The sequence below is a fragment of the Lacerta agilis genome, chromosome 11 (assembly GCF_009819535.1).
Source record: "Lacerta agilis isolate rLacAgi1 chromosome 11, rLacAgi1.pri, whole genome shotgun sequence".
In the NCBI taxonomy this organism is placed as follows: domain Eukaryota; kingdom Metazoa; phylum Chordata; class Lepidosauria; order Squamata; family Lacertidae; genus Lacerta; species Lacerta agilis.
Window position 1 is genome coordinate 30,762,632 of NC_046322.1, and position 121,896 is coordinate 30,884,527.

Below are 121,896 nucleotides of genomic sequence, written 5' to 3' on the forward strand. Positions count from 1 at the left end.
GATTGGGGGGGGGGAGTTATGGATCTGATCAGGAAAAACTCATTGTCATTGGCTGACTTAATCTTTTTATTATATGTAGTTTGGCTGACTTCATCTCTTTATTATATGTAGTTTGAAGTCTAGCTAAGCAAATTGTGTGAATTTAAAAACAAATAGATGCATTGTTCTGTTCTCTAGTTTTAAGCAGTGCTTTTTTCTGGGGAGACGCAGGGGAACACCCCCCCCCTAAACATTTTGTGAATCTTTGTACTTTTGTCCATTTACTGTATTCATTTCCCCCGATTTGAACTATAAAATGGTGATTTTCTTGAGTCAAAATGAGAGTACCCGTAAACATTTTTAAAGAAAAAAAGCACTGGTTTTAAGTGTGATTAAGTTCATGAAGTATTACTGGGTAAGTTTCATTTTAATAATGACTGGTTTGTGGCAATCTTATTTTCTTGTCCATCCTCTAAAACAACATATAATAAAGTGATGAAACAAAAATAAAAACATAAATGCTTCCAGTAGCACCTTAAAGACCAACTAAATTTGTTCTTGGTATGCGCTTTCGTGTGCATGCACACTTCTTCAGATACACTGAAACAGAAGTCACCAGACCCTTTTATATAGTGAGAGGGTGGGGAGGGGTATTACTCAGAAGGGTGGTGGGAAGGTTTTTTTTAATTTTTAATTTTGTTTCGACTATGGCAGACCAACACGGCTACCTACTTGTAAAGTGATGAAGTCAGCCAATGACAATGAGATTTTCTTGATTAGATCTGTAACTCCCCCCCCCCATTGGTGATAGAAATTAATGATGATGAACAGCGCAGATTGCAGATTGGGTGATCTGCTATCAGAAGTCTAGAAATAAAGATTAGGAATGACCTGTTCCTGAGAGCCCATTGTTTGGTGGCAATTCAAATCAGATGGAAAACAGTGGTTTTTCTAGACTGGCTTGCCCTAGATGACAGTATAGTAGTATAGGAAGCACAAACAATCTCTTTGTTGGTAGCAGAAGCAAGTCCAGTTGATACCAGTTGGATTCATTTTCAAGTTATTGTCTGGGATCACAGCTTTTTCCTATAACTCTGCATCTAGTAACACATTCATTTATCCCACTGCCTTTAATAGATCAAAACATTGGTAACTATGTTAAAAATAGCATTGAGAGGAAGAGTGTTGTAATTTAATTTTGGGATTCGTTGTGTAATTTGCGTTCTTGAAAATCAATCAATAAATGCATGGCGTGTAGGGGTGGGACTGCAATCCAATTTGTCTTTCATCATGAGGGTGGTCAGATTACCCCACTCCAAGATCTTCCTGATTTCATCTGCACACAAACCATGCACGCAAGATGTTAAAACTACCTACTATATGTTCTGACATTCAACATCCGAAGCAGCTGTTAGCTTTGGCAATTAGAGGAAATTATTGTCCAACCTTTTATTTTGGTTACCAACTACGTAATGGAAACAACTGTCTGCATCTTACAGTTACAAAAAACAAACAAACCCCAAATTTTAATACAGTAGCAATGAAGCAGAATTCTAGCTGCTTAATTTTTGATCTACAAAAGGTTTTTAACAATGCTATTCTCTGCATGGAGGAAGTTCCATTGAGAAGTGGGTCTCTACTCCCAGGTAAGTGGGTATAGGGTTGCCATAACAGTTTAAAACAGTTGCCATAACAGTTTAAAAGCCATGACTTGCAAGAGGATTTCATCCTTCTCACCAGTCTCAGCTAATTGATAACAAGACTTTGGTTGAAAGTTTGCCACTGACGTCAGAAGTCAAAGAGTTTCACGTTTTACAGTTAATGCTTATTCCAGTAAAACGGAGAGCTACCACCTGGCAGTACATTGACTGCCTTCATTAATTAAGAGGGGATGGGGTGGGCAGAAACATGTGGTCAGCATAGATGGCAGGGAAATCAGAAATCCTAGTGAACTTGGCTGGTGAACGCAATAAAGCTAGCTGCATTCTTTCATTCCTGTGGTACATATTTAAAGGTGGTAGTGGAAGTATATGTTGAGAAGCATAGCTTGCCAATGGCTTAGAATTATTATTTCTTTGTGGTTCCTCTGGGTGTGTATAAACACATCCATTATTTTGCTGGACTTTCCCTTACTCACAAAACTCAGGTGTTATTTAGGTTTTCTGGATTATGAAAAGAGGCAGCTGTCCACGTTCTAAAATATGGATATTTATTCATTCGAGGGTAGAATTCAACATCATGCTATGCTGAATGTTACATCTGAGCAAGCGTAGCAGCTTGCCAGACAGAAAGATTTCCCCTCCCTCCATGTGCTGTTCTGGGGGTTCCCCCTAACCTCCCTGGGGCAATTTTGGAGGGCACAGGCAGCACATGAGGTAGGAGAGGGGAAGCCCTTTTGTGCCTAATACAGGGCTTCCCCTGGTGGGGTTCATTAAATGAATCCCACCCCAAGGTATTTATTATTTACATGTAAAATATGGAGGGGGGAAGTCCTCTAAAACAGTGAGGGAGAAGACAGAATGAACTAGAGAAAAATGAACCAATCACAAGCTGCTACTGAACCAAAAGGGTTGTGCCCCCCCATTGCAAAACACTCAGCTGAAATCTAATAAAAGCTTCTTTGGGGACCACTAAGTTTTACTCAAAGGAGACCCACTGAAATTAATGGATTTGAGTTTGCCATGTCCATTAATTTCAACGGGTCTAGTCTGCAAATAACTTGCACTGGATTGTTTTCCCTTGCTTTTGTTTGTTTAAAGCAACTCTCTCAAAATTAGCACTTTTACTGACAAGTTCCTAAAGAGCTGTCGGCACCAAGATATTATTGGCGGGGAGTGGGGTGTTGAGGGGAAAAGAATAAAGCTTTTCATTTAGTATCAGCTTGAGGCTTAGCACTCTCTCTCTTTCTCTCTCTCTATGTAGCAGTGATTTACAATACTGTAGGGGCGGAAAACCAACTAACCAAAACCAACAAAACAAACCACGTCAAATTGTCCACACTCCAGTATACATTTCTCTAAAATCCAACAAACTGAAGAGGCCATTGCACTAGGTCACACGACCATCCTAGGCTTAAAGCTCATTTAAAGCATTTGGCTCCCCCCCCGCAAAGAGTCCTGGGAAATGTAGTTTGTTAAGGATGCTGGGAATTGTAGCTCTGAGGGATAAATTTCAGTTCCCAGGGTTCTTTGTGGGAAGCTATGTGCTTTAAATGTACCATGTGGATGTGACACTATGTGATTCCAAGGTTAATCAGAATAAAACTCTCTTTCCAGTATGGCACTCACAGTTTTAAACCCACAATCATAAACAGGCACTCAAAAGAAGCAGAACCTACCCTTTCCTCATTATCTGTAAATGTGACCAGGGAAGAAGTAAGTTCTTAAAGGATGAGAAAACCAGTTGGTGAACATGGTCATGTGTTCAGAGGATGCTCTAAGTCCGTTATCTGGATATAAAGAGGAGACGAGTCAAGAGCTCCTGAAGAGCCAGAAGCATTTTTTGTCCCATTTTCAACATCTTGAGCCTCTACGTCAAACCTAGGATTATGCAAAACATTAGTGCCCTTGAGGTGAAATTGGACGTACATCAAGAGTACGTGAGGCCATTTTTCCTCACGACTCTCTTCCAAAGAACTTCCTTCCCTGAGGACCTCTCTCTCCTGCCAAGTATTCACACAACTGCACACTCGCTATCTGACTGCACATTTGCCACACTACAGAGGTTCAGTTGGAGTCTGTACTCTTTAACCAGGCATGTCGTTCCTAAGTGCTATAGTCATTCATGTTAACTGCTAGAATTGGAAAGTTCAAGATTGCCAGGAAGACCTCATCTTACTGGAGTATTTAAAGCTGCAGGATTCTTTACAATGAAGAAATACAAAATCCCCCCCCCCCCAATACCATCACTGTTTTCTCCATATTTAAGGAATATGCTGTTCACCCAGATATGGCTTGAGGCTTTTAGGTCTCTTCCAAATTCATTCTCATATAAGGCAATGCACCCTTGGGCTGAAAAAGAACGTGTTAATGCAAACAAATTATTTTCGGACTAGTTTGCGCTAGGCATATGTGTTAAAGCTCGTTATTAAAAGATCACAATATGATTAAACGAACTAAAAAACACAACGTAGGCACCAACTCTTAGGGGCCAACCCCATTTTTCTTTGAAGGGGTCAGAGGCCCCTATTGTTCAAAGGGCAGGAGGGTGAATGCGGAGCTGGGTGTGGTGCTTTGGTGGCCACTGGCCAGGAGCGGTTCTTCCATCTTTCCCTTGGGTGGCAGGGTGGTGGGGGCCTCCATCCACTAGGGTGATGTTGCCATGTTCTGCTCCACCCTTGGTTCCTTGTAATAATATGCATCACTCTGCACTTGTTTATCTGTTACATCTGCCATTTTACCACCCATTCATTCAGTTTGGAGAGGTCATTTCAGAACTCTTTGCATTTTTAATGACCATGAACAGTACTATCTTTCTAGAAAAAGAGGTGCAGTAACTCACCTTGAACGCCTCTCTTGATCTCTTATAATGCCAATGGTGCCCACCTAAGAGGTGCCGGAACTGAGTTTTGGCTGGAAAAAAGCCCTGACCCTGAACAATTTAGTATCATCAGCAAACTTGGCTACCCTACTGTTGTTGTTGTTCAGTCGTGTCCGACTCTTCGTGACCCCATGGACCAGAGCACGCCAGGCACGCCTATCCTTCACTGCCTCTCGCAGTTTGGCCAAACTCATGCCAGTCGCTTCGAGAACACTGTCCAACCATCTCATCCTCTGTCGTCCCCTTCTCCTTGTGCCCTCCATCTTTCCTAACATCAGGGTCTTTTCTAGGGAGTCTTCTCTTCTCATGAGGTGGCCAAAGTACTGGAGCCTCAACTTCAGGATCTGTCCTTCTAGTGAGCACTCAGGGCTGATTTCTTTGAGAATGGATAGGTTTGATCTTCTTGCAGTCCATGGGACTCTCAAGAGTCTCCTCCAGCACCATAATTCAAAAGCATCAATTCTTCGGTGATCAGCCTTCTTGATGGTCCAGCTCTCACTTCCATACATTACTACTGGGAAAACCATAGCTTTAACTATACGGACCTTTGTCGGCAAGGTGATGTCTTTGCTTTTTAAGATGCTGTCTAGGTTTGTCATTGCTACCCTACTGCTAACCCCTAATTTTAGATTGTTTATGAAGAAGTTAAAAATCACAGGTCCTAATACCAATCCTTGGAGAACACCACTTTCTACTTTTCTCCATGCAGATTACTGTCTATTTTTTCCTACTCTCTGCTTCCTGCTGCTTCAGGGATTGTGGAAAACTGAAACTTTTCATAAACATTGTAAACACATTCTGCTTTGAGCTACTTAATTTTTTTTAATCCCCAATTGTAGCTGTGTTTTAATTCTGGGAACAAACATTTATAAACAATGGATATTATAAACTGAATACAGTAGTTCAATACAGGATGCAATGTAATATATATTGTATTTCCTGATCACATTTGGAAACATTTGAACAGCCATGAACTTTCTGAAATAAATTTCTACATCTCTTAACATTACTGCTAGGAACAGCTTTTCAGAATTTTGTATCAATGCGCATGATGCATTTTCTCAAGGATAACAAATTTTATTTCTTTTCTCAGGTTTGTATTCAGAAGCTTGATTATAGTTATGGAACTGCCATTGTTAAAAACATGGTCAGAAAACAGGTTTTTAAAAACTCTGGAGAGGTGTATGAACAGATCAGGAAAGCATACATTTTGACCACTCATACAAAGGAAACAATGCATACACACAGCGTTCTGAAGTAGCCATGGTTGGCACCTTCTGGTCAGGTCTTCAGAAACTTCACACACAACAAATTGTGATGTGCATATTGGGAGTTCTATGCATTCTTGTTCTGCAAACGCTCCATGCAGGATTATGCCATGCCACACTGCTTTCAAAGAATATGAATCCACTGGCTGCTGACATCGCCTCTCAGTTTCATGAATAAATTTACATCTTAATTGTGTGAAAAATACTGCCTGCTAAAAATCCTCCAAAATACACACCATTTTCCACACAAGAGTTTAGCAACAACTGCTCAACAATGACCTTTCTTTAATTTTGCGCTTGTTCATTCTGTTATTTATACAATTAATTTTGAAAAATATAACATAACGTAATGTTAAAGAGAATTGTCAGGTTGTAAGAAACTGAACACATCACTGAGTACAAAAATACACTTGAAGGTCCAAGGATATTAGCATCACTTGTTAAATAAGCACAAGATCCAGAGGATTTTTGGTTGTTGTTGTTTACAGCAGCCCTAATATAAAGATAGCTAACCAGAAATAGGATGTCCACATTAGAAAATTAATCTCAGATACAATAGACCAATATTATCAATTGTTCCTTTCTGAATTTTTGTATGAGCTGTAGTGAATATTCCAGCAGATACAACTACTGAATGAATATAAAAGCCAGGTTTCAGGAAAAGTTCTGGATTTCATAATAGCAGAAACAAATATATTTCTCATACATTCAATGCAAGTTCCAGAATTTAACAGCCTGCAGAGATCATAAGCACACAGCATGTTATTATATAAATGTTTATTTTAAAAAAAATCAGAATAAACCAAAAATATTTGATTGTTAAATGTTGACTTTAATACAGAGCAGCGTTTGCCTGAAGTAAATGCGAACAGGATTCATTTTTTGTAAAATGTATTTCTTTAATTTTACAGGTATTTTAACAAGTAATTTTAAAATATTTTCAACCTGTAGTTATATGTGTGCCTGTGTGTATGTGTATAAAACAATTAATCAGAAATTTCATGTGCTTCCAATTTGAAACATTGTTTTGAACTTTTGCATATATCCCTCCTTTACCTCAATCTCTACTGCTTATTACACCACCACTCTTATTGATAATGTCTGTTTTTACTTTGTCTCTGCCTATGCCTTTAAGATTTTATTGTTTCAAAGCGATTTCTAATTTTGGCGTCCTGCTTGCACAAAGGGCAGTTGCTCATGCAAACAGCACTTCTCCTTCGTCTCCTTCCTGCTGCATCTTCCTGTTGCGGGAATCCTCCAGAAAAGACTGGAGAAGGCACAGGGGCTGTTGGGGAAGGAGAAGGAGAAGCCCAATCATGTTTGCTAATGTGACACTGGAATTCTATCTCTGGGATTTTGTATTTTTAAAATGAAAAGTTGTTGCAAAAAATATAAACTTTTTAAAAGGATTTGTATTTCAATATCAAATCAGTTCTCAAAGAGAGGTTTCTTTGTCCATCTTAAAATGTCTCATCTGAAATACAGAATACAGTTCACATAAAAGAGTTCGGCAGAAGTATGACAGTATTAATTAATAACTGCATTTTTATAATTTAATACACCACTGCTCCCCTAACTGAAATATGGAAACAAATTGTCAAAGGTGTGTCTTGTCCAGCATTAACAAAGAAAGTGAAGTGTAGAACATATTTTTCATCTCTTCTGTTTTTCCCATGTCTTTTATTCCATATGCGCTTGACAAATATATTCCTGACATTTCCCCATTTTTACTGTATAAATAGAATACTGAAGGCCATCGCAATACAGCACACAGCTACATAAGGGCTCTTCCGCTCGCCTGGAAAAAGAAACAAAATTGAATTACTGGCTAGTTCACATCACACAAGCGAGTATGACTGCTTGATAGAAATGCAGTAATGTGAAACAGAGAGATCTGCAAGGGAAAAGACACTGAAAATGAGAATTCCAAGCACATTTTTGGGATGTACAGGAAGGTGCAAAGGGATGGAGATAAAGGAGACATGCTATTTGTATGAGAGACAGTCTATTGTGCAAGCAGGACACAACAACTGGATAGGATAGACAGAGCATAGACAGAGAGAAGGTATGGTCACCCCTGCCCCAATGCAATATCTACAAATATGCAAAATGTGTCAATATCAACCTAATTTTCTGCCCAGACAACTTCCAGTGAAGGCTAAGGTAAATCTGCAGCATTACAGGGGTAAAGTGCATCAAGGGCACCAGTGAAACACAAAATACAGCCTCTCTTTTACAATGATAAGTTTGTAATCCCCCTCCTTGTAACCGCTCAGCCCTCCCCCAAATCTTCTTAACATGCTTCCCCTTGCCCAAGAGTTTGAAACTCCTAATATGTACTACCAGCCTTAAACAGATGCGGGCAGCCTCCAGCCTATAAGTTAGTCTTGTATCATTAGGGGGTACAATTTAGCCCACAAGGTCATAGTTGCTAAACCATGCCATTTGTTGACATCACTGGTGATGCCCCTGGGTTTAATGCTGCATTGGCTCTGTTTCCTGTTGATGAGCACAGATTGAAGCCCTTTGCAAAAGTGCTTTGTGAAGCAGCTGTGTGCTTTTCCTTTAATTGAGCGGGTGGATAGTGAAGGTTGATGGGGGAGGGGAGAAGGAGCCTCCTCTCCCCTATCTCCCACCAGCTTAAATGGGCTACTTCAAAAACCACTTTGGCAAAGGGCATTATGACAGCTCCCATACTTCCTTTCAGTCTCTGTGGGTTGCTGGGTGCTTGGAAACCCTGCACAATGGATTTTAGGAGGTGGGTGGGCCCTGCTTGTCAATCGCTCAATGTCATTAATGATGTCATGTGGTTTGACAGGTGGGCAGCCCCACCCACCTGTCAAATTTGGCCTGCAAGGATGATCCTAATAATGATCTGGTCCATGGACCCAAAAGAAATTCCCCACCCTTGCCCTAAAGCAGAAACATGTCAAAAATGTTTCTCTTGTAGGGAACAATTGTTGCCATATATCTATGGTGGGTAACATTTAGAAAAACACCATAACATTTAACTGAATAAATGCTGTAATACCCAGAGTATGTTAAGCATGAAATATAATTCTTCTTCTTTTGCGATAGCTCGTAGCCGAGTAAAATTGTCTTCTATGAACATGGTCTTAGCAGTGAGTCCGTAAGTGACTGTGGAGGTCAATTCTGCGTCCACATGTCCTTCCACAGTGGGGACATAGGTTTCTGGGTGGGAGCTGATCACGGTGAGGGTTTGCCAAACGTGCCTTCCTCTTAGCTAGTTTCTCCTTTTCACCCTGAATTCATGCTTCTTCAAAGTCCATGACACCTTTGGTAAAGGCTGTTCTCCAATTGTTTCCCAGTTATTAATGTTTATGTTACAGTACCTTTTATTAGATTTGTTGTGCATCGGTATTTCACTTTCCATTCTTGAGTTGGGAATAGAGTAATTGCTTTGGAAGACGATAATCAGGCATCCAAACATGACCAGTCCAACGAAGTTGATGTTGAAGAATCATTGCTTCGAAACTGGTGATCTTTGCTTCTTCCAGTACACTGACATTAGTTTGCCTGTCTTCCCAAGAAATATGTAATTTTTTCCAGAGACACTGTTGATGGAATCTTTCGAGGAGTTGGAAGATGGCATTGCTAATGCTTCTGTATTGGTGGTGTGCTCAAAGGAAAATGCATACAAGTATCCACTCACACAAGCTGGCTGCTTAGTGAGAAATCTTTCCACAGCAAGAAACAGTTCACTGAGTCTTTGCACAAGTGAGGGCCACTACAATTACATTACATGTCATCATATGGCACACATTTAATTAAACTGCAAATAGCTGTGCAAATTAACGTCTGCAATTTCACATCTGCTTAGAATTAATGTTGAGGAAGTCCACCTCCTACAGTTTTCTTACATGTCGTACTTTTCTGTTCTTAATTTTCTTGAGAGAGGCATCCATCATCAATTAGGATTCAACGCCTGTTAGCACTGCTTTACAAATAGGCAACAGCTTGTCTGCTTAAAGGTGCAGACATTTAAAAGGCTGTTTAAACACAAGGGACAGAATTGCTTTCTACACTGATGCAGCTTTGTGCTTATCCTTTTACAGAAAGAGAACAAGTGCTAAAATGGTCAGGAGGCAGGAGGCAGGAGGGGGAGAATCACATAATGTCTGCTAGAATTTTTTGCTCCCCAGACAAGAAATTATGATTATAATAAGGTCATGCCAAACCTGCCACATCTTTTGTGTCAAAACTAGGCACAACAGGTTTTTTTAATAAGTGATTAATTTTTGTTTTGAGAACTATTAGCCTCATGTGCTGCTCTGAAGATTCGGAAAGTGGCATTCTAGAGTGCTTAACCCTTTCCTCATGTGCCCCTTTCTAAATCACAGCTTCTCTTGTTTTGCATTTATGTAATGAGGACAGAACAAAATCTATGGGCCCTTCGAGTTGTAGTGGTGTGGCAGGGTAGCGAGGATGGGAGAAATATCAGGGTGGCAGTGGTAGCAGGTGTAGGTTGACACACTTGTGTTTGCCGCCACAACTAACCCAGTGCTCCCCTCCTCCATCCTAGCAAGCAGCAGTGCCACTCTAGCTGGGACAGCAGTGCCTTACGTCATACACCATGACTATTCTTGAATCTCTCACATTTGTCTGTCATATAGCCTTCCCACAGGCAGCTCAAAGTAGCATACATGCAGTCCTTACAGACTGGTCCCACAACAATCCCATGAGAGAGGCGGAGAATCGAGAGCAATTTAGTGCTTGAACTTTTGCTAGGAATAATTCAGTATACAGAACATTTTGGCTCTTAAGTCTACACATTTTGATTCCTAATACTAGTAACCCTTACATTAAGCAGTCTGTTTCTCAAAGTTAAAATTGCAGAAAAGTACATGCTGTGTATTTGAAAATAATAACACTAAGATTTTTTAAGGCAAATAAAGGCATGCTTAGATGACACATTAACATCCACTAATACAGTATATTTTTGGGAAACAGGACATGCACACTTACCAATCCTGGCACACTTCCAGAATATGCCCAATAATCTGAAAATATATTTTGAGAAATTAGAAAAATGCAGCATTTCATATATTAAGCTTATAATTGGATGCATTTTTAATAGAGATAGAGTAGTTATGGCTAGAATTCAAAGACTGTTTTGTTTTTAAAACCATGCTTAATGGCTCAGGCATGCCCAGTAGGATTTTCAGCTGTTTTTGTTGAAAAGGGAACTCACACTGCTATGTCACTAACTAGTTTTGATGTGCCCACAGATACTTAAGTGGTTTGCTGTGCAAAGTACTTAGGAGTAGCATCCTTATGCAAGACTTTCACTGCTGCTAATCCCATTCCAGGTACCTCAACAACTGCCTTGTCTCATATGAACCTGCTTGAGTTCTTGTTCTAGCTTCTGGGGTCTTTCTTTTGTCCCTCCCCCCTTTCATCTTAGCCTTTTCAGTTATGGAATGACTGGCTTCCCTGTTCTGAAAGTAGGTTTGGCTCTTTCATTGCCTGCTTTCAATTTGCACTTAAGATAGTTTTGTTTCAGATGGCTTTTCTTTTTTGAAGTTAAGGCTTTTAAGGATATGTTGCTTTTATGATTTAACTGTTCATTCGTTAATTTTAATTGATTGACACTGGGTTTTAAAAAATCTTAAACCACGCCGTGTGTGCATCAATAAGAAAGGTATCATATAACACTGAAAAAGAAATCAACCTCCAATTTTCTTCCCCTAATGTCCCAAGACACAAAGACTCATTAAGATTTGTTGTAATAAATTAGTTTAGCTAGGCTTTCAAAGGTTAAAATGCTTATGACACAGATCTCACTCCAATGATTACAGCTGAGAAGAAAATCCATGAATGGTGATATCTAGTGAAATCAATGGGCAAGTAACTTGTCCATTAATTTCAGTTGGTCTGCTCTATTACTTTTGTCAGATATCATGCTGAGATTATAAACAAGCAATTTATATTTCCCCTCCCCCAAAATTTCTAGAGTTACATACCCAGTTTGATTATTATCCAGTAACCTGGGAGCCATTGACCTTATGTATGCACAGGTACATATAAGCAGAAGGATTACCGTCAGTAGGCTCTGAAAATTGAAGATTGCAGACTAAAAGAAAAAAGTAAAACAGAAGAGGAGTTAAGGTTCACTTTTAAAAATCTTTTTCCTGCCCCATTTCTTCCTGCATCCCTCCCTGCCAGTGAGTTGAAAAAAGTGAGTTTTGGGGGGCCATTAAGTTACTTCTTTACATTGTGAACAATTCCAGTACACGCACACACCCTAAATCGCCTAGCAAAGAAGTGGGTACAAGAATATGATTTCTTTTCAATACATAATCTCCTGGAACTCTGTATTTATAAGCACTATACAGACCACAAACTAAACAGGCATTTCAACTCACAAAACAAAAACAACTGATGTAAAAGTTATCTGCAGCTCTGGAGTTCCTGCTTGTACCAAACAACCACCAAAATGCTCATAATTATGGAAGACGGGGTGTGTGCAAATGGAAGAATTGTCCATTTCAAGGACATACTGAGGACACAGCAAGTCTCACGGACACATTATTCTCCTTTAGGGGATACCCTGTCAATGAGGATCAGGCCACACAGTGTTAGGAGACAAGGTCACTTTTTACCCTCAAAAAAATGCTATCACAAGTCCAGCATTTTACTCTTCCCCATAGGTGTTAACTGCAGCCATTCCTTTTTAAGGTATAAATTAAAGGAGTAAGCTTGGGAACACTATTGATGTGTGGGGGTCAAGCCTTTTCCTGCTGATCCAAGCCATTGATAATTAAGTCTTCTCCTATCTCTGAGGATGGGCTGCAGCTCAGCTGTTTGTTTGTTTGCATTTAAAAACAATTTAATATTTTTTAAATCCTTGAGTAGCAAGTTGTAGAGCCCAGCCCATACTTGGCATACATATGATCCTGGGTTGAATCACTGATCTCCAAAAGGAGGGTGGGAAAGACTTCTGCCTGAAAGCATGGAGAGCCATTGCCCATCCATGTAGACCAGGGGTCTGCAACCTTTAAGACCAAAAGAGCCACATGGACCCGTTTCCGAAGGGGGAAAAAAACCTGGGAGCCGCAAAACCATTGCGACATTTAAAACAAATATAACACTGCATTTTATTTTTTAAAATCCGATTTAAATTAAAAAAAAATCTGATTTAAATAAAAAAAATCCGATTTAAATAAAAAAATCTGATTTAAATTTAAAAAATCCATTTTTTTTAAAATCATTCATTTTTATCCACCCTGGGGACCACTACCAGGTCACAGCCTGATCCAAGGTGGGTTGCAACAGCATACAAATATTTGATTTGTGTTTTTTTTAAAATGAGTCCTCAACTGCACACTTGTGTTAAATGTTTGTCCCATGTCTAATTGAAGACTGCTGGCTTTTACAATAATCTTAGTGTCTTTTACTCTTAATATTTCAGACCAGAGGCTATGTTCACCTCTTCCAACCTCCTCTCTTGCTAAATAAAGCACAGAATTGCACCAGAGAAGCCTGTGATGTTTGTGCTGACTTGCATACAGGTGGCTGTAGTAGTTCGTAGTGTTCAAACCTTTTTAGGGGAGTTCCCTGCCCCCTTAATGACAATGGCGATAGATTTTGCACATGAACACAGATCCAAGTTAGGACTCCTCTCTTCCACGCTAACAGGTGCTTTGTCAAGGCTCCCCTAACACACACTCAGGACAGAGGAAAAACTGCAAAACGTCCCGGCCTTGCTCCGGGGCGGAGAGAGACGCGCGCCCGCGAGAGCACGGTCTGATGCTGCGAGCGGAACCAGGAGCGAAGGAGGCAGCGGCAGGGAAACAGGCGCCGCTTCCTCGACCATTTTTAAAAAGAGGGCTTCCCCCCTCGCCTGCCACCCGCCGCCCCTGGCCCAGCCCACAGCTGCCTACCTCGTCGTCGCCTCAACGCAGCAGCCAGCAGCCTTCCGAGAGGAACCGCGGCCAGCCCGCCCCTGCGGTCCCACGACCCAGCCGAGGAGTCCTGGCCTCCAGTGCCCGTGCGGGCACGCGTCTGAAGGCCCCCTTCCTGCCCCCATCCTGTCCCGCCTCCCAGGTGCCTCTGGATGCCGCGGGGTCCCACATAGCTGCCGACCCCGGAGCTCCCCTGTCCGCCCCAAGGCCGCCTCCCACGCTAGGAAGACTCCCGGAGCTGGGCAGGGTTGGTCCCGCCAGGCAGGCTTGGGGGGGCGGCCTCTCCCATGGACGCCTGCTTGGGAGGCGGAGGCGGGGTCTTCAAAGTTCCCCCTCCCGCTCGCCCAGCTCCATCTCTTCCCGAAGGAGCGCGCGCGCCTCAGGCACGCTCCCCGCCAGAGCCCTCAGCTGAGCTGCGCCACCTCTACTGCGTCCCCACCACCTCCGAGCCCCGCTGCCCCGCTGTTCAAGGCCAGGTGATCCTGGGTACGCCCCTGAGCAGCGCCCTCAGCCTCCGGAGGGCGGGCCGCCAACCAGCTGGAGGGCGGTCGCTTCCGCTGGCCAGCTAGAGAAGTGGGCGGGCGTATCTGCCCCGGAGCCCCAGAGCCGCGGCAGCCATGTAAAAGAGCCGCATGCGGCTCCGGAGCCGCAGGTTGCTGACCCCCGATGTAGACAATGCTGAGTTGGATAGATCAGTGGCCTGATTCATATAAGGCAGTTTCCTATGTTCTTATCTGCATCTCATTTATCCTATCTAATCATAGATTCTATTTCTTGGCAATGTTCAAGTATGATGGACTGATGATGAGATGCAGATACTGTAGAGAGGGAGCTGAATTAAGGCATACCATATGTTAAACTCATAAACCCAGACAGCTATAGTTGATGTAAAAAGACAAGAGAGTGATGTGTGTAGTGTAAAGTGAAAATGCAGAGAAACAGTAGAGTTTATACCAGAACATCTATGGTCTCATTCTTTGAAAGAACTATGGGCAAGACCCAGAATCATATACAATACCAAGGACTGTGCATCAAATGGAAACTTTGGGCTAGTTCTTCCTCAAACAATAGCCACTCGTATCACACAACTAACATCTTTTGAAACCAAGCGAAGTTTCAAAAGCAACTAGAGATATAGGGTGATGTTTCACTATTCATCCCAACAAAATATCAAAAGCTGTTTGGCGCTTGGTCCATATATGCACCTTCATACTAAATAAAACCCCATTAGTGAAATCCTATGTAATCCTATGTAAACAGCATAGCTTTTAAGGTAAAGGTAAACCTGACCGTTAGGTCCAGTTGCGAACGACTCTGGAGTTGTGGTGCTCATCTTGCTCTATAGGCCGAGGGAGCCGGTGTTTGTCTGCAGACACCTTCCGGGTCATGTGGCCAGCATGACTAAACCGCTTCTGGAGAAACAGAGCAGCACACGGACACGCCGTGTATCTTCCCACTGGAGTGGTACCTATTTATCTACTTGCAGTTTGATGTGCTTTTGAACTGCTAGGTGGGCAGGAGCTGGGACTGAACAACGGAAGCTCACCCCGTCACGGGGATTTGAACCACCGACCTTCTGATCGGCAAGCCCTAGGCCCAGTGGCTTAGACCACAGTGCCACCTGCGTATTTTACATGTGCCTTTATTTATACTGTAGTTGCATTTAAATAATGTTAAACACTGCAGTCCTATGCATTAAATAATGTGAAACACACTGCAGTTCTATGCACATCTAGCTGAGAGCAAGCTCCGTTGTATACAACAAAACTTACTTCCAAGTAAACTTGGGATAAGATTGTGCTGCTACACACATGCAAGGAGGCACTAATTTCAATTGTTCAGCCACATTTCAATGGGTGCCATCTAGTGCTTTTTACGTAGAAACCTATGGCATCTTGATGCGAGAACAGTTTAAAATCACACAAAGGCCTCTGCAATTTAATGCAAATTATTAATTATTAACCAGTCATTATTAGCACAAAAAAACTCCTAAAGAATCTTAGTGCTGCTCTGGGGGAAGTAAAATGAAGACATGAGACCTTGAGTATAGTATTTAGAATAGCAGGTGAGAAGGCAGAATTTTAAGTATAACCAGAAGAACCACTTGTAAGTTAAAAAGAGGGAAGCAGGTTTCCCAAACGATAATTTCACCACATTCTGGGGAAGGGAAGATGTTGCAACGACAACAACGTTTTTTCCCCTAAAGAACAGGGCACTATTGTAGTGAGAAAAAGAGAGAGACTGAGCGGGGGAGGAGCGGAAACGGGCAGAGACCACCCCCGGTGCCCATCTCTGAGCTCAACGGCCCCACTCACTAACACAGGCGGAGTACCGGAGTCAAAGGCGACCTAAGCGAAGCACCCCCCCCCCTTCATCCAAATAAACCCCCGACCGTCGCGCTTACCATGGTTACGCAGCGCCGCGAGCCACATCACACATCCGGTAGCCAAGGGGCGGGGCACGGAAGAAGAGGCCCCCTTAGACGCCCCACTGATTGGTTCGGGGGAGGCAGAGGCTCCGGATAGGCGCAGGCGAAGACGGGACCGGCGTTCCCATTGGAGGACGTGAGTGGGACGGGCAGCGCTCGAGGGCGGTGGAGGGGCCGAAACGGGGAAAGGCGATGGCTTCCCGTTGGCTAAAGGGAAAGAAGGGGGCGGGGCACTTTCAACCGACACACACACACAAAAGGGAGGGGGGAGGTATTATTTGTTATAGAAGCCGGAAGTGGCAGTTTTCAATGCAGTGTGAGGTAGGAAAAGTGACGGGCAACGAGCAGAGCCGGGTTGGGGGCGAATGTGTGGGGTTGGAGGCGGTGGACTGGCAAGCGAGGAAGTTCCTTCCAAGGGGCGCCTTGAAGGAGCGGTCGGGAATTGCCAGTAGTGCAATTCTGTGCCCGCTTACACAAGAGTAAATCCCACTCTCCCTATAGGACTCACTTTTGGGGCGGCATGGTGGTCAGGAGGACTGAACCGTAAAGAGTCCTATCCGCCCCGCGCCTCTTCATTCTGGGCACCTATACTGTATTTCCTATACGAGAATTAGGCTTTTTGTTTTGGGTGCGCTTCACACGTTGCTTGCAGGGGCTGATGGGAGTTGTAGTCCAAAAGCATCTGGAGGGTGCCCAAGGCTGAGCTAGATAGTCTTGAACTGACAAGCCACACTCCGCTTCGATGATCTTGTGAAAAGTAGAAAATTCTTTCCAGTAGCACTTTAGAGACCAACTGAGTTTGTTCTTGGTATGAGCTTTCGTGTGCATGCACACTGATTCAGATCTTCAGTAGTTCGTCGGAATCGGAAATAAGTCATCCTATGTCGCATATGGTGTTTTTTTTTATTGACGAGAAGCCCCCAGACCTACCAGGTGGTGCAAAGTTGATCCGAACACAGTTTGAGTGTTAAAAATTGGCGTTGGGTACTAGGAATGAAGTGGGTTCACGGGCCTTTCACGCAAAAAAAGGTCTGCTGTTTGCTTATTTTCTTCATTTCAGCAGCCTAACATTACAATGTTGTTTTTGCAATTGGGAACCAGAAAGTCACCCAATGACCTAGCAGTACATCCTGACTTGACTTTTGCCTGCCCCACTGTAGTTCAAGACAACTTAGTAGTTTCATGGTCTAAATGATAATAAAAAGCTGAAAACTATTTATTTAAAAAGAAGATGGTTTTAAAAAAAATTGCCTGTACTAAATCCAGACACTTGCATAGATCTGTGCTATCTGATGCTTCTGAGCTGCTGTATTTGTATACAAAATAAAATTAGACCAAATGGTAAAGAAGCGATTTCAAGCACTTTGGTCCAGGACACTTTTAGTTTATGCAAATAATAATAATGATCATGATCATGATAATAAAAATAATAAATCTCAAGAAGGGCAATTTACCAAGCCTTGGAATACCAAAACCCCAGATTATTGAGAGCAAAGGTCTTTCAGAGTTTAGCAATTGCAGCATAGGCCACTGTCAAAAGATGCAAAATCAGTTCCTTTTTATTCAGATTGAAATTAGCTTGTAGATTCAGATCAAAGAGCCAGATAAGGGAAGGGGTGAATTGTTTGTCCATTTATAAATAAGATATCAGATATACAAAACTTTTACCTTGAGGAAGTCCCACTACATATGCTGATAGGTGTTAAGCACCAACCATGTACTATAGGCAACTCCCCTTGTATGCAGGCGTTCTATCTGAGGTACCACATGTGCCAGCAGGACACACAGAAGTCTGCCAAGCCCCCTTCCGCCCCAACACCCCTGCAGTGCTGAAAATGGGGTGTGTGTTATCACACGTTACTTTAACGCTTGCAAATGGGAAGTTGCCTGTATTTTCAGGGAGAGTTCCCTAGTTTGAGCCAAAAGAGATCTTTATGGAACCTTGGACTAGAGCTTTTTCCAATCATCTTTCTGAACACCCCTGTTTTGTTCCTACTAGGACCTAGGATTTTGACCTGAAGTAAAAATTATGTTTATTTTTTTTTAATACCACAGTGAAGCTAACCATTTAATGGAACCCAAGGAATCCATAATAATTTGTTCAGGTTTCAGAAAAAAAGAAAAATCACTTCCCTGGCTTTTAAGTTGCCAATTGCATTCGTTGCTTCTCTGCCCAGCTATGAAAAAAAGAGAAACTATTAAATAACTATTTTCAGGGAGAGTGCCCTAGTATGACTTCTACTTTTGTTAAGGGTGCTGGTAATTTTAACGCTGTGAAGGGGCTCTCCTAACACCTATTGGCAACCTTAACAAGCTACATATCCCAGGATCCTTTGTGGACTGTGGTGACTGTTAAAGTGGTATAAGAGTACTTTAATTGTATGGTGTGGATGTGACCATTGTTGGACTTCAACTCCTATCTGACCATTCGCCATGTTGACAGGGGCTGATAGCAGTAGTAACCCAGCAGCAACTAGAGTGCACCATGTTGGCTATTCTGACTTGGTCTAGAATAGCTTATCACCCAGGAATGCCTGGAGTTGATCAAACACAATGTGCTTAACTATCTTTCAAAAAAATGTATTTTGAGGGGTTCCAGGTAGTAGTTCCCCAAATCTACTGGCTTGGGGGATGCCATTTTCAGCAAGGAGGGCTTGCCATAACACTTTTTGTATCACTCTTGCTCAAGGTATTATTAGCATTATTGAAAGATGGGATAAAATGTTAAAATGTTTTAATAAATACTATTAATTAACTACCTTGTTCACAATAGGGGCCTGTGTTTTCTAGCCAGCTTTAATAAGCCATAAAAAGCAAGGATCAATTGTGGTTGAATGGACTTTTCCAAGCACCCTGTCAACATCCTCAGTTAATTATAACTGGAACTGATCCAAGCAATTGAGATAAGTGGGTGACACGAACATCTCAGACATAACTCTTGACCCAACAATAACAAGTTTGAATGGATGTGAGCAATTTTATCTGCAAACATACAACAATTATGTTACAGCAGGCTGTCAGGTTTGAGGAGAAATGACTGTGATAGCCATTTCCAGACTGAACAATAGCTCTACTGCACAACATTCCATAGTTGCATTGATGGCAGAGAAGGAGGATCTCTTTATCATTGCAACACAGCATTTCAAATAAACTCTATTATGTTTGTCCAGAGTTCTGCTGTCAGAGATGGGTTGTGGGCTCAAGAGAGTCAGGACCTGGGAACTGAGAACTAGGATCTAAAGACAACAAGGAGGCAGCAAAAGATAACTAGCTAGGAGCATAGAGTGACTAATCTGGATCAGAGGACAAACCAGAGAGTAGGAATTGGGACCATGGAGGGAGCCCAGAAATGTAAGAGACACTGGAGCTTATGTAGACTTCATCACTTAACCAAGGATTAGCTAGAAAATTCCTTATATAACACCTTTCAACCTAAAATCCAATGGCAAATCTGAGTGGGTGGAACCATGCAAGTTTGGAAGCGTCTTCCCTGAGAGGTTGCAGTTGTGTAGCTCACCACATGGGACATGGGTCAGCAATTTCGGACACGTCCAGACTTTTATGTACTGATTTGTTCCTGCAACTTGATTAACCTTAATTCCTCAGAGTAATTGTGTCAGTAGCCTATGTCAGTTCCTTATTCTGAGCGTAAACAAGGCCAGAGCTAGAAGACTTGGTAGAACTGGTTGAAAATATAGAGTTCAGCAGTCTGGCAGCAGATTGTCCTACTATATCTACCAACTCTGCAAATGAATTCATGACAAGAGCTGCAAGCCAGCTCCATGCTCCTCTGGCAACACATAGTTCACCCAAATCTGGGCCAGACCAGAACACAAGTTCTTGTGTGACTAGCTGTGTGCAATCATAGTCTTATGATTGTCATGGCTGTCCAGACTCCTAGCCAGACTCCTAGTCAGGTTTGGTAAGGTGTTCTCAGTATGGAAGTTGTTTGCAACAATTCTATCTGTGTGATGACAACATGGGCGTAGCCAGGATTTTTGTTGGGGGAGGGCAAGACTTTTGTTAGGGGTGCAGAACTGATGTGATTGATCCATTAGTCAAGTATTTCTATATTGTATTACTTGATCGGGTTGGGGGAAGCTGCCCCCCTTGCCCCTCCCCTCTTGGCTTAACTCATGAATGACATTGGTACCTTAAACAGTTTCTGTCATCTCAGCCGTTTTCCTTTATGGATACATTTAAAAAACGGAATTATGTAAATCGAAAATTTGATATGTACTTGCAGCGATCCAGGTTGGTTACATGAAGCAAGGGATTGGATCGCCCAGTTCCCTAAACTTCCCCTCTCCCTGCTGTACACTTTGATTTAGTTCAGATAGTCCTTTGTTATGAGATATAATTGATTTTGGACCTTCAGGAACAGTGTTTATATATTAAGTTGATAGTGGTCATGTTCCCTGGTGAGAGGAATACGTGAACATCCAAAATAGTAGGGTAATCTTGACTATTTGAAATGTTTTTATTCCTCTCCTGGCACCAGCAGACAGCACTATGCCCCTGACGTGACGGAGAGCAGAGGCACACTGGCAGGTCCTGCCCCCTAACTTGCTCTCACTAAATTATTTATTCCCCTTTTTGGTAACATTAATGTGCAAGGTATGTAGTGATTTAGACTATACTTGAAATTTGTTCATTACATTTTGTTTTTAATGTTAATTATGCTTCCTTTATATGGCAAGAGTAGAAATCAAGTTGAGTTGTCAGTAGAAGCTCCATGTTGAGTGTTTAGCTGAATATTACTTGAAATGATCCAGAAGCCTCATGTGGTTATGAGGACGAAAGCCAAATTCAGTCCCATCCACAGATGGCAGGAAACTGATTATGCCTGCATTTAAGTCTTCAATAATGTTGGCTTTGGTTGCTGTCAGTAGATCCAAAATGAAATGCACTGGAGGACTGACGTTTACTGTGTCCATGTTTGGGGAAAATGATATACAATAATGTTTACAAAAAATATTACTTTAGGTCCACCATCCACTCTCAGAAATGAAGAATGTGTTTCCTTTATTGGAGAATAAAATAAATGACCTGAGAATGTGAAATGTAGACTTCCTCTGAGACATTTTGGCAAAAGAAAGCAGAAAACATAGGAAATACATCACTACATAGAGTTGTCTATGTTTCTTTACTGTTTTGTTGTAATATAGAGGCTTAGTTAATATGTTCCCATTGAAACCAATGGGGGAAATTAGTCCCGTTTTCGGTGGTAGGCTATCTAAATGCAGCTAACTTAATCAGTCCATTGTGTGCAAACTTCAGTAAAATATCTAAATGTTGTAATACCATTTTGATAACTGTACTACTGATGTTGAGTTGAGTAATATTCTAATGGGCTCATTGCACCCCTCCCAAAAGTTAATTTCATCTGTTTGCTTTGTGGATCAAGCTGTGTGTCTGATGCAGCTCACATTAGAATATGGTTGTAAAAACTATGGCACGATCCAGCCAGAGTTAGTGAAATTCCAGTTCCATTGATTTCAGCTTGAAATATGTAAACATTTTATGAAAACTTCTTTTGAAGTCAGCAGATAAAGTGCTTATGGTTGAAACAAAACACAGTAGCAACCCATAATAGGTTATTTGTAAGTAAGGTTTGCTCAGAGTTAGTTGTGCCTATTAATTGTGCCTAAGTTAGTCATGCCTATTAATTTCAATAGGGTTACTCTAAGTAGAACACGCTGGATACAATCCAATGTTATTGTTCTAACAAGAAGAAATCATAGCTGAGTAGTTATGCGATATAACAAGTTGCTGCTTAATTATATATTTTCTGAGTTTTTAGCGGGATGGGAGGAACATAGTAATGGCTATTCTTCCATAAAGTCAAGAATACTGTGACTTGTTCTGGTTTACATTAGCTAAGATCCAGAAAGCTAGCTTAAGCATTGCTTTGTTTTGTTGCAGCCATCAGTGACCGTTTTTGTTCATATAAATTTAACCTGTAAATGCAATTTAAAACTTTAGAGACTTGACTTGCAAGTTTGAGATGCTCATGTTTCTTTGCCACCTAGGACATACACAAATCTTCTGACTGGCTTCTTTTCTACTGAACATGTTTAGTTCTGGCCTGTAACTCAGCAACAGCATGTCGTTCAGCAGAATCTCCTTGCCTTCTAGAAAGGAGACACAGTCAGCATTGGGATCAATTAACTAATGGTTCCCTAGGTTTGCTAGTACTTCCTCCAGTCCCAGCTAGCATTAGTCCCAGTGGGACATTGCTTTCCTTGCTCTTCATTGCTGAGTGGAGGTAGGACTGTGAACATCCTATTGGGTAGAGTTCTGCACTTCTAAGATGAAAGGAGGCACACTGTTTGACTGATAGTGGTCAGGGAGTACCTGTAGAGAATAGTTTTGGGGGTAGATGGAGTGTGTTTGTGTGTGTGTGAGAGAGAGAGTGCACGCGCACCACAATAGCAACTGTAACAGAGATTCTTGCTATGAATTCCCTCAGGAGTGATGGGGAAAACAGTCTTTTTTTCAAACATCCTGACTGCAGGAATGAGTGGATGGTTGTGGGGCACCTGTGTGATAGAAGGTTTGCAAGAATTTTGCCTGCTGCTTCAGAAATAATTACAATGGTACCTCGGGTTACAAACACCTCGGGTTACAGACACTTCAGGTTACAGACTCTGCTAACCCGGAAGTAGTACCTCGGGTGAAGAACTTTACCTCCGTATGAGAACAGAAATCGTGTGGCGGCAGCAGGAGGCCCCATTAGCTAAAGTGGTACCTCAGGTTAATAACTGTTTCAGGTTAAGAACGGACCTCCGTAACGAATTAAGTTCTTAACCAGAGGCACCATGCAGAATAATGATGATACAGCACATTTTGGCATGGAAACACTCTGCTGTCACACAGAATAGACCAGAAAAGTTGGCGGATTTTTTAAATTTTTTTTTTGCATTGGGTTGAAATACTGGTTTACAAGGAGGGACCGAACTGCAGAGGGGAGTCAAGATGTGTTTCTTTGCCCTGATCCTCATTAGAGGTCCCAGCAAGGCCCAAGTCCTAAGGTTAGCAGAAGGAAGGTTGGTTTGATAAGCTAATGAGACGGGACACTGCTGTGCTCCTTTTCCTCCCAGGGCAAAATGAGCTGTGGAGAAAGCTAGTTAGAAGTGCACTGTGCATTGGTTGCAAGTAAGGGGACAGGCAGATGGGGGTTGGTTGAGGCAGACTGGGACTAATGGGCAGCCCTTATGGACAAGCCTCCACCACTGCTCATATGTTTCTTGGGACATGGCAAGATCAGCTACAGTCTATGTGCCATGTGGACAGGATCAAGCTGTAAATGTAATTGTTCAAGAGTTGTAACATTTTTTCCTTTAGATCTGCATGTTCCCAAAGTATAATAGCGGAGGTTTGAGACACCTGCTGCTGCAACCTTTCTCCCTCAATCACTCTCTCAAAAGACAGTTCTACAAGCCAGAAAGGAAAAGCTGGAGTCGAAGTATAAATGACACTCTGTGGAGCAGTGAAGGAAACCTAAAAATTGGCTTCTGTATTGTGCCTGAGTGCTGTCCAAAGCAGTGTACAAAATCATTTGTCTACTAATTTTTTAAAAAGTGTCTTGTTTATTCATCAGGAATGTGGACTGTCATTGTTCGTTGAGTAGACTCCAACTAATTACATGCCAGCCAACAGCTGATTCTTACCCAGAAGGAAGCATTGCCTAATAAAGATCGTAGATGCCAACACTAAAAGACACAAAGTACTAAAGATGAGCAGCTCAATCGTCAACTGTCTGATGCTTTCAATACAGCTAGTGATGTACAAATTGGGGTGGAACTCTGTGCTTCCCACCTGCAAGCCAATCTTTCTTCCTTAGCAGTTATATAGTCAGGTGTTGATATGTAATATGATTCTTCAAACCCTTAGGGAAAAAATGCTGGCTTTCCTGTTGCTATAATCAATCAGTTTCCCTAAAGTGTTTCTTTGTATTAATGAAGGGACATAGAGACTGAGTGCTTTAATTTTCCAGAGATGGCAAGAATCTTCAGACTACAGAAGCAGCTTTATTGAATCTTTAAAGGCATTCCAGGATACTCCTCCCCATCTGGCTATTACTGGCTGAGAGATGCTTATCATAGGATTAAAAATGGGTCTTATTTACAATAGCATCTAAATGAGGTAGTGCTAGACAATATTCGGATTTTAGCAGTCTGCTTTAATTAAACAGTGATATTGTTGTAAAAGTAAAATCCCAACAGTCATTATTCAACTGGCTGTCATATCAAAAATTTGCAAAAGCTGCTTTTAAGAACTTGGGAAGTTTTTAATGTGTGTTTTTTCTTTCAGTAACAAATAGAAGCAAACTCTTTTTAATTGTTTATTTAAACATTTTCAGAAGAACTCACAAGCATTACAATAGGCTACTGGGTGTTTTAGGAACAAATGCTGAAATATGGATGTAATGTGAATGATTATGTGTTGAGGTCTAGTATTAAGCTTTTTCAGTGTAATTTCCCCACAATATCTGTGAAGGAAATGTGACTTGGAAGTGACTTTATTTCCATGGGATTCTGTAAATAACCCAAGCATGTGCTTCCATTGTGTCATGCATTAGTCCTGGTGAGAAAAAAGCACCTTTCCAAAAAGCCCACCTATACGTTAATCAGTAATCATTGCCATTAATAGCACCTAGAATCCCTGCATTCAGATAAGTGCTGCTACTTGGATGCTTCATCATGCATTTAACTTTGCAAAGCAGAAAGCTCCCTATTCAGTTTTGCACATAGTGGCTATGCACCACTTTTTCACCTTGTACCAATGGCCGAGAGGTGTGTGCCTTGCTTTTATGTAACTCATCCCCTTAGGAAACAGAATTCTGAATAGTTCTTCCCCAAGATACAACTTTCTCAGATTCCTTGAGAGGATAGACAAATCGGTCACTTTCAGTTTCTCTCAGTTTCTCATTTTTCTAAATTTAAATTGAGTTCTTCACATTTCTGCAGCAATTGTCCTTAAAAAAATCTTCATGAAAATTCATCAGCTTCAATCACTTTATTTCAGCTTTAAGCTCATATAAAACAATACTAAAACAAATACACACATTACATTTAAAAATTAATGACAACAAAAGCCTTAATAAGGATACAAAATTAAATATGGGAATTATAAAGAAATTTCGAATTCATCAGCATTTGTTATGCATTTAAAACTGGTATGCACACTTCTGCAAATATATATATATATATATATATATATATATATATATATATATATATATATATATATATATATATATTTAAATAGAATGCAGTTTTGTATGTGGCTTTCAGCATTACATGCATCTGTATGCATACTTCCTCCAATACATGTATTTTTATACCCACTGGTTGGTTGGAAAACTGTATTGCAAAATTGGGAGCAGTGTGAATTTTGAACAATAGCTGTGTTTTGGTTTGCATATTGGTAAATGTTCATTAAAATGCAAACCCTACCTGCCAGGTCATTGTGAGAACTCATCAAGATTGTTCCACCCTTAGCTGGTGAGCCTTCCTTGTACCCTTGTCTCCTTGTTTGTTATTTTCTTTAGATTGAAGAACCCAAAGGGGGAAGACAGCCTAATGTTCAACCTTGAAGCAATTAATCAATTTAATTGATTAGGAGAATTTAATTGAAAGGAGAACCCAGTTTGCTTGTTTGGAGTATGTGCACTGAAGGGGACCTGTGTTATAAGTTTGTATTCTCCCTCCATCCTGCCCCCATACTGTCTGGGCCCTGCAGGCTCTGAGGCCATCTGCATCATCGGAAACCCAGTGCAAACTGTGACTTCCACAGTGAATCAGATCCTTGATGTCTCTGTGGAATGAGAGAGAGGACCTACCTGATCTACAGATGCCTCTAGGTTTGGCATGCACTGCAAGATGATATCATTGCATTCTGTAGCCTAGATTAGTTTCTGACAGGCCTGAAATGAGCTGGTGTGGTGAATTCTTACAGGGTGGGTTGTGTCAAATTATCTTGGGTGTTTCTTTGCTTAACCATAATCTTCTATCAAAAGCTCCCCCCCCCCCATTTGACCCTTTATCTACACTGCTTCTTTAGTTGATAAAAAACTTTTAAATAAATGAAATAAACAAGGAACTTATGTGTAATTACTAGAAGCCTTTTAAGCTTTGCATTCGTTACTCTGGGTATTCATGCTCAATCAAGAGTAGAAGACTGATTTTTCACTTAGAATTCAAACATGTTTTTCCAATTGATGAGTTCCAGTTGTGATCTTTGTTATGGTTATAGTCTTTAGGCCCCTCAGCATTATTTTAAGTGAATTGCTCCTCACTTTTTTCTTTTTCCTTTTTATTACAATGCAGCTGTTTTATAAGTTAACATTTGGAGCTGAACTTCTCCATTGCCCAAGAGCAGAAGGCTTTGTTGACTTAGATCCAGGGATGCATGTGAGCAGCAGTGGCCACTGCCTATGGGTTTGCGCACATGTTTATAGTTGTGCTTAGCTTTGGGAGAGGTAAGAATCCTGACACAAAGGTCCCTCTTTCCCTACTTGTTGGCTCAAGTGAACTATATTTAGTACTCCCACCCCACTTGAATATTTATTCTAAAGTATAGTACAATCTCTTTCAGGTTATGGAGGCCATGCAGGTTTTGTGTATTAGATTTTAAATTCCTACAGGACAAATAAAGGAAGCTTAAATTATTTGGTCCCATAGAGAAATCGATACATTATCTGTATTAATTCACAGAACTATGGTTAGCATAGCTTGCCAATTTCATATTTTGTTCCTCTTCATTGAACTGGGAATAGATTTAAGTTATGTATTGTTTCTCCTCGCCCCCCCCCCATCCTCCATCTCTCAATTTTCCTAAACAGCCTTTTGGAGAACAATGGAGAAGAAAGTTGTTCGCATCTGCCCTGTTTCTGATCCAGGCACAACTTATTTTCTTCAGATAGCGTGGGAAAAAGATTTGGGCGCCGGTTTTGATGTAGTACTCAGTGATGGCCGATCAGCTTGGACTGGGAAAGGTGATGTATGATCAGATGCTATTTATTTATTTATTTATGTAATTATTTATTTCAAGGATTTCTGTCTCACTTTTCTGCAACAAGTGCACAGAATGGTATATGTGAAATGAGACTTCCCCCAGATTCTTCATTGTCAGGCCTCAAATGCATAAGCAAAAGTTCAAAACTTATAGTGTTGAACTGTAAGGCTAAGCCACAAACAGTGACTTTCCTGAAAACCTCAGCAGCCAGCCAGGGATATAAGGCATCAAGTGGGCCTTAAGGTATCTTGAACCAAAGTTGTTAAGGGCCTTGTAAATTAATACCAGAATCTTGAACTTGGCCTGGTGCCATATAGATGGTCAGTGCAAGAGTTTAAGTACTGGAGTTTTGTGCCGATGGTAGTCTGACTACAGTGCTGATGGTGCAGCCTGGTCACAGCATATTGCATCAGGAGGAGCTGTTGAGACAAGTTTAAGGGTACCCCTACATAGAGTGCCTTGCTTGCCAATCCATGATACTCTACAGTCATGCTATCCATGTGTACCAGCAGTAGGTGTCATGAACTGGTGAGGTGACAGGCAGGAGGAAGAGGATCCCAGTGAGGGGTGTAGCTAAGACTGGGACACACCGGGGCAAGCAAGGAATAGGGAAGGAAATACTCACAGGATGGCAGAGGATGCCAAGGGGTTGGGGGTCAGTGCACTGGAACCAGAGCAGCAGGACCCATCACCAGAAGCAGAGGAGCCCGTGTCTCCATTAACTTGGCAGGCTCTGAGGCATAGGGAGCAGTGGAAGTGTCGCTCTAGGAGGCTGAGTCAGGCAAACGCCCATGCCCCATCTTCCTAGCTCGCTAGGTGAGGCTCACTAGTTCTGGGAGGAGGTGTGTGATTTCCCAGCTGGAAGAGGCTTGGAACAGGTGAGGGTCACATGCCTCATCAAGTCCATATGCTGCAATCAACATGCAAAGTACAAAAGAGAAGCAGAGCTGAGGGGCAGCGTATATTCAGCTGCCCATGTTGGTAGACCTTGACTTGGATGCTCTTGGACTGCACTTTGGGTTTGATTCTGGACTGTATCCTGACTGTTGGACTTCAGATTTGGCTACTTGGATAGACCCTGAACTGCATTTCTGGACCTTGGAACTTGCTTGTGTGGCTGAACCCTGGTCTTTGAGCTTTGGACTTGACATACTGACTTGCTGCCAGGTAGGCCAGGGGATCAGGACAGTAGGTGGTTGGAGGCATATCTAGCCACTGCAGCTACCCGAGCCTCCAACAACACAGATGGATCCATGAGCAGCCACATACTGCAAACCTTTGCTTTCAGAAAGCATGCAACCCTGTCCAGAACAGGCAACCAACCAATTTCCTGGACATGGGAACCACCTACCCGCAGTGCCTGCATTTGCCAAGGATTCAAACGTAGTTTATTGACCCTCATTTAGTCTACTGTTATATCCAGGAAGTGGACTAGATATTGCATAGCCTTTCCTGATGATCACTTCTGCCATTGTTCCATTTATTCAGGTTGCAGTCCAATGGAACTAGTGTGTGTAGGGAAACTGAGGAAGAGCCATGGTGTTCTTTTTAGGTTTTCATCACTGTATAACCCAGAGTTGACAGGGCAAGCTCCTTTTAAAACTGAGCAGTGGCTTGACTCATGGGGTGACACAGAAGAGAAATGTGTTATTGGTTCATGCCTGGATATAAATGACTGTTCTGCATATATAGCTTTAGAGGTTAAGTGGTTTACGAAACGTCGAGTATTTGAAGTGACCTTGTAGAGCTTGTTGGCAGGAAGAGTATTACACATATGTGTATGTAAAGTAAGTCTGTTTGCGGGTCCTTTCTTTATGCCTGTTTTGTGTTGCCAAGTGTGGGAAGCAATTGTTCTGGTGATCATCATACTTGGGTGGGTGGAAGTTGCTAAATCCTAAAGCTTGTCACCCTCCCAATGACTAATGGACATCAATAATCTACACATTATCTGATTTTCATTGTGAGCCATTTTCCCATGGTTCCTTTTCATGCTGTACTCTATAGTATTACCCTGCAAAACTGTTGTGGGAATTATAGATGCCATTGACAATTTCCATAACAACTATGGATACTTATAAAAACAGAAATTTTTACCAGGTGTCAAATGGCCCTGGACAAACAGTGTTCAAAACTCCCATTGTTCTAGGCACATTTTGCGACTGGGAATTTCATTAGCATGAACAGTTTTTGAGCTCCGGACGCAGTACTGCGCCTAAGATTTCAGATTAAAACTACAGAGTGGAAGGAAAGTAAGACCTTTTTCTGCCTCCCCACTTCCAGTTACTCCCAGAAGACTGGAGAAGAGACCCTCTTAAGAATATTAGGGGGTGGGCATGGAAAGAAGTAGACCAGGGGTCCCCAAACTTACCTAGCCTTGGGCTGGTTCCACCGGCGCCGATCGCGTGGCGGGCCGGAGGGCAGGGGAGCGCACGCCCATATGTGCGCACACTCGCTTTTTCCAGCATGGCGCAGCACCAGAAATAGCTTGTGCGCATGTGCAAGCGTCATTTCTGGCGCACTTCTGGTGCTGCATTGGAAATAGCTATTTCTGGTGCTGCGCCAACCCGGAGATGGGCAGTCGTGCCACGTTGGTAAGAGCGGGCGGTGGGGGTCATCGGGGGGGCGGGTAATTGGCCCGCGGACCTTAGTTTAGGGACCCCTGAACTAGACCATATGAAAAATGAACATAATATTTTAGCTGAAGTTCGTTCATTTTCAGTTTTGTATTCTTATTATTTAAAAGCGCTCCTAGACATTCTGTTGCTGTACCCATAGCCTAGGTTTAAGGTGCCATTTAGCTCCTAGCTTTCATATCTCAGTTTCTAACATTGTGGACAAAACATCCTTTGAGGAGCCTCCTCATTTGTCAATTGGCTCTGTTGGGTTTACCTGCTGTTGTATTACAAACAGCACTTGGCAGCTCAGTCTAACCACCATTACAATTTCTCACAATGCCCCAGAGTGATGCTATATATCAGGGATGCCCCAACAGGTTGATCGCGATCTACTGGTAGATCCCCGGGAGGTTTTGGTAGATCGTGGTCGATCGCTGGGTCCCTAACCTTAGCATTGGTAAAGCCCCACCCTCCACTGTTGCACGATCTGCTGAATGGAATACAGAGTTTAGTAAGTGAGGCTGTTTGTTTCCCCAGCGATCTGTTGGTGAGTGGCTGTTCCCCTTTCTCCCTAAAAATGGCCAACAGCTAAGCCTTGAACTCCCCCAGAACAGGGCTATCCTCGTCCATTAAAATAGCTCAACAACTTTTACCTACCCCCCCCCATGGGATTTCCTCCTCCCTAAAAAAACCAGGAGTAGATCACTGCCAGTTTTTAATTCTGTGAGTAGATTGCAGTCTCTTGGGAGTTGTCCACCCCTGCTATATAGGACCATTGGTATGAGATGAATTTGACAGCTAGATGTCTGAGCTGGGGAATTAATATGGCTGTTGTTCTGAGTGTCAGGTCAGATGTTTTAAAGGGGAGCTTGGACCAAATACTGGCGCTCGACTCTGCTTTGGGGCTGAGGCCTCAGCAGCTGCCCAAGGGTGTCAGGTGCTGATACTGGCCCTGACTCCTAGTCATTAAGAAGAGGGGTGATGCATATTAATGGAATGTGCAGGGTGTCACCATGGAGAAATGGCTCACCACAAGGATCGGCAAATGTGTAGGATGGCTCTTAAATGGATCAGTGTTGAAATTTGGGTGGCGGTACATGCTGGTTTTGGAAGACCTGTTGAACTAAACCTAACTTTATTTGTGAATTGGGTTGAGTGTAAGAGTTAAGAAAGAAAAGGAGCACAAAAAATAATTGAATAATAACATTAAAATACATTGCAGTGCAATATAAAAGGGAGATATCAAATTATCTGATCCCAGGCATATGTTTACTAAGCCCATAATGTTTACTTCTAGGTAGAAATGTTGAGCTTACACTATCAAGACCAGTGCCAAAGTGCGTACTTGTTTACTCTTCAAATCATCCACATGTTTTGGTTTGATGCTTTCCTTAACATAGGATTGTGAAATGGGCTTTGAAATCATAGCGTAACTTCAGATGGGGTAAGCAAAAACTAAATTGAGTTGTAAAGGTTAAAAAAAATAAGATAAGGAGCATTAAAGAAGAGAGCTGATTCAAATACTACTGAGCTCTCTAGAAAGGTCCTCTAATCCTGTGAGGTTTGGTTCGAATCCTGGATTTCAGGCTATAATCCTTGCAGAGTTATGTGCACCTAAACCATTTTATTTTAATGGGTTTATGTGTGCCTCACCTAGATATAATCAGGCAGTTCATATTTCTTTAGCTTTAGAAACTTTTGAATCATAGTGGTGATTCTTAATCACTTGCTTCAGCGGTCAGCAGCAATAAATTGACCTATAAAGTGTTTGGTAAATTACAGAATGTGATAAGGGATGGAATATAAAACAACCATGTCTTGCCTTATTCCATACTTTGAAGAAATCTTGTAAGAAACTGCATTGTGACAAAAATGTGTGTGGAATCTTCCAACAGTGCCTGAAGAAGATATTTCCAAGGAAGCTGCTGACATGGAAATGGAGCGAGAGAAATACATTGGAGAGCTTAAAAAAGTGTTGTTATTTGAAGGAGGACTGGCAGACAAATACAATTTTGATATTTCTAAAGGAGGAGTGGATGGAGAGTGCCTCAATTTTTCTTATGAAAAGAATCTGAAAGATGTTTCTGTAAGTATTGCTTTATTAAGAATTGTTACATTATGGTTTTCCCAAGAGAGTTTCAGTATAGCAGACTATTAATCTTCAGTAATACTGTATAGTGGACACTGCACAGCAATTCCTTAAACTTTATTTTTCAATAATTCTGTAATGGGCAAGATCTGTGAGGTTGTTTTTAATCGGTACAAGGATTTCTTTGACTTTTTGAGTCAAAAATTTAAGTAAAGCAAGAAATCATTTTGTTAAACATACATTAAGTTTGAGTTATTGTCTGAATCCTAAGGAGTAAAAGGCTATATAGTTACTCTGATGAAGGCAACAACAATGAAAGCTACGGAAACGGCTTAAATTATAATGTAGCTTTGTATTTACCCTCCTCTTGGGAACATAATCTGAATGAATTTAATTTAATTTATTACCACTTTAGACTATCTGGCGTGATTTGAAAAATGACAGAAGTTTCTTGTAAGTTACCGTACTAGCATTGATAAATAAAAATATTTATCACATGAGGTAAACAGAGGCTTGCCAGATCTCTAATTTTTTTCAGACCTGGTGGTAAACCTTTTATATGGATTTTAGTCACTAACATTTCTTCACTAACTCACACTCAAAGCTACACATGATGTTAATGTTATGTAGTTTTGTCCCTTAATGCTTCATCTATTTATTTTACTTTAAAACAACTGCTCAGGCCATAGACACCAATGTGATATCTGTGGATACGTATGAGAGAGAGAAAGATTAGAATTTTTTTCTTTGACATTTTACCATCTTCTAATTGTCCTTCCCAACAGTCCACCACCTCTCATGGGAGTCTGTTCCACTGTTAAACAGCTCTTACTGTCAGAAAGTTCTTTCTGATGTTTAGTCATAATTTCCTTTCTTTTAACTTGAGGTCCTACCCTCTGGAGCAGGAGAAAACAAGCTTGCTCCATCCTTCATGTAACAGCCCTTTAGATATTTGAAGATAGCTATCCTTTCTCCACTGTCTCCTTTTTACCAGGATAAACTTATCAAATTCCCTTCACCGTTCCTCATAAAGCTTGGTTTCCAGACCTATGATCATCTTGGTCGCCCTCTTCTGCACACATTCCAGTTTGTCCATATCCTTCCTAAAGTGTGGTGCCCAGAACTGGACATAGTACTCCAGGTGTGGTCTGACCAAGGAAGAATAAAGTATACTGTCCCCTTAATCAGGACAATTTACTTCTGTTGATGCAGCCTAGAATAACATTAGCTTTTTTCTGCTGCATCAGGCTCTGGACTCATGTTAAGCTTGGGGTCTTCTAAGACCCCCTAGATCCTTTCCACATGTACTACTGGCAATCCAGGTGTCTCCCATCTTATATTTGTGCAGCTGGTTCTTCCAGCCTAAATGTAGAACCTGATACAGTATTTGTCCCTACTGAGATTCCTTTCTGTAGTTCTGTTCCCATAGTTCTAGTCTCACTGAACCATGAAGGTTCCAAAAGGTGGCTTACCAGGCAAGCAGACCAGACCTGGGAAGCTGTGCTCATCAAGGCTGTTGCATGAAAACTGCACTAAGATCAGACTGCACTCTTTAGTGTACATCTTTGGAAATAAGTCCTGTTGCCTTTATTTATTTATTTGTGTGTGTGTGTGTGTGTGTGTGTGTTATCTTCATGGCAACCCAGTGGCTTGCCCAAGGCCACCCAGTCAGCTTCATGGCTCGATGGGGATTTAGATAAGGAAATCTTGGTATGATTGAGACGGACAGTCTTATATAGTGGTGATGACATTAACCAGTGGCATTATCTGTGCTTTTGAAGTGTTAACATTTTTCATAACAGGATGGATAATAGTGATGGGTTGTTAAAAGTTAACTTGCTAAGCATGTGGATAATTTGCATAACTATACTAATCAGGAAGGAGGTCTGGGGAGCATAACATAGTAGGCTATGGGCCTCCTTTAGTTGAAAATCTCAAGGTAACCCAGTTAATTTTATCTACTATATTAGATGTAATAAGTTAAAATGAAGGAAAGGAAAATAAGGGCTGTTGACTGGGGAACATGTACAGTTGGCAAAATCTGTATGTCTTTGGAAATACTTGCTGGAGGAAATAGTGGTAGTTTAGTTTGAGTCATTCTGCAATAAACTAGACAAAGCATTGGAAAATCTGCGCCTTGAAGCAGTCTTGCATTGGCATTGAAATGCATTTCATGACCTAATTAGGTGTTTTGCATCCTAGAAATTTATAATTCTGTGACAGCTAGCCCACACATGGCGCAGACATGAAAAGTCTTCCAGGCAACGATGTTGTAGTGAAGTACAATTCATTCAAGTCAATTCAAAATTCAAGCTAGTCCTCCTAAAATTTGATCTTCAATGCCCTGTGAGTGTTGATTTCAACACTGGGCCCACTGAGATGTAGATTTGAATGTGACTCCAATTGCACATCTCCAAGAGCTGCACCAATATAACTTGTTTCTCTTTTGGCAGTTTAATTTTTTGCATTATGAGACTCAAATAGATTAGGAATCGGGGGTTCCTGTTTTGTGGTTTTATATTTTGGTGTTTTTTTGTGAACCACCCTGAGACTTCCAGTTAAATTCAATAAATAATAATAATAATAATTTGACTTTAATGAAAAGAGCAAAAGAAAACTTCCTTTGCCTTTCTGATTATGATATCCCAGATATATGTGTTATGCTGTGAAATTGTATTTGATGTATGCCAGAAGATGATATTAATGTGCAATGTAGGGAACTAATAAAGAAAGCTTGCAGTTGCTACCAATAATTATTCTTCCTATGGAAGAAAAGGATTTACTATACTGTAGACAGAATGTTACAACTTCATAATAGTTTGATAGCCAGAAGTAATGTTCAAAACAATTATTGTGTTGTTTAAACTATGTTATGAAGAAACAGAACAAGTATATAACACTGCCTCTGTTTCTGTGAAATGTTTTGTTCTAAGTCCACTGAACTTTCAGTCAAAGGACACGAGGCTTTCATATACCAGAAAATACTAGAGATCTGTATTAGTTGCATCTGAAGCTACTAAATTATATAATACCATTTATTAATGACTTTGTCTCTTAAGACAGCTGTCTTTTGTTTTAAGAGTTTTTAACATGCTGCTGTTTGGAAACCTTAGACTGGTAAGGGCAAACTAGACTGTTGAGAATTGCATTAAAATAACAATAGACTTGGTACACAGTAGGGCTTGTGTGTCAAAGCAGCTGCAGAGCAAAATGGGCCACACACACTGAGAACTCAGTAAGGGGCCATTGAGGCTCGGCCAGCTAAACTGCTGCCACCTAAACAAACACCATAACAAGAGTCAGTGATTTACTGTTTGATCTAAGTAGGTGACCACTTGGAAGTAAATCTTTCCAAGTACTTCAGCTAGGAACTCTCTGCATATAACAAATAAATGGGACTCCTGCAAGACTTTCTCATTGGAGGTGGCAATTAAATTGATTAAAGACCTCTTGATAAGCAGCATTTGAGGGCTAGCAAACCTTTCTGTATAATAAGGTGGCAAGTATTGTATTTTCTTTCTGCCTTCATCTCCGCTTAAGAACATTGCTAAAATTTTAGTCAATGAAGTTCTGTCAGCATGCGGAAAACGACATGATTTACTAGGCTGAAGAAAGAAACCCACATAATTTGTTTCAGCTTGTCCATCTTTTTTGTAGTGTGTTCTTAAAATACAGGTCACAGGACAGAATTTTCAAATGGATTAAAGCATCACCAAATATGCATGCGTATATTTTCACATATCCCTCTGTACCACCACCAACTAGAATTTGTGTGCATTTCAGAGTTTCCCATATGGTAATGTCAAGGACCCAAAGGCTCTGAGTTGTGCTTTCCTGTTTTGGGATACATGCTGGGCATTATAGCTCTTGATATTTCAAGTCAGTGTTTACATTTTCTTGTTCAGCTGAGTTAAAATAACTTCTTGTCATGAGGAAAATCTTTAAATCATGGGCTAGTGACAAGACTTGGTTTCCACAGAGGGAGGAAGAGAGAAAGAGAAGAAAGAGATGATTATGGATCATCAAGTGCATCATGACTGCTCTGCCACATCATTCATATTGTTAATTTTTTTTAAAAAAAATATAAACCTACAGGACGTAAAATTTTTGCCTACAATTTGCCTTTGCCAGTGTTCTGCATCTTCAGAGAAGGAACTCATGCCCTATTAGATACTATGGAAACAGCTTCAGGCTCAAACTGTGAATTTCTAGCATTTCACATTCATGAAGGCAAATGTTTAAATTTATTGGTTGCACAAAAAATTAAATCCTCATTACTTCTATTTCTGATAGTCAGGCTTGAGTGCCAATGCATATGTAACAAAAATGGTACCACCCATGTGCAAGCTCTGGGGAACCCAGCATGTTTGGGGGAGCCCAGATGTGCAAGTGTATGGGGAAGAGGAAGTGAATCTCTAAAGTGAATTCCCCCAAACAGCCCATTGTGCAGTGAGCATGCTCAGTAGCCACCAAATACTGACTGTGGGGTCTAGAGGATCAGAAATCAGGTAGAAAGACGACTGGAATGGAGTACGCTTGGCAAGGGCATGGCTGGGTGACTGGAACAGTTAACAGAAGCAGGGAAACTAGAACAGTTAACAGGACATTTTGTCATATGATATTTATGGCTGGATTCAAAAAGAATTTAATTTTTTTGCTTACAAACATGGGAGTCTAGGGAAGACCTGTGAGGACAGAGAATGATAAAAGGGTGGGGGGCAGTTTTGAATCAGTGCCATGCTTGTTTATTTGCTTGCTTGCTTGCTGCTGCTGTTTAAGAAGGCACCTACTAAAGAGAGAATAGTATACAGGGTCTTTTGTATCATAAAAGTCATTCCAGGACTATTTGGATTCTGGCCACCCTATAGATGGTTTTGCTCTTTGCCCCTCTGCCAGATCACTGATTTAAATTCACCACAGTTCTGGTTAGCAATGTCAGTTCCTGAACCTTAGCGTTTTTGTCTCTGCAGCTAACAGCAGCTTCTAAGGTGGAGGAGCAGGGTAAAATTCTCCTCACCATGTTGTAGTCAAATCCCTTCTCCAGTGGATGCTTCTTGAAATATGCTGCAAGCTTCACATCCAAAAATTATGGCCGTATATTTACAGGCATTGATGGACCCATCCTTTGTAAATTTGTACAGTTACCTGTATTAGCTAGTACTGTATTGCAAAAATATCTAAACTGGTGGCCATCATAATATTTCGTAGTGAGATTTCGTAAATGAAATATCTGTCATGTGAAGAAGTAAATTAACATTGTGGTTCATCTTGTTTACCTACCTAAATTATTAAAAACTTTTCAAAAGCAGTTACTATATTTCTAATCTAAGAAAACTGTTTTACACCAGTGATGTTTCGTTTCGTAGCCATTTTTTCCATTCCCAGAGAAGCTATACCTTGTGCGTAAGAAGACTCAGAGGAATCTCCTGGTAGCTGGAACTCTGACTCCCATTACTAGAATGAGATTTAAATTAAACAAATGGCCCTGATTCTATGTACATTGGCCATGGCCCAGCATATAATGTCCTGGGAGTATTGTCAAATATCAACAACCTCTACATCTGGCAAATGACAATTCCATTCATGGGCACAGTTATATAATGAATGTTAGGGAGCGGGTGGCGCTGTGGTCTAAACCACTGAGCCTCTTGGGATTGCCTATTGGAAGGCCGGCAATTTGAATCCATGTGACGGGGTGACCAGCTTCTGCCAACCTAGCAGTTTAAAAGCATACTAGTGCGAGTAGAAAAATAGGTACTGCTGCAGCGGGAAGGTAAATGGCGTTTCCATGCACTCTGGTTTCCGTCACTGTGTTCCGTTGTGCCAGAAGCAGTTTAGTCATGCTGGCCACGTGACCCGGAAAGCTGTCTGAGACAAACGGCAGCTCCCTCGGCCTGAAGCGAGATGAGTGCCGCACCCCATAGTCGCCTTTGACTGGACTTAACTGTCCAGGGGTCTTTTACCTTTACCTTTACCTTTACTTATATAATGAATAGTGGTATGTCAACTACAGGCTTCTTTGGATGAAGCTAATTATTGGATAGGGCTAATTATCAGATCTCATTTCACTATGACTTTTTATCTGTTTCGGGGGCAGAAACTGATCTGGTTGAACTGGGTGACAACCTTTGCAATTGTGTCCCTGCCCATCCCCTGCAGCATCCCAGTAAGCATCATTGACACTGCTGTGGGAAGGTTGTGGACCACAGACTTTTCTGGATCACCTGACAAGGTTGGGAGCACTGTTTTGTAATGTTTCCACTTATCTGTTGAGCAAGTTCCAAACTTAATACAAAGAGACAGGGATTCTACTGGACAGGGATTTGGAATTCAGTGTCAGAATTATGTGGCTCTTAGTGAGATGGTGGTTCAGTGAATCTGGTATCTGGCGTCAGTAATGGGTTAGATGAACACCTGTGGACGAGCTCACTCTAGATATGACTGAGATGTTAGTGATTTGTGGCCAGTTGAACTTCTGGTTGTGGTTATTATTTATTGAAGGATCAGGTTTATAGCTTGGAAAATTTTGGTGTTTGGTGTTTCTGGACCTGGCTTTTATGTTTAGGTGGCATATGTGACCAAGAGTATTTTTTCAATCCAGCTTCCCCAGTCTGCTAGCTCTAATCTCTTAGCTATGGTGTTTGGTCCACTTGTTGCAGGTTTTGTCGAAAGGGTTGAAGTTCATTCCTTTTCAACAAAAATCTTTTATGTTAAGTTTGCAACTCTTCTTTGCATCTGGCCTTCTGACTTATCTGACAGATGGGAAAAAGCACTCCTAGCCAGATAATTTCCTAAAGATTTAACAGCTGTTGATATGAAACTTAAACTAGCAAACATTATTCATACTCCTCATAAAAAAACATTTTTGTATGATGATACAAAAATAATGAATATTTAGAACTTGGAGCATAAAATTTATATGGAGAGAGAGAGAGAAATACAGTTTTGAGGAGTATGTAAGCAATTAGCTAAGTTCTTGAGAAATCGCTTGCTAGGAGCCCTCCAATATGGAGGGGAAAGCAAACTTCATGCTATTCCGTTGGTGCTTGTTGAGTGCTGTAGCTACACCAGCACATGGCAGCAGGGAATGTTCATTGGCTCTTTATGTGAAGCAGATGGTGCAAGAGAATTATGTGGTGTTCATGTAAATGTGGGTATCAGAGGGGTAAGTCCATATCAAAACTTGTCAGCTTTTTCTCATGGTTGGCAGATAGCGTGGCATTGTCATTTGTGTGTGTCTGCCTGCTCTCTGTGGTATCTCTTTGGGCTACCCTTTCTTGGCATCTGGTGATAATATGTTTTCCTTTAGTATTATGCTTTGGGATTTTATTTTTGCACTGCTACAACATGGCTTCCCTCTGTGTCTGCTCCCACTTTACCCAGATCTGGCACAGTTGCAATGCCCTGCGTTGCTTTGCTGGTGGAACTTAAAGGTGTGCTTGCGGTCACAATCCCAGTTACCGTACATGGTTGTGGTGTTCACTTTCTGTGCTTAAGAACTAAAAACTAAACCAAAGGGAAACATCCAAGGTGGAGATCTTTCTATTTGTTAAGTAATCTTTTTTAAATGCTTGATCATAACCAGGCAAGGAAATTCATAGTCATCTGTGACCAGAAGAAGACCTTTAGGGCTAATGCTGCCTTTAGAGTAGTGATGATAGCCATGACGGGTTAAACCCAGGGATATTGAAAGCTTGTGGATTTTAATTGCCATGTAATTTAAATCAGACGTGCCAGACAGTATTTGTATAACATTTTAAGCACAAAGGTTTGTGCCTGGCATGCTTCCAATGCTGCATGTGTTCCTCAAATGTTGTTTAGTCATTGCAGTATATTTATGCTATCTAGAAACACATGTATTTAGTTTCCTGAACAATGAGCTTTAATCAAGGCCACCTCCTAGAGATAGACAACAAGGACAACAAGTATGTAGCAAGTACATTGCCAGGATAGAAATTAAGTGTACATTTGCTTGAATCTCCTCTAATTCTCCCCCTCCCCCCTGCACAATAGTTTTCTAAGTTGGCGAGGGGTGGGGTAGAGTGGGGGGTGGGATGCTAAAGAAGTTTTGGGCAGAGGATTTACTCATATCGGATTTTATAGTTTGGACAGTGGCCAAAACATTAAAGCACTTAAGGAAAAATAAAACGGAAGTAATTGTCATCCGTGAATGCTTGTATCGGCTTATTGCTGGTCCTTGTTGTTCAGCTCTGCATTTCTCACAACCTGCTGGTATAAAATTTCATTGTAGTTTTCCAGTGCTAATGGCTGTGATCCAGAAAAATGCCTGGCTAGAGTCTCCCCCACCCTGCAAAGGGAACCTCCCACGTCGAAAACTACTTTAAAATAAAGCGGAGTTTTGAAACCAATTCATAATAGTGGGGGTGAGGAAAGTCTGGTCATGCATGATGTCCGCAAGCCCTTGATTGCCAAAGGTCCTTTCTGCATGATACTCACTTTTTACAAAATAGGTTGATAGTTGTATTATTGTTCTGGTATTACTTAGAAGCATACACTTACGGGATAGTCCTCTGTGCAAATAATGTCATATGGACTCCACCTTTTAGGAACAGTAGCTTGGTTTGTATTGATAGAGTTTGACCAGAAATTGTGGTTTGTTTGTTTTTTTTAAAAAAATATGACCCTCCCCACCCTTACACAAGAATACTTTGACCCAAAAATTGCTCATAGATCTAAAGTGTTGGGCCCAGCCATGCAGATAATTTTTTTCTTGCATTTTTTTCAGGGTCCCAGCCATCAGTAGTGTAAGAAACAGGGAAGTTCTGTCCTTTGGTTCAGTCCTGACTTTTCTGACCATAGGCAAGTTCCTAATGTACACCACACAATAGCACTCTCTCTTGTAAGGTGAAACAAACTGTCATCCAACTGGTTGTGTGCCAAAAGCAGAGAGTGAGGGCAAACTGGATGACTCACATAATTATTGCCTGTGTGAGTTTGGAGCCAGTGGCCACACCTCAGGCACGGCTTTGACTGGCCTCCTAAACCAGGGGTAGCTGATGGATCTCAAACATTCAGTGAGTTAGGGACTTCCCCTGCATGTGAAGACAGGCTCAAGTGGATTGAGTGGACAAGACCAAAAGTGGGTCCAACGGTCAAGAAGGCAGTTTCTGCATGAGCTGTAGAAGGAAGTGAGGGGCAACCTGGGATGGTAGCTCATCTAGGAAAAGGAAAACTGCTCCAAAACCTCCGCTGCCTTGCAGTATATCTTAGTGAGGGGGAGAAAGGCAAAGGTGTAAACCCTACACAAATCCGGAGCACAGTCCCTAAGGTGGTTGGATGGCACATTATATGCTTCCTTCTGGTAACTCCTGCAGCCCAAGCTGGTGCCAAATGTATTGCTTTCCTTTCCTTTGAACCACATCAGCAAGGCTGGCGGGGGGGGGGGGGGAGTCTTGTTGCCTGGGCAGTCTAAGGACTTCCATATACGCTGCTCAGGCTTGAACCCTGGAGAGGTCACTTTGGTTCTGCTACTGCAGCAAAAACAACATGAGAGGCAGCAGTCATCAGTTACTGGTCTGTGCAGCCACAGCAGGCCCTGTGATTCTCCAGTGGTTTGACTTCACCTTCAGAGGTGCACTCCATTGTCTCTTGAGACAGACAAATGCCAACAGTGTTTCAAGGTTTGAAGTGGTTACGTGAAGAGGTCCATGTGTATTAAAACTACATATTATAAGGGAGTGCAAAAGGAAACTCAGTACTGTTCATTCATTCCCCATGTGGTAAAACATGTTTTGGTAAAAGTATTAATTTTAGTGGAAAGGAGGGATGGAAATAATCTTAATAAATAATGAAGACCACTTATAGTAGCCTTTGTCAACCTCACACTTTCCAGCTGCTTTGGACTAGAACTCTCATCAGCTCCAGCTTGCACTGGCTGGGGCTGACGGGGCTCCTTCTGACTGTGCATCATTGTCCCACCACCAGTATCCTGACTCTGAGCCTTCTTCCCCTGAGCATTCCCTTGGGGGGTTCCCCATCTGCTGCCTCCTACCACTTCTCTGCAGCCAGCCAGTCCACGACAGCATGCAAAATCATAATTCAGGAGTTCCTTGTCTCTCAAGGAGCAGGGAACAAAAGCATATTTCAGGTTCATTATTGAATGTTGCATCTCCCTATCTGGAAGGGGGGAATGGGCATCCTTGAGAAAATGGAACTGAAACCTGCCTGGAAGCAATAGCTCTGTGTGTAATTGGCCCAGTTTGCTCATCACTTTAAACCATTGTTTAAACTATGGCTTCATGTGACGTGTGAACCAGGGCATTATCACTAGCCATTTACATGTTAGTTGAAAAAATGTGATTGCATTAAAGGTTATTGTGGGTGTGATACTGAATATGCTACTTGGAAGTGCAGAGAGCAGAAATCTGTTCTTGTTATAACAGCATCCTATAAAGCAATATATTGTGTGCCAAATAATTTATATACCAAATAGTCATGTTTTCTTTCAGTTCTTACTGCGTTGTGAACTCCGTGACTTTTTCATTTCTGGAAACTTGTTTTAGGCACCTATGACCAGAGAGCAAGATTATGCTTTCATGAGCCCAGTGGAAGCGTTTGGCACAGTAAAAACTCCATGCTCAAGTATCATGAGAGCAGTCATAGTTACACAGAACTTCTTGCAGTTTATCAGAACTTTTATTACTTTCTCTGCTTGAGAATATTACAGACTGTGGATCAAAGTCTAAGGATAGCAGTGGGGATCTTTCCAAAGGTTTCTAATCTCTCATTATGCCTTCTTACGAACCTTGGCACTTTGGAAGAGGAACTTGAGTCTGATTTGGATGATGAAACAAAAAAGTTTATTCATATATGTTGACTTTAGGATTTCACAATGTTATGGCCTTGATAACAAGATGTCCTGTCCTTGAATGTCCTATGAGGGCAAGCTGATAAAGCATGACTAATTCATTGAAATGGAAGTGAAGGGGAAGAAACAGAGCCTCAGATTTGTGCTTGAAAAATAGCAATTTGTTCTTATTTGAAGATTTCTGTCGAAACATTTGTAAATTACATTCAGGATACAATCGTGGTATATATACATTTTGTAAATAAAGAGATAAATAAGAGTGCTGAGACTGTGAACAAGGTTAAATATACTAAAACAAGTTTTTTCTTCAGTTCAGGAGTAGGAAACCTGTGGCTCTTCTAATGTTGTTTGACTCCTAATGGACTAATGTTCAGGAATGATGGAGCATGTAAGCCCAGCAACATCCAGAGGGAAACAGGTTATTCACCTCTGCTTTGGTTAACATATGCATGCATTAATAGGCAAAACTGAAATCGGCTTATTTTCTTTTTTCTGAGGGTTACATCTGAATAAATATACAGGCAACTTGCATTGCACACATTTAACTTGCATGATTTCAGCTTTATGTGCCTGGCAGCCGTCCAGCTGAAATTGCACAAATTAAATGCACACAAGGTGGAGAGCTTAAAAGCTCTTCCCACACTGGGTTTTCCTAGTGCACCAGCTTCAGAAAGGTAGAGGTATTGATGTGGAAGCAATTCCAGGTTGTTTTAATTGCAGGGATTGTTCATAAATCTGAAATCACATACAATGTAACCTCATGTATGTTGCAAGGTGACGGGGGCGGGACACAGATTCAAATGCATGTTGATGTTTGGTGTTCTAATACCTTGCAATGCTTTTTACCATGGAAAGTCATCTTGGGCCGATCTCGGCATAGGGGGGCGCCGCCAAATGTCACCCCCCTCTTCAGGCTGAAGGGAGGTGACATTCAGTACCCACCCAACTCCCAAGCCTACATCGAGCTGGGGGAAGGGGGAGAGCTGCAGCAGCTGCTTCACCGCTTTCCGTTTTGCTGCTCGCTGGGCTTGGGGGAGTCATGGGCGGGGGGCCCCGCGCCGAATGTCACCCCCCTTCAGGATGACACCCGGGGCGGCCCGCACCCCCCCTTCCTACACCCTTGGCCGCAGCTGACCAAGGCAGCTAGTGTTTGTGATATTCCTGAACGAAAACGGAAGGATGTGTGGGCCTTGCCATAGGAAGGAGCCAGGGCTATAGTCTTGTCTCCTGCTCCAGGGCTAACTCGGCTGCTGTCTGAGAAGGGTAGAGGCAAGCAAGTGAGCAATAAATAAAAGCCTGCCAATGCAAAGAGAAACTACACATGTAATATAGTGTACCTTAACATTGCATTGTCTAAAAGTTTGAAATTGATTTGTGGCCTGACTACCCCAGCTTTTCCCCCCAAAGTCTTTGCTTCTATTTCCTGCTCCTTGAACCAGATTTTCTCTTTTCTCCCCCCACTCCCATACTTTGCCAACAACCCTTTACAAATTAACTGAAAGAAATAGCTGTTGATTCTGCCTTGGGTATACATTTTTTTTAATGTTTCTGACGTTCCTCACCATTTACTGTTTTACAGCCTGCATCCTGCATATTGCTACTCTTTTTCTTTTCTTTTCTTTTTAAGTTGGGAAAATGATATCGGAAACATGTTGGTCAATATATCCCTGCATTAAGCTAGAACAGCTGCAGTTCAGCTTTTTCGTCCTGAAAGCTTGTGGGATTGGCTGAAGTTCATTTTGGATCTCACTAATTCTTCACGCATTTAGCCTTTTGTGTTCCCTTTGGCTCAATTGTGCAGGGGGGAAAACTCTTTCTAAAAATGTTCTTAAGCTGCAATATTTAAAGTAAACAGACTGCATTGCTGTGGTAACGAGACAGCACCCATGAATTGTATCGGCTTCGTAAACTGAAAAAAATATTTAAGTCGTTCATCTTGGACGGTAATCTCCACCCAGGTTTGTATTTGTCAAAATACAGTTTTCCCCTTCATTACTTGTTGACTCAGTGTGTGATCTTGTGATGTCACCTGCTACTTCCTTGTTGCAAAAACCTTGGAGGTGATGGGCAATGGTGCAAATACCCTAATGGATAAATATTTGTATTGGAGTTGAGTCCAAAGTTTCTGTAGCCAGTCAGCATTGTCATGACGTTGTCAGAGAGAGTGCTTGATTGAAAGGGCAAGAGAAGAGTGGAGAATGGGCTACCCAATTTAAAGCTGAACGCTGCATTTCTGTTGTGTTCAAGGTGTGAATCAAGCCTTCCTGTCTCACAGAGCCTGTCTCACAAGCCTTCCTGTCTCACAAGGAGGCATTCCTTTATGGATATCTTGTGTCACTTGACATGGTGAAGCATTGCATTAGATCAGGGGTTGTCAACCTGGTCCCTGCCGTTTCAGGATTCTATGTGGGCGATAGGGGGTTCTACGGCACAAGCTGAATCCTCCTTCCATCGGGTACTGGTGAGTGGTAAGGAAATTTTTCCTTCAAGAAAGATGCATTAGTGGGCGGTAGGTATAAAAAGGTTGACTACCCCTGCATTAGATGGAGCATTATTTTAATTTCTTGCCCAGTGTTGCTGCAGAAGGGGCAAAAAGAATGAAAACAATAAATAATTACCAATAAATCACCACCACTACCCAATACAAAAATCAATTATTAAAAGAATCAAAGAAATTAAAACATGCAATCATTTAAGAACTTACATAGTAATTATTACCAATGTTTCTGTCCATTCTATGGGGTCAGATTTAGAAAAAGCAAGGTATGGATATCGCCTTACCTTAGAAAGAGAGTTGAATATTGCTACTGAAGAGAGGCCAGTAGCAGTGCTGGAGTATGGATTGTTTTAGTCCATCATTTAGCGACCTATCCAGGTTAGTCACAGATTGGAGAGGAGCAGTGGAAAAGCTTGCATCATTGACCTACTCATTTCACATCACTTTTTACTTTTTCACTAGTGCTGATTAGACTTTGGCTTTTATAAAGCAAGAAAACAATATTGCAAAGCTCTTTCAAACTTAAATTGGCCCAATAAAATTCACTTTAATGACGTGCATTCTGGTGCTTGGTGAAGCTCATATACCTGAATGAATATTCCCCAAGGAATTCTACCATTTTCAATTTAAATGCCTGTTGCTATAATTAGGTAAATTAAAATATCGACTGACCTAGGTCACAAAATTATACCCACTTACCTGGGAGTAAGCCCCATTGAAATCACAGGGGTTTACTTCTGAATAATATAGCGCTTCAAATGCTTCCCCCCCCCCGACATGAGGGAAAGCAGTGGAAAATAATTTTGTAACAGTGCAAGGCACAGATGTACAGTGGTACCCCGCAAGACGAAATTAATTCGTTCCGCAAGACTTTTCGTCTTGCGGAAATTTCGTCTTGCGAGGCACCGTTTCCCATAGGAACGCATTAAAATTTAATTAATGCGTTCCTATGGGGAAAAAAGTCCGGGGGCCCCTTCCGACCGTCACCGGAGCCTCGCCGCGCCGTGTTTTAAAGCTACAGGGAGCGAACAGCAGCACTGCTGTTCGCTCCTTGCAGCTTTAAAACGTGGCGCGATGAGGCTCCGGTGGGGAGAGGCGGCGTCGGATCGCGCACGGCCATCCAAAATGGCGGCGCGATCCCACTCCGCCCCCCCGCGCACCGGAGCCTCGCCGCGCCGTGTTTTAAAGCTAGAGGGAGCGAACAGAAGCATTGCTGTTCGCTCCCTGCAGCTTTAAAACGCGGCGCGATGAGGCTCCGGTGCGCGGGGGGCGGCGTCGGATCGCGCACGGCCATCCAAAATGGCAGCGCGATCCCACTCTGCCCCCCCGCGCACCGGAGCCTCGTCGCGCCGTGTTTTAAAGCTGCAGGGAGCCAACAGCAGCACTCCTGTTCGCTCCCTGCAGCTTTAAAACGCGGTGCCGCGCCATTACAGGGAGCTGTAAAGGCTTACCTTTTTCTCCGGTCGGGAGGGGTGTTGTGCATCGCATCCATCTTGGATCGACTGTGCATGTCTGGAGATCGCAGACATGCACAGTTGATCCAAGATGGACGCGATGCACAACACCCCTCCCGACCGGAGAAAAAGGTAAGCCTTTACAGCTCCCTGTAATGGCGCGTCACCGCGTTTTAAAGCTGCAGGGAGCGAACAGGAGTGCTGCTGTTGGCTCCCTGCAGCTTTAAAACACGGCGCGACGAGGCTCCGGTGCGCGGGGGGGCGGAGTGGGATCGCGCCGCCATTTTGGATGGCCGTGCGCGATCCGACGCCGCCCCCCCGCGCACCGGATCCGCGCCGCGCCGCGTTTTAAAGCTGCAAGGAGCGAACAGCAGCACTCCCTGCAGCTTTAAAACACGGCGGGGCAAGGCTCCGGGGGGCGGGGGGGGATCGCGCCGCCATTTTGGATGGCCGTGCGCGATCCGACGCCACCCCCCGCGCACCGGATCCGCGCCGCGCCGCGTTTTAAAGCTGCAAGGAGCGAACAGCAGCACTCCCTGCAGCTTTAAAACACGGCGGGGCAAGGCTCCGGGGGGCGGGGGGGATCGCGCCGCCATTTTGGATGGCCGTGCGCGATCCGACGCCGCCCCCCGCGCACCGGATCCGCGTCGTGCAGCGTTTTAAAGCTGCAAGGAGCGAACAGCAGCACTCCCTGCAGCTTTAAAACACGGCGGGGCGAGGATCCGGTGCTTACAGTGGTACCTCGCCAGACGAATTCGTCTTGCGAAAAAGAGCCATAGACGAATTCGTCTCGCGAGTCAACTAAAAACTCGCAAAACCCTTTCGTTTTGCGAGTTTTTCGTTGTGCGAGGCATTCGTCTTGCGGGGTACCACTGTACTGCCAATGCTGTAATGCTGTGATTGTGGATGTGGTTGTGAATGCATGTCTTCCAGACACTGCAATAATCACAGTTGCTGCCACTTGGATTTATGATGATCGGGTTTCCTCACGTTCCATTTGTTTAAAGGAATACCCAGGAATGGTTTGGGACGTGTTTGCATGTGAAAAAATGTTTTGCTCTTCCCTAATACCATACACACTTATCAGCTTTCTGAGATGGAAGCAATTTAAGTTTCCTTCATTCATTTGTCCTGTTGGGAAGACCATGTTTCACGTGTGTCTTAAAACACATTTCAGCATGCCAGATGTTACATTATCTGCGAGTAGCTGCTGAAAACATGAAGGAAGATGTGGAAGAATTTAATTGGATTAAGACAGCAGACTCCTTGATACCAAGGACTTTGATATGCAGAGCAGCTGCATAGCTTTCAATTTGTTTAAGCCTTAATGAACTTTGGTTCTTTTGTTTTTGTGCCTTGCAAGCAGCCAGGTCCAAGTTGATTTAACAGTACAAATATTTGACAGTTCAAATATTTCAGGATTTTAAATTTATTTTAATGGCCATCATTGTAGTACATCTAAGACAGGGGCGGGGAACCCAAGGCCCAAATGCAGCCCTCCAGTCCTTTGTGTTTGGCCCTCGGGACTATCTCCAGGCCATACCATCTCCCAGAGGCCACTCTCTTGAGTACTTTTGATTGGCTGGAATGTGTTGTATAACTGATAATGCCTCTTGCCTGCCTGAAAGGAAGATGGAGGGAGGTGTATGTATTTGGGCATGTGGAAACCTCTGCTTTTTGTATGGCTGGAATGTAAGCTGTCACACAAAGGTAGGAGTCACAACCTTTGCCCTGCCCAATTTTGTGATTGGCCCCACCCACCACTGGCTCCCAGGAGGTAGCTCACAATTTAAGATTTCTTTCCCCATATAAGTACCTTGTGTGGATTGTAAAATCGGGAGCTGCTTGTTGCTCCCTAGGCTATATATAAATAATACAAATCTGCCTGACATTTTAAATTCATTATTAAATATCAACCATTTAAACACATCTAAATCAATGTTGTTATCAGGTTTTTTTAAAAAAAATATAATAAATCAGAGTCAGATATGATAAAACTTTCCAGTGCAGTCATGTACAGTATTAATAAATAATATTAACTAGCAGCTAGTTCCGAAAAAGAGCCAAGCAGGAAATAGCAAACAGATTTCGGCGGATGCTCTCTCCTGCTCCTCCACTCTCTCATATTCTGGCGCAGTTCTTAAAGGCTCCAACAGCAACAGAGACAAGGGGAAATTGGTGTTCAGTCTTCAACCTTGTGCTTTGGATGTTCCTGATTTTTCATGACCATTGTTTACACTAAAAGCATTTTTAGAAAGGGAGCGTTTACATGAGGTGTTTGTTCAAACAAATGGGTGTTTGTTCAATAGTAAATGCCTCTGAGTTCAGTGGAGCTCCTTGCAAATAACCGTGCAACAGGATTTCCGCGGCCTCATTTCAGAAAAGGCATATTTCCCAAACAGATATTCCATTTGCTAAAGAAGCATAGAAAACTTTGCCACAGTAGAGGAAATGTGAACCCCACTGCACAGTGGATGCGTTCTTGATTCTATCAAGCTGTTTGTAACTCAGAGTGCAGCTGCAGAAATGAGCATTCAGTCTTCTTGTGCTATGTATATAGTAACCAGGGTACGCCACTCCAAAATACGGCTTGAGTTAAGTAACTTAAAATGATTATTTTCTAAACGTTTGCTGTATGCAGCTGAAAGAAAAAGTAATGTTTCCTGTAAAAAAATAGATGTGAGTAAAACACTAAAAGTTTGGAAATAGTTTTTCTCAAATGTGTACTTTGTATACAACATACATTTTAGGTTAAGCCCCCAATAAATAAATCAATGAAATGACTCTCCCACGGGTACCACCTTTGTTAACCTTGGCACAGCTGTTGTAATTCAACTTGCACACACAAATATAATGAAGTCCTTGACATCGCAGATTTTCTGTAACTGCTGCTTAATGGCCAGGCATTGTAAACATATATACCCCCTCTGAAATCATACTGATTCAAAATGCTTTTAAACTTTTTTCAGCTGAAGTTCATACTTCTTGTCTGTGTGGTGGCTGATATTGTAATAAGGTTGAATTAGATATTTGTTTTTAATGACCATTAATGGCTAGGTGCTGGGCAGCAGGCTCATTATTTACATAGTTACCACAAAATACCACCGTGTACTTCACTGAAATTGAACAGCAACGTCTCTGGAAACAGTGATAACGCTGGCTTACTAGCACATTATATCCTGCCAGACTCTGACTGCATATTCTGATCTTGAAAGCTAAATGGGATCAGAGTCTTGGAGGCGAGACATCCAACGGAACTCCTTTTTTACTGCATGAACTGCTGTTGATCATTCCGCATGACACTCTTTGTTCAAACCCTGTGTTTCAGGAAAGGGAAATACGTGATGCCATTCATGGACTTGTCACTGAAAACAGCATCGTGTACCATGATACTCCCTGTAACTTTTAGTGAGAGAAACGTGACATGGCATTTTGCATTTCCCCACTCCTGCTCTACAGTGCAGTGATGGCACATCAGTCAGGTATAAGGAACCTGCGACCATCCAGATGTGAAGTTTATATGTGATATTAGCACAGCCTTCCTCAACCTGTTGTTTTGGACTTTAGCTTCCTTCATTCCTGACCATTGGCCATGCTGGTTGGGACTGATTAGACAATGTCTAGAGGGCTAAAAGCTATCTGAACCAACAGAGCCAGCAGAGCAGGTTCTGCTGCTGCAGGTTGCCTGGGCCACTCATTCACTTCCTCTTATTTCACTGTAGTTTGCAGCGCCACCCATCTGTGGCCAAGCAAACTGTTGCATGATGACACCTGTACATTTTCTTTATAGAGTTAGAAATGCTTACATGTTAATTTGCTAATTTATCACCCTTCTAATTTTTATTTAAGTATCTAAATTTGTTTTTTCCAATCAGGTTAGACTGCAATCCTTTTATACTGGACATGCTACTCTTATCCATAAGACAGTCTTCTCCAAGTTGGCATCCTTCAGACCTTTTGGTCTAAAATTCCCATTAGCACCGGTAGCTAGCACAGTTGTGCTGTATAGAGGCTGATGAGCAAATAGAGCGAGGTTGAGTGAAGTGGAATGGAAGATACAACTGGTGCATTAAGAAAACCTAAGAATTGGCTATTATATTAAGCACTAGTGGTTTAAGCCCGTTAAAAAAACGGGCGCTAGAATATATGTGGAGGGGGCTGGCGCCCCACCCCCACCCCCCTGCCAAAGCCTGCTTTAGCGGGTGGTGGGGGGGTGGAGGAGAGGCAAGCAGGGCTTCTCCGCTTTAACGGAGAAGCCCTGCTTGCCCCCCCACCCCCCACCCCCCTGCCAAAGCCTGCTTTAGCGGGTGGGGGGGTGGAGGAGGGGCAAGCAGGGCTTCTCCGCTTTAACGGAGAAGCCCTGCTTGCCCCCCCGCCCCCACCCCCCTGCCAAAGCCTGCTTTAGCGGGTGGTCGGGGGGTGGAGGAGAGGCAAGCAGGGCTTCTCCGCTTTAACGGAGAAGCCCTGCTTGCCCCCCCGCCCCCCACCCCCTGCCAAAGCCTGCTTTAGCGGGTGGTGGGGGGGTGGAGGAGAGGCAAGCAGGGCTTCTCCGCTTTAACGGAGAAGCCCTGCTTGCCCCCCCCGCCCGCCTGCCAAAGCCTGCTTTAGCGGGTGGTCGGGGGTGGAGGAGGGGCAAGCAGGGCTTCTCCGCTTTAACGGAGAAGCCCTGCTTGCCCCCCCCCGCCCCCACCCCCCTGCCAAAGCCTGCTTTAGCGGGTGGTCGGGGGTGGAGGAGAGGCAAGCAGGGCTTCTCCGCTTTAACGGAGAAGCCCTGCTTGCCCCCCCGCCCCCGCCCCCCTGCCAAAGCCTGCTTTAGCGGGTGGTTGGGGGGTGGAGGAGAGGCAAGCAGGGCTTCTCCGCTTTAACGGAGAAGCCCTGCTTGCCCCCCCGCCCCCCGCCCGCCCGCCTGCCTGCCAAAGCCTGCTTTAGCGGGTGGTCGGGGGGTGGAGGAGGGGCAAGCAGGGCTTCTCTGCTTTAACGGAGAAGCCCTGCTTGCCCCCCCACCCCCACCCCCCTGCCAAAGCGTGCTTTAGCGGGTGGGGGGCGGGGTGGAGGAGAGGCAGCAGCGCCATGCAGGCCAACGGGGCAGGAGGGGGTCAGCAGCAACCGGCTCTCCTTGTAGCGGCGGGAGCAGCAGCGTGACCTCCCTCTTCGGCTTCCCCTCGTCCTCTGCAGCGCCGGCATTCCATTTAAACCGCCCCGCTTGAACTGCCGACGCTGCTCGTGTCTCTCTGCTCCGATCCCTGTGTCCCTGGGGCACATGCTCAGTTGCGCAAACCCAGAGACACACGGACTGGACGCAGAGACACTTGCATTTTATATATATAGATGTATGTTACATGTGGGTTCAGGGACTGTTTCTCCCCTTCAAAACAAAGAATCAGGAAACTTGTGTTTTACAGTGGCAAAGTGGACTTGTAATCGACTATAGAGAAGGGTACACAATCTTCTTGCATTAAAGTTTATCTTTAGTTGAGGATATCTGTTTCAGTAAGGAAAACTGTTGCTGACCTCTTGCACAGCTAGCACTATCCAATTGTTTTTGATAGAAATGTTGTTTTCATAGTTGCCAGAATTTCCTCTTGTTTCACTGTGAAGTATCTCCCAGTTTTCCTCAAGAGAATTTTATGACACAATCCTAATATTGTGTATTGAATTAGTTTAGCTTTGTAGGCTAGAAGAAAATATTGTATGTTAACCAATCTTTGGCAATGTTATCCATATGTATTCCAAAAACTGGCTTCCAATTTCCTATGTTCTTTCATTTTCCTCCTTCTCCTATGAAATAGCCTTCTCACACAAAACTGACCAATAGAAAATATTTGCCTTTAGATTTGATGACAGGCTATAGAAACTGTAAAACTATAACAGTAGACACTTCCTCTCACTGTCCACTCACCGTGTTATTTCCTACCAGTCTGAGGGCAATGTCCATCTGCAATCCTTGGTGCCAGCTAGCTTTTGGGGTTGCAGAAATATTTTTCTGCAAGGATAAGGAGTCTCTATCAATAAAGCAAAATCTCTCCTAATCTTCCCACCATATAGATTATTGAAATGTTTACACATGAACTTCTCAATATATTAATATAGAAAGTGATGATTCAAAAGCCTTAAAATAATACTGAATGTGCCATTAAGGTAAGACAGGGAATATGCAGGAGAAATGATTCTGAGGAGATATGGAGGGCGTTTGTAGAATTTGTGCTGTTAAAATAGACAGGGGTCAAACCATCGCAAGAGATGTTGAAATTTTGGGAGGTTGGATAGTTACAATGGAATGGTCTCGGTGGTGGGGTGCACATTTTTATTCTTATTTATTTATTATTATTACTTGTCAAAATATTTTTTACAAATTAAAAAATGTATAAAAATAAGATAAATAATAATGAGTTATTAATAATACTAATAATACTGAAGGCCCAATACTCTAAGACTAAAGTCTTTAGAGAGGTTTGTACTTACTAATAGGTGATTTATACATAATTTACTAGACAATTCTAGCTGGATGCAGTTCAGTAGGATTTTGTAAAACTCTTCAGTAGGATTTTGTAAAATATTATTAGTATTATTACCATTAACAATGTAATTTACCGGTATATCCTGCCTTTCTTCCTGGAGGAGCCCAGTAAAAAGCACCAAGAAAACAGGCTACAGTTATTTGAAATGAACATAATGTTATTACTCACACTGGAAAATTGTTTGTAGTACTCAATTTAGAAACATGTATATTTTGCCTCAGTCTAGGCATTATCTCATGCTTATTCATATCCACGGGGGTATACATTGACTTTCCACGCTAGGAACCAAAACACAAAAATGTAAAAGCCTCCACAATGGTTGAGATTTTCACTTTCTGATTACTGTATATTCAAAAGGAGTTGGGTTTAAATTACTGCACACCACTGCCGTATTAATTTCAGTGGTATGTTTAAGAGGTACTTTATATAGTTTCCATTACTTCTCATATGAAAAGGTCAACACCTGAAAGGGAAGTAGTTCCCAAGACATGTTCTCTGCATACCTGACATTTATTATGCTAGACGTTTCAGTTGTGTTTTATTAAGGCTTTAAAAAAAATCAGTCTGGCTTTGCCTTTTTATAAATATGGCCAATTGAGATGTAGTTTTAACATGCTCCTATTTATGTAGCTGCTACTACATCATATGTTGGTGTGCTGTTGCTTTTCTTAAAAGTGCTGGAAGTCTTAATTATTACTTTTGCCAACGTTGTGTGCTTTGACAGCATATTGCAAGCATGATAGCAAGCACAAATCTATATTTATATAACTCTGCAGCTCACATTCTGTTTGTCACCGTTGATGGTCTGATGTTGTTAATTGACTGCTTATTATTTGGCAACCTTGAGAGGCCTGTGTGAAAACGGTTTGTTTACACCTGTTGTAAGGCTGGGGTTGACTGCCTGAGGCTGCCTTAGGCAAAAGATAAAATGGTGTGTTTCCATTCTGATATATGGAAGCTAGCTGGTCTGGCAGTCTATTCTTTCTTCAACACAAGAGTCTTCCACTTCACCTAAGGGGCTAATTTAGGGGTGTGAGATAGGCTTGCACACACACCCATGCGAATATAATAAACATTAACAGCTTGCCTCTTGTGTCTTGCTGTGGCAATTTGCAGCAAACCAAAGTCACCATTTCTGGGCATGTGGTGAGGTGTGTTGGAGAGGGTTTCCCTTGCCCTCCCAGGGCTGGTAACTCACCAGCTTGCCTTGCCTTTGCCTGTCTGCTTACTTCCTACTTAAATCTGGACCCATCTTTGTGTCTCTTCATACAAGCCGGATGCTTCTTTTGAAATTCTACTTGGGTATTCTTCAATTCAGGGGCTTAGCTAGCTGCTCTGGCACCCAGAGCAGTGGGGGTGGAGTGATCCATGCAAGGGGGTGCCGCGGTGATCCGTGATCCACCCAGGGGGGCGCCATGACGATCTGCCCGGGGGGGCATCGCGGCAAGCTGCCCACGGAGTCTGCCTGGCGGACGCAAGCCCCATGTTGCTGTTTTGGGCAGCGCAGGGCCCCGAGCCACTGCGTCACTCCACGGTATGCCCCCCGCGGTATGCCATTTTGTCACCCCTCTCAGGGATGACACCTGGGGCGGACTGCACCCCCGCACCCCCTTCCTACGCCCCTGCTTCAATTCTGTTCATGGGTTGTGCGTGCCAGCCAGCCAGTCCTGCTCCTTCCATTGCTGACCTTCCTGCTAACTGAAGGAGAATTATAAGGGCATTTGACTGAATACAGTTACAGTGCACCTTGCAAACAGGAACCTAGATAACACATCTCTCTCTCTCTCTCTCTCTCTCTCTCACACACACACACACACACACACACACACCCCACTACAGACCTTCCTGCCCAATAAGGAAAGGTCAGGGGTAGAGGAGGAGATGTCACATACAGATGCCCCTATATGCTCACACAGTACTCACGCTTGGGGCCCCTGCACCCTTTGCTAAATATCACCCAGCCATTAACCTTCTAAGCAACTTATGTAGTCTGAGCCTCTTGTTTGCTATAGTAGTAGTAGTAGTAGTAGTAATTATACCCTGCCCATCTGCCTGGGTTTCCCCAGCCATTCTGGGTGGCTCCCAACAGAGTATTAAAAACACGATAAAACATCAAACATTAAAAAGTTTCCTAAACACAGCTGCCTTCAGATGTCTTCTAAAAGTCAGATAGTTGTTTATTTCCTTGACATCTTATGGGAGGGTGTTCCACAGGGCGGGCGCCGCCACCAAGAAGGCCCTCTGCTAATATTGGGAATGTTGTGTGCACTGTTTCTGTTGTACCTGTTTGGTTTTTATTTTATGCTTTATTATATATTTACACTGCTTTCATTGTAAGCGGCCTAGAGAACTTTGTGTGAGGGGGATGGTGCACAAATGCTGGGGTTGTGTGGGGAGAGATATATGGCCCATCCTTTCCATGCGCATTCACTGTAATTTCTGAACAATTGCTCTAGGAAGCCTACATGAACACATTCTGTGCATATGTAGCCTGTTCAGATGGCCATTCATGGAGTAGGCAGGTCCAGCTGCTGATAGACTTACTTCCACCACCACCTGCCCCATGTTCAGAACGCATATCCCCTCCTTAAATGCGAACCAACAAGCTTTCCTATGAAAGAGAAAATGAGGAAACCACACAAACATCAATGATCTGTCCTAAAACAAACCCCTTATAACCCAACTCAGCTTTTGCTGATGCGACACCTAGAATACTGTAACCAAAGTTTTTAGACTTTTTTACTATCTTCCCAGAATTTTCAGACTAAAGGCTAGTTTAGCTTTTATATTTTTTGTAAGTGTGTTGCGTAATAACACGGGTTCTTTGCCGCACCCAGCAATGACATGGTTGCTGTTGAACATAATCCCTGGAGATGGTGATGGCACAGCTTAAAAAAAAAAAAAAAACGTTTCAGGACCACTGACTGATTAACTTAGGAAATCAAATGGCATAATGTTTTCCAGATGGATGTTTTGTGAAAACAAGTTTTTTTCATTGTGTAAATTTCAAACAGGAACACTTGGAAAGTGATTTTAGAAACACGAAATAATGCTTTTATCGTTTAAGTTTCTCGCCTCATAACTTGTTGCATTGATGTGGCATTTTGTTATTTGAAATGTATCAGTTGCATTCAGTGTTTTACATAGAAAAGTGGGGTATAAATATATTGTGATTTTTAAAAAGAGTGCTCGTTGAGGCAGGATTATGTACCCAAACATTTCTGATATATTTTCCTTTTTTTTTAAATAAAGAATGTTATGAAATGGTTTTCTCTGCACTGTACAGTAGTAGCAGCAGCAGCTCTTGGGGGGGGGGGGAAGAGATAGAGCATGAATCCCCTTTTCTTCCAGTGGTGTAGGATGGGAGGAGCAAGACAGTGGCAAGATCAGGTAAGCAGTGCTCATGTCCTGGAAGTGTGAATCTACCTGTGGAACACTACTGCTGCTTCTAATCCAAACGGCCCCCAGACTTGCTGTGTCCTGGCACATGCAGCCCTGCCACTGGCAGCATGCTCTTGCTGGTCTACACCCCCCCACACACACAAATAAGAGAACTTCAACAAATTCTGCTCCCATTCCCTTTTTTCCTTTGAATTCTCTGACATCCCCAGTGAATAGCAGCTGAGGTTTTTCCCGTAAATAAAAGCAACAGTTGGCTCATTATGAGGAAAAGTATATATAACTAGTGCTTTAAACCCGTTAAATTAACGGGCACTAGAACATATGTGGTGAAACATTTTAAAAAACAGACTGCTCGCCCGCCACTACTTGTAACAGCCGCTGCCGCTTAGAAATACGTCCACACGAGCACGCACCTGCCGCTTGCCCGCACACACACATAAAAGCGGGAGCTGGAGGCTGGCCAAAGCCACTGATAAGAAAGAGATAGCTCTGCTTTTGGAAGGCCAGGATCATTCTAAACTCTCAGGAGGTTCCATCACTGGAATCTCAATAACAGTCATTGCTACTTTGGCCATTACCATGGCAATTGCAGTTTACAAAATCCAGCACGTCTCAATCCCATGGCAGCTCGGGAGAAGCAGGAGGGAGGAGAAGGAGGAGGGAAGAGAAGGAGGGAGGCGGACTCACCTGGTGGAGGTAAGGCACAGGGGAGAGGGCTCCTCAGACCTGCGGGAGGGCGGGAAAGGCGCCAAGGAAAAGCGCAGACTCCCGGCTCTCCTCAGGGGACCTGCTGCTGCCGCCAAACCCAGCCCAGGTCCTTCGGGCTGAGGCAACGTGGCTGCTTCGCCTGTGAGTTTCTGGGCGTAGGAAGGAAAGAAAGACGAAACCACCGAGAGGGCGGAGAGAGGGAGGAGGAAGAGGAGGCAGATGCTGCTCAGGTGCCTCAGCTTGCCCACCTCCACCCCTCGAAACAGCAGCTGCTGTTGCTGCCGCTGCCGCTGCCTCTTTCCCCGCCTGCCTTTGCCGCCGCCCCTCAAAACGACGCCTCACATGCGCGCCCGGCTGGTTGTCCTCCCCGGCCAGGTGCCCTCTCCCCCCCCCAATAAGTTTCCTTTCTCTGTCACACACACAACAACAATGCGAGAGCCGCAAGCCAGCTCTGCGCATAGCGTCCCTGTTGCCCTAGCTCCAAGTCCCAACAGCTGTCCGTAGGGCACATGCGCAGTAGCGCAATCCCACGGACACAGGGACTGGATGCAGAGACACTTGCACTTTATTATAGAGGATAAGCTGTTGAATAGGAAAGGATATATTTGGGGTGGTTGGAACTTGTTTCTTGTCTCTGTGTAATTTATGTAGAAGGCAGAATATTGCAGGTGAGGTCTTCCTTTTCCTGGCATCTTAATTATGGCAGAAACTCAACTCCATGGAATTTTATGCTCTGTGGAGCTATTAAAGGTACAGAAGATTTCTTGGGGACTGGTGGGAAGGTACGGTAGTCTTATTGGGAAAGGGGACTTTCTTAGATGAGGGTTTGATAATGTGATGGATCAAAACAATGTGCCCAAAATCAAGGCCTTGTTATATCAACTGCTCAATATTCTCAGTGGAGAGGTTACATAAGTAATATGTTTGAATGTTGAATGTGTAAGTGTATGTCTAGAGAGAATGGATAAAACAGACACCATTAGATGTACTAGCTGGATAAGTGCTTAATGATTATTTTATTTGTATTTGTTTAAAAACCAATAAAAATGTTTTTATATAAATAAAACCCCAATGTACCCTCCACCCTCTTTTTCCTGTTTTGCTCCATTCTTTTCCTCTCTATGTCATCCAGCGGATAGAGCCTGGAAACAATTTGGTATAGAGATCTAGTATTTAATATTGTATAATACAATTGCTCACTCTGAACAAACCAACATCAAAGCAAAAGAAAGAAAAACCTACAAAACCCAACACCCAGTGGTGTATGACTGATTTGTAATTTGCTGAATTTTCTCAACCAAATATCTTTGCAATTGTAGTAATCGGAAAAGTTAGTATTTGGAAAAGGTAAATGTTATCAGAGGAAGCTTGATGCCAGTTTCGCCAGAAGAGCATCAGTGCTCAGTGAAGTCATTGACTGGCTAGGCAAAAAATACAGGGTTTTAAAAATCCAGGTAGAGAGGCAATTCCAAACAAGCTATATTGGTGCATGCCCAGTTAGACTATATAATCCTATAGCTGCTTACATATGAGTAAGCCTAATTGAATTCAGTAGCCTTTTTCTTCTGATTAGATATGAATATAGGATTCTGCTCTTACGTGCTCTGCTCTGTGTCTCTGTTATGTAATGGGTATTGTTAAAAAAAAAAGTGGGGGACTTCAGATTGAGACACCATTTCCCCATGTAGAAATGTCAGTGGAATATATATTCTAGACCACCAAAATCCTGGTGTTCTTGTTAAATGTTTTGTTAGTACACTGAAAAGAGAAGTGGGAAACAAAGTAATTACATTTGCACATGGTACAAAATCAGATAGCTGCAAACAGCTGAAGGCAGTAGGAAGATATGAATTGATCTGTGGAGATTTCAGCAATGTGCAAAATTTAGTTAAATTTGTCTTGGGGGAAAATATTAACTGAGGGAGGAGTTGGGACATCAGAAAAAAAGAAATTTGTGAACCACCTATATGTTGTATAGATTTTTTCTCTGTTAAACCTGACCTTTCAGTAATTCCCAAGCTAGAAAGTCAAAGCATAGTCTCCACCTATTATGTGTTACTTAGACATCTTTGCAATAGCTTCACCTTATAATTAGGTTTGTTGATCTTCTGAAAGCTATTTACAGCTATTCGAAACCTTGGATGCAACAGTGTGGTCTTCTATACTTGCATGGGGCCTTTCTTTGTTTTGTTATGGGTGGTATTTAACCACACCGTGCTGTGGCTTAAACCACAGAGCCTAGGGCTTGCCGATCAGAAGGTCAGCGGTTCAAATCCCTGTGACGGGGTGAGCTCCTGTTGCTCGGTCCTAGCTTTGAAAGCACGTCAAAGTACAAGTAGATAAATAGGTACTGCTCTGTCGGGAAGGTAAACGGCGTTTCCGTGCGCTGTTCTGGTTCGCCAGAAGCGGCTTAGTCATGCTGGCCACATGACCCGGAAGCTATATGCCGGCTCCCTCGGCCAGTAAAGCGAGATGAGCGCCGCAACCCCAGAGTCGTCCGCAACTGGACCTAATGGTCAGGGGTCCCTTTACCTTTACCTTTACCTTTACATGAGTAGAATGACTTCTGCTTCCATAATGGGACTTCCTCTCCTCTCCCTGTGTGTGCCCTGTGCCATCTCCAAATCTGCTGCAGATGATAAGGGAAACCCACCAAACAAATTTAGGGGCATGTGCAGGACTGCTTGCTGGTCAGTAATTAAAAATGAGAAGACTGCAGAATTTTTGACAATGAATTATTGGTACAGTTATCTGTGGCAAATACCCATGACAGAAAATGTGATGTAGGAACTTAAATTAGCTAAAGGCAGTGCTTTTTTCTGGGGGTACACAGGGGTATGCATGCCCCTAAAGATTTTGTGAATCCAAGTTTGGCCTCATTGTCATCTTCACTAGTGGATTACCTTAACTCTTGATAAAACGTAAAAAATCTCAGTGCCTACTGTCCCAAGCTCTTTGGATTGATAAATTGATTTATTAATAAATTCTGTGTTTCCCATTGGCTTTATCAGTTAGCAAGATCTTAATGCTCATGCAATTTCTTGTGGCTTGTATTAGACCACTATGTTGGCAAAGACAGATTTGAGATGTATAGCTTTATCCTACACAGATGCAATAAAGCCCTATCTTTAATATTTTATGGCACTTTTCTTATATTTCAGAAGGCAGCACACAATCTGTGTTTTATTGGAGTTCCATTTACAGTTGAAATGAAACTAATCCCTGCTCTAATGTCCATTTTCAAATATCAGTAGAGACCTTTCAGAAAAGCTTTCACCAGTATACAAGCTCTATCTTCTTGCTGTTGTCATTTGTAGAGTGACCATTGAAGATGCCTGATTGAAAATGGGTGATTGAATGATTGAAATGCCTGATTGAAAATGGGTATTCTGACCTAAGTTACTCATTGTTTCTTTTTGTCCTAGTTTAGACTCGGATCGCTGATGTTACAGAAAGTCTCAGGTCCAGCTGAAGTCATTAGTGAGCTGATTAGCTATTGCCTAGACTGCATAAAAGGACTATATTCAAAAAATGAGCACCTGCAAAAAGAGAATGAAAGACTTCAAAGTGATCTGGATGATGTGCAAGAGCAGTAAGTTGAAAATTGCATGGGATATTCTTGGTTTGATTTTTATTCTCATATAAATGAAATAGCCACAATAATCTGTACTTCTAAAGTAAGGATGCATAATGGCTATTTTGATGATAAAAGGTCTTAAAGTAGCCATCTTAAAATATCTTAAGGGCCGTCAACTGGAAGATGGAGCAAGCTTGTTTTCTCCTGCTCCAGAGGGTAGGACCCGAACCAATGTCTTCAAGTTACAAGAAAGGAGATTCCGACTAAACATCAGGAAGAATTTTTGTCACAGTAAGAGCTGTTCAACGGTGGAAATCCATTTCCGCCCCTTTAGGAAGGAGGGGGAGTTGCATTCAGCACGATCCCAGCACGTGCGCAGGGGATGGTTTCATCCCCTGCCACTACTGGCTGAGTCCTGGGCGCGGTGCCCGTCTTGCTGGCCAATCGGCTCAGTTGTCGGGTGTGGCAGGCGGCATTTAAGCCAGCCTGCCTTTTTCCTGCTACCTTCAGCGATTTCCCACCCGCCCACCCTCTAGGCAGCGCATCATAGCATCCCATCAGGCAGTTCTACCCCTTAGTGGCCCGTCAGACCTTGCTATGGACCGCGGTTGGTCGCCGTTAAGGGGCCTGGTAGGAATTTTCCCACTTGGCAAATTGGCTCCGCCTGGTGGTTTTCGCCTACCTCGTAGCAACTCGTCACAACTTTGGTTTGGCGGTTAGGCATTGGATTATCTCAGTTAGAATCTCAGTGGGGGGGGAGGTTCGGCCATCACCTCCCCCCAAGGCTCTGAAGGGTACTTCAGTAAATGAGTCCGGGGGGGCGTGTTCCTGTCCGAAACCACGGTGGGTGAGGGCCAAAGGCACGCCCCAGTCCGGTGATCACTGGGTGAGTCCCTAGCTGATGTGCAGCAGCAGGGTTCTCACTCATCGGTGGTTAACCCTTCCCAGACTGCCAGCGCGACGTGCTGGAGTCGGATATTGTTAGTTAGTTCCAATGCCTAAAGCCAATACCGCTCAACATCCGTAACCAATAAAGTTGTGGCCTTTTTATGCCCATTAACCTTATTTCTGGTGTCCTGTGTCGTCATTTCACCTCGGGGGGGGGGGGGATCGGGTATTGATATGCAACAGACTCCCTCGTGAGGTTGTACTGTAGACTCTCCTTTCCTGGAGGTTTTTAAGCAGTGTTTGGATGGCCCATATGTCACGGATGTGTTAGTTGAGATTCCTGCATTCCAGAGGGTTGGATTAGATGACTCCCGAGGTCCCTTCCAACTTCAGTTTATTGGCCCACTTTCATCTTATCACTGCCTCCAACCACTGGCCTAATAGCTCAACTGCCTCTCCTGATTCAGATGGTACAGATAGAGCTGGTGTCATTTGCATACGGATGATACTTCACTTCGAATCTCCTGGTGATGAAGGAAACTATAGTAGAAGTACAGAGGCCCCAACCCCCTGAGACACTCCAGAAGGCTACTGTGGATAACAGTTTTGAGAGATCGAGGAGAGAGTGCAGTGTTGCATTGCCCACATCTCTCTCCCAGTTAATGTCATCAACAAGGGTGACCAAGCCAGTTTCAGTGCCATGAGGAAACCTGAAGCCAGACTGGAATGTAATCTAGAAAAAAAGGGAAGCAATACAAATAAAAAGAGGACATAAGGCAACAAGGATGAAAGTAACACATGCAAACTTAAATTTGGAAATGTAAAAATCCCTCCTTGTACTAGATGCAACAAGTTTTTGGTCACCTAAGATGGTGGAGCTTTTTCTTCAATGAAAAAGAAGCTGCCTCGTTTTTTGTGACTTTCATAATCCTTGCATGCCACTACTCTGTGCTAAACCAGGAATCTGCTGGTGTTAATTTAAATCAGTTGCTTTTAGCAATAATAAAAGCATACTTCCATCTGCCAAGCTTTGGTTTATCCTCCAGATAGCTATAATTCAGAAATTTGTATGGATTTTGTTTCTTACTGAAAGCAGTTGTAGAAGTATTTTCTGCAAATGATAAGGTCCTATGGCTGATATATAAGCAAGATTGAACTTTCTGAACCTTGCTGCTACAGAATAGGAAAAAACTCCAATCATCACTTTGTCCTTATTTTCTGAAACATTTTTTTGGTTTGCTTCCCCAATGAAATGAGTAAGGATGCTCCTTTTACTGTTAATCTTCACATTTTACTGTTTCTGTTCAATTTCCCCATCCCTGCTAAAGAGTTTGAGGTTTGATTTATAGTTGATTAGTACATATGATCTTTCTTTTAAGAGTTATTGAGCTGATCTACATGCTAATAATACACAGCCATTTTCATTTGCATTTAAATTAGATGAATTATTTATCAGCTGTTGAACACATCAAGGCAGACTGTGTTAATAGTTCATAAGATTATTTTCCCTTTATGGAATTTAATCTGTAAAGCGGTACAATCTATATTTGCTAATATTTTAAACTGGGCTAGTGACCTAAAGAGCCAAATACATTCTGAAACAAGCTTAATACGTTGGGTCTTTATGGTTTAATGTGCACAAAAACCCTGAATTTTAAAATTTAAATTTATAGACACTGGGTGAAATCAGTGGACCTACTCAGAGTAACATTGAATATCACCCAATAGCTGCAATCCAGTATGACAACATATTCCATTTTAGGAGCTGGTTTCTCCACTTGGGTAAACTTGGAAGGCTGCTGTCATGCCTCATGCTTTTTATGTAAGCATCTAAAACAATTTAGAGACATCTCTTACTCCTTATCATAAACATGAAATGTACATTTGTATTTTTATTAATATTTTAAAGTTTTTCAGTTATACAAAATAAAGTGAAAATGATAAGAGAGAGAGAAAACATAATACAATGCAAGATAATACAATACAATACAAGATACAAGATAAAAGTGGGTTACAGACGCTTCAGGATGCGTGTTTTCGGGTTGCGCACCGCACCAAACCCAGAAGTACCAGAATGGGTTACTTTCAGGTTTTGGTGCTAGCGCATGCGCAGAAGTGCCAAATTGCGACCTGCGTGTGTGCAGACACGGCACTGCGGGTTGCTAACCTGCCTCCTGCACAGATCACGTTTGCAACCCGAGTGTCCACTGTATATGGTTTTATATATGAAGCTTATCTATGCTAATACATATATGATTATTACTAACCTGCTATACTCTGTATAAACTCATTCCAAATAGCAGTATATTTATCCAAAGTAAGTCTGCATCTATAAGCAATTCGTTCATATGTTGTAAGTGCTGTAATGTCTTCAATCCATTGGTTAAAGGGAACCATAGTTCTCCCCCCCCTTCCAATTCATCAGTGCCAGTCTTTTGGCCATAGTTAGGGCACATAGAATCCATTTTCATTGTCCAGTTGTCAACTTCCATATGATAGGTATATAATTCAAAATAATATTTTCTTCTGAATTTTTTTAGTTTTTCCGTACAGTCAGACTTATGTTCCTGTACTACCTAGACAGTGGGACAGTGTCTTAACTTCTGTAAGCAGTGGTATCAATGGATCTTAAACTAAGATTATACAACAGAAAATCATGTTTAGAATCTATTAGACTCCACTATGTTAGTATAGAAAAGGACTGCCTAACACTACTTCTTGTTGGAGATTTAATAAGGATAATGCCTCTTCAAAACATACGTTCTTGCATATTCTCACTAAGTTTTGGGGGAAAGTGTTGAAGTGCATAAAGCTGACTGTATGGAAATGTACATTTGTTTTTAAGGTTACAAAAATGTGTTGAAGCTAAAGAAGAACTAGAGATGGAACTTTATAAAAGATTTATCTTGGTCCTCAATGAAAAGAAAGCTAAGATAAGAAGCTTACAGAAAAGTTTGAAAGAAGTTGAAGAAGCTGTCTTGAAAACAACACAAGCAAGGTACTCTTTATTACTTTCTTTGTGCTACTAAGCATCATGCTTAAAATAAATGTGATTCTGTTTGGTTGACTCATCTAAGCTTTAGCAGAATGATCTAACAGCAAAAATCACTTTGCTGAGCTCTGAAGTGCAGGCACCTTTAGCAGTTCTGCAATTCAGTCTCATTAATGCCATCTAGAAGCAAAGTAGTAAATCTGAATCTTCATTTGAAACTGTCAAACATTTTGTATATCACAAGAATGCCTGCCTGCCTTTTCTTAATCCTGGCTTTAAAAGAAGGATAAAAATGTTAGCTAATGAGATACCTGATATGCAGACTGGGCTTTCCTTGAAAATATTTGTGATGATGGAATGACTAAGACTTAGCTAGAACAGAGATTGATCAGGGTTAGCAAAAGTTTATTCCATGTAAATGCAGTAAAGTATTAGAGCTCGTTAATAATAATCTGAACTTGACGAAAGGAGCTATTGGTGGCTATTTCCCCCACTAAGAGTGGGGCTTTGTTTCCACTGAGGAAGCTAATTGGGACTGTAGAAGAATGTATTAGTAGGATTTGAAGCTGTATCACCATCTCTAATGGCAGATGACCTTGAAAACATCAAGCTTGTATAATTTTAGGTATAAAATAAAATACCCTATTACTCTGGCTTGTTTCACACAATGCAACAGAAACAGGCACATTGCAAATTTTGCATGTACCTTGTTTTTACTATTATGCATAGTATTTTATTGGAAATGTGTTCAGGACCTTACTGTGGCTTCATGGGAGAGGGGAGAAGAAATCATGTTGTAACTAGGGGTGGACAAATCAGTATATTTCTTCTCTCTGTTCTTTTCCATCTGTTCATTCATAACACATTCATTTCATCTCATTTCGGTATTTATCTGCATTATTTTTAAAGCACAAAGATCCTAAATACGGTATGTTTGTATGTATTTCCTCACAAAATTCAATTTTTTTAATATATTTTTTCTCACATAGATTGTATTTTATCCTAAAATAATGCATTTGATGGTACTTTTTTGAATGGATATATTCACTGAAAAATTTAGAGGAGAGCAAAATCTGAAACCTTAGTTTCCAGTCTGTAATTTAATCCGGAAAGTGAAGATCAAATAGGTTCATATTGAAATTCCCAGAATTAGTCGAGGAGGTGTGGATCAGGTCAACCAGTCTTAGAATTCATTTTACCTTTCCTTTCTGTCCTTGTTTTTCTCTTTGTTTTAGCAACATCACACATTACGTACTAAACTTTTACATGAGAACCTGTTATAACTATCATATGTGAAGTGGCCTTTAGACATATGATAGTAACATTGACCTTCAACAGCTGGGTCAGGACTCACAGCTGGGTTGTGCCTGACCTAAAGGAGGTCACACCAGTAGCACCACCATCTTTTAAGGATTTGCTTTTTTAATAGAAAAACAGAGAGAAAGTGGGGAGAGTTAGGAAAAGGAGAAAATGAAAATGAAAAGAGAATGAGAAAGACAGCAGAGAATGGCTAAAAATGTATATATTGGGGAGGAAATGGTTTTCATTGGGGGTTAGGTCATGAAAATCTTGAAAACTGCCAGCTGAAATGACTTTTGTGGAAATCTTCACCACACTTATTTCATTTACAATATTATAATTTTGGGAAGGATCATATTTTTTAAAAAATGTAACCACCATAAATGTTACCTAAATGGATGAATCACAATAATTATTTTTTTCAAAGAAAAATGGTTAGCGAACCTGAGTTTGGTCAGATTTGTCTAAAACTTTCAGTATCCCATCCAATCCTATCCTATCTTATCCTATCCAATCCTATCCAAATAACTTTATTGCACCAGCCATTGGCCATGACAAATCTGAATCAAAGCAAAAGGGGTGTCACACCACAAATAATGGTCTCTATTGAGATCTCTTATCCAATTAATGCAATTCAAACAAATACCTGTTCATTTGCACTGCATATGCAGATGATGGTGTCATATCTATTGGTTAAAATGTATTTTAAAGGCATGAGAAGGAAATGCCTTTGTGTTTTTACAGGGACACCATGTCTACATCTGAAAGTAAAGTTGAAACAGAAGATTATGATGGAACCACTGATGATGAAAGTGAAAATTCAACGCAGCCCTCCACATCAGCAGCAGGTGAGGTAGACCAAATCATTAATACCAGAGATATCACAGTCATCCCTTTTATTTTACAGAAATATTTTATGATGAAGGCCAAGCTGTCAGACAGACTACTTTGCTGCTGCCACCACCTGCTCCCCTCCAGCATCCTTTTTTCTCCCTTGTTGCCTTCAGTATGTTGGGGCTACACTTCAGGCAGCGGCAAAAGAGGAGGGGGAGCAGTGGTGGAGGGGGCAGCGGCAGGATGCAACACTTACTGTTTTGCTTCAAGCAGCAAAATGTATTAATAATAATAATAATAATAATTTTTTATTTGTATACCGCCTTTCTATCTTACGATACTCAAGGCGGTTTACAAGCAGAAGAAACAAAAAATGTACATCTTATAACAATCTAATGCAATACAAAAATGTGATAATAAAACAAAACTTTAAAATAAGCAACCTACATCAAAAAGTAACATTCAACAATTATTAGGGTAATATAAAATAATATCAACATATAAAAGTTAAACAGAAATCCACTCAACATTTACAATAAACAATTTCTAAACTAATCAATAAAACAACGGCAAGCCACAGTACATAAAATAATACAATACAAATTGAGAAGCGAAGACTAGAGGGTGGGGCAGGGCAGGTGAAAGAAGGCCTTGCCTGATGGAGTCTCTCCCCTCACAGTTCTTCCTCTAGGACCAGCTCCCTTATGATGAGTCCCAGGGCCAGAAGTGGGGCAAGGCAGGTGGAAGAAGGCCTTGCCTGATGGAGTCTCTCCCCATCCTGTCACCAGTCCTTATTTGACTAAGATTTGTACATGCTACTGGGATTACCCTCATGTTGAGATCTGATCTGCATATGCTAATTTATCGAAGTGCTCCTATGATATGAATGCTGCAATACTTGTTGTGACGCTTCTGATGATTAACTTCTGAAATTCTTCTTAAGTTAAAAAACAAAAACTTCTCCCTTCCTGTTAGCAGACACCGAATCCACACCAATCTGGAAGGTACTGAAAAAATACAATTTTATATAAAAGGGGGGCGGGCGGCGGCATTGATTAATGCAATTCCTAAGAGATAAAAATGATCAGAAATGGATTTAATGCTGTGCCAGAGTATTGTAATAATTGCCATTAAAAAGGCAGCATCTGTCTTTATGCTGAGTTCCAGTAAGTCTCATTCCGAAAGGCCTGGGAGCTCTCTTTCATCTTCATGATGAAAAGCTCTCCCCAGGACACTTTCCCCTGCATCTGCATAGCATGACAGACACACTTTCAATATGGTGTTATAGATTTGTAAAACTTAGTGCAAGGGCTTTGTAAGACTAGGCAGGCTGGAAGCAATAAGAATAATATTTTTATCCCTCCTTTATTAAGTTAAAATATAACCAGGTTCTAAAGTAGCGGAACGTTTGAGATATTACTGTTCTTAAAATAAATTAAGAGTATTCTGAATGTTGCTGTTCTTAAAATAAATTAAGTTCAGGTTTCCATATTGCTCTATCTTTGCTCTGCACATTTGTTTCTCGTGGCAAATGTGGAATAGCCTGTTCATTATCTATAGCTTCACATGATGGACAGAAATGTAGGAGACCAAAGCTGTTAATTCCAAAACCTTTCTGCAGATGGATATTGCTATATAATAGACATTTGAAAGACAGCTCACTCTTGTGGAACCATATCAATTCCCCCCCCCTCTCAAAAAATTGAACCTGTCAACATAGGCTGCTATTAGTAGCAGCCTTTGGGGCTTATTGTATAAATTGGGGTTAGGGGGTGGATTGGCAGAGTAGAATAGCGCACACAATGAGCTCTGTATTCAGCTTTGTAACAGTGGGAAGTATTGAAACAAAAGTATGCAATACTTGAAGTGAAGGGTTTCTTTATTTCTACATTAGAAATAATTTCATCAATTAAAATAGCATTTGGGGTGCTGTTATTTCACATTAGGGTACCAGCCATTTGATTTAAATAGCAATAGTTACAGGATATTTAGTGATTGTAATTTACCGAAAAAGTCAAATTCTGTCTTCCAAATGGTTTGAACCCCTTAACTACCAGGTCATCAGTATATTTTGCAGAAGCCAAATGTGTTGAAACTAATGGGAATTTCTCCAATAAAATGGAAATGATCCAGCAGAAGTTCTATTGTTAGTTTACAGCAGGGGTGGAGAAACGTTTTAAGCCCAAGGGCCACATTCCCTTCTGAGCAACGTTCTGAGGGCCACATGCTAAAGAGGCCAGAGACTTCCCTACTTGTAAGAAATCCCATAGTCAAGGAAATTTGGGAGGAGGTGGCAGTGGCTGATATTATAGAGACACTATTTCCGTAAAAGTGAGCCTGTGTGCAGCGTATATATCATCTGATAACGTGGACTGTGGTCCATGAAAGCTTATCCCTTAACAAATTTGTTAGTCTTTACCATAAGACTCTTTTTTCACTACCGCAAACTAATAAAGGTATCTTTTTTGAAATTTAAACCATTCTAGTTTATTATGTTATGGTTGCTTGTTTGTTACTGTTACAACTATTGAACAATTACACATTAAAGAAAAATAAAGATAGAATTTAGAAGAATATGTCTTACTTGAGCAGGCCTTCAGAGAGTATATTATTTCTTTTGCACAATACTGAAGTGAAGAAAGGAAAGTTTTATAACGGTAAATCCAAAAGAACTTCATTATTTGTAGCAGAGAAAAAGATCTTTATTGCTGCCTTCCTAAATGTCCATATACTGACACTACAATATCTCTCGTGATAAACCAAAAGCTTATGGTGAATAAAATTAGCAAAAGCATAGTAGCCTTTTCAAGAAAAGAAACAAAGATTTCCTGGCACTTTACATAGGAAATTGCTCTTGCATTAATTTTTAAACCTATAAATAATATTGAGGCAATGTCAGTCCTCTGACGTTTGGTCTTAAGTAGATTTGAAACAGACACAATGTGTGCATAGCATGAATTGGAAGGATCTTTGTAAATCATTTTACTTTCTCCTGTGTTCAAAACAAATTAGAGTGTAATGTTTACAGGTCTCTCAGATGTTTATAGCTCTTACCTGACTGCTTTCTTTGGCAAAGCATAGCCACTCTGGGAAGCAGTTTTACTGTATTTTGTTTACTTACGTTGCTACTCAGACTGGGCTGTTACAACTGTCTTTCAGCAAAATGCTCCTCGGATCTCTGATCCGCAAAGAGTAGTTTATCCTACTTTTTGTCATTCTTTCTCATAACATTTAAGTGTTGCTGTTTGGTACAAATTACTACCAAAAGCACTCTATTCATTACTTGGCTAATATCCGGTGCTTAGTCACAGGTAGCTTTGACTGCATTTTCAGCAATTGGAAAGACGTGGTTGGTTGATTTCTTCATTTTAAGATCTAAATTTACTATGTGTAAGCCATTGCACTTAACAAAGCAAGCTTCTCACTGCACTAGCACACAGCTTATTTGTTGGACGACGTCATCTGGAACAATCTATTGTGCAGAAGAATAAAAGCACCACTTCTGGGTTGAAATGAAGTTAGCTGTCAGAGTATTCTAATTTTAGCTGATAATTCTGTGCCCTTAAATCAAGGGTAGCCAACATAGTGCCCACCAGAGGTTGTTGGATCACAGTTCCCATCAGCCTCATGGCCAATTAGTAGGAATGATGGGAGTTGTAGTCTAGCAACACCTGGAGGGTACCATGTTGGCTATCACTGTCTTAAGAATAAGTAGTGGCATTCTAGGAATGAAAAGAGAATTACCAGTATTGCATGGCTCTAGGGTCCAAATTATACACTATATTAAACATTCAGCTGCCATTGCAAATAGTAGTTGTGCATCTAGTTACCTCCTTCACAATATCTAATAGAACCCACCTCCTGCTGTTATGATAGACTGCATTTCCCTCCATCACCAGCAGCAGCCAATGATGATAGGCAGGAGCAGGGAAGAAAACAGCAAGACTGCAACAGGAAGCCTTTCTCAAGGTCATCCTCCAATAGCACTGGACAACAGTCAAGTTGGCAAAAAATTAACCCCTCCCTTCCCCTTTATGTTGGAAGGGCTATGGAAAGCTTGGTTCATTTATTTGGGTTTGGTGGGAATGCCTCCATTTAAAAAACTTTTGGAATAGAGCCAGTGTGGTGTAGTGGTTAAGAGCAGTGGACTCATAATCTGGTGAACTGGGTTCGCGTCTCCGCTCCTCCACATGCAGCTGCTGGGTGACCTTCGGCTAGTCACACTTCTCTGAAGTCTCTCAGCCTCACTCACCTCACAGAGTGTTTGTTGTGGGGGAGGAAGGGAAAAGGAGATTGTTAGCTGCTTTGAGACTCCTTAGGGTAGTGATAAAGCGGGATATCAAATCCAAACTCCTCCTCCTCCTCCTCCTCCTCCTCCTCCATGTCTGCAATTGCAGTCCAACCCCTTTCTCCAAGTCCTGCCTTAGCCCTACTATCTTTGGACATAGACGTAGGTTCCACCCTGCTCCATAGAGAGCTAGTAGGCATCTTACTGACTGCAGCACGATTAGTGATAGCTCAGTGATGAAAGAACCAGACTGAAATACCCCTGAATATATGGGAGAATAATATCTGGGATACAGCAATGTCCGAGGATCTCGTCAGACACAGGAAGGCAATTAAAGACATAACAAATAATACACCTTCCAAGACACATAGGCCCCTTTAACTATGTTAACGGCCAAAATCAAGACCTTGTTATACCAACTGCTCAAAATTCGCATTGGAGAGGATACATTATGCTTGAATGTTGAATGTGTAAGTGTATGTCTAGAAACAAAGGATAAAACACCATTAGATGTACTACTAGATGTGTGTTTAACGGTTATTGTATTTGTTTAAAAAACCAATGAAAATTTGTTTTTAAAAGTACCACTAGGTATTGTTGAGGAGCTGGAACAATATTGGGGTACCTTTGACCAATTTATTATGGAATAAATGTTGATGGTCTAGATGTGTAAAGTATATTCCACAAGTCTGTACACATGTGTGATATATAAACACAGAGAAAGGCAAAAACCAGTAGACAGAAATCTGGAACATGGGAAACTCCTTTATACCATGTCAGTTGGTTGGTCCAGCTAGCTTGGTACTGACTGGCAGCAGCTCTTCAGGGAAGAGACATTCCCAGTCCTACCTTGAGATGCTGGGGACTGAACTTGAGACCTTCTACATGCAAAGCAGATGCTCTACCTTTCAGAAATGGCAATATGCCTTTAATGTGATCTTTCAAATAAGTTTTCATATTCAATTCTGAGAGAAGACGCAAAGTCTAATTGCTTTGGTGTTAAGTTGGTGATTTATTTTATTTAAGAGTATTGGAACATGGTTCCTTTTAGAGTGGTGTTTGTTAAATTGTCTTTTGGTATCCTTGGGTAGCAAGATCAACATAGCTCTGTTATGAGTAAAAGCAAGTTTGGAGAAAATAACAGGTGTCCTGGTAGTAAAAAGTCAATGAAAGAGTAAATCACTGGGACACACTTATTTTCTTTCTAGGTGAGATTGAAATAAGAGCCCTGAAATGAGCCTAAATAGGCAGCAGTGTAAGCTAGCAGCAAAGCACTGATCAGCTTCTTGAATGAGAATCCTGAGTTGCATCAGGGCATGACCTCCTAATGGCTGATATTTGACCCTCTAGTCAGACAGCTCAGTTGGGCTTTCTCTTAGGCCTGAAAAAGATTTCTATTTCAAATATGATGACTGGGAAAGCATAGAATGACCTGTGCTTTGGAAACCAGTGAGACTTTCCTTGAGGGGCACAGGCAAGAGAGCAAAGAGTGCATAGAAAGTAATGTTTGTAAGCTAGCAAATTAAGTGGGACTCTGCATAGAGGAAGCATTTCTTAACCTTAGTAAATAGGCAGACAGTTAAATAAAACAAGGAATCTCTCAGATGTGTAGATACACGTTCTTAATTTGTCAGAAACTGGTAGGACTAAAACTAAGTTATGTTGTTTTAAAGTTTCAAAATTTTGTTAATAGCTAAAATTCCTATTCCTATATTAATCCCAAAATAACATCTTCAGAAAGTATACTCCTTCAGGCCTTTACAGTCATACAAATAAAAAAGAAATGCAAGTGAATAAGTAGATGCAAATGATAAAGGGGGAAGAGAGATCGTTGTATATTTTTATATACCTTATTTCTGTGACTGTACATTGCTTTAAACTGCATTTGACATTGTGTTTAAATTGATGTAATTGGAATTGGACGGGAGGAGCGTGTCACTGTTGGTTCTTCTTCATCTTGGTGGCTTTAGATTGCATCGACCATAGTATCCTTCTGAGCCGCCTTGCTTGGATGGGACTTGGAGACAGTGTTTTACAGTGGCTTTGTTCCTTCTTGGAGGGGCAAACCCTGAAGGTGGTGCAGGGGGACTCTAGTTTGACACATTGGTCATTGGTCTACGGGTCCCTCAGGGTTCTGCCATGGTATTTAACATTTCCTGAAACCACTGGGAAAGATTGTCCAGATTTTTGGGGTTCCGTGGCACCAGCTCTATTTCTCCTTTCCACCGAAATCAAAGGAAGCCATTTTGATTCTACACTGGTATCAGTAATGGACTGGATGAGGGTATTCTCACATACGAACCTGCCCAGGCTTTGAGATCTTTGGAGGCGGCCATATCCTGGTCCCTCCACCTTCATATGGATGCGGAAGAGGGCCTTCTCAGTGGCTGCTCTGAAATTTTGGAACTCCCTAGAGAAGCTACATTGGTTCCCTCCTTGTTGTTCTTCCACCGACAGACTTTCTTGTCCCAACAGGCTTTTGAGAACTGTTTGCTTTTAATGAAAGGGCTGTTTCCGTGCTATTTTTATTGTAGTTATTGGTATTGTTTTAATAGATTTCATATATGTATATAGTTTTAATTCTATCAAGTTTTAATTGTTTTTAATGATTGAATTTTCTATGTTTTTAGCATTTTTACTCTTATCTGTAAGCTGCCTTGAGTTCTGTCAGGGAAAAAGTTGGGTTATAAATAATTATAAATATAATAAAAAATCTAGTCAGATAGATTACAACAGATTACAACAAAAAGTTGGCAAAGCTGCATTGAAAACAGGACCTTTATAAGTCAGAAATTTATGGTGGGTGGGAATGTTTAATTTTGGCCATTATACTAATGAACATCTTATCATTCAACAACTTTTGGTTTGTTAAAACATGGCATCAAGAAAATGTTTCTACTGTCATTGTAGTCACTGCTAGTTATGCTAACCATTTTAAAGAAAATAACGGGGGGGGGGGGGGAGAATCAATTTGTGGGCTAGAAGTTTCAGATAACAAAATTATAATTCCTCAGCTTTCAGCAGCTTTGTAATGGATCTTTTACCTCCAGTCTATGTCACAGAGGTTTTAAAGCACTATTATAAAGCTCTCATTGTACTGTGAAACAGCCTCTTTTTTTTGTAGCCAAAAAGTTTTTGAAAATTCCCATCATGTTTTTTTTTCTTGATGAAGGGAGGGGGGTTCATTTTATATCTTAAATGTTTCATTTTGACAATATGACAGCTTATGTCGCTGTTGTTAATATTAAAAGCATGTTTTCCCCATAAAGCACTGAACTAGGGCTGAGGAACCTGTCTAGCATGCCTAGTAGTCAGAGATGATGGGTTGTAATCTAGCAACATGTTGGGGAAAATCTCCCTCCCAGTTTTGGGAGTTTTCTGCATCCAGCCTTAAATCTGCATGGCAGATGAAAGAATGTTCTGGTGGGCACTTAGGCACCAGCAAGAAAGAAGAAATGGATCTGTCTGAAATCTGCATATGCTAATTATATGTATAGATGCAAATCTACCACGATTTAACTAGAAATACATCTTACCAAAATGGGGAAGACTTTAACCTGTCTAAGGTCCTCCATCTTCTGCCCAAGTGCTATTTATAGGCAATTTCTCTCCCTTCTTACATTTCCCCCATTTATTTATTTCAGCCATTTGTATACCACTTAATCGCAACCATCTCTAAGCTGTAGATAGAAGACCCAATACTTCAAAAATGTGTTGAAGCTATAAAATCAGAATTCAGTTTAAAAGCCTGATGGATATTTTTTTAAAGTGCATTCAGTGCCAGAAGTTCAACAGGAAGCCTATCTAACCTCAACTGCAAGGGAGTTCCACAAAATTCAGCCCACAATACTAAGTACACAGCTCCTTGTGGATCTGTGCTATGAAAGTAACTAACAATGACTTTCACAAAGATCTCAGTGATTGAGCAGGGATATAAGGGATTAGGTGGTCTCTGAGGTATGCTGAACCCAAGTTGTTAAGGGTGAATTAATACAAGAAAATTGAACCTGACTCAGTAGCTTATGGGCAGCAGGTGCAACCTTTTGAGCATTGGAGTTACATGCTGGCAGTAATCTATCCCCATCAACAGTCTTGCTGCAGCATTTTGCAGAAGCTTGTGCCTCTGGACCAGGTCCAAGGGTAGCCCTACATAGAGCTAATTGCAGTAATCAAGACTTGAAGTCACAATTGCATAAAACACTGTAACTGGACTAACCCTGTCCAAGAATGGTCGCAGCTGGTGAAAGGCCCTCCAGGCAACTGAGGCTATCTGAGCCTTTAGTGACAAAGATGGATCCAGTAGTACCCCTAAACTCCATGCCTGTTCTTTCAAGGGACTGCCATCCCATCCAAAACAGGCAACTGGCCTATCTCCTAGATATGGGAACCACTCCTCACCCATGGTGCCTCTGTCTTTCCAGGGCTCAGACTCAAAATATTGGCCCTCATCCACTCCAGTACTGCTTCCAGAAAACAGTCTAGACTCTAGATCATTTACAGCCTCTCCTGAGTCACATGTTATGGAGAAACAGAGCTGCATTGCATCAGCATACTGATGACCCTTTGCTCCAAAACTTGGACTGGACAGCCTGTCAAATAGAGGACTTTCCCCTGCAAAGTAAGGCAGATGGCCACCCTGCTGGGTGCATGCAACTTAGCATGTGAAGTAGATTATTCAGCAAGTAGAATGTCTCCATTTACCTTCCAAGCACCGAACTGTGCCTAAGAGTACATCCAAACCAGGATTCTGCTGCAGCACTTTCTGTGATCACACTCTCTCTGTGTGTGTTCGTGTTCGTTCTCCTTTATGGCTCTGTGTTTGTGCTCACATCCATGCAAAAGGTTCTATCTGACTCATCTGCCTTGAACTCATTAGGTGGTCTTAGGAAAACCACTGTGTTTTAGCCTCTCCATCTGTGCTATAGGGATAGGAATAATAATGACCTACCTTGCTTGTCAAAGTTGCTGAAATACTTTATGTGAAGTGTTTTGAAAAACCCAAAAACTATTGCAAATGCTTGTTGTTGGTGCGTTCAAGCTTTGGCGCGGTTCTGTAAATGGTCTTTCACTGGCTTCCTTCATGGCCACTGGCCATGCTTCATTATCCACCATTGTTGGCCTCCTGCCTCCCCACCCCCCCAATCAGAATTTAGTGCTGCTGAAGTGGTTCAGAAGATATACTCTAAATTCCAGTGGCATGAGCATCTTACTGGCTGCTGCAACATAAACCATCCAGTTGTTGTACTAGAGCCCATTATCTCAGGTAATCATAACAAAAATAAACACTCCATGGTAAATTATCATATTATCGAAGTGGATTCTGGGATCTCTCTCCATACATGAAAACTCTCCCTCCTCTTTACTGCAGACCTGACAATATATATAAAAGCAAAGGCATTGCAGATTTTCTAATGGCGGTTTTCCAAAAGGAAAACATTTAGTGGAATCGTGCATTCACTTTTGAGAGGCAGTGAATTCTCAACTTGAAGCATTTGTTCTGGTTTTAACCGCATATAACCTTGACTTCATTCCCTCCCCCCTTAAGTTGCATTGTTCATTTGAAGAGGTATTAAATAAATTTTATTATTAGCTATAAAAAGTAATGCATCTTTTCAGTTAGCAAATCTTTCTTAATAGCAAGCACTTCTCTGAATTAATTAAGATCTTTGTGAAGATATTGTGAGTGGAATCGTAGCTTGGCTGCCTAACAAGTTCTATGTAACATTATAGTAGAGTATCTAAGTAAAGCAAACCTTTTTGGAATAGGAAATATAGGCTTTGATCCAAAGAACCATGGATAGCATTCTGCACATACACACACAACAGAAGTCCCACCACTCCACCCTGTTTCCACTCACCCACTTCTGTAAAGCTAGAATCATGTGTGAAACACGAAGGAACTATAATTGTGGTGGGCATTCAAGAAAATAAAGGAAGCCCTATTCCCAGCCCAAACAAGAAAGGGCTAATTGGATCTAAGCCACTGTTGATGGGGTTAGGAATATAGCCATATCTATATAATCACTGATTTGCAAAGTCTTTGATAGTCAAGCTTCTAGACGTTTTGATAAAGTTGTATTCTTAATGCCCTGCACCAGCAAAAACAGATATTTGAGTATTTTTTTAAAAAATCTCTTTGGGTGCCCAAACCAACTATTCATTTTGTGTGTAATGTGTAGGAATCCCAACACATTCAACCTAAATTTTATAAGAAAAACACAGCAGCAACAAAATCTGAGGCAATACCCCTGTATTTATTTATTTTTACTTGTGATTAGTATGGCCTGTGTAGGAATGCAACTACACAATCTGCCTTTAAAAGTTTTGTGTTATTAGTACTGTGTAAATACTGAGCCCATCCAATGGTCCAATTCATGAAACAGTAATGGAGAAAAAAGCAAACCTGCTCTAAGATTTTCACCTAGGGAGGAATAAAAATGACATTATGCACTATGCAGCTGCTTTGCAAAACAAGACCGCCAAATCTGGAGAATGAATTTCCTGTCTTCTTCTCTTGCAAACTTTGATCTCTTCAAGTTTCAGCCTGTTCATTCTGAAATAAATTGCTGTAAGAAACAGTAGATCCAACCAAGAAGTTTAAGCAAGTGAATAGAGCTACCATTAACTGATTAATGCATTGTTTTATGATTTCAAAAATCTAAAATCTTTCCAACTACCAAACACAAATGTTATGGCTAGAATCGTTGTAAAATCAGATTCACTTGGATTCCATTAGCTGTATTTGGTAGATATAGCAGAATGTGGAATTAATAGCACATTAATAGCAGAATTAATAGGTAGGAAACACCTAAATGCTATTATTAGTGGTGAATGGTTCTTCTGAGCACCTACTATGTTTGGGGTTTATGGAGTGTATTTATGTGTTGCCTGAAAAATTATGTGCTGAGCAGTATAACTTCTAAAACAGTCATATATCATTCCCGTAAATGATAATCTAATTTTTCATTTTCTACCTCTTCTCTCTTTAGTAACTAAACCCAGAAGAGACTCATTACTTGGTAGCCCAGATATTATTGATGTTGCTCCAAGTAGAAAGAGAAGGCAGCGGGCCCGAAATGTTCCAAGGGCAGAACCAAAAGTGGCGCTATACGAGTCCCAAACGGCAGCAAAGAAAAGGTAAGAATGGTTTAGTATTTATATCAATTGCTGAAGGTACCCTTTGTAGCATATTGAATTTAGATTTAGACTGTGCTACAAATCCATGCATGTTTGCACCGAAGTAAATTCCAGAGTTTTCAATGGGGTTAACACGCAGCTTTAAGGATAACATAGACTGTTAAGGATAATTTAGACCTGTGGTTCCCAATGTGGGGCGCACTGATTTTTAGAGGGGGCAATTCGAGAATGAGTTTTTAACAGTTAATGGCCTTTTAGGCTTCCTCCACATGAATAGTTCACTTTTTGAATAATAAGAATTATATGTAATGGGGGGGATCAGGATTTTAGAGAAACTTAGGTGGGGAGGCCAAAGAAAGGTTGGAAACCACTGATTTAGACTGAAATCCAATTACTAGGTCAAGCCATAAAAATAGTATTAATTTTTTGTGTTAAAGTAGTAATATCTACGTAAAAATAGATATCTGTGTAAAAATAGATCAGGCCAGCACCCTGGTCTCAAAGTGGCCAACAAGCAAGATGCCCACAAGCAAGACTTCCTACCTGTGGTTTCCAGCAACTGGTATTCATAGGTGCCTCCTCTGATAGTGGAGGTAGAAGCTAACCAGCATGACTAGTAGCCAGATAATGGATCTCATGTGTTTTGAGGTAATTTAATATTTTTCATGGGGAATTTTTTTTATCATGCTCCCTTCCCCCCAATTTATATTTGTGGTTCCTGCATGTTGTGGAATTCTTTCCCTTGTGGCTTTCTTTCCCATGTAATTTACTTTCCTGACATTCTACTGTACTGTACTGTACTGTACTGTACATAGGCCTGGCTCTAGTTATTGTCCTTTTTAATGGCACAAAGAAAGCAATGAGGAAACCGTAGTGTCCTCCAAAATATCAGGGAAAATAAACAAAAAATTGTAATATTATTTATTTAATAGCACGTATTTGGTTCAAAGTTCTTAATAACCTGCAGTTCAAACAAAGCAGCGCACACTCCATGAAGAGATTTCAGTATGCTTATAATAGAAGCAGTTACCGTAAGTAAGTTGCTTGGCTGAAATCCCGTTTGCAGTCAGGCTACTTAAAGCCCATTGAAGTCACTGGGATTCAAGCAGCCTAATGGTGCATAAGATTATTGCCTTAGGGTGCTGTCTTGGAAGATGGTTATGTTAATATCCCTGCTGTCTTATGAAAGCATTTCCAAATGATCTCTGGGGAACAGAAGCAGTGTGTATATCAGCGATTCTTGAGAGGGCTGACACTAGTATTGAAAACCGATCCTTCAGAATCTGTAGCAAATCAATTCTGAAAATGATATTCTACTACCTGTATAATTTGCAGCATTCTGCAAATAATAAATTGTCTATGAAGAAGCAGGAACAAATCAACAAGGGACAATTTCCTAAGATTATTTGGAATTTACTTTTACTATTTGTTTTAGAGGTGCCACTTCCTAATGAAGATTGCTATGGATTGTTGCAAAAAGCTTTGTCTGAGCAAGCAGGTTCTTTCGATTTGTTTCATGAAATAGGTACATCTGTTTTGTTTCACATTTAAGTTAGTGTCATTGGTGACTGTGTTATGACAGAATTTACAATAGTATAGCAGTAGCTTGGAATCTCCTTGCATCATCATGCACATATTGCTCAGAAATAGTTCAAACATATCAGGTGATATCAAATTATTTCTTTCAGTATACAGTGTTACCTCGCTAGACGAATGCCTCGCTAGACGAAAAACTCGCTAGACGAAAGGCATTTGCTAACGAAAGGGTGACTCGCAAGATGAATTTTTCTATGGTCATGCTTCGCAAGACGAAAATTTCAATGCATTCCTATGGGAATTAAATTCCTATGCATTCCTGTGGTCGTGCTTCGCAAGACGAATTTTTCGCAATACGAAACGACTCGCAGAACGAATTAATTTCGTCTTGCGAGGCACCACTGTAAAAGGAAGGCCATAACACTGGAGGCAGAATACCTAGCAATGGGCTAAAATGGTATTGAAGGCGTGTGAAAGCAGTGAAGCTTTTTGTGATCATAGCCCTAGCTATAACTCTTTATTAATAAAATAGGACCCTTAGAATGGAGTGAGATTGAATGTTGAATGCTGACACAAAGAATTTGACTCATTTTCAGTGCTAGTAAATACACATGATTAATTTATCGTATCTACAGCAAAGAGCTTTCAGCCTGTTTACAGGGTCATGACTCATACCGCATCTGGATCTGAGAGGCAGTGTGGTCCAATGAATCGTTTGCTAGACTTGGACCTGGGAAATCTCGGTTCAAATCCCCTAGCTCAGGTCCAGACTTGTTGGGTGGCCCTGGGTAAGCTGCTTTCTGCGTCAATTCGCCCATCTGTAAAACTGAACATTAAGGGTTGACATTGCTCTGTAGTTGGGAGGATGAATAAATTGGTTAAAGAAGTCTTAAAATGAAAACTTTTTTAGAATATTATACATGTATAATGCCCAAGTAGGCATTAATCTTATCACATGAAAACAACCTAACTCTGCATGTGAGAATTTGGAAGATTCCCCCACCAACAGGGAAAGAAAGCTCAATCAAATATGCAGTGAAGAAGTAACTGCTGACTGATCCATTCTTTATGTTCTTGTCTTTTGGCCTTTACCATTTCCCCTTGATTTGTAAGGGAAACTGGCCTCTAAGAAGTGAAAATAAATAGGGACAGAGGGGAGAATCAGTTAGCAGGTCTTCTTTCCCTTTCTTGCCTGTTTGACCAGTCTTCTTTGCTTGTGTCAAGGGGAGCCTATAGGATTCTGAGCAGGCACAGCCAGTGCGGTGGTCTCACCTATTGAGTGGTATATTTAGTGAGATGCAAACAGCACAGTATCTGCTTTGCATGTGGAAGATCCCAGTTTCAGTCCCCAGCATCTCCAAGTAGGGCCAGGAGAGCTCCCTGTCTGAGCTCAGACAGTAGAGCATGAGACTCTTAATATCGGATCATGGGTTCAAGCCCGATGTGGAGCAAAAGATTCCTTCATTTGCCAGCGGTTGAACTAGATGACCCTCATGGCCCTTTCCAACTCTAATGAAACCTTGAGAGTCACTGCCAGTAAGTCTCTACAATACTCAGCTAGAAGATATCAAGAACCTTCTTTCTCTCTCATCCCCACCACATCACCTTCTGCTAATTATGCTTGGAACGGGAGGAGCTGATTCAGAAACTCTCCGTGGTTAGAGGAAACCTGATGGTTAAAAATCAGGGTTTTCCCTCCTTGTGGATGTGACATTGACCTTCTCTGCCAAGAGGTTCTCAAGGGAAATTTAAGTGCAGTGCTGTGTGTACCTCCTCCTTTCAGCAGTCTATATTATCTCCTTGGGAAATGTCTCACTAAAGTTGCCTAGGATTTTCTTCAAAACCTTGTGTGGATGTAAACAGCTTTTCTTTTGATAACCCCCTGCCTCCTTAAAAGCATGGCAAGTCTGCAGTACATCATGAATTCCCTTGGGATTATTTCTCCTCTTTTGCCTAATTTATTGCCTGTGGCTCACATTTTTAAACACTGAATTCAACCTTTGTTTAAAATGTGGTTTGCTACCATCAATGATTCAAGTAGCAACAGCTTTGGCTTATCTTGAATTTCAGCTTTCTCAGAGGACCATGCAGACGTTGGTATTACTGTCTCACATGAAGCAATATTTTACTGGAAAGGTTTAACTCTGTGAAATTGGATGCCACTTAAAAAGGCATCAGCCTTTTTCGTGGCCCAGCGAGGGTATGAAGTTTACACTACGGTCACTCTTTTTTCTCTTTAAAAAAAACACCCCATTTTCTTTCAAACCTGTATGTTAGCATGTCATTGCACTTTGGAAAGATTTAGTTATTGTAATTTAAAGGGTATTTTAGAACCTGCATAGTGTGCTTCTGTCACAACTTAACACAGGTAACCATTGTTGGGGGGAAATTTTGCCTAAATGCATAAAACAGTACTGCAAACAAGGGTTTGTTGTAGTTATTTATTTATTTATTTATTTATTTATTTACTTACTTACTTACTTACTTACTTACTTTATTAAGAGATTTCTATGCTGTCCTTCACCAAAGAAAGGTCACAAGGTGTTTTACAAAAATAAAGCAAGACACCATATTCATAAATAACATAATTGGCAAATAATTACCCACCAGCCTCTAAAAACCTGGTGGCGGGGGGCAGAGTTAGGTTTTTACTAGGCATCTAAAGAAATATAAGTTGTGGGTGAGGCACACTTCAGTGGGGACGTCATTCTGCTTTTAGGCCTCAAGTGTCATACAAATTTCTTGCAGGTGAATGAAATGGGTTTACTGAAATCAACTCAAATATTTATCCAGCCACGCCTGTGTCATGTATGATAATTGGATAAAACTCAGTCCCACAAAATGAAAAAATGCAAGCTAAGCCAGTAAATGTTACATCTGGGGTGGTAATTTGTACATTATAGACATTTCCCTGATTTATGCATGGTGCTATTGATTGGAATATACAGCTTTGAATTTGCAAGCATTTGCACTGCAAAATTATCCAGTTTCAAGAGGACTGATTTTCACTCTTTTGTTCCCAAATTCACACTGTAAAGATTCCACCATAAAATATGGAGGAAGGGAAGTTTTTCAGTTTCTTTTCAGCAGTTTCCTAGTCCAAAGAGCAGCTAACCTGATCCTTGACTCATAATACAGTACCCATTTATTTTGTATGTACCCGTTAAGTAAAAGAAGCCTTGAATGATAACTAACATGGACAGTAAAAGGATCAGTTCACAAATGCAGTTTCTTACAGGGAATAGACATAATCTCCCCTTGGTCATTTGTTTACAATTACAAGAGTGAAATGTTAGTGACATCTATTTGGTATCTGGATATAGGCAAAGTAGTTCACAGAAATCTGCATACAGCCCATTTCACACTAACCTTCTGATGTACAATTACAGGTAGATGTACAATTACAGAGAGAAAAGTTGCTGCTGTTTGTGTGTAGGCAGAACTGTCCGTTTGTCCTGCAAACATTGGCTATCTCTACCCTACCATTATCCATTTCTGCAGCCTGTAATAATGGAAGGAAGTAATAGATGCAACAAGGAAGAATATGCATTGTTCTGCTTGATCCCGTGACACAAGTAATCCTAAGTAAAGCCCCCTAGCACAATTGCATTCAGTATACAGGTATATCCATTTTCTGCTTCTGAAGTATTTAGGGCTCCTTTTTTAATGGAACTACTTACATGAATAAGAATGATGAAATGTGGGGGAAATTGAATACATTTTTCTCAGCTGACTGCCTCTCTAAATCAGTTCTAATTTATATGAGGAAAATATGTGCTTTATTGTATTTCTGAATCTATGTTTTGGTGGGTCTGGCTTGCTTCCTTTGTCCTTACAAATAAAATGTAAGTATTGCAGTAACTGCTTTCATTATGGTGAATTCCTTTGGTGTACATCATAGCACATTAGTTCATCCCTGCAGGGGCATTTCTGCCTAGCAAACCAAAGCACTCATTTTCTAATGATGCATTGGTCATGGGGTCACAGACAGAGCTACCAGGCACAGCGCACTGAAGGATGCACAGGAGCTGCTTCTGTATATATCCTTCACAGAATTAGGTCTAGTCATAGGAGTGTCAACACTGGGCAAGAAACTGGCTGGAGCAGGCAGAGTACTCAAGTATATGGAGAAACGACAGTTCAATGCCAACACGGCAGCGTAGAAAAATATCCCACTGGTTTTTATTCCTGATACTGAAAGGAGGAATGGCATTCCCGACTGATGACGTCTGCCCAGTTCTGTAGATAATCACCTCAATGAATGCCTGTGTGTCAAAGATTTGTCTTCTACTTTGGAGACACTTCTGTACCCACATATTCTAAATGCTGAATATTTGAAAACGTTGTACCCTTGTGTGGCAGTGGCCCAAAGGGCCACAGTAAATGTGATAATGTTTACCCCTGTAAATCCTTGAGTGTGCTTCTAATAGAGAAGTTATGGTAGCCCATGTATTGTATTATCCCTACAGGTGTGCATTATCTTCACCCAGGGATGCAAATGGTCTTTGTAGTCAGCTCTGCAGGTCACATTTGTTTGCCATCACTGGGAATGCACAACTTTTATGTGTTGGGGAGGGGGGCTTCAGGGGAGATTGTGCAATGGAAATTGTGTAGGTGTCGGGTCCCCACTTTGCAGCTGGATTGCATGGATCCAGGTCCCTGCTGATTAAAAAGGAGAAGGAAGAAGCAAGGCGGCAGATACCCAATTCCAGGTTCCCCAAGCTGCCGGATATTCCCTCTGCCAAAGGAGAAGAGAAAATGGACCCCTCAGTGTGGGAAAGACTTTTGAGGCCGAAGTGGAGGTAAGAATAAAGCATAAGGTACAAATCCCTAAAGCATTCTGATGGCACCCAAGGAAGATGGCACCCAAGGACCCCTCGGTGTGGGAAAGACTTTTGAGGCCGAAGTGGAGGTAAGAATAAAGCATAAGGTACAAATCCCTAAAGCATTCTGATGGCACCCAAGGAAGATGGCACCCAAGGACCCCTCGGTGTGGGAAAGACTTTTGAGGCCGAAGCGGAGGTAAGAATAAAGCATAAGGTACAAATGCCTAAAGCATTCTGATGGCACCCAAGGAAGATGGCACCCAAGGACCCCTCAGTGTGGAATAGACTTTTGAGGCCGAAGTGGAGGTAAGAATAAAGCATAAGGTACAAATCCCTAAAGCATTCTGATGGCACCCAAGGAAGATGGCACCCAAGGACCCCTCGGTGTGGGAAAGACTTTTGAGGCCGAAGTGGAGGAAAGAATAAAGCATAAGGTACAAATCTCTAAAGCATTCTGATGGCACCCAAGGAAGATTGTGTAATCCAGCTGCGGGATGCTTTGTCTCCTGCACACCAAGGGGGGTGGGGAGAACCACCCAAGTACCTTCTGGACTACGTGAGAAAAATTGTCATGACACTGGGGGAACAGTGTCTTCCAGCTGCTGGATGCTTTGTATCCCACACCCAAAGTGTATAAATACCAACCACCCAAGCACCTTCTGCATTCTTTCTATCCCAAATTCCTCCATGAAGCAGAGCAGCTCCAATGTCAAAGTTTTAAGGTGGCAAAGCCCTTCACTAAAGCTATCAAATACTCTGGAAAACTGGACTCTAAAAGCCTCTTCCACTACAGACAGTTCAATGCCAACACGGCAGCATAGAAAAATATCCCACTGGTTTTTCTTCCTGATACTGAAAGGAGGAATGGCATTCCTGACTGATGACGTCTGCTCAGTTCTGTAGATAATGCCCTAAATGAATGCCTGTGTGTCAAAGATTTGTCTTCTACTTTGGAGACACTTCTGTACCCGCATATTCTAAATGCTGAATATTTGAAAAGGTTGTATCCTTGTGTGGCAGTGGCCCAAAGGGCCACAATAGATGTGATAATGTGTACCTCTGTAAATCCTTGAGTGTGCTTCTAATAGAGAGGTTATGGTAGCCTGTTACTTTATGAAACTGATGATTTTGCAAGTTGGTGCCCCACCCCCAATTGGGGCAGCAATACAGTACAGCTAATATGTGAATCATAAGCAACGTTGGAATCCTAACTCCTCACATTTCTGAGTTTTATTGGTGTAAACTCAGGAGATACCGTAAGCTGTTTTCTGGCTTACAACAGTCCTAGCAGGATAACACAAGGCACTGTTGGTGCTTTTCATGATATACTTTGGTAGGTTAATGCTTCAGAGGCAGGTTGACCAAGAGCCTACATTGTCATGTTCCTCTGTTCAGCCCTTGTGATGAAGATAGACATTATGGGAAAATATCAGATTAAGGCTGCAGTCTTAAGTAAGCTTCGTAGGGAGTAAGTTCCACTGAGCATGGTGGGTCTTACTTCTGAGTAAACATATGTAGGATTGATATCTGCAGTCCTGCATGCACTTATGTAGGGATATGTCTCATTGAACGCATTGGAACTAAATTCAAAATTAAATAGGTATACAACAGTGGAGGTTGGTCCATTATGGCAAATGCGGTACTGCCCCACCTGCCTTCTTCTGCCTCTAGCCAGCCCCACCTGCCTGCCTTCTTACTTAGAGCCAGTCTAGGGGGTGGTACTTCCTCCTCCTGATTCTTGGTGTTGGACACTTGTGAAGCTCAGCAGAGACAAAACTGGAATTAGTTGGCTCTGCTTGTCATTGGCTCTGACTCTCATCTATGGTTGGCTTCCCTGACCTCTGCCCTACCAGTCCCAATAGGAACCAGCCATCACTGACATACAAATAAATATATGAAAAGAATTGCACTGTAAAGCTTTCATATAGTAGTAACGTATTGTAAATGGGGAGGGGGTGATCTTCCATTTATGGTTTTAATTCCTCCCTATAGTGTGAGGCCACAGAGCTAGATCTGTATTGTCGTTTCTTTCTGTCTGGCTGCACCTAACTCTTAAGTGATCTCTTGCCACTGTGTAATTTGGGTTTTTCTGTTTAATGTGCAGCATAGCATGCTTTCAATTATAGCAACCAGCTAGAGGACATGAGCTTTGGGTAAACCTTTCATGTCGTTTTTATTAAATATGATGTGATGGCTCTCAGATACTCATTATGTTTCATGTCAATAGCATCAGATAATTTTCATACCGTAAACCTTTGATCACGCTGTGGAAGTACTAAATGCATTGGACAGAATTTATTTTTCTGGCAAATTGCATTGCCACCAGCAATACAGCAGCTAACTGTTTTCAATTATGTAAAATGGAACTCTGATTTAGAAAATGATTTATTGTAAAGGTTCTGTTGAGAAACTGGTACAAAGAAAAATAATATATTACTTTGATACTCAACAAAGCCGCAAATTACAAAATAATGTTTTTGGCATAGGTGTTAAAATATGCCAGAACTAAACACAAAGAGATCAACAGCATCGTTGTCTTCTTCTCCCCCATCCCAAGTGACCATGGCTGTACCATGTATTGTGAACAGCCTCTCAGAGGAATTTGCATAGCAGAGAGTGGATGACCCGGTGGAATCCCAGTCCCAGTTCAGACAGCCGCTCCAGGAGGATACGGTGCTCCTTGGTATCAAGCGACTGAAAGATCAAGAACCAGGGTCACACTTCCCCATCTCTTTCACAAAAAGGGGTGGCCAAGGTAGTTTCTGTGCCAACGCCTGGGTAAGGAAAAAATTCTGTTGACTGCCAGAACACTCAAAGAACACCAAGCAAACTGATCTCTTTAGTGAAATTCATTAAAGCAAGGAAAATGAAAAAAGTAGATCTTTAGTACGTAGTAGTAATAATAATAATAATTTGTTTGTTTGTTTGTTTGTTCGTATCCCACCTATCTGGCTGGATTTCCCCAGCCACTCTGGGTGGCTTCCAACAAAATATTAAAAATACATCAGGAGGAGTGTAGGTCAAGCTTCTTCGACCTCTGTGTTGTATTCTCTTACAAACATGTTTGGGACTGCAACACACATCGATGTGGCCATTTTGGTTGCTCACAATTTTCTGAGTCAAGAATACCATTTGGCAAGAATACCATTTGGCAAGGCACATGTAACACATTGACCATACATTATTAGAAAGCCACTTGAGTGTAACACAGATATTCTATTTATATGTTTCAAAAGATGGTTCAGAGTTTATGTTTGTATAAACTGGCACAGTTTCTAATTTCAAAATGTATTAAAAGGCTGCTAAACTATTCATAAGTAAATGATTCTGTCAATTTAATGTATATAAAGTAATCACACAGACGTAAGTTCTTTAATGTAAAACATTAGGGCCATAAAACAATATACAGCAACAGAGACTGAATGGTGCAGAAGTATTCAGACTAGAGTTCTCTGAAGTACTGAATTTGGATCCTATCATTAAAAAAAAGAAATGCTTCCTTCGGGTGCATGTGTTTTATTCTCTGGCAAACAGGTCAGGCCCATATGAATTTGAGTAGATTTCTCTCTGGAGAAAGTCTGTCATTGTTATTGCACATCACACGGGTAGGCTCACAAGGGTTACAATAAGGCTGTTCACCTGCTTAATTGACTAGGGGTAATGTGCTGTGAAATTACAGAGCTGTGAATGAGTTAACATGAAAGAAACTGAGCTACAACATCTGAGCCAGTTCCAGAGATCCAAAATGAATGCTGTGTTAGCTGTGAAATATTTGCCATCCCAGTGGAAATGTATTCCTTTTGAAGGAGTAAGTGTCACCCTTCTTGAAGAGTAGAACCCAGCATTTTTTGTTTGCAAACTGTTAAGCAAAAAGGCCTGGAAATAAAATATTTGATTCACGTAGAAAAGCTGTATAATAATTTGTGGCAGTGGTGGTAATAAATTATATACCCATTAGCTAGTCACTCACTTAGGGAATTTTTTTTTGGGGGGGGGGGGAATTAATCTCACATTAAAGGTGAAGTTACCTAATTTGCACTTTCTGAAATAATATGCAAACCAAAACACAGCTATCCAAAATTCACACTTCACTGAGTGAAGCAATACAGTCTGCTGGGTTGGAACCAGCGTTTCCATGAGCCAAGGAGGCTTTCTGTAAGTGGGAAGGCATCTTTAGATAAATATAATTCAATTTTAAGAGGCTAGGATTCACCATGTTTTAAGAAATTCAAATTTTAATTTAATCCAGGTAATTTAAAAAAGAAAAAAACTTACTGTTTTTAATTTTATAAACCCCTTTCCCCATTTTTCTTATGCTTTCTATGCTGGGTATGGCTGTTAGACTACATTTCACAGGGTAAATGAGGCAAATGCATTACTGATGTAGTTCTCGATCATATTTAGATCTGCCTCTTTAACTGTTTTACCAAATGAAAGCTGGAGATACGCCATTGTAGAAGTAGAGTTGCACTTACAGTGATCATCAGATTGTCCCATATACAATTTGGCAAGGTCTAGAGAGGCAGGAAACCTATGGCAATCCCCTTGATCTGCTAGTGCAATTTCTAATTGAAAGAAAGAAAAAAAATGTTTATTCATTATAATTTATGCCAATCAAACAATGAAGTACAGCTGTATGACTCAGGTGGCTTCTAAAGTACTTGAAGCTCCCTGCTGGAGTATTGGCAAAAAAATAATAATGCAACATCAAATCATGTTATTAAATACCTGTGTTATCAATATTTTGAATCTGTCTCAGCCAGTTAGTGAAGGCAGTTCAAAGTAAATACTCTTATTTCTTCTATTAATCCATCTGTGATACTAATCTACCCTTTTTTGTTGTTGTTAAATGTCCCTTGGCAAACCAAGAAAGTGGGTAGCTGTGGGTTCTGCCATGGCTGCAGACCATGTTAAGTTATAGATGTGAGAATTTAGAGATCTCTGGTATCTAAATGTAGCAAGGTTTCCAGAATGTCTAAGCACAAAACCAGACAAAAATGTCACAGGCGTGTCCACATTTAATTTTTGGCAAGCTGTTATGACACTGCATTTCTTCTAGTTGCTGCTGAATTTGGCATTCTGCTAAGCAGATGACCTGTATTATTGAATACTTCCATTGCCTCATGTTTTCTGCTTCCAACTTGAGTGAATGAATTAAAATGGGAGGATAAGGTCTGTATTGTTACTTACGCAGAAAGCTGCGTTAACTCTTTTCTGGCTTCCCATGTTTTTATGGAAAGCATCTGAAACTATAGTCATATGAAACATAACAAACTAAGAAGTGGTCCTATAGCTTTCAGGCTATAACTGTAGGCTGCCCTTTTGTGAATAAACATGGAATCTAAGCAGGGTAGCAAAAGTCACCAATATTTGAAATGGAACTCCAGCTAACAAAAAGAAGTTTTTAAAAACAGGTGACACTGTGCCATTTAAACAAGCAATGTTTTGTTCTTTCCCAAACAGCAGTTTTCTTTCCATTACTTCAGCAAGAACATTTAGGCATGTTTAATCTTAGGAAACCTTTCACAGTGCCTCAAGTACCTGTTTCACTGCTTTGAATAAAGTACTAGGGTTTAAATTTTGCAGAAATAATGCTCTCAGACTCACAGTGAAAAGACTGAAGCATACAAATTCTTCTTATTGTCTAGTCTTTTAAAAGGAGGAACCTAGAGCCCCCTCCCCCAGATGTTGTTGAACTCCAGCCCCAGGCAGAAGTCAGGGACAAGGGGAGCTGTTGCCCAACATCTGGGGTATGTGTGTCCCATTTTTAATTGTCTTAGCTGTGCTTGTTTTTTCCCCAAAATAATAATCTTTGTTGTGAAAAGATTGGTTCTCTCTAGTAGTTGCCAGATCAAAATTTCTGTGGTATAGGGATACTTATGGAATGATGATGCTCTGTAGCAAAGCACAGCCAGTTGATACATACCTGTAGGTCTAAAATGTTTCCATACACTAAGATTAACTTCAGAGGCTGTTCCTCTCAGTATCTCTTATATCTCATTCTCTGAGGTTGAGGGCAGAAGGCCTTTTCACTTGCTAGGACTTTGGAAGATCCTACTCTGAGAGACTTTACTGCACTAGGCGGATACTTCAGGCTTTATTTTCTTGGGGGGTTTCTTGGGCTTTTCAATATAATTTAAACTGTTTTTACCCTCAGTGGGCTTGGGATTTTTTTCTGTATCTGTTGTTGTTTTATGTCATACTAGTACATTAACCCCGTTAAATTAACGGGCGCTAGAACATATGTGGTCAAACTGTTGTCCTAGCAACGTTGGGGACATGCGCAGAGCTGACTGAGCGGCTCTCGCTTATCTCAGGTTTTTTTCTAACAACCAAGCAGCTCTCGCGTGACATCACTCGCCCACTGCCACTTGTAACGGCCGCTGCCGCTTAGAAGTAAGTCCACGCGAGCGCGCACCCGCCGCGTGCCTGCGCACACCCGCTGCTTCAACAGTTTCGCCCGGCCGCCCGAAGTCTCTCCGCTCCAAGTTCCAATGGCTGTCCGTGGGGCACATGCGCAGTAGCGCAATCCCACGGACACAGGGAATGGACGCAGAGACACTTGCACTTTATTATAGAGGATGATTTGGAAGCAACAGCACCGAAGAGCAGGGTATGCTTTTTTAAAAAATGTGTAAAGTACAGTGGTGTCAATAAGTCAGATGTTTGTTTTATCTGTCCTGAATCTTCCAACATTCAGCTTCATGTCCATGATTTCTAGTGTTATGAGTGAGGGAGAAAAACTTTCCTGTGTCCACTTTCTTCATGCCATGCATAATTTTATTTCATGTCACTTCTTAAAATGTATTATTACATTCAATTTACGCATATTTTAGGGCACACTTGTATCCATTTGTACCTTCAGAAAGTAACATTGGAAATCCATAATGTTTCAAAGTTAGCTCTTTGAAGCGAACAAATAATACCAAAAGTGAAACCTTGGAAAATCAAAGTGCAGTTGATTCCACAAATCAACAAGACTTGCTGAGTTGATTCAATACGATATAGTTAAAAAGCTAAGGTCTGACTTACTGTATGCCCAGGTTTAAGAATTGACCCTTGACAGCTCTCTCTCTCTCTCTCTCTCTCTCTCTCTCTCTCTCTCTCTCTCTCGCTTTCCATTTCCCCCCATTTGTTGGTTTGGTGATCATGGAAGCAAATATGATACAGTGCTGAACAACATCTCCTGAAGCAGTCTCAGGAATGTGTGGGACACACTATTTATATTACATTCTGAACCACAGATCTGAGATAGGAGCAGTTTTCCTAGGTTGGGTTAGAATATTTTGGCTGCTACCATACTTTTGTCTAATTGCACCGGAAGTCATTAAAGTGGCCATCTCTAATCCTTACCCTAACTACTGACCCACCTAGGAATGTGGCTTTGATAAGATTCTCCCAAGTGCTGCAATGACCTATAAAATCAGCAAAGTGAAAGCCAGGCAATAAATGAAACAAATAAGGGACTTTATTTCATTTTCTTTCTTTCTTCTTTTTCTTCTTCTTCTTTTTGTACAGCCAAGGCATTGTTGTTTGGACAACTGAATAAAAGAAGATCATGACATGGAAGCAATCAGTAGTTCTCTGATAACAGACCATTTCCTTTCTTCCGGATTTAGCATTGTCCTTACTTTTGTGCTGCTATTCAAACATTCACAATGACAGTCCAATAAAGAGTTTGGTCTATAGGAAACACTGCTTTCCCAGGTGAACAGTTTGTATCTATGTGTGAGGCAAAAGTTAGCCATTCAGTTTCCCCCTGTGGCTTGACAAATGTTACAAAGTTATCACTTGTACAAGGCATTATTTAATGTTGCACAAATCTTATTTTTATTTTAGTTAAGGTTTTGAACAGGGCGTTTTGAATGGACATGTTTTCCAAAACCATTAGTTCTTTAAACTTAACATATGATTTTAATTTCTTAGTTGTCTTTCTGAATGTCAACATTTGTTATTAGATTCACTTTCTATAAATTTGCATAGTTTTTGTGTTGTACTCAGTGAACAGTTTCTTCCTTTTTTCAGTTCTGCGCTACAAAAATGAAATTAGCATTGTGCAGTTGAACTCATGACTTGAGTTTTACATTGAAAACGAAAAATGTAGCCACACAATGAATATTTATTGATGAGTGGCTATGTATTTTTTAACAGCAGTAGCAATAATACAGTAGTAATAAATTAATGGTTTTTAAATATACAATTTCAAATGTTAATTTTTTAATTTTATTTTTAAGTTTCACTTGGTTTTGACTTTTTTTGGCAGACTTGAATTTTAAGTTGTTTCATTTTTATCATGAAACTGAAACCAAGCTGACTCTCCTGATAAAATGGCCTCATAAAGTTGCAATCCTGTACCTACTTATCTGAGAGTAAGCCCCATTGAACTCAGTGGGACTTACCTCTGAGTAGGCATACATAGGATTGCACTGCTAATGTCTGTATCATGTTGCATACATCCTATATCTCAAGTCCATGCATTACTTTGCTGAAAATTGAAGAGCAGCATGGCAGTAGCAGTTTGCTGCCATGCTGTGAATTACTGTATATACTTGAGTATAAGCCTAGTTTTTCAGCACATTTTTTGTGCTGAAAAAGCTGCCCTCGGCTTATACTTGAGTGAGGCGGGCAGTGGGGGCGGCGAGAAAGAAGCCCTTTCTCTCTGCTCGTGCCGCCACCCGCTCTCCCCAGTCAACCATTCCTTAAGAAGCGTACAAGAACAGAAGTTCTTTACTCTCCCCAGGCAGCTTGTTCCATTCCTGAACTGCTCGCATAAATGCAAACTTGGCAAAGGAGGAACAGAAAGGAGCAGCCCAAAGGGCTGCTTTCGGGCTGCTCGTTCCTCCTCCTCCTCCACAGCGGCAAAGGTGAACCGGCTTATACTCGAGTCAATAAGCTTTCCCAGGTTTTTGTAGGAAAATTAGGTGCCTCGGTTTATATTCGGGTCGGCTTATACTCGGGTATATACGGTAAATGGCTGTCAGGTTTTATATTTCTAGAGTGTTAAAATGGATAGCTCATTGTTGCCTGTTGAATGAGAGAGATGAAAAGTAAAGGGAAGAAAGTAGTTTTTCCAGAATAATTTAATCCCATATGCAGCCCTAGCCAATAACAGAAAATTAATCAAGCAGTGTAAGCCCTAACTGTAATAATATCCCCTGTGCCCTACTTTTGACAGTCTGCATTGGTAGACGGAATGACAACTAGGACATTTGAAAGCAAAATATTAAGCCATGTATTGCCATTGCTGAATTTATGAACATTTGGCAATTCCTTGGGGCTTTGTGCAGTTGAATTCTGGTAGAGGGCGGAGGTGCATTCGTATTCCTTCAGCCTTCTTTCCAACGATTCTGGAACATTGAGATTGATTCCCCAGATTTATAAACATTGCTTGCCATAGAAGCAATTTTGTTGTCAAAATTAATAGGAGCCAAAACTGGAGCGGCTATGACTTACACAGAACACCTGGCACATGGGAGTGACGCCGAGATCCAGCTCTTAATTCCTAGTTAATAAAGTGCTGCATGTTTCAGGGAGAGGTTTTGTGGAAGAGGATATTCATTCATTCCAGTGCTCAGTTCTAAATGACTTATCTCAGCTTTCAACTGTGAAGACCGTGGACTAGTTTGTCTGAATTAGTTTCCTGTCTTAGCCACTGCAATTATCAAATGTAAGCCCCTACGTGCTGGCTAAAGCTTCAATGTGTGCTCTCCATATCCCCCTGCCACATCTATAACTGTGTATCATTTCTAGGACCTTTGTGAAGGACTGCCCAGATTTCTGTAAACTGTGAACCAGAATTAAAGGGAGGGTGGGGGAGTATGAGGGAAAGTGTGGAGACCGAGACATGTCTACCAAAATGTCAAGCCAGATAAGTTACAGAAGGTAGGAAGCAGAAGTGGCCCCCACACTCTACTCATATAAATTGTCTTTGGTTTCCTGTGTGAGTGGGGTGGGTGGGTGTTTTGGATCACGTTAGCCATATTGATTTGTATGCTGTCAGTAGATTTTTGTCGTTATCTTGTTGGGCTGTGTGTGTGATGAAGGGGGACCATACGGAGGTGAAGATGTCTTCTTCTGTTTGTCCCCGTGCTAGTTTTAGGTTGCTGGTTAATTTTTCTAGTAGGGCTGTTTCCCATACTACTTGGTACCATTGTTCCATGCTTACTCCTGACAGGTCTTTCCAGTGTCTGGTTATGATGTTTCCGGCTGCTGAGAGTAGATGGGTTATGAGCTCCTTGTGTTGTAAGTGGGCATTATTGTCTTGGAAGATGTTAAGTAAAGCCAGCACCACAGCCAACCACAAATGAACAATCTCACCCTACACCAATCCTGACCTCTCACCGCCAAAGAAACACAAGCGAACAACAGAGAACCAACACAAACGACGCTGACACCACATCCTACATATATTAAAGAAAATAGAAACATCGTCTCCCCACCCCACCCCACCCCACCCACCTCTTTCCCCCTTCTCTCCCCAATGTCTCAATATTCAAAATTGATCTGTAAAAAATGTTACATGGAAAAATACAAGAGACATTGCACACACTTTTGTAAACCAAGAAAATATTTAATAATAATAATAATAATAATAATAATAATAATAATAATAATAATAAATACTCATATAAATTGTCCAATTAGAGAAAATCTGGGTGAAGGTGAAGGTGCAATAAAATAGCACTTAAAGGGAAAGCTGCAACTGGCTTAGAGTACCAGCCCCCTGTACTTAGGAACAAAGAAATCTGCCTTATATTGGGTCAGACCATTGGCCTGACTCATCTAGCTCCATCTAGTTCATTATTGCCTATATATTGACTGGTAGTGGCTCTCCAGAATTTTAGCCTCCCAGTCCTACCTTGAGATGCCAGGGATTGAACCTGGGACCTTCTGTAAACAAAGCATAAGCTCTGCCCCTGAACTATGGCTCTTTCCCTTGGGGAGACCAAGAAGGCAACTTCTTTATTAAACATGTCTCTTTTTTTAATTGACAGCAGAGTTAAAGAGGGAAGCAGTGGAACCTTGCCCCCAACAAACCCCTAAAACAAAGGCAAGTGAAGGGTGTTAAAGAACAGATTCCAATAGTGTAGATATAAATCCATGCTATTGCAAACAAAAATGTGCATTAGTGAGTATGATAGATGTTAAGATTTTCTAGACATATAGAGGGATGGTAAAAGTAACACACTGAGGTTCATTCTGTTTTGAATGTTTATTCTTAAGGGGGGGGGAAATAGACTCAGTTTAAATCCAGCACACTTAGCATGGTACAGATCAAATAACAGACTAAGGAGAAAATACTGTTAATGTTAATGCTCTGACAAGAGGTATATTTGTCCTTCAGAATTTTTATTTGCTGTGGTATTATCATCAGGCTTTTGTACATTTTCCTTGGGGGAATCTTATTATTTCCTTAAGTCATAGCAAGGTCATCCATTACACAGACGCACACACATATTGTCTCTCTCATACCAATTATGATACAACGGTCAGCTTGGGGAAATATAGCTTGCTAGTCTAAAGCAATGAAATGGAAGAGTATCCTAAAGCCCAGTATTTCTTTAAAATGTTTATACCAAGATACAAATGAATGGGTCAGAGTAGGAGAATAGTCTGATACGTTTTGACTAAACCCTTCGAGTGTGGATAATATGATAACTTGGGAAAGATGCAAGCTAAATATGAAAGAAGCTAGCAAAAGTGATCCAATCCTGTGCTTCTGTATTTTACTATATTTAGCTCAGAAAGAAGAATTTCAAGGGATATAGAGAACAAGGCAAAAAACCAGTTTAAAAATTGGTACTGAAAATGCCATAGAGCCTTTACTGCAGATTTTCAAAATACATTAATTTACATGGCATTAGGAAATGTATGGTTTGTACATTTATTCCATGCACTAAGTGTAAAAACAATTGTAGATATGCTGCTTTAACTTGTAAAAGCCAATCATACTATCATTTAAACTGACCACTAAAGCAGATTGACTTGATGCAATAATTTTGGAATAATCGTTCTTGAAAACAAATGGTGTGGTTAAGAGAAGGTCATGATGGAAAAGCAAGTTCACTGAGTAGCTCAGGACAATCATTGGCTCCTTTTATGGTCTTGTGTATGTTGTTCCCTATATTTGGAATAACCTCCTGCAGCTGAAACCACCTTCCTTTACAAATCCTACTCAAACATCACTACTTTTGAAAAACCCTTCCCTGGACCACTGTAGCATCAGATGGTTTGCATTTTCTCTTGCCAGTTCATCGTTGCATGCTTTGATTCAGAATGGTGTCAGTGATTTGGAGTATGGAGCAAAGAGGAGGAACCTGTGCCCCTCCAACTCCCATCAGCCCCAGCCAGCATGGGCAGTGGTCAGGGATGCCATCATCCACTTCATGTCCTTTTTGTCAGCCGCACCACTTCCATGGAGCTTTCATAATTACCTACTACTAGAAGTCATGTTACTTTAAGTTTCTTTCAACGTATGTGTTCAGGCTTGAAAAGGAAGCTTGTCAATGAATGTCCTAAATATAAAACTTACAAATCTATGAAAAGTAGAATTAAAAAAATAAAATATTTAATATTTATTTGCTATGAACTGTAAAATATTCTGCATGAGTTTATATCTCTGGATTTTCTTATCTAGTTTTTTTTCTTATCTACCGTAGCTGCTAAATACGTATTTCAAGCGTAAACAGTATGTTTGTGTTTCGATAGGATAAATCTTTAAAAGGCCAGAAGCTAACCTTAGAATTTATCGCATTACTTTGCATTAAATCACCACTCTATGAGATTAATATGTTACTTTAATTACAAAAAAATGCAAAGTTCTTAAAATTCCATGGTAAGAATAGTTTCTTTAGTTTTTATGACCATCTTCATTGTGGCAGAAATGACATAGGATTTAGAAAGTGCTTTTAGGAATCTCCATGTGGAAAATACTGCAGTTGCCATGACAGAATCAAACAATACAGTGCATTTTAATGACATCCTCTGCATAGAATGTAGTATCTCAGTAAAGCGTAAAACCATAAATGTCACATTTTCCCTTCACAAACGATTGGGAATCAATAAATCTTTACTGAAAATGAAACATAGCACCCTTAGTGGTGAAAGAAAAGTGTGGCATCATAACTATACAGCAGCATAAAACTATTATATGGCTAACTTATATTTCTGGCAGTGGGTATTTCCCGCTGGGCTTTTAAAGTAATCTCTCCCCCTGCCCCCTCCTCCATTTTGTGTACAATGTTGTAGAACTGATGGCATGCATTGAGCATGTTTTAACCCCCCCCCCTTTTTTCTGACATAGAAGCCACCAGATGAAATGTTAAGGCCTCTGTTTTGAATACATTGCCCATTTTGGGTAAGAGGTCATTCATAAAGCATAAAGCATTTTGATAGGTGTGTGTGTGTGTGTGTGTGTGTGTGTGTGTGTGTGTTTGTAAAAACTATGCATATTTTGTGATGGGCAAGTACAGGAGTTGAGAACCTCAGGCCCATGAATCCAGAACTCAGGCCTCTCCCCAAACAACACCTCTTCTTGGCTTGGCTCCTAAATAATTGAACTGTGATAATGCCTCTTGCTTGCTTCGCAACAGAAGACCCTGGGGGGGGGGATTTGATATAAATGTAAAGTAATAAGGTCATTGTTGTTACACTTAACTTCATGCTAGTTCTGTTACACCTGCTGTACACATATTTTTGATGTGTCAAGAGGAAATAACTGCACCTTGGCATTTGTACTTACGTATTGATATATACCTTTATGAATAATAATAATAAAAAGAATATAAACTAGGTATTATACAGAGCCCTGAAAACCAAGGCTGGCTATTCAGATTTGAGTGAGAAGTCTACCCATACATATTACATTTGGTGAATTTGGTTGTTTTATTTTATTTTATTATTTTTTGTAGCTATTGTTCCAGGGCAGGTTAAAAAATATTGCCATTAAAATAAGTACAATGTATTTTAAAATTGTTAATTAACATCTCAGAAACAAGTATCAGAATAGCAAAACAAGCAGACCAGTGCACAGCAATGCCAGAGGAGGGAAGGCATATCCTCAACCAAAGGCCTTGTTAAAGAGATGCATCTTGAACAATCACAAAAAAGCATATAGTGATGGCACAAGACACACCTCAGAAGAGTGCATTCCACAATCTGGGGGGCCATCACAAGAAAGTCCCTCTCACATGCCACCAGCCCATCAACTACAGATAGCTGGCAGCGCTACCAACCTTTTAATGACAGTTCCACACATTATACAACAGCAGACCCTTTATACATAGCCTATCCAACTGCTGGGAAACGGTTTGCAAACATTTTGTTTTAAGGGGAAATGTAAAGCATCTCATGTACACACTAGAAATATGAGGATCATCCAATGAGCGCAGGTGCAGTCGGCTATCGGATTCAGACAGGCTATTGCATACTGGGGGCAGCTGCCTGCTTAAATCTTCCATTCTCTATCCCATTTTATTAGATGCCATATATGCTCCCAACCTGCTGCATTGCATTGATAAGCTTGGCTCGTATCACTGGTGAGTTCAGAATCCCATGAAACCTCATTTGTTTAGCACCCAATATGCAGAGCCAAAATTACTGTGGATCCCAGACATCCTCTGGGCAATCTAAATGTTGAGATGAATTTATCTCAGTTAAAATGAAGAAGATGGTGTGCTGGATTCACAGCATTCATTCCCAGTTTTAGGATTCTCTTCTCTTTTTTGAAACCAAATGGAAACATTTTGGCTAACCTAGGCAGTCTTGCTCATTTCACATCTAATTGAAAAGAAAACATCTGAAGGGCTGCTAGCTAAGAAAAGAAAAATGACAACACAGGAGATTCTGATCATATAATTTTCTATGTTATATCTTGCTTAGCTCTCAAATAGGAATCAGTGGCTTCTGACTCCTACAGAATCACTATGCCATTCTGGTATTTCATTGGAAAACATACCGGTAAGTAGCCAGACTCACAATGAAGGGGGTATTGGCAGAGCTAGGAGGCTTCCTCAAGCATCTGATTTTGGATGTCATGAAAGTAGCAATTTAATTTGTTGTTCTATTTTTACTGCCAGGAGGAGGCAGTTGTGAGATTTTATGTCTTCGGTTCTATTCACCTTGACTGGGGAGTGTAGGGAGAAGGTGCCATTTACTTTCCACCTCCAGCATCAAAAAGTCTTAGGCCAGCCATGGGAAGGAGATAGCCCAATTTACTCCTCCTTACCAGTTCCACTTGCCTTCCGCACCTTCCCATCTTGTCCCCTCCAGACTTCTCCACCTCCAGTATCCCTTCTATGTAAGCCATGGGTGGGGCACCTATGGCCCTCCAGATGATGTTGGGCTGCAAACTCCCATCAGCCCCAACCAGAGGGACCCTCCAAAGGGCCGGGGGACCCTCCGGAACAGCATGGAAGGTGTCACAGGGAGAATCTGAGGGATGTGCCTTGTCTCCTCTTACGATGCCTCAACTGGATCTGACGCTGTTCTGCAAGGAGGATGGCAGCATTGGATCTCACTCTGTGTTTTGAAGCCAGAGAGACATGCCATCAGCCAGTGAGCTAAACATGTGCTTACACCATGTTGATTCATCAGAGTGTTGGCAGGAAAAAATGTAATGGGAAGAAGCACTGTTCTGTAATGAACAGCATCTCCTAATAACTTTTCAGCACATCTAGCTGTAAACAGCATTGCTGCTTCAGGATGTATGGCAACGTGCCGAAAATGAAACTGCTTTTTTCCCCCAATGTGTAACATAGCAAAATTTAGAAATCTATCCAAGTTTTATAAGGTCATCAGCATGAGATGCCTGCCACACACTCACCATGATCCTTGATTGGATGCTTTGCCAGCACAGAAATCACTCAAATCATCTATGGTACACAAAGTCCAGGGTGATTCTTAGACATCTCTCTTTTGTACTGTAGTGGGTGGAACAGAAAAGGACCAGGAGTGACTTTGGATGCTTTTGCCTCCAGCACAAGAGACTGGGAGTTGCTATGGGCTTGTTACATTTCCTCCTTAGCAGCTGGTGACCTCACAAATGTTCCTACCTTGTTGTTTCATGCCTTATGTATAAGATAAAAAGGTTTATAAGTGCAGCTATTTACTGAAGTCTGCTGATGTCATTTTTTGAACAGATTGTTTCAATGCACAAACAATGAACCAAGTGTTGCGTAATGGTGAATTAATGTTCAGTTTTTGGCTCTCGTCTCCCTGTAAAGCCTGTTAATTTCAAATAATTTGTGTGTGTTTTTACTTGTACTAAAGGGTAGAAAGTGCTGAAGTGGGGGGGGGGAGAATCATTATTAGATTTTGGCCCCTTCCCATTTGTACCGACTGAATGGTAGCAATTTTGAAAGTATTTCAATATGTTCTTTGATATTCAAATTGATCTTTACATCATATGTTATTAGAGACACTGCTGCCACTTCTGTACTTAAAGGTTTATTAGCACATTGGAACTCATTTTCCAAAATGTATTATTATTGGCTGTGAAAAACCTCTTTGTATTAGGTTCTAGCACATGCCATATTTGACTGAGGAGCAAATCTTTCTTGAAAGAATGCTGATGGGGGAGAAATTAGGCAATTAAAATGAATAGAGCTGTAAAACAATCCAGTCTCACATACGCGTTCCCTTGCTTTTTGTTTCTGTAGCTTAAAAGGGGGATAAAATAAAACCAATTACGCTGCTAGAATTTGTATGAGAGAGAGAGTGCTCCAAATTTCACTACTCTGAAAATAAAATAAAACCAGTCTATAAGAATGATTTCTGCCCTGTTAGCCCACAAAGTTAAGTAACTTTCAAATTATAGGCTGTTGTAAATCACGCCCCAGTATGACCTTGGGTAGGAAGTGATTTGCAGGGTCCAAATTGATGATTCTCGTGGTGGGAGAGGGCATCCCTCTCTCCCCAGAATGTCTGGAAGAGCAGAGATGACCCCTTGACCTCACATACCACATCCGACCACTCCAGGTCCAAAAAACCTATGAGCTACTAATGACAGAGACATACTGCCCAGAGGCAAAGAACAGTTAAACAAGTAAGGTGTACAGAACAGTGAAAAACAGGAGGACAACATGGACTTCCCTTAGGAGGTCCTTGACTAACTTCCAGAACACAGCACCCACCCCTGTACTGGACATGACCAGCTTCTGGCAGAAGAGGTGGGTACAGCCTGGAGGAACCCCAGGATGTCCACCATTCCCCTAAATGTGGGGTCCCTCCCACTATTCCTGCACTAGTCAATAAACACCCTCCATGTGGAGCCATACAAATGTATTTGTGGAACATTTCCTGGAGACCAGGAGCATAGCCAGGACATTGTCTGACACCCCAAGCTGCTTCAGCCAGAGGCGCTCAGCCACTAGGCTGTCCAGGAATAGTTCTGGGCCTGGTTGAACAAACAGTACCTGAAGAAGAAGATCCCTCTGATGAGGCAGACACAGAAGGGATGCCCTGGAGAGATGGAGGAGCTCCAGGAACCAAAACCTGCATGGCCACTAGGGTGTCCTCAGAACTACTTCCTCCCTCAGCAGTCAGACTCTGTGCAAGACCTTGGGCAACAGGAACCGGGGTTGGAATGCACAGACTTGAAGGTCAGTTCTCCATCAATACATCTATATACCCATCTAGCTCAGTACTGGCTATATTGACTGGCAGAAGCTCTATGGGTTTTCAGGTAGGAGCAAGGCAGATGCTCTTCCACTGAGCTATGGCCTCTCAAACTGCTCAGCAAGACAGCATTCCTACCTAAGCTCTACAAGATGATTGTGTCCATGCAAGACACCATATGGGAATCCCTTGCAGACGATGGCAGTGCCAGGTATCCACAGCAGTGACCAGAGGAGGAATGATCGCTGGGAGAAGTGCAGAGAGAATAACCTGTAGCAGCAAAACTGGATGCCCTCATCTGCCCCACCTGCAATAAAGCATGTCTCTCCTGTATCAGGCTCTGCAGCCACAGTTGTAACTTTCCATCCGTTTGACTTAACATCCAAAGGTAAAGTCTTCCAATGTCTCCCGAGCCCATTCGATGCAAACAACAACAACAATTATCCGGGGAGACTGGATTTGTATATTAGGATTAGTTTTGGAATTAAAAGTATATTTATATATTTCTAGCCATTCAGACTCACCTTTAAAGGAGCTTGGGTCTTCCCAGGCCAATCCTATACATTTTCATCAGTGGTCTTAAGCATACTTGTCCCTGAATTCTTTTTCTTTTCTTTAACGTAGTTATGGATTGCCTTTGTACTCACAGGGTTTATATACAATAATTAAAACAACTATACAAATCAAAATACAAAGCCATACAGCAGAATTTATTGGTGTTAGCCGCCCTGAGCCCGGTTTGGCGGGGAAGGGCAGGGTATAAATAAAATTTATTATTATTATTATTATATTATATTATATTATATTATATTATATTATATTATATTATATTATATTATATTATATTATAATTTAAAGCCCATTGAAAGCCAAGTAAAACTAAACCGCTTTTATTGCCTGCTTAAGGCTAGGCTAGGATGTCGGCCAACCTATCTGCCTTGGGGAGGAAATTCCACAATTGGGGCACTCCTTACAGGAAAGGAATTGCCCTAAATACCTACCAACCTAATCTGTCTTGAAGGTGAGGCATAGATTGCAAATTTTGGATAGGTTTGTATTTACAGGCTGTATATAATAACTACCATTCTGTATGAGATAAATGCTTTCCTTTGGACTGGATACCCAATTGTATGTTGGTTGGTTGTTTTGGAGGAATGATCAATTGACTGCAAACAACTGGAATTCAGACTGTGAGTGATTTTCATAATTAGAGAATGAATACATAATCGGTGGCTTTTTTTTTCATAAGCATAAAATAAATGCGAGAGCTTCTTGAGGTAACAGGCAATAAACACGCCCCACCCTCGTTCAAAAGAGACAATGACAAATTCTCATTCAGCAAATTTCAGCTGCTTAAAGATTCAGCCTGTCTGTCCCAGCAGTTAACCACTTGCTGTTTCCTAGGGCATCCTTCAGAATCATAGTAATTAGTTGATCAGTGGCATGTGCCTGCAGGGTCACCATCAGCTAGCTTTTGACACTTTAGTGTTTCATTCCTCCCTCTCATTTTAGATGAGCCGTGGTGTCATTAGCATAAATTTACTATCTAAAGCTTTTTATTCTTCCAGAGAAATATGACATAAAAGCTCTCTCCATTTTTTCAGATTGTATTATAATATGCAAATCTCTTCTGCATGTTTATGCCACAACTGTGGTGTCCTCACCCAAAATGTATAGCGAACAAAGAAAGCATCCCCCAAAATAGAAATGCACAAATTTATTTGGTAACAGACAAAATCACTAATGTATTAAATTGCAGCCACTATTTCTGGGTACAAAATACATTCTTTTTCCTCTTTTTTATATAAATTTTTTAATATAAAAATTTTATATAAAAAGAGATAAGAATCAGAAAATGGTATATAGGAATGCACTGAAACTCTACACAGGTGCAGGATCTGATTTGTGTGATAAATAAAAATCCACACAGGGTGTATGACCATGAGGTATAGCCAGTGAAAACTCAGTGACTGCATTCAGATTTGAAAGCAAAACATTGTTTGCTATTATGAACATAAGCAACCTCGGGCTAGTGTACTCCCTCCTCTCCTCCTTCCATATGTAAGGGGTAGAGCTCAAGGAGTACTTCCCTGGATTGCTGTAAACAATGGTTTGCCATTGCATCTGAATACACCCAATAGGAAGCTATACATAGGCTTATATTAGTTTATGCATGAACATGCATATTTAACTATATGATACATGATGTTCCTGTGTAATAATACATTTTGAAACCTATTCATTAGCTTCATGTATTAAGCATTATGTGGATTCTATTAATATATCACAAGGATCAAACTCTCCATACAGTTTGAATGTCTGCATTCTTGCTGATTTTCTCACTATAGTCGTTACATCCACACCCACCCACCCACCCACAATTATTAAAAGTTTTCAGTGAAAAAATAACATGAAAGAAAATGAATAATGTGAATAATGTGCTTTTCTCTCTGCAGGCAGGCAAATGCCATTGAACGTTGTCTTATATGTTCACAATCCTTAGTTTAGTTATTTATAATTAGGAGTTTTTTGTCTGTTACTAATATTTTGTTTTATTTCTATTTTATGGGGTGCTTTCTGCTCTGTGGTTTGGACTTCTGAGCTGTCCTCCCACTTTGAGTTTTACAGACCAGAAATGTCTGAATGTCTTTATCTTTTCTTAATTCCCCGAGGGAAATTAAACTGCTTCTATGTGCGGCATAGCAAAAGAAGTCTACACAGACAGCTAAATAATACGCAGTTTGGTGTTTGGTATAATTGTGCATTGAGTTCAATCAGTATTTATTTTGTTTATGAATTAACTCCTTGCCATGATGCAGTGAAGTGAAAGGGAAATGCCGGGGCTGTGTGTGTGTGGCTGCGGGACAGAGCGCAGGCTATGCATGCAAAACATTCTAGGTCTTGAACTACATCAGGATCTTCCAACTTTCTTTCCCATAGCTAGTTTGCTGTTGTGTTGCCCTTGGGAGGGTGTGATGAACCTCAGCTGTCTTCTCAGTCTTGCAGCTGCAGAGTTGGGTGCGAATTGTCTATGCAATTGTGTCACCACCGTTGCCTCCTTTACCGTTTCAAAATTGGAAAGAAGGCTAGGGTCCCTTTGGCTGCTGGAGCAAATTCCAGGGTGTTGGGGCAAACTGAAAAGACCTTGCTATCCTTTCTGGTTTCAGACAAGGTGAAGGGAGCGGACAATTGTTCATGAGCTTCCAGTGGTGACAAGTGCAAGGATTCTGGCAGTTGCAGCCAAGGTGTGCCAGAATGTTTGATACTGGACATTCATAACTGGAATGGTTATTTGTCTAAAAATAAAAATAATAAGCAGCTGGAGGGAGAATTGGATTTGAATTGTAGTGGCCATTTCCTTGACTTAACAGCACCCCCAAGTTTCTGTAAGTTGGAAAATGTGAAGTACCCATATTAGATCAAGGTAATTGTGTGGTGTTCTGTAACAGATTTGTAGAATCCAAATATTTGCCTATGCGTTGACCACTTTATGCTATATGTGGTTCACCACCATATGTTAACTATTCATTTGTAATTTTTGGTTAAATTCTACATTTATTTTTCTTCTGTCTCAGCAAAGGCACCAGGATCTTTGTATGACTTTCATGAACATAGTGAAGGTTCATAATATTCATAATGATATTTCATATCATCAGATTAGTTAAAACATTTTCATCTCCTTCAGCTGCAAAATCATTTGCAAAAGTGCCTCAATCCATGAGGCAGAGTTTAATCAGCATATTTGATTTCCAGAGAGTGTTAGCATAAAGGTTTTGGATTTGCATTTACACATTTTTTAAAAAATCTTTTAAGAAAACCTATTGTCTGCTTATTTGGCTTATTCCTTTGGAAATGTTGAATTGCAGAATGGAACTTGGTTTAAATTGTTCCAGACTTTGAAAATAGTGTTCTAATGTGAAAGCGTCTTAAAAGGAAGAAGCTGTGTTCCAGCAAAAATACAGCAGTAAATTATCCTCCTCTGACCATTTTGGTTTCCCTGGGATTTTGTTCCCACCACTGTGAGATGAGTAAGCAATTGACATTAAATTGTATTGCCTGTAATTCGTGTTGTTCCAAAGCCATAGCACAAGCAAGCCTGCCTTTCAGCCAAGGCAAAACAACCGATTAGGCAAGACATTCTGAATCCCTGGACTGGGTCTTCACAAGCTTTGGCATATCTCCATATTAGAAAAGCTAGAAATTCTGACTCAGCTGTTTGTGCATCATCAGGAACAACATAAGCAAAGAGCAAAGACAGGAAGATTGAGGACTTAATGTGGCCAAAGAAACACAAACACCAGGAAATGTAAAATCTGGGAATTTCCAGGTAACTGTACACAAGCAGTTCATAACAGACCAACTGTTGCTGCTGTATTAGTCTCAGGGAATAGGGAGCACAAAGGTGTTGAGAGTTCGGGGTAGGTTTTTTGTGTTTTTTGTTTTTTACTGGTCCACCACCTGTCGGTAGTGAAAATGTTTGCCTCAAAATAGCTCTTCTCTTTACCTAACAAATAACTAAGTATTCTTCTAACTTGCCTGATGAAGAGTTCTGTCTTCCTGAGAAAGTTGCATATTCCTACAAAGTAAATAGCTTTTTACCTATTTTATCTCTCTAAATGCAGTCAGAATTATTTCATTCCTGGCAGTCTTTCAGTTCCTCAGTAACCTGAAGATTTGGTTTGTGCTTAGTTTGTGGAGAGATGGGTTGTCAGAGCACCCTAATCTCAGAATAGCAGTCACAATTTGGAGGATGAGGTTTTTGTTCTGTGATGGCTCAAATAATGAAAGGAAGCACAAAAAATACAATCACGGGCGCCAGAAGATGAGAAGATTCTGCACCTGGACCCCATGGGTTATCATAATGTTTTTACAGGAAAGTTTGCATGGCTCAGCAGCCCAAAGAATTTTGTTTTAAAGAAATAGTTCATAGAGGTTTTCATTTCCCATAGTACTTTACTAGGCAAGGCTTGATCTGCCAATTTGAAGTTGGCCCCTGTCACAAGAATGAGGCTGAGAATCCCTGAGTTGTTGCATTTTGAATGGCTTGCTGAATCTACCTTTATAAAAGCTTAGATTTGTGTTTTAAATGCTAGGTTGAATGTCATTCTTGAAGAATGTTGGAAGGAAAGAAAAAAAGATACCCATACATTTTCTTCCCCATTAACAGCAGCATCTTTGCTGGATAAAGAGCAAACAACTCACAAAGCCTCAGGGTTTCAGCTATGCAGAGATTTGTTAACTTGAATCAGTCAAGCAAGACAAGTACCTAAGAGGGGGTCTGATGCTCCTATGTTCGTTGATTTAATCAGAGTTAGTTTGGTTCATTATTCTCATATCGATTTAATTCTTGCTTTTGCTCTTGTATTGATTCCAACTGTGTACATAAGGGACATTTAGACAACAGTTATTGTCTTTTATTCAGTAAAGAATCAGCCAAGAAAACATGACAGCAAACTATTAAATTAAGCATATTCTCCAAGGAGTGCTGCCTAGAGGCAGCATCTGAAAACAGACAAAGGCCTTTCCCACTTTCTTTGACTTTCCGCCCTGCAAATATTTTGTATAGATGATACTGGCATTGACCCCGGAGGTTACACATGAACAAATCTAAGGCCATACTTATGTTAAATTAACACTGCATGGTAGCTCCCTTTGCCTGGCAAGCCATTTTGTTTGCAGCAACCTGCCATGTAGTATTGTGCAGTAATGCTAGGTTTCCCCAGGCGGCCAGTTGGCAAAGCCTAAAGACTAAGGTTCATGTTTGCATGGAACAATCTGTGCATGTGCAGTTGTATGCAGACTGGCTCAATGTGCATGTCCAAGGAACATGCATAGTTACACTGAATATTATAAATGTGCAAAAACAGCAAACACAACATCAGTTACAACATTTAAAATGAATAGTATACATCAGGGATGTCCAACCGGTCGACTGTGGGTCGATCGCGGTCCACGCAGGCTCACTTTCCTTCGTGGGGGGGAGCATCCGCCCCCTCGCTCTTCCCTTCATCCGCGCACGACTGCAAAAATGGAAGACAGAGTTATTGCTGCCGTGTTTTCTGCTCAGTAAGCGATTTATGGTGCGTGTCCCCCCCTAGAAGTGGCAGAAGTATGGCATGTCCTCCCCTAAAAAAGCTCAACAACTTTGAGTCCCCCCCCAAAAAAAATGGGTAGATCACTTCTAGTTTTTTTAAATCTGGGAGTAGATCACAGTTTCTTGGGAGTTGGACGTCCCTGGTATACATAACAAGTGAAAATTACACCCCTGTAAAATATTTATTCACGAAGAGTCGGACACGACTGAACGACTGAACAACAACAAAATATTTATATTGATCACAGTTGCCTATGTATTGGTAACCTCAAGGTTGAATAACTGCAATGTTCTCGGGGCAGTGGGGGGGGGTGACCTACCCTTGGACTTGGTCCAGATATTGCAACTGGTGCACAACATGATGAAGAGGGTCAGACCACAAGCAGCATATAGCACCTTGTTCAGGGGGTTTGCGCTGGCTACCAATCTGCTACCAGGCCATGTCAAAGATGTTGATACTAACATATGCAGCTCATGATCAGGTTACTTGAAAGGCTGCCTTATCCCTTATATATCTAGGGAGGTAACTGCAGTCCACGGGAGAGCTTATCCTGTAAGTTCCAAAGATCTCAAAAGTCCATTCTGCAGTAGCGCAGAGCGTGGCTTTCAGTGTGGCTACCCCTGTTAAGTGGAACAAGATTCCTGTCAGGATATGACCACCCAATATATCAGCTTTTTTTTTTTTTAACTGTTTCTCCCCCCTCTTTTTACTATACATTGCCTTAAGACGATGGTGTAAAAGGTGGTTAATAAATTAATGATAATGCAACACATTAAACAGAACGTAGAGTCTGCTTCTCATAGTGCATTGTTAAGAGCTCTGTTCCCCCTAAAATTTTATCCACAAAGATACCCAGTTCATTAATTCCTGAGCTGATTGATTCATCAGTGCCATTCACATTAAACTTAAATAAGTCAGAAACATTAGACATCTAAATTGTCACTGGTCATCTTGTTTCGCACATTTACTTAGCAGTTTCAGAAGCAGTTAATTTAACCATGGCCAATAGATTGAAATTTATTAGCTTTGCCCCAACACTCATAAGAAGAGAAAAGGCCTACCTGGATCATACCAAAGGTCCATCTAGTCCACCCTCCTGTTCTCACCGTGGCCAACAAAATGCCTAATGGAAGCCCACTATCAGGAATTTGTGCTCTCCAGCAACTGATATTTAGAGGCAAACTTCCTCTGGTCCTGGGGGTAATACATAGCCATTACGACTAGGAGCCATCTTTCTCTGAATGTGACTGAAAAGGGCTGCATCTCAGACCCCTGTTTCACCGACCTTTTGGTTATACTCATTTGCCCACCATGGATCAGATGTCTGAAAATGGCTCGTATTTGTTCTGTAAATACATTTAAATAGCTACATGATCTTCTGGTAGATTTTGTTGGCGGCTGTCATACTACTCAAGATAAGCTGTTGTAAAACAGGTGGTCTTGACTTTGCATGAATACAGGTTTGGCACTGTGCTTTTATAGCTCATCTTCCTGTTCTACCTCTCTGTGATATGAAAATTTGCAATATAGCTGCTTCTAGAACATTTGTCACATGCATCTCCAATCAGAAGATCTGCATGGCTAGAAACCCTAAGTAGGCTTGTCTGTCGTAGATTTAAGGAATACAGCTGTCTCCTATCTAGAAGAGACTACATTTAGCCATTGCTGTCTGCTGGCAACTGCTTCTCGATTCATTTCCTTAAACCTCTTGTCTACCAAACACATTACTCTTTTTGTTGCTGTTTTGGCTACCACGAATGATTTAGAGGAGAGGGGAGGAAGAATTGCGGCCAATTTCACCAGCCAATACTATTGATGGTAGTTTTATGAAAGTTCCCCTGTGCTTGGCATAATGGACTGATTGATTATGCTTTATACACATCTCTTCTTTGCTCCAATGGATAGATGTGAAAAATAGTTTTGAATACATATTTTAACACTTTTTAATGTTAAAGTTGTGTTTACTTCTCTGTTTACTGCTGCTGATTCTCCAAACCTCATAACCTGATTTGCACATAAAACTAAGTCAAGACATGACTTGGCATTGACATGTGGATTCCTGGAGAGAAAAGTGAGGCCACCTGGTTCCTCCCACAGTCCTCCTGCTACTGCAAACTAAGCCATGGTTTGGATTAGCATACTCTTTGAACCTGGGCTCATGGTTTGTCTCACTTCAGAAAAATCATAAGCTGTAAACAAGATGTGTAATTTGTTTACAGCTTGTGGTTTGTCTGGAGGAGACAAATCACAAGCTGAAGTTTGGACAATGTGCTATGCCAGACCATGGCTTAGCTCACAGTAGCACAGCAGCAGCAGGATGGAACTGGACTGCAGGAGGAGCAGAGCAGCCACAATTACCTCTCCGAGAGCCCATGGTTTGGTTTAGTTGTACATGCGAACTGAGTCAATATGCTACATCTTATTGCAGGATGTAAATGAATACCTCCATGAGTGATGAATATCCAAAATGAATGTGCTTCCTGATATCCTCCCCACCCCCACCCCACGATCCTTACAGAATAATAATTTCTGTAAAGTTCTCCTGCAGAAATGGTACTGCAACAACAAAAGAGATCATGCATGAAGTATACCAGGTTTTGTGGCAGATGGGGGAAAATAATATAGACCACCTAAATTCAGTACCTTAAGAGCAAGCCTTTAGACTAATTCTGACATGCTAGTCATCCAGGAAGTAAATAATTATTACAATTAGGATCAAGATGTTGGCATTCCAGATTCCTTCCAGCAAAATTGTAAACATGGTAATAACCTGTCTCAAGAAATGGGTGCCTTGAATTTATTAGTAATTTTAAGCCACATAAATCTATATTCTATATGCCACTGCAAAACTTCATAGGAACATGCTAAAAGTTCTTAAATGCCTCTCACTGAATCAATACACATGCCCTGAATCCCTGAATACTGAGTTCAGCAGTGAGAGTTACATGGACTTTAGATCAGACCCCTCCCCGTATGCTTTAGAGGACATAGCTGGATTAGTGAAATCCCTGGATATAATTAGTCCCTATTATTAATATGCTAGTTCTTGTGAACCACGTCCTGGTGATGGAAGTGTGATTGGGTTTTTCAGACCAATGCCTTCTATGAGCTAATATTTGATTCAGCTGAAAGTAGTCTGGCATGATCGCTACAGAACTATTGTAATGCACACCACTCAGTAGTGCTATTTACTCAAAATGTTTGTGTCTCATGGTTGTGAATTTAATGATGTGATTACAAAGACTGTGTGAAAAGCCCAGCCACAGGATCATAATAGACTGGGAGAGCCAGCACTCTCACAGATCAAGGAATCTATTGCCTTTAAGGAATGCCTACATAGAAGCTTCCATGCTCTCAGTTTGGTGCTTAACAGCATAACTTAGAATTGCAGGAATCAGTGTCAATAATAAAAAGTTTCATGATGTATGGAATGTTGCAGACTACCGCCTGCCTCTGATGCCACCAATACCATGTGTGCAGCTGAAAAAACCAGTTCAGGGTCATTGCAGGTGCATTGCAACACATCCCACTCTGATTCCATATGCCATACATGGCATTAGCTGTATATGGGCCCTCAAGTTTTTATGGCAAGAATTGCTCTATAAGTCTGCAAAAAGGAACCTAGTTTTGCATGTTATCTCCTTGGTTTGCTTACGACATTTATAAAACTCCGATATGTAGTACAGTGGTACCTTACCGGTAGTTCTTGAAATTAATCTGTTCTGGGAGTCAGTTCGACTCCCGAAACCGCATCGGACGTTCGGCTTCCAAAAAACGTTCACAAACTGGAACACTTACTTCTGGGTTTGCGGCGTTCGGGAGCAGATTTGTTTGGGAACCAAGCCGTTTGACAACCAAGGTACCACTGTAAATCGTCACCCCTTTAACGCACCACTTGCAGGAATAGGCAAAGCATTGTGAAGGAGCCTGCAGGTTGTGTCTTTGGTCAGATATCAGGAGCTTTACAAAGCACCAGAGTGCTCTCAACCTTCTATCAAGATGGGTTTCTCACTTGGAGCTCTCTGTGGTTCTGTAATTGCTGACGAGACGCAACCTGCCTCTAGCCTTGCCCTTCTCAGTGGGATCTGGCATCAGACTGGAACATGACTCTTACATGGACCCTTTTGTGTAACTGGAAATTCTGTGTGATGGTGTGCTGCCTTCTGTTTAATGCAGGCGGGGCCAGTGGGAATCTGATGTTGCAAAAAATATAACCCTTTTGTAGCTTGTAATTGTATTATATTTGCATACTTCAATTATAAATATATATAAATATAACAAATGTAATGATAGTGTGGTCTCCAGAGTAAGAACATCACTATTGTTCAGTGTTAAATGCCCCAAATTCAGCAAGATTATAGAAGCCAGTGCAATTTTGTCTGTCTAAGCTTAATCATCTCCCATAAAGATCCCAAAAATAGTTTTGTTATTTCCCCAAAATTAGCTTTTGAGCGATCACACATGCCAGGTACTTATTTGTGCAGATGTGTGCAGTAGCACACAAATAGAGAGATAAGTTCTGTGAGATGAGAAGCAAACAGCACTACTCAGATGACAAATAAAGTGCCACACTGAAATTCTGTGCTAATGTTCTGGTTTGGGATGGAGATACAGAGATATTCCATGCTATAACAACAGCTATCAAACAGAAGATATTTTTTTTTTAAAAAAGAAAGACATATGGAAAACTGTTACATGTGAGTTTATCCTCAGAAAAAGTTCTTCTCATTGATTTTAAATATATGTTTGTACTTCATGTTAATGAGATAATAATCATATCATTACTTAGATTCTGCTCTTTGCATTTTTTACAATTACCATTCTTGTAATTAGAGCTCTAAAACTCTGTAGGGAGTAAAATTTGTTAATTTCTGCCATTTCTGTCTTGATTTTTTTAAAAAACAACGCTAAATGATTTCAGTCTGTGAACTCTATGCCATGTTTTCAAATCTCATATTTTTCAGCATATATATTGAATTCCAGTTTTGCAATGTAAATAGTGACACACACACCTAGTTAATGAAAGACAGCAGATGAAAGCTTTCCCTGCGATGCTGAACCATAAACATACAATTGCTGTTTATCCTTTGGAAGAGGAAAGCGAAAGCCTCAAGTGAGAAACTGATGCCTGACAAATGTCTGCCAGCCATTCTTCCTGTTCCCCTGTCCAGAGCTGGGGAGCAGGGGGAGAAAGATTAGGGAATTGAAACTTGCACTGGCTTTCAGAGAAAAAATAACCCAAGAGAGATGGGACATTAGTGCTTCCCAGGTTCATCTGGGTAACACTGTGTTATTTTACATGGGCTGCATCTGGTCTACATATGCCCTGTGTGTTATTTATTTATCAATCTTTCCATTGATACCCTGACTTTCCGTGAGAAACAGACTTAAAGGCAGCTTATAGTGAGTCAGCAATAAAAGTCATAATAAAACAATAAATTAAAGTCTCTCCATTGTCAAATGAAAGAAAGAAAGAAAGAAAGTTGATTAACACCTCACTTCTCTTTATACCATTCACATTAATTTGCTTTGTATTGCAGTCCTGAGCATGTATTTGCTTCAAAACCAGTAGGGTTGGTAAACACCATTTAGGAGAAATGAATGCTTTAGTCTTGCAAAGGGCTCCCATCAATTTTGGAGGTCGATCAGTCCAACATCCTGCCAAGAATGCCGCTATGAATTCTTCATAAACTTGCAAAGTGTAAATTATTTAACTTGGAAGCAGGTTTCCTGTCTGCAAACAAAGGAAGAACTGACAGCGGAATGCTCTCTGAATTGCAACTAGACTAGTACTTCATCCCTTGGTGTATATTAACATCCAGAGAAGACTCACCTCTGCTCTGTCTGTCCTTTCTATCCAGCTATGGAATTAATTATCTCTTGGTAGAGTGATGGCACCCAGCTCTGGAATCATTGTTTGATCCTGAATATTTAAACTCATTCATCCAGAGAGCTGAATCTTTGTTGGTTTCACAGACCCAGAGCCGTCTCATCCATTGGGGCTGGTGGCGCGGCGCGCCAGGGCGCAATGGCCTGGAGGGCGCCTCCGTCCTCCAGCCCCGCTGGCAGCGCCTGCCGGCAGCGCCTGCCGGCAGCGCCTGCCGGCAGCGCCCTCTGACTCCCGGCAAGGGAGCTGGCCGGCCACGCCACGCCCTCTGGCTGCCCAGTAGAGCACAGGAGCACAGCTCTGCGCGCCCTTCCAGCGCTTCCGGGACGGGAGGCGAGGGCGGCCGGCTCGCGCTCCCGCGCGCAGCCGGCCGCCCACCCGATGGAGCACAAGCTGCCCAGCCGCGCCGCCCGGCTGCGCCGCGCCATTCGGATGCGCGCGGGAGCGCGAGCCGGCCGCCCTCGCCTCCCGTCCCGGAAGCGCTGGAAGGGCGCGCAGAGCCCCGCGCCGCTCCAGCGCCACGCCCCTCATCCCCTGCTCGCCCACCCCCCTCCCAAGGGGCAGCAAGCGCGGGAGGGAGGCGGCGGAGAGGCGGCATGGCGGGGGCGCCGGAGGGATAGCCGCGGCAGGGCGGCAGATCCCCTTAAGACGGCTCTGCACAGACCTCATCAATGAACTGGTACAGACAGGTGGCAAAAACATCGGAAGGACAAAACACACAGGCATGAAAAGGATCCTCACTTCTATCACACTTCAAAGTTGAAATAAATTTTAAAAATTAAAAAATTGTCCAGTAGCACCTTAGAGACCAACTAAGTTTGTTCTGGTTATAAGCTTTTGTGTGCATGCACACTTCTTCAGATACTTCAAAGATGAATATTAACTCAGTTTCCCCTGCCTCTCGGCTTTATGTGGCTAAGAATCCTGCCAAACAGGTATTTATTCTGCCAACTAGAGTCGGTGTGCTTTATTGATGCTACCAACAACTGGGACTGCCAATAGCTACCTATTGTGTAGTACTCTCTTAGCCTTTTGATTTCATCTCTAGCTAAAAAATAGATGAAAGCTGTTTAATCATTATGATTGCAGCACAAATCCATTTCATGACCTGGCTAACATAATTCTATATAGAATTGTAGGATAGTAGGGGGAAACACTCATTTGGGGAGAGAGAGAGAGAGAGAGAGAGAGAGAGAGAGAGAGAGAGAGAGAGAAGCTACCTGAACTTGCACCGATAATGAATGAGAATACACAGGTGACGAACCAGAGGCTCCTGGATAGCTAGCAAGTTGGGAGCATAAGCAATTAATCTTTTTTTTTTTTTTAGTTTCATCTTTAGAAGCCAAATTAAATCTTACTTTGTTGAAGCAAACAGGTAAGGCTGATTATGTCCACTTAAATTACTGCAGTACACCACATTATCTGAATCACTGCAAGTTCTTAATGGTGCTATCTCTTGAGAGCCACTTATGAAACCAACAAACTCCTCTCATTCAAATTTCATTCAAATGCATGGGATTTGAACATTACATTTTAGCATTTCCTATGTAGAAGGAGTTTGGGGCTATATCCAGGATTCAATATTTTTACTTGGCCTTTGAGGGCCAGGAGAAGGTGAGGCACCTGAGACATCGCTGTCTCAGGTGCCTCACCTTTAGAGTGAACGAGTCTCAAGTGTTTCAGCGCAACCACAAGATAGAAGGCATTAGTCTTCGTCTTTCTAGTGTAGTCTTTATGAACTAACCTCAGCTACTTTGATGGAGGGGTTTAATGTAAAGGTGAAGTTTTTTGAAGACAATATCTGCCCTCCCTCAAACATTTGTTTCCCCAATTCAGCAAGATGAACATTCTAGATTGAGAGGTGACAGATCAATAGTGGCTGCTGGGTGTATTCAAGAAGACATTTCATAGTGATGTATCTAAATAAGAAATCATGAGTGGAATGACCAACATTATTGAATTTGCTCAAGATTATTAGCTTCTGTAGGGTTGCTGGAAGGGGGAAAGTATTGAGCACCAGCATATCATTGTAAATATAATTTTAAAAGACTAAGTAGAAAATATTGCAATATTGGTGGATAGTTTATGTTGTATTGGGTTTGTAAAAACTCTTATCTAAATTGCTAGGCAAACCCAAATGTTTGTGCTGTGTATATACTTTTTGTGATTTTGACTAAGTAATCAGATCCCTTCCCCCCCCCCTTCCCTACTGAGACAGTGGCTGTAAAACGATTTCTCAATCTAGATGTGTGGTCTAGTTCCTTTATGTTGGAATGAGCTTAAGTGTAAATGAACCACAGGAATGTATGTATGTCTCTTGTTAACTCACCTCAGGCTTGTGAATTCTTTTTTATGTTAGATGGATTTTATTCTCAAAACTTGAATTGTTGACAAGCAGGCAGAAATGTGTTTTAACTACATATAATAACTATATATCACTTTGTTAATTCTCCTAATGTAATAATATTAAACTGAATATACTTGTTGCCACCCGCTTATTTTTACAATATTAAAATTCGTTTAAGAAAAGAAGTAGATCTTTATTAAGATGGGCTAATTCTGGCCAGTATGTATTTGTGAGTTAAATTATTTTATATATCAATAGCTATCATTTTTCACTTGATCCAGCCAAGCTATATCCAAGCAGATCACAGTTAATTCTTTAAAAACAAAAACACTAACCTCAGTTTTAAATGTAATTTAACAATTGAAAGCAGCAAATGGTGAGCATCGTGAAGCCTTCAGTCTGGAACATGCACATATGATTTGTTGAATTAGTACCTTTAGATCTTTTTTTCAGATGCATTATGCTGATTGTATTTCTGATAAATGCAAGTGCAGTTTTTCCTTAAACGCTCTTGCTGGGTAATGAGTGTTGAATTTCTTCGCAGTTAAGTTGAAAATGTCTTTCTAAAATGCACGATTAAGCACTCTTCCCTCCCGCTGTATTCCCACACTTTCCCTCCTCCCCAGACCATCACATGCATTTAAAAAGCTCCTCTCTCCTAGTCATGTGACAAACTTTGAAGAGGGGGGTGGCTAAGGCAGATTTAGAGCAGCACAACCAGTGCCGCACTGGGCACTGAACCTAGAGGGTGCTGTAGGGTACTGCAACTATGACAGTGAATTGAGCAAAATGGAAGATGAGAAGTGGGGATTGCCCAATTTTGGCCTTGCACAGGGTGCTGCTGAAATTTGAAAGACCGAAGTCCACCCCCGGGATAGCGGGCAACCAATTGTGCCTAGTTAATCTTTGTGGGTTTTGATTTCTGTGTTGAGCTTTGCATTATTAAGCGATGTAATTTTAATTTTTTTAATAGGAAAATCAAAATAATTGTACTCTTTTTGTTTTCTTTTGTTTCATTCCATGTCTGGTCGCAAAGCACTGATCACAGAGAGATGTGCAGGAAGCCACAAGATTTTTGTCGTTAAGGCACTTCTACAAGACTGTTTCTAGGGGTTTGTTGGGTCTTGAGAACTTGATGATTGTGCAGGGCCTGAGCTTAGTCCACAAAACCCACGTTTAAGGAAACATCTCAACCAATCTGAGTGAGAGACCAGCCAGCCTGTGCTGTTATATACCCAGGGAAATTCCTCACACCCTCCCATTTCATCTGGGTTATAGTGTTTTTATCTCTTGCCCTACCAATAGTTCCTCATCCCTTTTGTGCCCAGGATTTCATCCAGGTTTTGCTTGGCTTAAAAACAATAATGATTTTGAAGAGGCAAAACATATCAATAACAAAAATTAAACTGGTTGGATATCTTCAACTCGGCCATAGCCAACATGGTGCTCTCCAGGTGTTGTGGATTACAGCAGTTATCATCTCTGACCATTGGTTGGCTGGGGCTGATGAGTGTTGGGGTCCAACAGCTGCTAGATGCTACCAGGTTGACTACCCCTGCCTTAAGCAGCTAAGTAATGTCATGATGTAATGAAGGGATGTCTATCTTCCTGACTACATGACCATCCAGTTCAATGGCGATGAGTATTTTACCACACCCCTCCCATAGAAGAAACCACTACCCTGAATATGTTGCTCTGCACAGTGATAGGAGGTAAAGGAACCCCAATAGTATCTGAAAACATGACAGAGTTAGAAATTCTCACCCTGGGAGACACAAAGTTTAGTGGGAAACATGTCAGTTCCCCATCATTTTCATACAGGGGAGTGATTAACTAATGATAAATTTATATAGAGCAGAGAGCATAACCAAATCCAAGAAGTTTTCCCGTGTAGTTGTTAGAATTTCTAGGAAAATATTTCCTAATACATGAACCATGCTACAATACACCCCACACTGGGAATTTAAGAACAAAGCCCCAGTAAATGTGTCAGCACAGCCTAGGACATGATGGATGTGCCAGCACTGGCAAAAAACCAAGTATCCTATACATATGTAGATCTTATATAAAGTCTTGGCAAATTCAGCCTCCAGTCTGAATTTTTCTTTTTTTGAAAGGAAAAGGGCAAAATGTTTATTCCCTATCTTATTAACAATAGCATATATCACTTTGGACATAGATGTTAACATGTAACTGAGTTTTAGGTAAATGTTCCAAGAGCTTTGAAATATTTAATTTGTTGTCAGAATTCTGAAATTTGTGTGGCTGTAGGAGCATTTAAGTTGCATTATCTGTCGTATCACCTCATCATTAGGATAGGCACTCAATCACACTAAATAGTTAGTGGGTGCTTTGCTTTGTCTGTTGAGATGTCTCACATCTGCTTTTTCAGTTTTGTGTGGCTTGTTCTCAGCTGAGAAAACAAATACTTATCAATGCTCTTACCTGCTCTTCAGTGTGTGGTTTAGCTCTCTGTATTATTCACACAACTCGTAAACAGAGTTGATGTTTCACATTTGAGGGTGCTAAATTGTGGTGAAGTTAGAATTCTTTTTTCATTACATTATTATCCTGCTTTTTCTCTAAGGAGATGAAGGCAGTGTGTGTACTTCTTTCCCTTTGTTTTATCCTCACAGCAACCTTAGGTTAGACTGAGAGATAGCCCAATGTCACCCAGTGAGGTTTATAGGTGAGCATGGATTTCAATCTGGGACTCCCCAAGCAGACATATTCTCAAGTTCTGGCACACTCTCAAAGCAGACTTTCTTCATCTGTGGTGGGCATGTTCAAAACATCACTTGGAAAAACCACGGTGGGAATATAATCTCCTTGAATTGGGGATGTATTTTAAAGTTTTGGTTGCTTGACAATCTTGCTAAATGTCATAGAGTTCACAAAGCTCCTTTAACTAATGTGGTGGTAGCAGCACAAACTGTATGAGCCAGAGAGCAGAGATTCCATGGCTTACTATGTGGGGAGAAAGAGTCACGCCTCATCATGCCCCTCTGTCCATACCCCTGATATCTGTGCATCTGTGATTCAGAATCAAGATCCCTTATGAGATAGAAGCCCCTGTGCACTTAGTATGGGGATATGAGGGTCTCTTTATTTATCCTGCCTTTCTTCTGTCATGGAACTCACAGGGATTTGCATGTGTTTCCCAGGTGGTCTCCCATCTGAACTGGCTAGGCTCATGCCTGCTTAGCTTTGGCAAGGTTGTGAACTGTCAGGGGCACCAACTATAGAGGGCTCTGGGTGCCCAAGCACCCACAAAAAATTGTTGTGGGTGCTCACCACAGGGCCCCTGACACAACTTCCAGTGCCTCACGAAGCACCGGAAGTCAAGTCTGAAGCCTTGTGAGGTCTCAGAACCTGACTTTTGGTGGCAATGGAAGTCAGGTTCCAAGGCCAGGGCACGGGCATGACAACATGATGTCATGCGCCCTGGGCACCCATAAAATGGGGCCCAGGTCAGCTCCCCTGCCTCTTGTTCTTTCATACCATTAGCTTCTTTCTGCTAAACAGATAGGTACTGCTGGAGATGTGGCTACATGGATGTGCTGATGCTGGGAGTGTGGCTAGCTGGCATAGTCTCATTTTACTCTCAGATACTGGGGAGAAGTAAGAGGAGGTTGTCCGAAGAGGGCCCTATGATTGCCCACATCTCTTGTTTTGTGTTGAATACCTGGCTTACGTGAAAAGTTGCTTATGTGGTACATAACAGAAGTCTGAATCATGCAATTCCTGTGCCAGCTGCTTGACTGTGTGAACCTGCCAGCGACTGTATGAATCAGGATTTATTACATTTCTCAGTAAACTGCAGAAGGTAAAGAAATTGGGAATCTCTAAACACATGCTTCTCAAGGATTTCAAATACTGCACAGCAGGCCCAAATACACTCTCTAGATTTGAACGCTGAAATCTTTTTGCTATTTTAAAGTTTTTTTTTGTTTTTTTTTCAATATTTCAACTATTGGCAAGGCAGAAGGTAGAGCTTAAGACCTTGAAATTTAGGAATTTGCTCCTATTGTGAAAATATTAGAAAATGGCTATAAATCTCATGCAAGAAAAATGAGGGGGGAACTCCAGCCAATTTTCAGCTATGCCATGCAGCGGTAACTGAACTAAATACAGCTTAGCTGTCTTTTCCATTTACTTGTTTGCTTCTGCTTAATTCTTTACGTTGGCATCACAGGTTGGATTGGCATCTTGAGGAAAATGAGAAGAGGGATTAAAATGGAAAAGTGACAACTAAACTATTGCAACCTGATTAATTTCATTGCTGGCTTTGCCACAGATGAACAAGTAGCAAATATGAGCATGATTCCTTCCTAAACATGTATACAGTCTCCAAAGACACTAAACTTTCCTTTAATTATCTTCACCTAACATTGTTTAAAAATAACCAACATAAATTTGTTTCACTAAGGTTATCTACTTTAAATCTCTAGAGCTGATTCTCCTCCAAAATCGTCAGACAAGCAGCCGTCATCGAAAGAGATGCCTTCAGAATCAGAAAAAAACACTGGTGATCCTGAAGACCTCTTCGGTGATATCTGACCAATCTGGAAGAAGACTATGACCTCACTACAAGCTGTTCATCTCCAATTAATTATTTGTCTCAAAAAGAACATTTTTATCTAGAAGCAGGGGGCTATTTGTTCCTTGGAGAACATTTTTAACAATAGTTTTATCTTTTTCTAATAAAGTTTTTGTGTGTGATCCCCCTAGTGGTCATCATTTGTCACTCTAGATTTCAAAGATGGGTTTGCCTACAGTTGATTTGTGTGAGGGAAGCTGATCTTCCCTTGGGGGTTAGGGAGAAAAATTAACCAGACCACCAAAGTGGCAGCAATAAAAACAGTGAGGGAAGATTAAGACTGCAGTCCCTGCATAAAGGTGTCTTTTAAAGTCTATAACTTTTTCATAGATAGCAACAAGATATTTCCCAAATTCCAGGCTGACAAATATTTTCTAATTTGTGTCATTCTGCTATGGAATCCAATGTCTTCTCTCTCTCTCTCTCCCCCACCCCCCCTTGGTCGCCACATTTTTTTAAAAAAAGTCCCACGGTGAAAGCTAATCATCATTAGCTCCAGTTAGGTAGTGGTCTAAGTTGCTACATCTTGCTCAAGCCTACACCATTGTTTCATATTTTTATTTATGCAAACCACTTTGGGACCTACTGGCAAAAGGTGGTAAACATGAGTCTCAAATAAATAATAAACAGAAGGGAGCATAGTACAAAACCAAGTAACTTCCGCCTCCCAGTATACCTCTCTCACACATGTATGACTTCTTA

General features: G+C 41.3%; 2 protein-coding genes across 8 annotated transcripts; one reads left to right on the forward strand and one right to left on the reverse strand.

The window, feature by feature from the left end:
• Nucleotides 1-7,308: 7,308 nt before the first annotated feature.
• Nucleotides 7,309-16,240, reverse strand: TMEM167A (transmembrane protein 167A). Its single transcript, XM_033164264.1, has 4 exons — nt 16,116-16,240; nt 11,771-11,880; nt 10,773-10,807; nt 7,309-7,584 (listed from the first exon to the last, which is right to left on the reverse strand). Exons 1-4 carry the CDS (start codon nt 16,116-16,118, stop codon nt 7,514-7,516), a joined length of 219 nt encoding a protein of 72 aa, XP_033020155.1. The 5' UTR covers nt 16,119-16,240; the 3' UTR covers nt 7,309-7,513.
• Nucleotides 16,241-16,402: 162 nt separating this feature from the next.
• XRCC4 (X-ray repair cross complementing 4) lies at nt 16,403-121,318 on the forward strand. 7 transcript variants are annotated; one of them, XM_033163785.1, is made up of 9 exons: nt 16,403-16,460; nt 26,474-26,625; nt 26,989-27,141; nt 31,672-31,862; nt 60,698-60,864; nt 64,583-64,735; nt 66,740-66,876; nt 78,140-78,287; nt 121,046-121,318. In XM_033163785.1, the coding sequence occupies exons 2-9, from the start codon at nt 26,595-26,597 to the stop codon at nt 121,152-121,154; spliced, it is 1,089 nt and encodes a 362-aa protein (XP_033019676.1). In that variant the 5' UTR covers nt 16,403-16,460; nt 26,474-26,594; the 3' UTR covers nt 121,155-121,318. The 7 variants fall into 7 exon arrangements, with proteins under 7 accessions (XP_033019676.1, XP_033019677.1, XP_033019678.1 ...); XM_033163786.1 differs by having other exon boundaries at nt 78,143-78,287; XM_033163787.1 differs by having other exon boundaries at nt 66,773-66,876.
• The last annotated feature ends 578 nt before the right edge of the window (nt 121,319-121,896 follow it).

Bases quoted from the DNA above. Each gene is read 5' to 3' on its own strand.
- TMEM167A (XM_033164264.1), bottom strand. The intron at 10,808-11,770 runs GTATGTAACTCT...ATATATTTTCAG, and splicing joins CTGGATAATAATCAAACTGG to ATTATTGGGCATATTCTGGA. The intron at 7,585-10,772 runs GTAAGTGTGCAT...TTCTTTTTCCAG, and splicing joins CTGGAAGTGTGCCAGGATTG to GCGAGCGGAAGAGCCCTTAT.
- XRCC4 (XM_033163785.1), top strand. From the start codon at position 26,595: ATGTTTATAGTTGTGCTTAGCTTTGGGAGAG. The intron at 31,863-60,697 runs GTAAGTATTGCT...TTTTTGTCCTAG, and splicing joins AGAATCTGAAAGATGTTTCT to TTTAGACTCGGATCGCTGAT. The intron at 78,288-121,045 runs GTAAGAATGGTT...TTAAATCTCTAG, and splicing joins CAAACGGCAGCAAAGAAAAG to AGCTGATTCTCCTCCAAAAT.